General features: G+C 36.0%; 1 protein-coding gene across 3 annotated transcripts; it reads left to right on the plus strand.

Moving 5' to 3' along the window:
• The first annotated feature begins 13959 nt into the window (after positions 1–13959).
• Positions 13960–111744, plus strand: LOC149790598 (vesicle-fusing ATPase-like). Of its 3 annotated transcripts, none has more exons than XM_089972698.1 (23): positions 13960–14088; positions 34994–35085; positions 39003–39102; positions 44826–44944; positions 49432–49577; positions 51536–51582; positions 52758–52846; positions 54609–54751; positions 55812–55878; positions 58462–58594; positions 60500–60574; positions 66376–66466; positions 70182–70256; positions 71176–71363; positions 73464–73559; positions 77331–77487; positions 78447–78580; positions 80297–80363; positions 83212–83291; positions 85929–86125; positions 88457–88508; positions 91825–91928; positions 111109–111744. In XM_089972698.1, exons 1-22 carry the CDS (start codon positions 13969–13971, stop codon positions 91891–91893), a joined length of 2337 nt encoding a protein of 778 aa, XP_089828824.1. In that variant the 5' UTR covers positions 13960–13968; the 3' UTR covers positions 91894–91928; positions 111109–111744. The 3 variants fall into 3 exon arrangements, with proteins under 3 accessions (XP_089828824.1, XP_089828823.1, XP_089828825.1); XM_089972699.1 differs by lacking the exon at positions 111109–111744 and adding an exon at positions 17524–17662 and having other exon boundaries at positions 14019–14088; positions 91825–94587; XM_089972697.1 differs by lacking the exon at positions 111109–111744 and having other exon boundaries at positions 91825–94587.
• The last annotated feature ends 17227 nt before the right edge of the window (positions 111745–128971 follow it).

The following is a 128971-nucleotide window of genomic DNA, read 5'->3' on the forward strand; positions in this document are numbered from 1 at the left end:
TGGTAAGTGTTTCCACCTTCCTCGTCAGCGTTCGTGGCAGAATCTACTTTGAAAGGAATGACACGCAGTAACGGTACGGAGGTGTGTCCCACCACGTTGTACTCCACCACATCGGAATACACGAACATCAAATTCAGTCCTTGGTTCAGTTCTACCGGTGCACGAAATAACTTGCTAAAAGACTCGTTGTCGTAAACGATGGGTATTTCGTTTTTCTTGAGCATGGCCTTTCTCATGTCCATGTCTCCGCCCAACATGTCAAACAATTCAGGACAAAATAAAATGGACACGATTTTACTTCGTTCAAATTTCATCAAGAAGCGACGAGCTGCTTTGTGGTACTCCATGGTGACACTTTTGTTGACATGTTCCAAAGCTTTCAGAAACACGACATTAAACCTGGAGGCTATGGTGCTGACCAAATGTTGACCACTAAAATAATAGCCTGGGGGAATGAACAAGTGATAGGTGGTGTACTTTTGTGTACGGGTTTTCTTGTCATATTTGACATTGCTATCCATCCACTGTTGCAATTGTTCGTCATGAACTTCCACATCAAAAAAATTTTGATTGGGAAGGACATTGAGGACTTGGGTCGGGTGAATCATTTCTACTAAAGCCACTTCCCAATGGGCTTCGTGATCTAACAGGATGGCTTGAGGTAATTTGGCCGTGTAACAGCACAACGTGTTCTTGGGAAACACCTCCATGGAACTGTCACTGGGTAAAGTTAAGTAAAATTGGTTTTGGTGACTCATAATTCCAGAGTTCTGTGGCTGTCCGAGGGGATATTACTGGACGTCAGAGGCGTGTCTCCGTCTAAAATGGGGTTCTGATTGTGGTTGAAGTGGTGACTGGCACTGACACTGGACACAAGGTTCCCGGGGTTCCCGTTCGAGGAGAATATCAGGGAGGGATTAGGAAGCAGGTAACCGATGCAACTGCTCAATAAAATGGTCCACAATTGTTTGTCTCCTTGTTGCAAACTCAAATTGGCAATGGCTGCCCCGATGACACAATACACCACGAAGATTTGGCAGAAAAAGACGATTTGCGTTTTAGGCACACGTTCTCCACACCACACCCACAAGGGTTGTTTTTGTAAATCTTGCACAGAAGAACTAGGTGAAGGAGGAGTGGTCGACGTAGCTGCGTCTGCTGTGTGAAAGGGCATGATGGTCACTTCTTTTTATAGTCGATGACTTGCGAAGCGTCGATCCAAGAATCAAAACTGGGTGGATATCCTTTCCAACGTACTTTGACTTCTTTGACACGTCGTTTGCCCACTTTACGGGTTCTGCGTTCGAGAATGCTTTCGATGTCGTACACATCGTCTTCTTTTTTGGTGACACGTTGTAACTCGAGCAAATAAAACGTTCCTTTGAGCACTTCTCCGTTCATGTCTTCCAATTTATAGACGGCAGGATGACGGCCATGCACTCGTCCAGTGACGCGAAACAATTCGGTCGTCCAGTTAGGTAAGTAACCTTTGTCGAAAGTGCGTTTGGTTTTGCCAATGCGCACCCAATCTCCTGCGGCCAACATTCCACTTTTGTCGGGGACAGCCCTCGTCGGGGACGTACCAAACAGACGCTCAAACACCAACACTTCGTTGTCGGGAGTCACGTCTTGCGGGGCACGTCCGATGCTTCGATGGTAAGATTGGTTGTACGCTTGCACCAGGTGCGGTAAGATGTCGATGTACTTCAGAGTGTGGTGATGCGTAAAATATTTCCACATGCGTTCTTTCAAAGTGCGTTGAAAACGTTCCACGATGCTGGCTTTGGTTTCGGGATTCTCGGTGGTAAAAAAATGAATGTCACGTTTCTTTAATTCTTTTTGGAAAGCTTGGTTCAGAAATTCGGTGCCTTTGCCCGTTTGCCATCGAAGAGGGTGACGACCGCTTTGTTTCAACACCCGTTGCAGGGCTCGCACTAACTCGCTGCTCGATTTTGAAGTCAAGGGCACGACCCAGGCAAATTTGGAAAAGACGTCGATGACACAAAACAAATATTTGTAGCCACGATTGTAGCTGGCCAAATGAGAGACATCGGCTAAATCGGCTTGCCATTGATGATCGATGCCTTCCACTCGGGTGCGACTTCTGGCAAACTTGCGTCGAATGGGTTTGTGTAAAGTGTAGGTAGCTTGTTCTTGTAACCATCGTTGCACTTGAGGTAAACGGAGACTTTTCAGTCGCGTTTTGGCAGCACGATACAATTTTTGAACTCCTGCGTAACCTGCAGGATGGGAGGGATCGTAGTAAATGCTGGCTAAGACTTTTTCCATTTTTTTTTTGTGTTGGTTGGTGTGTTAATAAGACACCCACTCTTGGAGGATGCTACTCTTTTTCTCTTGGGGTATTTTCTTGGATTGCAATGCTTTGCGTGTGCGGCCAGCAATAGGTGTCGAAGAGGAGAAGGATGTCTGAGCGGGGGATATCGGTTCTTGTTTCACTTCTGTCTTCACTTCTGTCTTCACTTTCTTTTTCTCTTCTGAGGAAGAAGGGGTGGCCATCATCTTTTTAATCCATCCAATTCTGGAGGTAGGTGGTGTTGTTAACTTGCGTACTTTTTCTGGTGGAGTTTGAAACCCTTCCTCTTCTTCTCCTTTTTCTGTCTTGGTCACGGGTACTGGTGGTACTGGTACTGGTACTGGTGATGGTGCTGGACTTTTCATCAAGGTCTTAAAATCTTTCAGAGTGGGTAGAGCTGTTTCGTCTAAAGCTTTCTGGTGAAAGAGTTGCAGTCGTTGCAAGAGTTGACCGTACTTTTGCGATTTTTCTGTTTCGGACAAATCTTGGCGATCCATCAAGGACTGCAGTTCGTGTTGTAACTGGGACATCTCGCTCAAATGGGGATTGGGAGGTAAATGCGGGGTGTGTTGTTCTTGCCACCGATGGTATTCCATCCATCGTTTGTAAGGCACTAAAGCTAGTTTTCGTCCTTCCATGGGGTTGTCAGGGGTCGATTCTGAGATCTTGGAACTTCCGAGGCCTTTTTATCTTGCTCGCACCAGTCCTCCCAACATGGTTCCCAAGACTCCTTTCAGTATGGGGCCTAACAAGAGAGGTAAAATACCTCCACGTTGCACTAACATCTTCTTTTTTTGACGAATGGGAATTTTCTTTTGAATCATTTGGCGAAGAACGTGACGATGTTTGCCTAAGCATTGTTTCTGGTGTTTGGACAAAGGGATCGTGCCTTTCAAAACGTTCAAACAACATTCGCACACGGTATCGATGACCTCTTTGGAGGCTGTTTGAATGAGTTTTTTTCGTAGGGGTGGAGAAGCTTTGGACAGGACAGATAACATGTCCCCATGTTTGGCTAAACGTGGTGGCAGTCCTTTCCTTTTCTTTCCTTGGGGTTTTCTGGAGGGTGACATCTTTGAGTCTTCAGGAGCACCAAAAAACACTGATACCCGACTTGGTCACAGGCCTTTTTTATACTGGAACGCGTCGCCACTGATTGTCTTTACGTCGTATTAGTTTGAGGACAGGCATGACACGTCGTGCAGGGGTACGTAACGGACTAAATCGAGCCAGTTCTTGCTTGGACAAATCCAGTAAACTTTGTAACATGCCCGATCTTTCTTGAACTTTGATTTTGGGAGAAGGTACTTTGTGAGCAGCAGCCACTGCCACTAAATTGGAAGGTCCTGCCACTGGGGAAGTTCTTTTGGGGGTCATCAACGGAGAAGTTCTTGGTGTGATCAACGTCTCCAAGTACTCTTCAGTTCTGGGTGTCATTAACGGAGAAGTGGACAAACGTGAAGCTGTCGGAGACGCAGTCCCTCTCTTGCGACTAGTTTTCTGTGGACTTTTCTTTTTCTGGGGGCTTCTTTTCTTTTTCCGGGGTGGTGTCTGGTCAGAGGAGGGTCCTGCCACTGGAGAAGTTCTCCTTGGGGACCTGGTCTTTTTCTTCTTGGGGCTTCGTTGGACTTTTGTCTTGGGGATAACTTTGGGGGCATTAGGATCCCATCTTAAGAGTGAGCGAATGATGACCCCTCCTAGAGTACCGCTCCCTCCAGGTTTCAAAATGATTTGTTTTTTGGTTTGAGTGTCGATGCGGGGATCGGCCAATTGGACCAAAGCGACTTTGTTTCGATCGAAAAAGCGTTTGGTTTGATGAGGAATCTGAATGATTCCTTGGAGTAATTGACGTGCCGTCACCGTGAACCATCGTAAGACTTCTTTGAGACTAACTTCTAAGACACGAGCTCGTGTTTGTGGATCTTTTTCTCGACTGATGCCATACAAGGCACGAATCAATTTGACGGGAAGATGCGACTGAAGGGACGTCATGTTCGCACTGAGAGTGAGACAGACGAAAAAGGGTCTGAGGTTTTTATAGATTTTTTTTATGGGGAGTGAAATGAAGTCGAGGACGGAGACGTGTACAGGACAGGCCCTCCGTCTTGGCACCAGTGGTGAAACAAGTGGGTACGAAATCGCAAATCCTCGGGGGTCGTAGGTTTCAAATCGACGAGTAAATAGGCGTGTGGAGTTTGAGTGGCATCGTCGTACGCCTGAGTCAGCCAAGGCGTTCCTAACTGTTTGGCTAAGACTTGCACTTGCGATTTATCTCGAGGGCTTTTAAACAAGACCACGTAATGCGCATTGAGACTGATGGTGCGATGGGCTTTACTTTGTTGAAACAAATTTTGGGTGATGTAAACGACACTGGCATTACGGTGATGCCCTTTGCGCGTGAACCACAGTTTAATTTCTTCTTCGTCTTCTCCTAACATGTCGTCAAAAATGACCAAATGGGTTAGACGGGAGTCAGAGACGATGCCATCGTCTTCTTTAGGAATGCCTTCCACAAACACGATGGAATCGCCTTGACTTTCTCGCAAGAGGCTGTACGCCGATTGCCACTCTTTGTAACACCACACGATTCGTTGAGGGGGTCGATCGATCAAATGATGTTTATGTTCGATCAAACGTTTGACGAATTCGGTTTTGCCTGAACCGCTAGGTCCAGCAATGAGCATGTTAAAGGGATGGCGAAGATACAAAGCCTCCCAACTGGCACGATCTAAGTGTTCGTCGATGACTTTGACAGTAGAGGAAGAGGGAGCAGAGACAGCAGAGGTAGCCATGGTGTGAGAAATGTCACTTGTGACACGAAAAACAAACAAGACAAGAGTTTATATACTTTTTCAGAACACGTTTATTGAATGTTTTTTTCAAACATGAATACGAAAGACAAAAATACATAAAAGCCAAAGGCTTAAGTACAAGAATAAAAGGCACATGATAACCATGAACGTGGAATAAACACAAGTGTCTGTACAACATGTTTTGGGTAAAGTTCTAACCAGTTCTATAGTAGGGGGTAAGGTCACACAAGTGTCCTCCCGAAAGGGTCTTTCAGGCCTGTCCACGACAGTCCCGTCCTGTGTGACGGGTTCTTCTGGCACCGTCACTAACACGGGTTGAAAAGTAACTTTTTTCCTTGAATAACTCTCGTGCATACTGGGCCACCTCTTGGGTCCAAGCCAAACCAATCTGGTTTCTTCTTCGTCAACGACATGGTAAGTTACTTCAATGAACAATGAACTATCGATCTTGCCTAGGGTTCCTTTTTATATACAGACCAATACCGACGTGACCGTACGGTAAGGTGAAGTGATTGGGAAGTCGAACTCGCTTCTGGTATACAATTTGATAGACTTTTTCCAAGGGTCGACTGACGATGTGGTGAGTGGGTAAACGTACAATTTTGTTCGGTTGATAAGTGGTCACTTTAAAGTTTCCATCCTCTCCCGATTGCAAGGCTTCTTTCAATACCCCAAAGTTGACCACTCGACTGGTACGATGATTCAGAGTCAGTCCTTTCACTTTGCACGTCGTGTGCACTTCTCCTTGTTTGTCCCGGTATTCGTAGCCGTAATTTTTGGGACCACCACTGACGAAACTTAGAATCTTGTCGTCGGGATGCTCGTCTGTCCAGGCTCCTAAACGGTCTCCTTCGATGTCAGGGTGCTGTTGAATCGGGTGATGGATGTAAATGCAACTGTCCGTGTCAAAGTACAGGACGCGTTCTTCTAACAGTTCTAAAGCTTCGTACAATTTTAAGCGAGCATGAGCTGTCACGTAAGCCGCAATGATGACATTTCCAAAAGGGTCGTCTTGTACAAAGTCCAGATCTTCTTCGTAATTGACCAAGATCAAATCCTCTCGAACGACGTCCACGTGTTTCATGTATTTGGTTTTGTCGTGAATCATCTGGAAGTAGCGGGAAGGTTCTGTCAAATATTCCGTCTTGGGTAAACACGGTCGTTGTGCCATTTTACCCCACAAGCAATTTAACATCACTTTGGCAAACGATCGCCTGCCTTCGTTTTTTTCGATGTGGTCTAAAGAGATGCCTTCTTGTTCGTAGTATTTCTCTTTGAATTGTATTTGGTCTTAGGGAGTGTGACACCAGGAAGGATAGCCGCTGGCTTCTTGTTTCAGTTTCAAAAAGGCATCCACGTAGTCGGCGAAAATGCCTTTCTGAGTAGGGTCACCCTTGTGGTACTGTTGTGTCTTGGGAAAGTGGCAAATTTCGTACACTTCTAACAGTTGGTATCCCATGTCCAGAGCTTTGAACAATTCTACGCTGACCCAGGTTCCCGTCAAGGCACGTTCTTCCTGGCTGTGCTGACAAGGTTGGTCTTGGTTGCACGTTTCGGCACAAGTACGGCACAAGGGAAACATCAGTTTGCCTTGACAATGGTGAGGTAAGACGGGATGGTATAGGTTCGTGGGAGGCAAAACTTTGCACTTGATCAAGCCTTCGTATTGTCGAATGTTTTTCAGGTCGATTTGTTCCGTCAACAATTGCGGGTGCCCTGTAGGAAAGTGACAATATTTGCACACGTAGGGATACAGCGAACACACGTCCAAGTATTTGATTTCTTCTCCTTTCTCTTCGTCGGCTTGGTACAGCAAACAGGTGGCATTGGTCCTTCCTCCGTACAAACTATCCCTCGGGTTCAGCGGGTCCATGAACTGGTAACTTTCCACGAGGCGTTTAAACTCGGGATCGGTTTTCAAACGGTGATCGTACTCGTGTTCCCACATTTCCACCACTTGGTATCCTTGCTGTTCTAACTTTAGGCGTCGCTGACAAGTGTCCTGGTACAAGTCTTCCATGGTTCGTTGCAAAAACTGATTTTTAGTGTCACGGTCAGGGTAACAGACGGGACATCCGTGAAATAAGCAACCGTTAAACTCGTACACGATCTTGGGGTTTTCTAAGTCCCAGCCATCGACCGAATACGTTCCGATGGTCTTTTCGCCTCCTCCGTTGCGGGCATGCTGAATCCATTTGTCTTCCTTGTCGCACAAGTAATGTAACCAACGTAGGGCTTTGACCGAGTATTGACGCTTGACATAGTGGGTCGTTTGAGGACTGATGACAGCCACGGTGTTTTCAGGCATGAATCGTTGTCGGTACAATAAGGAACACGCTTTGGCAATGGTGCAAGCTTCTTCCAAAGGATCGACCCCTCCGTGTTCCATGAACAGTTCTCGAAATTTTCCACAGCAACGCCGTAAAATGTCCACGTCGGAACGACAATACTTTAACATTTCTTCCTGAAAGTCGAAGGGGTCAGAGGCATGAGCCTGGTACCAAGCGTAGAAAGCTTCTCGTTGTTCGGTACGCATGTTGTCGGGGTCGTAATAGTGAGCCTCAGGCAAATGGGGTAGAACGGCATGTTGATTGGCTTCCGTATTGAAAAAGTGTGGAAAGTACCCTTTAGCCATTTCTGTCATTCCAAACGTTTTAGGCATTCGACTCAAAGGTATGGCCAGATAGCTCATCAAATCTTTAAACTGCACTTGTCCCACTTGCATGAAAATGATTTTGGCTCCGTTCAAAGTGACTTTAGGACGTTCGGTGCCTTGTTCCGTATAGTATCTGAGAAGAAACTGTCCATCGTATCCGGAGAAATTGTGAGCCATCACCGTGGCATGACGATGACAATCTCCGTAACGTTCGATGTCCACTTGGCTCCACGTCTTGTCGATGGGGTCTAAGACCCATTGGGCAAAATCGGCTAACGTGTTTGGTCCCCGAAAGATTTTTTCACGTCCTCCAGGAATCTTGCTGCAGTGAGGGCAATGACTGAAGATAGGTTCTTGAATGCACTTCTCGCACGCTCGATGAGCCACGCAGAAATTAGGAATGTGAATGCCGGTCTCTTGCATGCATTCGAAATCGAAAAAAGATGAAATTGCCTTTCTTCTTGTGACCGTCCTCTTTCTCTGGTGGGGGTTGGTATTTTTGCACGTAGCATTGGTGTTCCAAGTCCACGATGTGGTGACAAATGTGACATTTTTTCTTTCCTCGACATACGTGTGCCTTGGCATTATTGGTAAGTATGCCTTGTCCACACGTAGGGCACAATCTCAGGAGTTGACAAGCACATTTCTTCTGTGAACCTTGTGTTTTCAAATGTTGTTGGTAACAGGTAGGACTGACAAACGTGCGCAAACAAGTCGAACAGGGCTCTGGTCCTTCGCTCAGACAGGGTGGAGAGGCCAAACATCCTGGGCATTTCATTCCACAATGCTTGTGTTGCTCTCGATTGTTATAACCATAGTCACATTTCTCACAATAATAACTGTATCCCAGGAATCCAGTGATACTGGTAATGGTATCGAAATGGTCATCGTGATGATAGACATGAATGTATTTTCCGTCCTTAAAATCTTGGCCTCGAAACAACAGAGGTCCGCGCATTTCTTGAGGGTGCACTTTCAAGGTGTAGCGTGGAGCTAGGGCATCTTGCAATTTTTGCATCTCAGGAATGCCACAGGGTGTGTCTTTGGACAGTCCGGCTTGTTGCAACAGGAGTTCTGCTTCATTTCGTTGTTTGGCTCGGTCGGATTGTTGAATAGTTTTCCAGGTTCTTTTCCATTCTACCGTGTCGTTCTTGTTGGCATAGGTTCGTCCCACCACGATGGCACGGGCTAAACACATCTGGTCTTGAGGGTTGTTAATTCGGACGAGACTCTTTTTGGTGTTGCGAAGGTCGTCCACCAATAACATCTTTTTGAATCCAGTTCCTTGAGGAGGAGAGACGTGGGCCATTTTCAGTGTGGCTTTACCATCGGTGATGTCAAACTGGTCATTAGATTGTTGCACCTGTTGTATCTTGTCCATGACTTTGGAAGGGGTCAGTTCTGCGGGTCTGCTAAACTCGATCCAAACAGGGGATTTCAAACCGTCGTGATCTATGGATAGTGTCAAGCGATCGTCTTCTTTGGCTTGACATTGTCGCTTGAGTGCGGTGAGCAAAGAATCCCACATCTCGGTGATAAACCCTTCTGCTTTCTCCAAGGGTACGTCGGCCTTGAAATCTTTAAACTTCACCGTGTAGGTGTAAGCCGTGGTTCTAAATTTTCTAGAGGAGCGCTTTTCCGTCTCTCGAATGGAATAGTACTTTTCAGGGTTGACTAAGGGTGGTGAACTTGGTTTAGAGGGTTCGGATTCTGGTTCACTCATGTCCTCTTCAAAATCACTGGCATGAATTTGTGCCAAGATTTCAGCCCTGGTACGAGGCGATAGATCACGTTTCTGCCTCTTACTTTCTTCTTCTTCTTCTTTCTTCTCGAATGAATGGGATCGTTTCATCTTGAGTGCAAAACGTCAAATGACTCAAGTTTAAACACCATAGACTAATTTATAGTCTTGGCAAACCAGCGTATATAAAAAGGGTGTGTGTCTTGTCCTTTCACTATTCATTTCACTCTCAAGCCGAGCACAACGATGGAAGAGACTAACCAGATGGAACGTTTCGTCAGAGCTTTGCGAGGGGTCATTAGAAAATTCTCTTCAGACCAGCCGACGGACTACTCTCCTTCCTTTCGTGATAAAGGTCAAGATACTTGCTATATCTGTCAGAAGAAAGGGCATTGGTCTTCAGAGTGTCCAGACCGTCAAAAAAGAAAAAAAATAGGGGCTAAAAAAGACAAAAGTCAAGATACCTGTTATTATTGTAAAGAAAAAGGACATTGGTCTCCAGATTGCCCAAAAAGGAAACAAGAGGAGTCAGAAGAAAAGAAGGATTCTTCAGAAGAAGAGATGGATTCTTCGGAAGAAGAGAGGGATTCTTCGAAAGAAGAGAGGGATTCTTCAGAGGAAGAAAGAAGACAATTCTATTTAAAGGAGGCAAAGAAACAGGAGAAGAAAAGAAGAAGGGAAGAAAATGAGGAAAAAACGGTGAGGAAATTCGAAAAACAGAGAGACTAAATAATGAGAAAGAAGAAGTGTACGAACTTTTTAAAGTGTTCTGTGGTGAATTGTGAATTGGATTGTAAAAAATGGATAAAAGAATACATGAATGATATAAGGTAAGTGTCTTTGAGTTTTGATTTTAAAATAAGAAGCTACACTCAAGCACTCATACACAGACACGTACTATAAGGGTAAAATGGGTGGGGTTTATTTTTGAGTTATTGGCAAATTGAAATTGTATTTCTTTTCGAGAAATGTGGGTGGCCCTGAAAAGGGCCTTTTTTCTTTATGGTGTAGGAGTGAGTTTAACCAATCAACTTTAACTGCCTTAAGCCTTTGCCACGGCCAAGGCCTACTTCTGATGATTGGGTTGAAATCACTAAGGGTGGTAGGACAGGCTTAGTCACAGGGTTGGCGTGTTTAGCTCGGGAAGGTCGTATTCTCTTCGGTCGTGATAAAGAAGTCTGATACATTTGTTTCAGACTTCTTAACTCCGCTAAAATGTCCAACAGTACCGTAGCCGTTTGATTTTCACCCTCTTGTTTCTTTGCTGCTACTTCTTCTTGCTGTTGTTGCTGTTGTTTTTTTCTTACCTCTTCTTGTTGCTGTTGCTGTTGCTGTAGGAGAAAGCTTGTTCCGCTTCCTTTTGTCGTTGCATAAATTTCTCCAATTCTTCTTTCTGTCTCTGTCTAAAATTCTCCACTTGCGGTAATGAAGAAGGTAACGAAGGTTCCGGAACAAATTCTTGCGAGGTAAGAAAATCCACAAAATCCCAATGTACCTCTTCTGAAAGTAAGTCCGGGTTCCCTTGGGCGGTCTCCCCTGCTGGTGCACCCCAATGGATCGTTTTCTGAGTTTCCGTCATGTTGAATCACTGTCGCATAGATTGACTGCACACAAGCGCTAGCGAATCTATATAGACCAACTGACGTCACAGACTGCTCTCTTCGGATTGGATGCGAGTTGACTGAATTTTGTAACGCGTGTTCGGATTGGTGAATGAACTCAATCCGTTTCAATCCTACCTCTGCCTATAAATAAGCGCAGTTCAGTGCATTGATTCACTTGTTCTCGTCGCTTCAAGATGTGGACCGATGTGCAATCTTCTACGCTTGTGTCTTCCATGATGTTTAGGACGGACATGCTCATGTATGTCAGGTCCAAGTGGACTGTTGTTGATAGGACAGATACTAGTCAATGGATGAGGAGAGCTTACATAGAAAGACAAGGATGTCTCAAGAGGGTACTTGTGTATGGACCGGCAGTTAGAAGGAGTTTAAGAAGAAGAAGAAGATGTGACAGATGCCATCTATGTTAATATTAATATTAACATAAACCCAAAGGCCCTTTTCAGGGCCAGCCATATTTCTCGAAAAGAGATAGCCTTTCCATTGCCTACCCCTTTTTTAAAAAAATTTAAAAAAAAATAAAAAAAAAAAAATCCCATGTTCAATTTCCCTTGACACTATAAAGTCCCACCCTGTTTAAATTCCTTTGACGCTAAACCGTCCCACGATTTTTCTCCATGTTAATTTCCCTTGACGCTAATCTGACCCACGATTTTTCTCCATGTTAAATTTCCCTTGACGCTAATCTGACCCAGGGGTCTCTGTAATGCTAATTCCCATTGACGCTAATGTACCCCACCTTACTACTAATAATAGAGCAATTAATAATTAACAAAACTCAAGATAATCTGATCATTTGTAGCCAGCCCGTACATAAACAAAGATAACATACAGAACAATTAGCACATACATATAGCATATACCGGGGACCACTGATACCTGGCAAGGATCACTATTCGTAACTAAAGGCCCCAAGACCAGCCAGGGTTAAGGAGACTATATTACACTAGAGTAGGGAGGTATATAAACCTTAGATCAAAATCATAAAAACTGAAATTACAATAAAATGAGCACATACATTCATCAAAGTAAAGGGTGAAACACAAACACATAAAATTCTTTAACTTTCGGCCCTAAAGGGTCCCTTCTATGATGCGAGCCTGAGAGGGACCATACTAATAAAAGAATCGTCCACCCTCCTGTCGTCGATGCTGATCAACACGGACTATCCCATGTATGTCAAATCATCATGGGCAATTACCCAGGTCACTGAGACGTCCCTTTGGAAACGAAGGATCTGTGTTGAGAGACAAGGCTGTCTGAAGAGTATTAATATACGGTTCAGAGTTCAGACGAAGTTTGAGGAAGAGGAGAAGATCTGTGCGATGTTTTCTATGTCAACTGAACGGTGATAACAAAAACACCAAAGGTCCTTTTCAGGGCCACTCCATTGCCTCGAAAAGATATCTATTCTTTCTTGCCTACAAAAATTTTTGTCGATTTTTTTGTGTGATAGATTGATGTTCATAAATCTATTTTTGTATAATATGTCTGTGTCTCTAACCCTGTCTCTAACCACGTCTCTCTGTCTATGTCTCTAGAACAACGCGTATTCAGTTCAGCACCTTGCCACGCTGTTCCGCAAGATTGAGGTCAGCCACTTGCGACATTGCTGCCAGTGTCCACTATCGTGACGTCACCTCACTTCAATTCCTATTGTCCGTATACAGACCAAATACATTCCTTATGTTAAATTGCCCTTGTCCGTATACAGAGCCCTTGTCCGTATATTCAATATACTTTTTTTTTTATATTAAAGTCCCATTGTCCGTATATCGCCCCCATTCACTACTAGCAAGCACTCTATCAGCAGCTACCTAGCAGTCTGCTCTTGAGAATTATTCTTTGGCAGGTATTCTTACAAAGTACGGTATATTTGAACTTATTCTCTGGTATTAGATAGCACGATGAATCATATAAAAAACAAACAGGCTGCAAGATGTGAAATGTGTATTTTGATGCTTGTATTCGTCGCTCAGAGACAAGAAGTATGCTCAGTGCTACATGTATGTTGGAAACTCATTATCTGAGACTAAGAAACCTTTTTCTCGATTATTTCTTATGTGAAACAAAGATTTGTATCGTTTTCCAAAACCCGTTTTGGCATAGAAAGTGATAATTTAGTACTTAAAAGTGATAATTATGTAATTAAAAGTGATTTTTACTTTAAGATGATATTACCAATACAAGACATATCAATAAAACTTATCTAGCAACAACTGACGACTTTGACCATTAGTATTACATTTTAAAACGTTTATTGTTTTCTCCAAAACGTGTCATTAAAAAAAAATTAACAATACATCTGCATTCGTAGCTTCGTGTACATCTTTCTCTACAAAAAAAAAAAAGAATAAAAAAAAAAAAAAAAAAAAATTACAATGTATTATGTTACCGCATATTTTTGAATGAGGACAGTTATGGTCCCACACCCACCCCACCCCCCTCTAGGGAGATACCTACATAGATCAAAGTATATATATATATATATATATATATATATATATATATATATATATATATATATATATATATATATATATATATATATATATATATATATATATATATATATATATATATATATATATATATATATATATATATATATATTACTGCCACGTGTACGATGACAGGTTGGAAGCAAAACTTTAAAATATACATGTAAAAATTATTATACACTATAAATAGCAACATTCTCATCAACAAATTATAACAGCTCAAAACTTGAACAAAAATACAGTTATTTTTTACAGACAAATATATACATATCGTCCACTATTTGTATTCATACTTATCACCATTGTGCGCAAGGTACAAGAATGAATAAAGTTTCGCTCCACAAAAATAATCTGTCTGGAGGTTGGTGTTACTGGAACAAGGCGGTGACAACTCCGAATGTGACATGGGCAGAGGATCAATTGTTTGACGTTCATATTCTGGTAAGATTAAAACGCGCATATTTTCAGTCAGATGTACACAGTAGCTTGTATTTTAGCGATAATACACTGACTCTAATCATTGTGTTCTGATTTAAGTTATCTTCTTTTAGAGGAGAAGGAAGTTATTATATCTGTTACTTGTTTCTGAGGGTCACATATTTCCGAGTTGGACTCAGTAGCATGAACCAACCTTTTTTATTTTAAAGATAGCTCAATCAAGTTTTGTACACATGTAATGCTAGTAGAAAGAAGCATATAAAAGTTTATTTTATACAAATATGTTAGAAATTGTATTTTTTCTGAATATTTTTCAAACAACGTTGACTGAATACAGTTTAAGAATTAATTATTTTGTGACAAAAAGTGGTACCATACCCAGCATTTTTTTTTATTTGTAGATATGTCAATACCAAATTTGGCACATTCATAAAGATTGTTTAGCTGTTTATAAAATGCTTTTTTAAAAAAAAATTTGGACCAAAAGTAGATTTGTTAGATTTTTTATATATATTTATAGCAATTTTCTAACGGCCTTTTTGGTTAGTTTGGGGCAAATGAGCTAGACAGTAGGACACAAATTTGTTATATGGAGACATAACCACATAAATAACTACATAAATGTTGCCTCACATAGACTTTTTGTGAAGGAACATTTTAATTCACAGGGCCTTTATTCAAAGAATGAGAAAGTTGTGACAAAAATATTTTTACTTTCATTGTTTCAAAATTGTCAATATTTGTACTTAATAAACCATGGAAAAAGCAATCACATGGTGTTCAAGACATATAAACAGTCTCTTTGTGTTTGTCTTCTTATCTGACAAAAGTTGTCATTTCATACTAAGCATGTCATATACAAGAAATGCAATATTCATTAAATTCTGTAAATGGATTTTTGTCTATTTAAAGCGGGATACATAAGTAAGTCATTTTTCCTTTCCAAAATACTAAATGTGACAGTTACCAATCATGCTAAATACTCTTTTAATTTAAATATACCCACACATCAAAGGTCAGAATGAAAGTTTCTTTTGACACCACTAGGGATTCACCTGCTTGTAAAAAATAATTTAAGCAGCAGTGTAAGTGTGGAGTGTTCACAATAATGTTGATTTGTGTATTCCACATTTACATACAGAATACTGTGAATTTGTTTAACCTTTCATTATCCCTGGAATATTCAACGAATCAAATGTTTTTCGATGCTGAAATATAAAGTCAGTGTACAAAACATGAAATGTCTCTGGCTGCTGCCGTCATTGAAATATCAACTTCCAGTTTACGGTATGTCAATGGTACTTTCCAGGGTTCTTCCTCCACGATTTATAATGGCTGCCATGTATAGTTTATCTTGTGCTGAAAAATGGTGTTAAACCCTACATATATATATATATATATATATATATATATATATATATATATATATATATATATATATATATATAAGAAACATAATTCTTGCAATGTATTTCATAATTAAATAAAAAATCCTGTTCATATTTTACTTTTTGCATCAAAATATGATTTTGCATCAGATGACAAGCAAATTTACTTGAACATTAAATTTTTAAATCATACTTTTAGAGAATCATGTTTAACTTATTGTGACCACTATAATTGTTGTTGTTGTAGGGTTTAACGCCTTTTTCAGCACACAATATGCTATACATGGCAGCCAGTATTAATGGTGGAGAAAGAACCCGGGTAAACCCCAGAAAGAATCACCGACCCACGAGAAGCTACTGGCAAGCTTTCTCACTAACCCACATTGGCTGAATCGGAGAATCGAACCTACACAGAGGTGAGATGGCAGTGATCCGTAACGGAGAGCGCTTTAGACCACTCTGTCACTTGGGGCACCAAAAATTTTTGTAACTTGTAGATAATTGTCAGATTGATAATAAAACAAAAGCCTTCTTTAACTTGATTACTTTCACTGCTAGAGAAAGGAGTTATCAGTGGTTATTGTTATGGGTTTAACACCATTTTTCAGCACACCATATGCTCAATATGGCAGCTAGTATGACTGGAGGAGGAAGAACCCAGGAAAACCCTGGTACAAACCACCAATCTTTGTTAAGGTGCTGGCAAGCTTTCTTACATACCAACATATTCCACTCCCAAGACTTGAACCCATGTAGACAGTGGTGAGATATCAGTGATTTGTAAAGACATGTGCTTTAGACCACCTGCCCAAGTGAGGCCCCAAATGATTAGGAAGATGGCAACACAGCTAAAAAATAAACAGATCACAAGCTAAAGATATTGTTTACTTGCAAGTAAAAACTTTTGTTACAATATCAGAATGATTTTTCCCTTATATATAGAGTCATATTTCCTATCAACTTGTGTTTTCCATGTGCTACAAATGTGGCTGTGCATTTTTTTATATTGGAACACATGTACAACTATGTCATGGGAGCTAGTAGATTTCAATGAAGTGTATCAAAACAGGTGACAGAATACACAAATGTTCCAAAAAGGGGTAGAATGGGTGACATCATGCCTTGTAGAGTATTAGGGAGTATATCATTGTCATTTGTTGTGCATACTTTGCTAAAATAACTGATGCTTAGAAAGTATTGATTGGTATCACTCTGAAAGTAAATGTTTAAGTACATCCGAGTCCAGTATGTTCATCTCAGCATGACAAAAAAATCTGGTTTTCAATAGACCAGTTTAAATTCTACTTAATACCTGTTTATGATCCGATTTGTTAAATGTACTGACAGTGTTTACATGTCACTTATTGTGGCATGTGATTGCTCTGACAATTGCCCAATCCTGTTTCAAAAATGGATGCTTTAATAATTCCAGGGTCAGCATGGTTTACTGTATGAGACGTGCATTAAGACCAGTCTTTCTTAGCACTGAATGAGTGGTGTTGCTTTGTATGTGGAGCAGTGGTGTTGAAATCATTTTGCACGGAGTGAATTCTTTTCTTTCATCTGCATTTTGAGATGTACATGAATATTTACTAGGCTGCAGACAGCTATCAGTTGTGATGTTGAGCTGAATGAACTCTAGTCCTACATTTTTTGATATGTATGGGGGGGGGAGACTTATCATACTTATCATGATTCACATGGTACAATATATGACTATAAATCTTCAAGTTATCAGGATTAACAACTAACTTCAGTGTTTGAAAAAGAATGACTTAATAAATTATTTACGTATTTACTACCTTAGGTATATGAATCTTGTGCATAATTTACTTAATTTGTCAGAAATGTGAATTTTATTAACTTTAATTATCTGCCCTTTGAACTTTAAAACTTGTGTAAATAAGATTCAATTCGAAAGACAAAGAAATAAATATAATGCATGATATAAAGTAAAAAAATGCAAATAAATATATACAGGTAAGCAGTTTAAAATAATTTTTGAATTTATTATACTAATTGATGGTTACAGGATTTACTTATTCTCTAGAACCCCTAGGTGGCTGAGTGGTCTAAGGTGCTTGCCTTTACAGGTCACTGACATCTCACTTCTGTCTGCATGGGGTTGAGTCTCCCTTGGCCATCATGGATATGTGAGAAGGCTTGCCACTGCCACTAGATACCTATAGGTCAGTGGTTCTTACTGTTCATTTTTTTCCTGTACTCTCTGCCATGTATGGTCTAGCTGTGAAATGGCATTAAACCCACATTATCAAACCAGTTTATTCTCTGAGTATAAATTGTGAGAAATTATGGTAGTGTATTCTAGTAATTTTGGAAATAATATTCTGGAAGAAGACACTAAAATGCAATGCAAGTAGAAATTTTTGTCTTGCACTAAAAGCTCAGTTATTAGCATATTATGTTGTGATATTAATTAGGACAACATGGTGGCAACAATTTTAATTAGTGGCCCCAGAATTTTTATTTTCACAAGTCCCTGTCAAAATTTGGAAAGTATGTATTGCAGGTATTGCCCCCTCATTCCATTGATGTCTGTAACAGATGTTTCTGGATTCGAACTTTAATTTTACCCATTTTCTGACTGGAGTTGTCTTCATAAAGTAAAGGCCTGCCATTGCTGTTATGGTTTTGGGATTATAAATATTTGGATTCTTCAACATATGTACTTCATCAAAAATCTGACAAGCAAGCAGACAGGTCATACATTTTCATAGTAGTGGATATGTACTCCTTCCTTCATTAGACTAATTTTGTTTGAAATTCTTAAATTGAGCAGTCCTGGATTCAGTTCTCAAGGTATGTTTGAAGTCACATTGTCTAGCATGATTTGCTAAGTTAAGATTTCAAGGACTATACTTCGGAAGCACTGAACAATTTCTACAACATTCTTTTTCATGTTTTTATTGAAAAAGGAATATAGTTTTTTATTTTGTTCAATAATATGGTTTGTTGAGGGTTTTTTTCTGTGTGGTCAGTATGCCACACAATATTCCAATCTTACAGAACAGAACAGAATTTTGATTCAATATGAAACAGACTACCATATGATTATAGAGCACTTTTATTCCAATAACACCTCTAATTAACAGACTACCACATGATTATAGAGCACTTTTTTTATAATAACACCTCTAATTAACACATCAACAGAAAGTAGCTTTACAACACATAATAAAAAAAATAATTTTAATGCATACTTTGCACAAACCTTATAATGTTAATTTGTTAATTGGCTGTAAAGGGATATATGAAAAAAATTCCAACAAAAATTACAGGAGTGATGAAGAATAGGAGGTTAGAAGCACACCTACTATCATTAAGTCATATAGTTGAACTTCCTATTTTCTGGACACCATATTTTCAAAATTTGTAATAATTGTTATTAGTACCAGAAAATATCTGGTGGACACCAAACAAGATATTTAAAGCCAATGGAAAATGAAATATTCAAGCTGAAACATAAAGAATGTTTTACCTGTATTAAAAACTGGTGGTTTGTTTAATCAATCATCTAGATATGGAACCACTTCTAAGACCCAAATGATGACATGAATTAACTGTTGGTATTGTCAGAAGTTATCAGTAAAACCCAATAGCACAATCTACAGCTTGTGATCAGTTATTTAAATAAAGTGAGATGGGATGCTTCTTAAATGTAATGATAAAAGTAAATAATCATTAATCTTGAGACACTTGGCAAAAACAATGAATCACTTTGCTAACTAAAATCTTTGGTCAAAAGTGTTACAATAAACTGACATATATGTAACTGCAGACTTCTCTTTTATTACCACTGGAGAGATTTCAACGGGAGTCAAAGCAGTCATGTATTTCAATTCCAATTTTTACTAAAGTGAATTGCTTGCATAATATCAAGTATTTAAATATGTATGTGGAGCATTATCTTTGTTTTTCCTTTTCAAATTAACTAATCTGGGATTACTTTTATGTCTAATAAAACAGTCAAAATCTTCAGCCCATGAGTAAAATTATTTGGACATAGTTTGCTCTTCATACCTGTAGTTCGAGTGCAAATGTTTGCATAATTAAATTCGTGAATTACTCAAATTGATTTGGCTGCATATTTAAGGCAATGATGGCCATATTAGGGCTGCTAGAGCTGAGTTTGCTTCAAACATTTTTTAAGGTAAAGATAGATTATCTTTCAGGTTTTCAGAAGAATCAAATTATATTATTTCAGTAATACATTCTGTTGTCAGAAACAACCTTTATGTTATGAAATAATATCAATATTCAAACTGTGGCACAGTCATTGACAAATTTTCTAACCAGACTTATGACCAATGTCAATACTTGTACATGATGAACAGACCGTCATAGTTTTACAATTTATAATTAACCCTGGGGTTAAACCAGAGGTCATTTAGCTTAATAACAGTGATTTGGACATGTAGGAATGAAGTGTGATCAGTATGCAAGATGATTGGCAACAACTGGACATTGATTTGAAGGCCAACTGTCATAACCCAGGATTTTTAACTGCATGCTGCCTTGTGGTCATGAGGAATTAAATAAGCAAATTAATGGTGCCAGTTCAGTAACTTCTTTTTTTTTTTGTCCCCCAAAATAATAATTATAGACGTAACCAAAGTTGTCGCAAAGGTAAGTCTCGATATTGAGATTGTTACCGTAATTTATAAGTTATCCATGATTTGGGATTCCATGTCAAAAGCAATGAGTTAAAAGGTAAAATATTGAATCATGTGTAAGAAAATATTTTTGTTACCAAATTCGGTACAGAGCATATTGGAACGACCTTCCAAGTTTTAGAAATTATGTCAGTGGTCACAGCTAATGATCCACTATGGCTGCCAATTACAGAAAATAATAAAACCTTTACCTTGGCACAAATCACAGTGGTGCACCATCCAATATGGCTAGGGTTACTAAAAATTGAAAGAGATGCGCTAAATAATGAACACAAAATATAGGAAAATGATGTTTGCGGGATGGCTTGCATACACCTCTGGTCATTCCTATCAAATCTGTTCTTGCATATTAAAGGTTACTGTCTTGCACTGGACACTTTTATATCAAGAAATGGCTAATTTCTGTAGTTGTGTGAACAATATGTCATCTACATGTGTCTGTTTTTTTAGTGCATGGGAAGGCTGGAAACCTGCATTTTAATCTGTTGATCAATTATCCAACCCCAAATTTCCCACAATTATTAAAGAATTAGCTGTCAGATGTTTAGCTAGACGTGTGCCTCCCAAATTTTAGAGAATGAATTTGTCAAATTACATAAACCAGAAGCCAGATTGTTAATCCAGTTATGCATAAACACCATGGCTATGACCTCATTTTTTATTACGTTGTAGTGGAGTCCCTTAAACCAATGTAAATTGGATAAACTTTTACAAAGGTTTCAAAAACACTGGATAAATCACATTCATCAATTTGACCAAATAAAAATGAACTAGTATAGATCATCTACAAGACACCTATTGTTCAGACAGATAGTACACATTTTTTTTTAAACCACAATTAAACACAATCAGTGACAACTGTTGAATCTTCATTAAATGAAATGAATGTGTTTTTAAAATTAGCACAGTCAAATTTTTTTTAAACAATTTTTTTTAATGCTGCACTATGCATTACCTGCATTGTAATGTACATGTAGTACCGAAGTAATCAAGCTCATGTGCATATAATTTCTATTTTTAGGCTATGAGAGGTTCATAAACAGCCTCATTAGTTTGAACGAGCACATATTAGGGACAACCATTCCATTTTTAGGAGATATAACAGTGTCTGACACCTCTGCTATCAGACATCCTACAAAATTACTAGCAGAGCAATAATAATAATAATAATGAGGACTTTGTATAGCGCCTAATCTTTAGAGGCTCTAAAACTTTACAACATTAGACAGCACCTCTAAGACAAAAAACATATATAATGATATGATTACAAGAAACAAACACCATGACATTAGAAAACATAAAAAACATGCTGAAATATTTAAGGTAGGAAACATTATTAGGTCTTTAAGTTTGTTCTTGCATTCAAAATAAGTGAGTTTTAAGAGCATTGTGTCTTTGTGTCTAAGTTCAGTGGGCAATTCATTCCACGTTGCTGGGCCCTGGTATGTAAAAGAACGTTGTCCATATGACTTTGTTTTCATGGTGGGAATAATGAGTATATGATTGTCAGAAGAGGAGTGCAAATATCTTGCTGGTGTGTACATGTGGGTGAGGTCGGATAGGTATGTTGGACTAGAGTCTGACAGTGAAACGTAGCACAGAAAACAAATTTTGTGTTTGATTCTGGATCGAATGGATAGCGAGTTTAGGGTACAGAGCAGCGGTTAGGTGTGCTCTGATCGTGGTACTCTAAGTATGATCTGAGCAGCTGTGTTTTGAAGTTTCTGGAGTAGATATTGAGATGAACCAGACAGAATTGAGTTACAATAGTCTAGTCTTGAAAGTACTAATGAACACACAAGTGTTTTAGTGGTATCAACTGAAAGATATTTGCAAATGTAGCTGATGCGTCTCAGCTCAAGATATGCAGCCTTGCATATGTTCATGACATGTTGGTACAATGGGAGAATACTGTCCAGAGTAACACCTAGGTTTCGTACTGACTATGTGAATTTAATGTTGGCGTTGCTGATATTTATTGTTTGAGGTAAAAGATGTGAATGAGAAAGTCATTGTGCTGTGATCAGAATGGCCTCAGTTTTATCATCATTCATCTGCAGCTTGTTACATGTCATCCATGATTTCACATCAGAAATGCACCTCTCTACACCTTGGATGGTAGCATCAACTTCAGTTGGGTGGCTAGATTTGTATATTTGGGTGTCATCAGCATACAGTTGGTGAAACACTGGATGATGATCTATGACACTTGAGAGCAGCTGAGTGTATAGAATGAAGAGAAAAGGTCCAAGAACAGACCCCTGTGGAACACCACAACATAGATTAACTGGGCTGGAGTGTATTCCATTTACAGACACAATTTGTGTCCTGTTGACCAAGTAGGACTTGAACCACAGTAAGGCTGTATCATGAATGCCAAATACATGCTGGAGATGGTAGTAATATATCATGGTCTGTTCTGTCAAATGCTGCAGACAAATCAAGGAGGGTGAGGTCTGTAATCCTTCCACTATCCAAAGCAGAATGTCATTAACTACGTTTAGAAGAGTAGTTTCAGTACTGTGGCAAGGGCGTTATGCAGATTGTACATTGCTAAAAAGACTGTTTGAATTCAGATGAGATACAAGCTGGGATAGAACAATCTGGGCGGTGGCTCTTTAAATCATTATGGTCTAGTGTTGGTTTCTTCAGCAGAGGCTTTACAATGGCAGTTTTGAAAAATGATGGGAATTCCCCAGATGAGAGAGAGGTATTAATAACATCAGTTAGTGAAGGCAATACTGGATCTCAGCACTCAAGCAGCAGTGATGTTGGAATTGGATCAAGTTCATCGGAGGAGTCACAGTAACAGATTTTACCTAAATGAAGTTAAATTTGGAGAAATATTTCTGTATTTTGGAATAAAATGATTGGATGCAGAATATATATCACACTCCCTTTGAAATACATTGGTCTGGCACTATTCCATGGCTTATTATCTTTACTTACATGCATGTCCATTGTATTGGGTCACACTCCAAACAGTTCATCTCAAGGAATCAATGCGAAAGCAAAATTTTAATGCTTCAGCATTACACTTGATTTTATATTTTGCTCAGTTTACTTTATTTAGTTTTACTAATCATTTTGTTGTAATATATTGTTTGAAACTGTGGCACATGCAAAGAGATACAAAATTTTTAAATTTCAGCTTGCATTTTGCATATCTAACTTGAGTTATACAAGTTTGTGAGCAAATTGGTCAAGCCCTGAGTGTTATCTATCTCCTTATGGCTTATGTATTATGTCATAAGTCTTGTCTGTCTCCTTATGGCTTATATATGATGTCATAAGTGGGATGGCTTATATATGATGTCATAAGTGGGATGGCTTATATATGATGTCCTAAGTGGGATGGCTTATATATGATGTCATAAGTGGAATGGCTTATATATGATGTCATAAGTGGGATGGCTTATATATGATGTCATAAGTGGGATGGCTTATTTATGATGTCATAAGTGGGATGGCTTACATATGATGTCATAAGTGGGATGGCTTATATATGATGTCATAAGTGGGATGGCTTATTTATGATGTCGTAAGTCTTATCTGTCTCCTTATGGCTTATATATGTCACAAGTGGGATGGCTTATTTATGATGTAATAAGTCTTATCTATCTCCTTATGGCTTATATATGATGTCACTAGTGGGATGGCTTATTTATGATGTATTAAGTCTTATCTATCTCCTTATGGCTTATATATGATGTCACCAGTGGGATGGCTTATATATGATGTCACAAGTGGGATGGCTTATATATGATGTCATAAGTGGGATGGCTTATTTATGATGTAATAAGTCTTATCTATCTCCTTATGGCTTATATATGATGTCATAAGTGGGATGGCTTATATATGATGTCATAAGTGGGATGGCTAATATATGATGTCATAAGTGGGATGGCTTATATATGATGTCATAAGTGGGATGGCTTATATATGATGTCACAAGTGGGATGGCTTATATATGATGTCATAAGTGGGATGGCTTATATATGATGTCATAAGTGGGATGGCTTATATATGATGTCCTAAGTGGGATGGCTTATATATGATGTCCTAAGTGGGATGGCTTATATATGATGTCATAAGTGGGATGGCTTATTTATGATGTCATAAGTGGAATGGCTTATTTATGATGTCATAAGTGGAAATTTTCCACATGATTCCACATTCTGAATATTGTAGTCTTCTTTTTTTCTGTTCTTTCTTTCTTTCTGTGAGTCATAATAAAGCACTGGGTCAGTAATGTGGTACATGAGTTACCGAATACCGGGTACATAAGTTACGCAGTACCGGTCTATTACCCAGTATGGTCTATTCTAGTACTGTGCAATAGCAGGATTCACACACTTCAGTAGAATAAAACAAAAATTAACCATATGCGCAATGGTTGCACTTCATTTTTGCATACCCTTCCATGTTTACTTTATTAAATCACCTTTATACTTAGAAAATTAATTCTTTTACAAATCAACACGGTTGAGGTTTTGGTTTCCATTTTCAATCGAATAATAGACTTTGTGCATAGCAGTTGTTGACTAAACCAGATTGTTTTCATTGGTTAGCAGGGTCAGCTCAAATTTAAATCAACTGGCCCAGCAAAAAACCAGTCGGCCTTCCAACAAGTAACAACAACATGGCAAAAACCTCTGAAAATTTAACTGTCACTATTAACTGGCTCTTCTCAAAACCAATAGGCCATGGGGCAGCAGGCAAACAGATAGAGCAACTCCTGCATAAAGTGGCCAGTTGTAAGCAGTGTGAGTTTGTTGACTCTATCACCCTCTAGTCCTTGTGGGTGGGGATAAAGATCCAATTTACAAAATACGCAATTACATTTACATTTTTTTTGCATTGTTTACCCAACATTTTGTATGCAATCAATTTAGGGTGGGGGGAGGCATGTACTATACTTGTTATGAATTGTCAGAGTTTATATCAGCCCAGATATCATAGGTCCAGGGATGGTGTGGAAATAATAAAGAACAGTGATTTCTGTGTTATGCAATATGGTGCATTCTGTGGTGAATGCAATGATTTAATGGTAACAATTTGCGTTGGATTAGGAATACCACTCGACTGTCTGATGCTATTTGAATTCATTTCATTGTTAGTTTTGTAGGGGTCATCCAGGATTTACTGATTCATTCATGATCTCTATAAGGTTCTGGGGGGTGATCAATATTGCCATATATACCAATATAATCAGTGTAGGCTGTAGTCAGCAGAGAATCAATCTTACGTTTTGTCTCGATTCCATCTCTCTCCACATTTGTACAGTAATGTCAGTATCATTGAAAAAGGAAATCAATATCCAAAATTCCAGATGAGATAAAAGTGCTTGTTTCTCTGCCTTTCAGTTGTATAGGTGTCACAGTGTAAAGTAGCTTTACAGTGGTTAGCATCACTAAAGGACACTTAGGAGACAAATGCATGCACACTTGAGTTTTCTCCATGTGATGTGAAGTACAGTATGAGATTTATTTGAACTACAAAGTGATAGTCACAGGCACATCCCTTGCTGCTGAATAAAGTGATTTGGAAATTGAGGATCACAAATTCATTAAGTGAGTCAATTAGCAGTTTATCAGTGAAGTGGATATCCAGTTTTTGATGTGAGTAAATTGTCTGCAAAGTGAAATTGCTCCTTAGTGCATTCCGCTGTATTTTATGGGAAGATTGAGAAATTGCATTGAGAACCAAATATTGCTTCTGTGGTTGATATTATTGTTGGTATTGTTTGTTCATGGAACTTGATTTTTTTATCAAGCTGTGGGGGCAAAAAACACATCATTGCCAGTCTTGGGGCCAGAAGCTATACAGATTTGTAATTAATGAAATAACTATAGCTTCTGAAAATTTTGATTACATTTACTCACTTTTGGAAAGAGTAATTTACCACATTGCATTACTTTTTGACTTGTTATCAATTACATTTTATGGCTGTGTAAAAAGAAATGCCAGAGTTAATCATATATATAAATATTTATTCATAAATAATATTAATTTGCATTTGGAAAACACTTTCCAAGTTTATTACTGTTTGAACATTTTTCTTTTAGTTCCAGACTGTAAACTGTTAGTATTATAACACATGTTCTTGGGACTCAAAGCAAGGATTGATTAACAGGCTCTGAATATCCATTTAATTCAACTTCCTGAAAATGAAGAAGGACTTTAAAAAAGTCTTTGAAATAAGTTTTAAACTTTCTAGAAACCAGGACTTATGAGTCATTTTTGTACAAGTTTGAAGGAGTATTGTTAAGAAAAATTTAAATTGATTTATTTTAGTATGGTATGAATACATAATTGAAGTATTCAGCTTCGCACAGTATTTAGTAAAGTAATAGTCTGTAGCATTAAATAACTTAGACAAGAGGTGCAAGTGGGCCTGAGGTTGCTCATCTGACTGATATCAGTCTAATAGCCTACTGTAAGAACAGATACTTTCTGTTGAAATTTCTTTCATATCTTTTTGATTGCATATATTATGAAGAAAAAAAATACATCAAGGTTTATTTTGTTTTGTCAGTATTCAATAGCTTACCAGCAACGTTGCCCAATATTAAAATGATTTTATGCCAGGATGCTTTTTGACAAATGTTTTAAATTCTTGTCAGTAGTTTTTAAGATAAAGTCATTTGAAACATTTTCTGTTTTAGTTCCAGTGGCCATATTTGATTGCAGATTGGCAGTACTTATACAATTTCGAAAGACCTTTATGCCAAGCTGTTTTCAGCCAAATCCATACCTGTTCATTAGTTTTGGAGAAGAAGGTTTCCTATATTTAGTAATGGCTTTCATGTTTGGTGACAGATAAATGCTAACTGTACAAATTTTAAAGCCTTCATGTCAGGACGATTTTTGTTAAATTTGGTCAAGTTCTGTGAAGTTGTTTTGATAATAATTATTTTATTGGTTTTTATACTTGTAGTAGAAGCAGCCATTTTTGATGATTAAGCAGCATTATTTGTACAAAATAGAAAGTCCATATCAGGCCAGCATGCTTCGAATGAAATTTGGTCAAATTCTGTTTACTTGCTTTTGAGAAGTTGTTTAAAGGATTTTCTATTTTTAGTAACGTTGTCCTTGTTTTTTTGGCAGATTGACTGTCATTTGCGCAAACATCAAAGACTTTTATGCCAGGATAAATTAGTCCAGTAGTTTTTGAGGAAAATGTAGAAATTAGCAGTTGTTGATGGATGCTGATGCATGAACTTAACTTGACCTAATGGCCATGTGAGCTGAAACTCCTGGGAAATGGCAATTGTGTTAACATGAAATGGTCATTAATTGTGCTTGTTGACGAGTTCACTTTATATACCTTGTCTGTAATCGGTTACATATACATATGAGGTTGAAATTAAATATCAATATCATATTTGAATTGTTCATTATTTGATGGTACCGGTAGGTGTAGTTGTTGTTTTGGAATTTAATGCCATTTCTTAGTGCAAGATAGGCAATACATGGTGGTCAGTATAACTGGTGGAGGAAGAACCCAGGAAAAGCCTAGCAAGAACCACTACTGGTAGCTTTCTTGCATACCCACATTGGTCAAGTCCAAGACTTGAACCCATACAGATAGAGGTGAAATGATGTTATTGGTAAAGATGAGCATTAAAGACAACCTGGAAACCCATATGTCTAGTTTTAAAAAAAAAACAGAATTGGAAAGATTCAGATTTCATCTTGCAAAAGATATTTGACTATAGTCTGACAATACAAACCCATTTGTACCCCCCTACTGATTTAAATAATGGAAACCTTTAATGTGATAAAAAGTGCAAGGAACTTAGTCAATTCATTCATTGATTTATAGTTTCTAACCTGACTGTGAGTAGAGTGGCCCTAACACCGTCATCATATGCACGTTTCATGCTTCACGGAAGTTTTCAATGTAATAGACAGACATGCTCGGATTCGTTTCCAGTTTCTGGACAAGTCCATTTTCAGCAAAGGGGTGTATCACGACTACAGATGTACATACATAAGTTGTCTGCTTCCGATATTTACAATGTCGAATCAAGCAAAGGAAAATAATGACGACTACAAATTTGCTTTTCATGTGGATTTAACAAGTAGTTTAATTTCTATGTTCATATATGCAAAGGAATATAATTCCAAACTCTGAACATTATGTAATTTATGGAATTATCCGGCAGTTGCTGAACAGGATGAACTAAATAAACTAGCCAATAGTGTACGCAATATGGCGCCGTGTTAGTATGGAAAGTCCGTTAAGCATGAAATGGTGCAGGGGATGCCAGCATTAGTGCCATTCTGGTGACAGTCATGTTAGAAATTATAAATCAGTGATTCAATTGACTTAGTTCTGTGCACTTTTTATCACATTAACATTCTTGTTTTTAAAATTGGTAAGGTGTACAAACAAATGGGGATGTAGAGTCAGACTATAGGAAATGTAAATTTTATCAAAACAACAAGATTATTATGATACATTCATGTTTAATTATGCAAAACATGTTACTTAGTATGTACATAAAAACCTAATATATACATGTAGTAATAAAAAATGTTCTGTTGAGTAGATGACTGCCTAATGATTTAATGTATGTACTTCCTATGTCCCCCTTCCCTCATATTTTGCCATGGCATTGGTATTTTTATTTTTTTTAAAAAAAAAGAGAAATTAGGTCTCAGAAAATTATGTCATATTATTAACAATGTATGTTCATATTTAAAGAACAAAAATCTCAGCTAAATTGATAAATACTGTCATGTTGACACTGTTAAGGATGGATTTGGATGGTAGTTTTGAGTGCTTTAAATTGTAAAACTGTTTTGTTGTTTTACATTCACCATCCAGCACTGTATTTCAGAAGATGCTTTTAGATAAACAGAAGAAAGCTTAATCTTTGCTGATTTACCAAAGTACTATTCATTTACCTAAGCAATCTGACCTGGATTCTACAAATCCACTAGCTATGAGGTTATTAACAAAACTAGTTATTGATTTTCTGCTTCTTACACAAATAGCATCAGCACTGTATAGCTGCTGGTATTTGGGACATATTAGGAATTTAGTTCTGGTTTGTCTTGGACAGTATGAACTTTATGCAGTCTTCTTTTTTAGGACAGTTGGAACTTAGTGCAGTCTTCTTTTCTAGGACAATAGGAACTTAGTGCAGTCTTCTTTTCTAGGACATTAGGAACTGTATGCAGTCTTCTTTTCTAGGATAAAAGGAACTTAGTGCAGTCTTCTTTCCTTGGACAATAGGAACTTAGTGCAGTCTTCTTTTCTAGGACAATAGGAACTTAGTGCAGTCTTCTTTTCTAGGACAATAGGAACTTAGTGCAGTCTTCTTTTCTAGGACAGTAGGAACTTTATGCAGTCTTCTTTTCTAGGACAATAGGAACTTAGTGCAGTCTTCTTTTCTAGAACAGTTGGACCTTAGTGCAGTCTTCTTTTCTAGGTCAATAGGAACTTAGTGCAGTCTTCATTTCTAGGACAGTAGGAACTTAGTGCAGTCTTCTTTTCTAGGTCAATAGGAACTTAGTGCAGTCTTCTTTTCTAGGACAATATGAACTTAGTGCAGTCTTCTTTCCATGACAATATAATATAAAACAGCCTGGTGTCATATTTAAAAAACAAAATGGTAAACATGTTGATTTAAAAGAAAACCATCCCCCCTTTTGGGTTTACATTGACATTTGTGTTTATACTTTGGAAACAAAAACTATTGTAGATATTAATGAGGCTTTATTTTAGAAGTATTACATCATTGAATGTCTTTGTACTGCTCCATTGATACCTATGGAACTGTGAAATATCGGCTCTTAGTAAAGTTATCTATGCAATCAAAATGGGAAAAATAAAGAAAAACAGTAGATTTTTGGCAGAATTTAGGCTCTAGTTTAACTGGTGAATTTGCACTATAATTGCATTATATTGGCACATAGACATGATTTTAGTCTTTTTCTAAATTAGTTTTTTTTTCATCATGATTTTTTTTCTCTCAGGAAATTACATTTTTGTTAATATTTAAATAATGGATAGAACACTGATGGAGATGTAGTCCTTTTTTACCATAAGTTATTTTTCTTGTTCTTTAATTTTGTGTTTGTACATTTACATTATTGTCTCTCTTAATTTGTCCTGTATGGCTAGCCACCATTTGTCTCACTCTCGCTGTTTTTCTTCAAACTCCTCTTTGGTTTAGCTGTGTTGTTATGAGTCTATGCTCTTAAAATAAGTACTAGAAAAGAGTGAAAAGCAACAGGCTTTGTAAAATTCAACAAATAATTTACTTCCCTAGAATACAAAGTGAAAATGTAATAAAAAGGAACTGATGGATATTGAAAATTAAATTGCAAATAATCAGAGAATTACAGACACAAGTCCTGTTAATAAACTATAGTAGAAATCCAAATTAAGTGCAATGCTGAAAGTGTTGATGTGTCTGTGGTAGTTCGTAAATGTTGACATGCCAACAGTCTTTTGTTGAATAGCAGTAATATAATTCCAGGTTTGAATTCACTCTGAATTCCAATGAATGTGCCTGTCCAAGAATACTATTTTTATATGATCACTCTGTATTTCCAGAGAAAAATCACTTGAATAATTTGAAGAAATAAATTCCAGCCCAAAATGAATTACTGGACACAACATGTAATACTACTTGATTCTGCTAAATCTTAAAACATAAATGACAGACTTTAAAAAAAAAACACACCAGCTATATGACAGTCAAAGTTGCAAGAAGGAATAGGAAGATCTTAGTTATAATTAGAATGTCCCTCACAACAATCACAATAAAACATCTATAATAAATACAATCTCCTTAACTCCGCTTAAGATAATGATCCTCATTCTAAGAAAAAAAGTTGTTTTCCAAAACAGTCACTGATTTTCCACAAGGTCAGCCACTAGATACAATGTTTCTTTACTCGTAACATATAATAAAATTAAAATTAAAACACTAAAAAAAAGTGCAAATTAAATATAATTAATACTCTCTTCCTCCAAACTTTCCACTGGTCAGGACTTAATATATGATCATTTGCCTATCCTTGCCTTACCTTACTTACCTTACCTTACCTTACTTACCCTTGCTTTACCTTACCTTACTTACCCTTGCCTTACCTTACCTTACTCACCCTTGCCTTATCTTACTTACCTTACCTTACCTTACTTACCTTACCTTACCTTACCTTACTTACCTTACTTACCTTACCTTACCTTACTTACCTTACCTTATTTACCTTACCTTACCTTACCTTACCTTACTTACCTTACCTTACTTGCCTTACCTTACTTACCCTTACCTTACTTACCTTGCCTTACTTACCTTACCTTACTTACCCTTGCCTTACCTTACCTTACTTACCTTACTTTACTTACCTTGCTTTACTTTAGGGGGCCCCGAGTGGTCCAAAGCGTTCTCCGTTACGAATCACTGCCATCTCACCTTTGTCTGCGGCGGTTCGAGTCTCGGATTCAGCCAATGTGGGTATGTGAGAAAGCTTGCCAGTAGTTTCTTGTGGGTCGGTGGTTCTTCCAGGGTTCTTCCTCCACCATTAATACTGGCCGCTATGTATAGCCTATCGTGTGCTGAAAAATGGCATTAAACCCCACAACAACAACAACAAACAACAACAACTTTACTTTACTTACCTTACCTTACTTACCCTTGCCTTTACTTACCTTACCTTACTTACCCTTGCCTTTACCTTACTTTACTTACCCTTGCCTTATCTTACTTACCTTACCTTACTTACCTTACCATACTTACCTTACTTACCCTTGCCTTTACCTTACCTTACTTACCCTTGCCTTATCTTACTTACCCTTGCCTTATCTTACTTACCTTACCTTACTTACCTTACTTACCCTTGCCTTACCTTACCTTACTTTACTTTACCTTACTTACTTTACCTTACCTTACCTTACTTAGCTTACCTTACCTTACTTACCCTTGCCTTACCTTACTTACCTTACCTTACCTTACTTTACCTTACTTACCCTTACCTTACCTTACCTTACTTTACCTTACTTACCCTTACCTTACCTTACCTTACTTTACCTTACTTACCCTTACCTTACCTTACCTTACTTACCTTACCTTACTTACCTTACCTTACTTACCCTTGCCTTACCTTACTTACCTTACCTTACCTTACTTTACCTTACTTACCCTTGCCTTACCTTACCTTACCTTACCTTACCTTACCTTACCTTACTTACCCTTACCTTACCTTACCGTACCTTACTTACCCCTGCCTTACCTTACTTGCCTTACCTTACTTATCTTACTTACCCTTGCCTTACCTTACTTACCTTACCTTACTTTACTTACCTTACCTTACTTACCTTACCTTACATACCTTACCTTACTTACCCTTGCCTTACCTTACTTACCTTACCTTACCTTACTTTACCTTACTTACCCTTGCCTTGCCTTACCTTACCTTACTTTACTTGCCTTACCTTACTTACCTTACTTTACTTACCTTACCTTGCCTTACCTTACTTACCCTTGCCTTACCTTACTTACCTTACTTACTTACCTTACCTTACTTACCCTTGCCTTGCCCTTGCCTTATCTTACTTACCTATCCTTACCCTTGCCTTACTTACCCTTGCCTTTTAAAGTTTTCAAGAAGGCTCTAGGTTTTATCATGAAGAAATATGGTACTTGTTCAGGTTTAAGTGTAATAAAGTACTTTCTCAAAATTTTGAGTGCCAGCCAAAATCAATGCTTGTATCATACAGTTTGCATTTGGAGAGCTAAATTGAAAATTATGCATGAGTGAAATCCGTGTCAGTCTTTATATTGAATATTCTATCTCATTCTTGAAGTTGGTACTGCATTTTCAGAAATTAAAATCAATATTTAGTATGTGCATCATGTCATGCAAATGACAGTGGTGTTGATAATCAAAATAATCGAAAATTGGTTGGAAAAGTAAAATTTCATTATGGTTTTCCATGTTTGAATATGAACAAGCATATTTTTAAAATAAATTAAAAATTTTTGTGACTAAATATTTGAGATAAAGTACAATATGTGGATATATAACCCAAGTGCCAACATTTGACTTTCCAGGACACAAAGTAACAAGTAACTTGTCCATAAAAATTCTTGTTATTTCTACTCTTCGTTGGATGATCATGTTGACATGGGTTTTCAACTGAAGACTAATTATAATGTCTGGTTGTTTCCAATGGAAAATAGTGCTGATCTGACATCCATAATGGTTGCCATGGCAGCCAGCTTGAAAATTGTGTTATCACTGCTTCTCTTAAATGTTAAGTCCTAATCAACATGGATTTTTTAACCAGTAGACATCTTATGGTATGTAGTTGGCCATGAAAATGATGTGGGTCTGTCACTATGACTACCATGGGGCCATCTTGAAAACCATGTTATTTCTGCTGCTGAATGAATGGTTATATTGGCATAAAGTTGTCATCAAAATACTACCTAAGGCATGTTATTGGTTATAAATGACAGTGGTGCTGATCTCACGTCCATTATAGCCACCACAATGTCTGCTTGAAAACCATGTTATTGCTATTCTGTTTGAATAGTTGGTCACATCAGCACGGGGTTTTCACCAAAAGGCTTCTTATGCTACAGCCAGTATGGCCATTAGATTTTTTCAACATTCAGCAGTTAAAAAAGAAGAAACTCTCTTATTTTATATTCCTGAAAATTTTCTTTGGAGAGTAAAGTGTCCATCTTGTATTAAAATATAAGATTAATCAAGTTTCTGAATTTATATTGAAAATGTTGTAAGTAAGATGCACATAATGATATTGTGCAATACAAGGGTTCAGTACAACATATCAGTTGTAGGGAAATTTTCATTCACAATTTTTAGAATTTTGAGAATTTTATGTTCACTTTTAATGATGTTTCAGTTTCCGTGAGAGGAATTGTTCAACTATCAAAATTTCTTTTAGGTTATATTTTTCACATTTTTGACTTGACTTGCAAAGTTGAGAAATAAATTCTTGGGGAAAAGCCTCGTGTATGTTAGATTGCACAACAAGTTCAAATAATGTGTAACAAGTGATGGCACTGGAGCCATTATCATCTATACTTTTGGTGTTTAGGAAATGGGAGGCATTTGGAGACCACAAAGGAGAAACATCAGCCCAGGGCAACCTTTAGGCAGGGATTTTTTCAAGCTGATATGGAACATGGTCTGTGACCTATCATTTTGTAAGAAAATTGAATAGATTTAAAATCTATTTTCAGGAGCTAACTGCTGACATTGGGAATTTTGAATGATTTTAAATTATTTTTACTCGAATTGGTGCACTACTGTTTAGAACTTTGTGCAATTTTTTAAAATAAATTCCTTTTTATCTTCCATCTTTGCAAGGTATTAATTTATGATTTGTGGCCATGTAATAAAATGTACAAAAAGTGCTATCTTTCTGACTCCTCAGGTTTCAGTACATCACATTTTATAATTCGCAGCCAGGAACATACATTTTGGCTGTTCTGTAGAGCTGGCCAAAAACCCATTCTGCAAAGTGAAACTTATAACAGAGGGGCTGGTTTAGGGAAGATTCACTTTGAAGACAACACTCTCTCATATACCAGCTTTCCAAGGTATAGGAACTTAAGGAAAATTCAGAACCTGGCTGGAATATGAGAAATGTGTTGGAGGTGATTGCATTTTTTGCTAGCTCAGGGTTGTTAATCCACTTAATTCAGAAATAGATTCACGAGCCTTAGCAAGCAAAGATGGAGGTTTCTGTTGTGAAAGGATATTGTACAGATATTGTGATCTGAATAGGAGTGCATGGTACTCATAGGGATAACTCATGTTTTTCTTTTGCAGAGGATGAAGGCCACAAAGTGTCCCACAGATGAACTTTCCATAACCAACTTTGTGGTGATGAGTCCCAAAGACATCGATCCAGAAAAAGTCCAGTAAGATTCAGTCTTTTGTATGATGTACTTTAATTTCATTGTCAATTCTGTTAATGGTTTTAATGTGTTATTGGTGGCAGACCAGTGTGAATTGATAAGGAGGTACCCTTTAGATCCCCTGTTCTTGAAATTAGAGATAAATATATCAAGATTGGTGAAGAAACTAAGCATATTTGGCAAAGTGATGTTGCAAAAAGAATTTGCATAGGATCAAATTCCAAATAGGATAACAAAAATATAGTCAGTGGTTATAAAGAATAGTGAAATAATTCTGCTCGCAAATAAATATCAAAAGCAGTTTCTTATTAATGCCAGGCCTACTCGTGATTAATTTTGTTGCCTAACTAATATAACAGTATTTATTTGTGTTGTCCGACTTGAGTCGGCTCTTACTGGTACTTTTTGTAGCAAAAAAAAAGTGTTACAGTAGAACCTGTCTTGAAAGACCACCTCTTCTGCCAAAAAATATTGGTCTTTCAAGACAGGTGGTCTTTCAGTACAGGTAATAACACTATATAATCAATAAATCTGTGCATGGAGATCTTGGTCTCTCAAAACAGGTGGTCTCTCATAGCAGAGGTCTCTCAAGACAGGTTTTACTGTATTGTATGTTATCCTTAAAACATATTTGTGTTATGGAGAGATCCAAGATAAAAAAACAGTTAAATTATTGAAGAAATAAGCCCTCTGTTCAAGTTCTGGTAGAAGAGGTGCAAGTCTGCACATGTTGGCATTAAGAGTGCTTTCCCCTGTAATTAAGGCATGGTTGAAACACAATGCCTTACATATGAGATTTGTGCTTGCGACCATGCCCTTACTTATTACTGCCATTCCTTAAAATAACCAACTTGAAATCCAGATGGTAATAAGATATGATCTTGATTGTTATTTTCTTCAGCTATTCATAAAGTTTCTTCACATTTTACTACCAGAAAGGTTCAGAGAACAAAGTTGTTGCTTCGGGGTAACTACAGTTGAACAGTTTTCAGTGATTGAAGTAGATCCAAGAACATTGCATAATATAAGTGCTGTTCATCTGTTTTTTTTAGTTCCGAACATTTAAAAAAGTGTTACTGTATTGACAAATATCATACTGTGCTCAAATGCCACCCCTCCCCCTTTAAACAAAGTCAAGTGCTTATTATTTGTACAATTTTTAAGAATATAAATAGTAATTTTTGGTTGTAATCATTGGTATTCATGATTACGCTATGCAATGAAGGACGATTACAATTATAGTTCTTATCAAATCAGTGATTACAATTACAGCTCACTGTAATTGATTATGATTACAGTCGTAATTGGCCCCATATACCTTGAAAACATTTGGAAGTCCCTTAAAAATCATTGAACAAAAACAGTTTTGGGGGTTGTGAGGAGCCACGAATTGTATTCCTACTTTTCAAGAATGATGGAGAAAGGCTTGACCATGGAAAAAGATCACCTTCATTTTGTTCAGTGTGTACATCATACACATAGTAAATTGTTCAAGTGCATTATTCTGAGGTATATCCAGTTTTAAAACTAATCCGTTTGTTGCTCATGGAACAAACAAAGAACAATTGACTTGGGTGAAAAAGGTGATCTCTACAAATGACATGCATTGTGCCTTGCTCCATCATCCAAACCCATACTGCCAAAGCCTTTGTTAAGTTGAGTGCAGATCAAAAGAAAAACACTTGTTTGTCACATCTATACCACATATGGGGCAATTGAAGTTGGTAAAGTTTTCTATAATTTTGAGTTAGTAACATAATATACGTTTGAATGAATAAGCATATAGGTGTTAGAATTTTCAGTACCATTAACTGTGTTAATTTTCCAGTGTTAAAGCATTAGAGTAAAATTTCACATTCTGAGATGAGTGAGTCATAAACATATTTTTCATGCCCTGTATTAACTGTCAAGAGTTTACATGCAAGATGTCCATGGACAGACTCATTCGGAACAAAACTTGACTTTGCATGTGTGGTGCCTGTGCATATTTTGGCAGGAAAATGTCACCAACACAAGCAGTATTTAGTTCCCAGAGCCTCATTGTTGTTTCTGTTTTTATATTTAGTTCATTCATCAGTAAGTGAGATTTCCAGTGTATTGAAAAGTGCATTAAGAAAAACAAGAATTAGTTGTTGGGGCCATAAATAGATGCACCCTCCTCACTATTGTTATGTGTATCTATCTTTTTGTGCAACATTTTGTACATGGCTGTATTTCATGTGTTTCACTGTTGTCACACATACATTGCATAGGATCTATAAACAGTTGTTGACAAGTTTCTAATAGTTAACCTGTTTGCATGTTTCGAGTTATTTATAATAATAATAATAATAATAATAATAATAACAATATACAACACTTTATTTTTTGAGGGTAACGTAGTACAATATACTATCCTGCCCTGAGGACCTCAGGATACATTAAGTATAAAAGCACAAAGTGTATGTCATATGTATTAACAGCAAATTGGAGAGCATTTATTTCAATTTTTAAAATGACAATTGCCCTTCAATATAACTTTTATATAATTTTATTTTGAACACATGTAGATTTGTTTTCTGTGAAGAGTTCATTCCATAAAATAGCACCAGAGTAAGCTAATGATTCTTTTTAACATTTGTATTTGGAAATGGTATTCTGCACTGATCATTTGTAGTTGATCTCAGTTTAGGTCCTTAGTGTTGTTTTTCTGACTTAAAATGAAACATACCATGCAATGGTTGGCCAGTTAAGTCATATGAGTAGGTATTGTGAAATGTGATTAAGTAGTGAAGTCTCTCCATGGGGTTATATTACAGGATATAGTTGTATTAGACACTTGAAGTGTATATAAGGAGAGAATTTAGAAGTTAATTCATTCCTAATTTTGATTCTTACATCATGTGTGACTCCTCCAGTGGCCTAGTGGTTAGTTTGTCCATCTCAGATGCGGGAGGTCGCAGGTTCAAACCCCAGCAGAGTCATACCAAACACTTACAAAAATGGTACTAACAGCTGCCTCACTTGGCGCTCAGCATTAAGAGTTTAGTGTTAGGACTGGTTAGCCTGGTGTCAGGATAATGTGACTGGGTGGGTGTCTGCAGCATGATGCCCCAGTGCTAGACATCACTATAAAACTGTCACACTGCAGACATCGTAGCGATATGACTGAAAAATTGTTAAACTATGTTAAAAATCTAAATCACACGGGAGGTCGCAGGTTCAAACCCCAGCTGAGTCATACCAAAATGCAGACATCGTAGTGATATAACTGAAAAATTGTTAAAGCCACGTTAAAAATCTAAATTACACAAAGACACATACATCATATGTTCCTTTGTTGGTATCAGTCTGCAGTTGTGTTTAATTGTTATGTTTAGGCTTAACTTGAGAAGACAATTGTTTGGATTATTCATTGGAATTAAACAGTGCTTTTTGGACTAAATATTATTCTAGGATTATTGTGAATTTATTCAAAGGAATTCTGGACAACGCCATTTTGATACATCATGACTGAAGTTTATTTAAAGGATCTGTAATTCACTGGGAACATTCAATACTTGTGGATTTTTGTAGAACTTTTTAGGATTATTTTGGATTTAAATCATAATACTCAATGTTCCTCTCAAGTTTTAATATTATAACTTTCATAATTCAATTATTTTGATAAGTTTTACTTAACTTGCTGGCTTTGCTTCCTTCTATTGCTTAGTTTATGACCATAGAGTTGTAACACTATTTTTACATGTGAAGTTATTGTTTGTACAACATGATCAAACAGCAAACAGCATTGACCGGATATGTTATCACATAATGCTCCTGGAGATCAGGGTCTGTGCAGATATGCTGGATTTGTGAAACCCTTGTTTGTTAATTGAAATAAGTGAATCCAATGTTTGTGTGCTTCTTGATTTGAATTTTTTGTGATTTTATTTTTTCAGACATGTCGAGATTTACACATCACCACACATGAAGTTCTTATTTAGTGTGAAAACGCATCCTGGCATAGCACCACAGACCATAGGTTTTAATCTGATGCAGGTAAGTCAACACTTTTAAGTAAAAAAAATAGGTAATAGAGATCCCCCTTTTTTAATTCTCTCCCTGATATTATGTGTGTGTATGTGTGTGTGTGTGTATGTGTGTGTGTAGACACAGGTATCAGGCAAAATATTGTCCAACTACTCATTCCTGGGATGAGTGACTTGCAACACTACTCATCCCCATCATCCTTTTACTAAGCATATTACACTGCTTATGCTCTTACTAAATTGACTACAGGAACCAGGGGCAAGTTTGATACTGAAATGGGTCAGAAGTATAAAACTTTTATGTTCAGAGCAAAGACTGGTTTGAAATTCGTTGTATACTTTACCCCGGGGATAAATATTCCAGTCCATTTTTGTAACCTTAGAAAAATATTGCAGATGTACATTGAAAGAAGAATTCCAAGTGTGTCTGCAGATTCCACCAATATTGGTACTAGAATAAAATTTGAGGATAATACTTTGTAAAGAAAGAGTACAAAACTTTTGGGAGCTTTTTTCCAACTGTTAAATACCAGTCAAGGTCACTGTTGTAGTCACCCTGGCTCTGCAAGGTATTTCTTACACATCTTCAGAGCCTTAGTAACAGTCACAAACACCGAATGTGACTGAGAGAACTTGAGGGCTTTTGTTCCAACATGGCTTAGTTATTAGTCATCGTTACTGTAGGATGACTGTGCTGATGTGATTGCATGTGACATGTGCATAAGAAGTGTTCAATCAAACCCATTTACATCCAAGTGCATGAACTTTTGAATTTCAACATTAGTTCGCAGTAGTTGTTAAAAATATGAGGTTCTGAAACAGATTCATTTCTAGTCACAAGCTGTTGCAGAGATCAACCCTCAGCATGGAAAAAGAGCTTTAGAAGTGAGATACAATCTTTTAGACGTGTTGCAAATGGTATAGGTATCCAGATTTTGTCAGATTGAGTTTCATTTGCCTTTGTAATCCTTGTATCGAGCATGTCTTGTGAAAGGGCATTTAATGCCATGAAAACTCAAGTTTGAAACAGGCTCAACAGTTTTTTGATGAAATGGCTTGTTGGCTGTTCTCATTATGAAATGGATTTTTTTGAGCTTTGGTGACATGAAAACAAGGGAAAAATAACTTTACTTCATCAGCTGTCCAAGTGTATAAATTTAGACACATGCAGAGTGTTACTACCTCATGAGGTTTAGCAATCTGATTAAAGTAGATGAAGATCTGACAGTGTCCGCTTAGGGGTCATGTTCTGGTCACCTTTGAATTAGCCAGTGGAGATGCAGTTTTCAAAAATCAGACACTGTTCAGTCTTCCAAACATGAAGATACAAGATTTCATCTGATTAGTTGATAGAATTACCAATTATGGTAATAACATAGGTCACCAAAACAGGACAGTGGAGATCTGATTTTAATCAGATTGATCTATGAAGAAACAAGTTAAATAAATTCGTTAATAAATGCAGTTGGTATCAATGAGTATGTATTGTTTTCTTTGACAGGACATGGTATGATAAGTGACAATTTTGGCCCCCAATCAGATTCTGATGAAACTTATAGAGAAAGAGTTCCTTCTCTCTTCCTAAAATATGTACTTAGTTATTTTCCAGGATTGCTTTTAATATTGAAAATTGACTATTAAAAAGCCAATGGTTGTATCCTCAGTTGTAGAATCAGTTGTCATGGATTATAGACATTTTGGATTGCATGAACATTTGTAGCTGACCACCAAATAAATACACATATAAAATTCTGCATTTGTACACAGTATACCTAATGGTTGATGATGGTAGGTAGAAATATATAGTTCCATTAAGAATTATTGATTACCAGTGACACCTGATTTCATTTTTGTTTTAAAAGTTATGCTTACGTCTATGTTTAAAGATGACTTAGCATATCAGAATCGTGACTTGATTGCCACAGAATAAATACTTGTGTGTTACTTTACCACAAATAAACATCGAAATGCCACACAGGTCCTTTATGTAATAGCAATAGCCAGATGTTGCTGCAGTGTATAATTAGGAATCAAAGCCAAACATTCAGAACATCAGTGATCAAAGCAACTATTTATATGCATCGGGGAGGGGGGACTTACATTTTTATACTGTCTTTATTTCATTATGAATTTGTTAAACTTATTCCTTGTATTAATAAATGATCACAAAATTAGATACTTTTTAATGATCCTTTTTAGGTAGAGAGATAGAGAAAGAGTACATTTCCTGTAAGGCATACCACATGTGATGATGTTGAATTTTTCAAATAGTATGGTTTTGTGGAGAATATAAATAGACAGCACCTGGTTCTTATTTTCTGTGTTATTGGCCTCCAGAATGAAGGGAAGGAAAATAAAACAAAGCAGAAGACTATTACAAATATAATTGTTCCTTTGTGTACCCTACCCACCTCTCATCCTACCATTGTTTCATCATCATTACTGTAACTTAACCAAGCAGAAGTCATGTGTGTCTCACATACTTTTGAGCGAATATTGCTCTGATTTATTGAAATAAAAAGAACCTGTTATATTGTTTGTATTAGTTTGAGAAAAAAATTTGAGGTGAAAGACAGAAAGAAAGAAAAATATATCGGATCAAAAAGTGCCAACATCCCCTGGCCTGGAATAAAAAGTACACTAATTGTTTAACGTTCAGTTTAATGAAGAAACAAGAATTAAACAAACTTTCAGGTTTGCTAAAAGTCAAACATGCTTTGATTGGGAATCCATTCAGAAGAATTTATCAACACTCGTGCATGCATACACCGTCAGACATGACATAGAGCTGTTGAGCATTTAGTCTTTGTTTTTAAAGGAGCAGCATACTCAAGGATAAATATAATTTATACCCAATTTAATGCTTACAATCAGTCAGTTTATCATACAATTTATACCCAATTTGATGCTTACAATCAGTCAGTTCATCATATAATTTTTACCCAATTTGATGCTTACAATCAGTCAGTTTATCATACAATTTATACCCAATTTGATGCTTACAATCAGTCAGTTTATCATACAATTTATACCCAATTTGATGCTTACAATCAGTCAGTTTATCATACAATTTATACCCAATTTAATGCTTACAATCAGTCAGTTTATCATACAATTTATACCCAATTTGATGCTTACAATCAGTCAGTTTATCATACAATTTATACCCAATTTGATGCTTACAATCAGTCAGATTATCATACAATTTATACCCAATTTAATGCTTACAATCAGTCAGTTTATCATACAATTTATACCCAATTTAATGCTTACAATCAGTCAGTTTATCATACAATTTATACCCAATTTAATGCTTACAATCAGTCAGTTTATCATACAATTTATACCCAATTTGATGCTTACAATCAGTCAGTTTATCATACAATTTATACCCAATTTGATGCTTACAATCAGTCAGTTTATCATATAATTTATACCCAATTTGATGCTTACAATCAGTTTATCATACAATTTATACCCAATTTGATGCTTACAATCAGTCAGTTTATCATACAATTTATACCCAATTTAATGCTTACAATCAGTCAATTTATCATACAATTTATACCCAAATTTAATGCTTACAATCAGTCAGTTTATCATACAATTTATACCCAATTTAATGCTTACAATCAGTCAGTTCATCATACAATTTATACCCAATTTGATGCTTACAATCAGTCAGTTTATCATATAATTTATACCCAATTTGATGCTTACAATCAGTCAGTTTATCATACAGTTTATACCCAATTTGATGCTTACAATCAGTCAGTTTATCATGTAATTTATACCCAATTTGATGCTTGTAATCAGTCAGTTTATCATATAATTTGAAATAATGCAGCAACTATGGTTGACAATGATGCCAGTTACTGTCAAGATTTAAATGTGTGTGTGTGCACACTCACATGTGTAGATATACAGAACATGTACAAATCAAATTGAAAAAGTTGTTAAAAAATTGTAAAAATTTATCAGACATTTAAAATGAAGCTGAAAATGGGCAGAGTACTACAGAAATGCTCCAAAAAGACCATCACCACCACATAGTTCTAGCTAGGGTCATTCACATAGCTTGTTTCTTTCTCTCTCTCTCTCTCTCTCTCTCTCATACGAGCAGAATACACATGAATTACAGGAGGCAAAATAAATAGAAACCTACTTATGTTTAAAAGACAAACAGAAATAAAAAATAATAAAGAAAAAATGAAGGGTACAATTGGGCTTGAATGTCTGTTGTCTGATACAGTAATGAAAACAAACCATTTTAGCATACATAATTGGTCTCCATACACAAAATGTTGGTAATTTCTGTATATAAGCAATTGAGTCGCCTGGTGAGGTTCCTTTGGGTAAAATATATATCCAAAGCTTCAATTATCTTCTTTTTGTTCTATTTCTTTTTATTAAAAAACACCCAAGATTTTGTACACATTGTTGCACTAAAATTAATTGTACAATAATCCTTTTATTCAATAAATATGTCTTTGAAAATTGCTTCAACCAATAGTTTGTGTTGTAATGTGACTGTAGCCTAATGATTAGGTCCATTTTAAGTCCTGTCTATGGACTATAATTTAAAGCTAGGTACTAAAATAATAATTCATGAAATTAAAACAACTGCATTCGGTGCTGATTTCATAGCTTTAATTCATGAATGTGATTCACATTATATTTCAATCATGCCTGAATACCAGTATATTTGAAATCATGGAAGAATAGAAATATATAAATAATAAATGCAACATTATATAATCAGGTAATGAAAAATACAAAGAAATGTCATTTCTAACCATCATTCAATTTTTACAGATGATTTTAGTCAAAGATAGATCATCTGCTTCTTCATTTTATTGCTGTGAACTTTTTTCCTCAATGTGCCTTTTCTTTATTTAACTACTCACATGGAAATATTCTGATTTACACTAAAGAATGCCTGAAAATGCAGCCAGAAACAGAAGAAGAAAAAAAACATATGTACTATTGCCCAGATAAATAGCAATCAACTTTTGAACATCAGTTTTGTTTAAAAGAAACGTAAAATGGCATTTTGTGTTTCTGTGAAGTGACACCCTCAGATTGTATGGTAACGAAAGTGGCTGATTGAATTATTTATTTTGACTTCATTTTTCTGCTAAGTAATGATGAGTGCAAGTGAGAACATGTATAAAAATTGCATATCTGTTAGATGGTGACGTAAGTTATCTTCTGTCAAAAAATCAGACAAGTTCTCAGATACACCGATAGTTTTTGAGGACTTTGTAAAGAGGCAGAAATCTGGCAAATGTGAGCTTTTTGATTGAACACAGGACTATTTAGGACTGAATTAGTTCAGTAGGACATATTTAGTTTTACTGCAATAGAAAACCTGAAGATTTCCAAAGGACGTGTTTACTTTTGGTTGGCTTTATCATTTATTTCATTGGACTATCATTGCATTTATTAAAATTGCATTAATTTTTTAAAATAATTTTTATTAAGAGACACAAGTGTAACCATGCCAATTTTACAACCCATTCTTTCCTAGATTTCAGAGTACATTAGTACACCTAGGTAAAATATAATGTCGTATTGATGAGATCATCGTGAAGAAGGTCAAAGCTCTGACGTCACAAAAGTAGACTAAAATATGGAAAAAGAAGAAAACTATGAACTAATTGACAGTGATGTAATCGATTGATACTTGTAACTCATAATACATTAAATACTTTACTTGGGTTCTCTTTTCAGAGAAAATGGGCAGGTATCTCATTGAATCAAGACTTAGACGTTCGATCCTTCCAGATGGATAAGAGGACGCAATGTATTGGTACTATCCAGTTAGAAGTGGACTTCCTCCAGAAGAAAAAGTAATATTATAAACTTGCCATTTGGATAAATATATAGTTATTTTACTCCCTGAGCTGTTCCAGGCTTTTTATTTTCAGAAATTTTGTATGAAGCTCAGGCCCAAAAATATTGGGTTTTTTTCATATGCATTTTTTTCAAATAAGCATATGCATAACTTTATGCTTACAATCTGCTGATCTATTTAACCATTACCGCGTCTTCTAAACCGTTGGGTAGAAATTTATGAATCTTTGTACCTATGTTGCAGCTATCTCCAAGAAAGTGTCACCCATGGCTTCTTCCAGTTTCAGATATTTTGTAACCAAAATGAATATTATGTATATATATGCAGTCATACAAAGTGCATGAATGTGATAGATTTTGTTATATTACCCTGGGTCAGTGTCGGGAGGTGGGTGTGAGTTCCAGGAGTGGCTTGGAGGGTTGGGGTTAGAAATATGCAATGAAAATGTATGGATTGGTGATGGTGAGCCCGTATATTGGTCTAGTCTAACTTTTATTAATAACACAAATGAATAACAGGACTCTATGCATCTTCTGTGCTTTGATTCTTATGTGCTTGATAAATTATTATGGGCGTAGGCATATTTCATATCAATGATATAATGACAGAGATTTATGCTTTAAAATGGTTACTAAAATAGAAAGTTAGGGTAATGAAAAAATGAATGTACTTTTCTTAAATTTATGTTTTACTGTCAAGATGGTAGGTTTATCTACACCTGGCACCTGTTTGTATCATGATTTGGTAATATCATGTGACATTTCAAATTATAAATTACCCAAAAATTTCATTTAAAATTTGACAAATAGCAGAGTTGTCCATCAAGTTGTTTTGGTATTACTTTGCTTTTTTGAGAACATATGCATATGGTTAATTCACAAGATATTTATGCATATTTAACACTTATTTGCCAGTTTTTGTTGTTGCATTTAATTGTCATATTCCCTTCTGTCAGCCTGACTTTTCATCCCACTACCAAGTGTTTTCCTTGTTTATTGTACTATTTTCCTTCTGTATTGTACTGTTTTCCTTGTGTATTGTACTGTTTTCCTTGTTTGTTGTACTGTTTTCCTTGTGTATTGTACTGTTTTCCTTGTGTATTTTACTGTTTTCCTTGTGTATTGTACTGTTTTTCTTGTGTATTGTACTGTTTTCACTTTGTTATGTATATCTATAATATCTGTAATTTTTATGTTTTTACTCAAGACTTTAAATTGTAGTGATTAGTTGTAGCTAAATTTTGTATGTGAACATTTTCAGTTTTAAGATATTAAGAGTAAGATTGCATAGGATCTATTATTAGATGCTAATGTACATGTTTACAGTTACTAATGATAGTAGTAGTAATGAACATGATAAGTTTTTTTTTTCTCCTTTGGATGATGCAAATTCTTTTACTTGGTTGGAATTGCAAATTGTCACATAACAACTAGTAGCAAAATGTGCCAATATGTAAGCAGTTAGGACTGGACACTTTTCTCACTCTTGTTACTTGTGTTTGTGTTGTAACATCTGCAGACATATTTTATGTTGTATTTAGATATTATTTGAGAGGAAACATTTGTTTTGATTGTTCATTGGAAGTGGGAAGTGCTCATTGGAATGTAATTATTATAGTACAATATTATTCTGAGAATATTATGAATTATTCAGAGGAGTTCTGGACAGTGTCATTTTTACATGTCAGGATTGTTGGCAGATCATAAAATTTAGGGTTCTGAAATTTTTGTGGAACAATTGAATCTTTTGGACTTGATTAGAACTTTTTAGGATTATTTTTGGATTCAATTCATGATACTATAAGTTCCTCTTAAATTTTATAACTTTGACAATGAAATTATTAAGTTTTATAAAACGTGTTGGTTTTGCTTCTTTCTCTTTCTTAGTTTGTGACGATTAAGTCGCAATGACTCTTGCTTTATTCTATTTTAGAATGGGATGAAAGATGCTGTTTTCTTTTTAAAAATATTAAAAAAGTTTTGTTTTAAAGTCTGATACAATAGGAAAAGATTAAGACATGGGTGCAGGTGAGACACTAAAGTCTTTAGAACACTTGTATTAAATATCACTTATAATTTGAATACTTGTATAACAGGAAAGGAAAACCCTTAGGTACTGTTTAGGACCTCTTGCATTAAATTTAGGCATTTACTTCACTTAATTAAATGGTTTAGACATGCTTAAAGACTTTTCTGTAATTGGCCTTGTATACCTTGGCCACAGCATTCATGTATCCTTATTCAGACATTAGCATTAAATGTCACCCATATTTACCCATCATTGTAATGTCACCCATATTTACCCATCATTGTAATGACACCCATATTTACCCATCATTGTAGTCATAATGCATCATTGCAGCACAGTCCAGTAGTGAAGGTTTGGCGCTTAATGGCACATCAACACAAGTAGGCTATTTAGTGATCAGGTAATAGTAGTACAAGTACCTTACCATAGGACACATCATTGTAGTTGACCCAGGCTGGTCTGATTGTAGGATATAAACCTGCACTTTTGAGGGTTGCAACTTGGGTATACTAAACAATGAGTCACAGCAGCTTCTAATAACTGTAGGTTGAACAAACCCAAAGTTATAATGGTAAAGTAAAAAGCATCACATCCGCTGATGATTAAACCCCAAATGTAGGCTTTTTCTGCTCAGCTCACTGATTTGTGTGATGTTTCATAAGCATTGGTGAGGGCAATAAACTGTGCTAGTGCTGTCTCACCTTTGCATACAGTGTACATGCTTAGAAATTGTTGGACAACATAAGGAAAAATAAACATGATTATAATGCAGAATAAAATCAGATTAGACTCTTTATTGATTACATAGTTGATATATTTTATGTGGTTGATACATTTTATGTGGTAGATACATTTTATGTGGTTGATACTTGTTTGGGAATTAGATTTTGTAGGGACCCAGGGTGGCTGAGTGGTCTAAAGTGCTCATCTGTATCTACCAATGCCAACTCACTTCTGTCTGCATGGGTTTAAGTCTTTTTCTCAGCTTATATGGGTATATGAGAAAGCTTGCCTGTAGCTTCCCTTGGGTCAGTGGTTCTTAGCAGAGTTTTCCTAAGTTCTTCTGTCACCAGTTATATTGGGTTCAGTGTATAGCTATCATGTGATTAGAAATTGCATTAAACTGACAACAACAGTAAAGACAGGATTTTTTTAAAACAACACAGACATTAGTACTAAGGAGAGAGATCAGAGATTTGTTATTAAGCATTGTGGCATCCTCAGCTGGTACAGTCTGTATTCTGATAATATGGTTTAAAAGAATTCAATGAATGCATATAACAACCACTTAGGGTCCAGTTGGAAGTGGTAATTAAAGCAGATGGTAATGTACATGTAAGCATGTGCACTTTGTTACATGGTAGTACATGGAAATGGTGGAATAAACACAAATGACATGTTTCACTGCTTTGGAATACTATATCCAGATTTTAAAGAAGATTAAAATAATGAATTGAAGATATCTAAAAAAATTTTACAAGTATGTATGTTTTATTTGAACTTGCAATTTATTTACAAATGTATCATTCAGAGCTTAAAGAACAATCCACAGGTTGGCCAAAGCAAGCACTGAGGAGCTTTCTGCAATGTGTGATTTTAAAAAGAAGTATGCAAATTTTTAAATGATCAAAATAAAGCCAGGTTTGTTCCTGAATAAGTACTTAGTAGGGTCATACAGAACTGCTTATGGACATCAATTTGACAGTTAATTGATTCCTTTCATGTTTTAATAGATAAGGTCATATCAAATTTATGATGATTAATTAATGCCTAATTAAGATGTACAGTTAAAATATACATTTCATTTAACACCTGTAATTGGTGTTTGTTTCATAGATGCTATTGGTAGACAGTCACCAGCATTGTTTTTGGTGGATTGATATTTCATTATGTTTTATTATTTATTGAGAAAATGTTTTGCTTAAGGAAATGATCGGGCAAAGTATATGATCTCTCCTTTACATTTGTAACTGCGTTATGTTGATTCAAAATTTATGTGGACTGTTTTATATTTTTGACATCCAAACAAGCAATATTAAGAACTTTTTGATAAATTGATAAGACCAATTTTGATAAGTTTTTTTATTATTAAGCAGTCAGAACCTATTCTTGTCCTTATCTTTAAATCAGAAGGATGAACACGCGTCTCCACCTTATAAGCATGCTCGAGAGATTTCTGGGCACACAAAATCAAGGGAGTGGTATATTCATTTGTATATATTGAATCTCGAGCACTTGTTCTTCCAATTTTTTTCTCATTTTGGTTTTCACTGTGGTAATCTTGCATGACATTGCTAATGATTCTTAATTTTTAACCAAAGTTAGCAGACAGCTAAATATTATGACACCTTGATTGCATTTGATTTCCAGCAGTCTGTTTTGGCATTTAGGGCAGCTGTTATAACCCCTTGTTTTCATCCACACCATAGTTTTTTATGGTCTTCACTTTTTCAGTGCTGGTCCTGAACCCTTTGACTCAGATAAAATGGCACAAGAGTTTTTGATGCAGTTCAATAGCCAGGCATTTACAGTGGGGCAGATATTAGCATTTGCCTTTACTGAGAAAAGGACGCTAGCTATCAAAGTTCTAAGTATTGAAGGTAATATATAGAAATGCGCATTTTAATAATTTTTGAAACTCAGCCTATGTGACAGCATTGAATTTGTGATTTATGGAGATTGATTTTAATTTCAAGACAGCATTTTAAGTTGGTGAGACTTTGTATCACTTTTCAGAAAGCTTTGGTGGTTGTTGTTGTTCTAGGGTTTAACGCCATTTTTCAGCACAATATAGGCTATACATGGCAGCCAGTATAACTGTTGGAGGAAGAACCCTGGAAAACCCATGGAAGAACCACATACCAACGAGAAGCTATTGGGAGGCTTTCCCACGTACCCATGCTAGCCGAGCCTTGGACTCGAACCCACGCAGACAGAGGTGAGATAGCAGTGATCCGGAATGGTGTGTACTTTAGACCACTTGGCCACTTGGGGCCCTCCAGAAAGCTTTGGTACTCACATCATCATAGATGCTGCCAGTCTGTATAATTGTGGGATGCTCAAAATAAATAACTAACCAGTTTTGGAATTTTTAAAATCCATTTGGAGAGAGTTCCTGATTGTTGTATCTAGTGCACACATTTTTATCTGCCATCCTTGTTTGCATCATCTGTTGGCATAAAACACATTTGGATTTTATATTGTGGATGGCTCAGACCTAGATTAGGATATGTAGGGTTCCCACACTTCTGGGAAATCTGGACAAAGTTAGAAGAAACAATAAGTTTGTTGCTGATTTAAAAAATTCTTTCATTTTGCAAATATTGATTAAAGTTGATGGGAAAATGGGGAGTTTTAAGTTGCTACTTGATTTCAGAAAAAGTTATTGGGTCAAAACTGTACTTATTGCAAGCTATGACTTACTGAGTTTTACCAGAATTTTTGGAGGCTACAGAACTCTTCAGCCACTTGAGGTACAGTTGTTGTATGGATCATTTGAGTGCTTGTCCTGAGCATATTTATATAGTCAATTCCTTTAGGTATAGAAGAGAACTCTTCATTTTGGGGTCAGAAGAGCAGAGGTCATTATCATAGTGACTCCAGGAAAAATATGTTTTTCACACAAAAACTCTGTTCTAGACCAAACTTTGAGGCTGACTTGCACTTGAAAGGTAGGGGTGATGGTAAGTCAGATATGAATACAGTAGTTTCTGCACAGTAAGTTTAATTCAAGATTGCTTACCTTGACTAAATGCCAAGGTCATTGAGTCCCATTGTTAAGTAATTTTCTGGATCAACCATGCTTTATTTTGTACTTACATAGATGACTTTAAACAAGGGGGTCCAATTTGTGGTACTCTTATTGATATATGTAGCATGTTTCATGACTTGTTTGGCTAACTATTGGGATTTATTTTAGGATAATACGTATTTTCCGTTACCTGCCGGATACAATATCTGGCAATGCTTCATTATTCCTTTTCCAGTTAGCTCTGTAGCTACATGCTGACATGTATTGTAATGAATCTGTTAATGTCTTCAGCCATTGGAAACTATTCTCTGTCCGTGTTGTCTGGTAGAGTGTAGTGCATGTCTTTGGCTTAGGCACTGTACCCCTTATGACAACACTATAGGATAATAGTTCCTGAAGGAGAAGGCAAATATAGATGTGACAATGTTTCACATGCAGGGACAGAATGTCACCTCAGCTCTGTGTATTGATGTTTCTCAGTCTGAAACTGAATAAATTTTCTGAGAGGCTCCCAAAATTTCAATAGTGTAGTTAGTAGTGCTGTAAAGAATATTTAAATAAGAATACCTCTCCAGTGTATATTTGGATCATAAATTGGTATTCAGTTATTTGTTCTTTCATTTATAGCTGAACTCATCCACATTAAATGCACCTTGCAAGTTACTCAACTTTATGACTGCTTTTCTTATCTGTATTATAACATTTTCAAGGTTAATAAAACTGAATTTATATACAAAGTTTGAATCAACCAACAGACTGTTGCTTTTTCAAGGGAAAATGTTCATCATTGTTCTCATTCCATTTCAGTTATGGACTTAACAGACATCAAGAAAGGACCTGGAAAACCCAGAAAGGTTTGTACAAAGCAAGCTCTCCACTGCCTTTTTGAAAAGCGAGAACGATGTAAATCTATTGGCAATTACAGTGACATCTGCCAATTATGAATATTCAGAGAACAAAATATGTCTATTATTATATTGAGGAAAAGTTTGTAAATAAGAAAAAATCTTATATGTACATTTTGATCCCTTGTGGTTTGTAGATATTGTTTTTTTGAATCTCTTGAATGTTCTTGGCCACTCTAAATGGAAAGAATGATAAAAGAGATATTAAGGAGAGATGTTGGTGGTGTTCTCTCCAGTCTGCTGGTTTAGGGTCCATGATCAAGTTTTGTGCTGTTGGCTTGCTATTTATATACCCTCTTGTAGTCTTTCCAGAGGATATAGGGGTCTTCCTACTTTTTCCTACTTTTTTTAAAGTCTTCCAATTTAACTTACTTCTCCAAAAAAGCCCTAAATTCTGTACTTTTTATTTAAAATTTATGTTAAAAACTGATTACACGCTGCATGAACGGCCATAGTCAAGTGTTATTGAGATATGATTATTATGATGTTGATCTGCGTTTTTTAGAAGGTAGAGGCAAACCTGGACTTAATAGTCAGCCAGCATGTGAGTAAGAGTATTCTCTTGTTCAAGTTTAAAAAGTCAATTAAACAAGTAAAGGATTTAGTTATTCAGTAATTTGCTTGATTTTCATACTGTTTGTCTTTACATTATATTTTGTACTTTTTTAATGGCGGTTTGCAGAAAAGACTGCATATTGCAGTTGGTGCATCTAGTGTTTTTTGTGTACAATAAGTGCATTGAGGTTAAGTTCTGAATTTAGGTTAGTTTCTTAAGCATTGTAAAAACAGCCATTGTAGATGTGTTTTGCTAGGTATCACTCTAATTAATTAGAACCAGATTACTGTGACCTTGTGGTCATGCTTCAGTGATTTTCATTAAGGCTTGATTCTTGATTAGTTTGTCATTTGTATGCAGATTTGGTGATGGGGCATATGTGTTCTATGAAAACATGTATAGTTAAACAACCTAATTTAATGAAATAGTTAGTCTATTTCTTGAATTTTCAACCTTGTTTTGTTTGAATTATGTGAAGCGAGTTTGTCTGCAGGTCTGTGCCCATTTGAATTATTATACTTTCTGTTTGCTTTTAAACTGAAGAGACAGTTTTTCTCCTTATTTTCAGTCCCAGATAGGTCTGCTGACACCAAACTCCACAGTAATTTTTGAAAAGGCAGAAAATTCTGCCTTGATGTTGACAGGGAAATCAAAAGGGTAAGTTAAAATTTAAATTGCTTGCTTTAGTAACATTTAAAACTGAAAGATTATTGCATATATAGGTGCAGGTGAAAAGTAATGTTATTATTCAATTTATATTGTAAAATGTAACTTTTTATGAATATTTACCAACAAAAAATAGCATCCAGGGAAATGCAAGTTATAATATTGTTAAAGTCATGCTATTTAAAGTTATTTTACATGTGATAATTTATGTTCCTTATTGTAAAGTATATATACACAATATATATATACTATATGCCCACCATCTGGCACAGTGTTATGATGTTGTCCACACATCTGTTACCATTTTAATGTCAGCAAAGTCAATCATGTTCTCCACCATCTACAGTTATCAGACTTTGTGGGTGGCTTGCTTCTTGGATAAAGAAGATTGATGTCGATTTTGGATTTAAAAGATCAGAGGTCATGATCACTGAAAGACGATATATAGTTTCAGAAAGTAGCTTTAGTTTTTTCATCATCAGTAGCTACCAAGTTTGTGCATAGCTTGCACTTGGGATAAGAAAGAACACTATCAATTTTGGGGTCAAAAAGGTCAAAGTCACTGTGACACACAAAATTATGGTTTCCACACCATAAATGGCTTTCTCCATCAATAGTGGTTACCAAATTTGTGGTTGGCTTGCATTTGGGGCAAAGGAAGAAGCCTATTTTTTTTGGGAGTTGAAAGGTAAAAGGTCAGGGTTACTGAGAACGAAAGTAATGAAATGTAATAACATAACAAAATAGTTTTACTTTACAGACACTTGATGCATACAAATTTATGTTACCTACATAGAGGTCTATTGAACTCAGAGCAAATGTTTACTGTACTGTTCTTGGTCCTCTTGTTTACAGTCTTCTGTTTGAAGCACCAAGGAATCAAGAACATTATGTTTACATTAATATAATATTTTAAACACCAAGGAATGAAAGACAGAATGTTTAATTTTGATTGTTGCTAAAACTTTTCAAATCACACTGCATTACAGTGCCTAAGAGCCAGTTTCCACTTTCTAAAATTCTTCACTTATGCATTTTAATTAATATATGGAATTTTGAATAAAATTCATTGGACTTGTAAGTCATAATTGTGATATCACGAGTTTTCATGAGCTACTTAATTTCATTGATTTTTGACACCATGAATGTAAAGACTTAATACAATGCCATTAAGTACCAATGAAAATATATTATTCTGCCAACATTGCAAAAATTGATTCCCATGGAAATAAATAAATTCATGTTACTTTTGCATTTCAGTTTTCCAATCAAATCGACATAAAACCTCAATTGGACAATGTGTTGGAGAAATAAAACTTTTACTAGCAATGATAAATTGTATGCAGATTAATATAAGTTTGGATATTTTCACATTTAAAGTTTCTAATTGCAATTTTTTGATTCCGTTCTCTGCCAAGTTTGAATAAATAAGTCTGATTGGCTGCTTTAAAACTGTATATTGTTTATTGTATAAGTCTATGGAAGTATGTAAAGATGAAATTCTAAGGCAAACACTTATAATATTTCTTGTGTGATAAGCTTGGGGGAACAGCATTACTTGTTCTCAGAAAGTTGTGAGTGGACTTGTATTCAACAGTTTGGTAAATACTTGTCAAAAGTTTGCTAAAGTAGGGGGTGGGGCTAGCATCAAGCCTAGGCCTGGGACTCTCATTAACATTGGCTTATGATTGGATAAATATAGATCCTATGAGTGATGGAGTATACTAAGTTTGAATTTTTTTGAAATTTTCAGAAAGCAGCAGTACCAATCAATCATCAATCCAGACTGGGACTTCAACAAAATGGGTATTGGTGGACTGGATAAAGAGTTCTCTGCCATTTTTAGGCGGGCATTTGCATCAAGGGTGTTTCCACCGGAAGTTGTTGAACAGCTAGGTATGGGGTCCAAAACATTCAACAAAAATGTGTTAAATGAAAGTCACAGCATTGATTTCAATATTCATAGTACCAATTTTTTTAAATTGTAGGGGGATTATTGATATTTTAGTGGAGGACGGTAGCATATTTTGTATACTGTTGTACACTTTTACATTTGTTTGTTCATAGGTCTGTATATTGATCCAAACCCATTTTGGGATTGTGACTGTAGAATAATCCTTATGCACTCTCCTGATTGTCATAATAGTGGACAGTTGGAGCAAGAGCTGCATTTGCTCAATGGTTAGTGGTGAGTTCTCGACCAGTAGGGTGTGGGTTCGAATCTATCACTAGATCAGTCTGAGTTTCTGAGTTGGCTACCATGGTGTATTCTTGGGCAATTGGGATTCTTTACTTTACTGGCCAGGTGGCCAGTTGCATCATGTCACAGAAAAATTGGGGATGGGTTTAATAATTGAACATTGCTTGCATAGCATAACATTTCTTTAATTTGTTAATGTGGGGCTTGTCTTATAATCAAGAATGCACCTTTTATTAAAGAATTATGATCAGCTCCTTTGTATTCCATGGTTAATGTGGAAAATGTGTGTTGGTGAGGGACATGAAACCAGAGGCCATGGAAAATATATCTTAAGTCATGGAAAAGTCCTAGAATTTACTCATGGGAACCCAGAATTTTGAAAATCCTGAGCACTGTAGTAAATACATTTGAATATAGTGACTCACGAATACACAATTACTGGCTCTAACTCAACATGATGGTGGTGGTGGTCCGTCCTAATGGTGCTATTCATGGGAGCCTTAAAAAAGACCATATAAGTGATTCATGTTTCAGTAACATTGATGTGAAAACTGATTAGTTTTAACAACCAAAAACTGAAATCAATGAAATATGTCAAGTTTCCATATTGGAATAAAATTAGAGCAAGATAATGGGATCAATCTACATTCTTAGAGGGCAACACTCTAAAATGATGGGATTTATAGTATGTGATCACTGTATTGTTTTGTTGCTATTCTTATTCTTCTTCTTCTTCTTATTATTATTATTTTACAGGTATGAAACATGTAAAAGGAATCCTGTTATTTGGCCCTCCAGGTACTGGCAAGACTCTCATGGCAAGGTATGTAACAAGATGGTTTCAGCTGTGCAAACGGGGGAAACTTTTTTTGCAACAGGATATAAATATTACATAGTTTAGCTGTGTTAGAAAATCTTGTCTTTCATGGGATGAATAAGCAATAAGCATGTGACCAGCACACAACAGGGAACCACATTTTGACCCTGATTTTATCTCAGTCAGTTTCTCACATCAAATTGGAAGATTTGTTGATACTTTTGCAGTGAAATTATCATTATTCATTCAATTATGTTAGTAATCATTGACATTTAGCACTATTTTGTTGATGCATTGATAACTTTGTTTGTCAGCTGTGATCAGGTCATTTCTTTTATGAAAACATTGTGGATTTCTTTTCACCACAGTCAAGTGTTTTCACATAATTTTAGATTGTTGGGAAGATAAGAACAAAAAACAAAAGAAAAGAAAAATAATAAAAATGTTTGACAGAGAGATGAAAATTCTAACCTGTGGGATAAGCTATGAATACATGCATACATTACCTTGGTCCCAAACAGATAAGTTTTTCTCACAGGTTTGAATTTTTCTGTATCCACCCATCATTAGTGATAAATTCTATTTCTTTTCATTGACCAGTTAGATTCAAGCATTTATAACCAGAAAAAATCCATATAGTAATGTACTCTTGAATGCTTCATTTGGGCATGTCTAATTTTAAAAGGGCTAATTCTGAAGTCTTTAAAAGTAATTAGTCATTATTGTGTCTCTATTCAAAGTTTTGGATCAGATGCATACTGAATTCAAAACACAAACAATGCATGGTGTATTTCTTGTCAACTCTAGTATCCAAGAAGAGATAATAAAACCAACAACTGAGAATATTAAAATCACACCCTCAGCATAGTCATTTTGTCAAACTATACTTGTTGATTGATGTTAATTATTTAACTTATTCATGAAGGCTTATAGATATGTAGTGTACCAAAATACAAACTGCAATTATAGATCAAATTTTTCTAAATAGAAGCACAGTCTAATCTGACCCAGTGTCACCTTTCCTCAGCAGTTACTTGTTCACAGCAGCAATTTTGATTTTCCCCGGACAATTTTCCAGTATAAATTTCCTGAATGTAACAGTCATCTGTCCTACATAATCAGTGTATCAGTGTTTCCTAACCAAACAGTGGTTTCTTCCTGACTTTAGTGGTTACTGGCAGGTATCCACAGCAGTGACCACTCAGTCTTTTGCTTCATGAGGAAGTCATTGTTCAGATAAAGGAATATCATATGCAGACTTTTCTTAGACTCTTCATATTCCAGTCATGTTGATAATAAAACTTAACTACATCAAATTCAAAAGTGAGGCAGATTTTATCATTAGGGTACATGGTCAAAGCAGTTTGTTTACTGGCTGGTTGAAAAAGTAGTTGTGTCATTGCAGCAGAAATGGAAGTCAGCTTTTGTGATAGGTATAGATTGATATCATCATTTATTTTTGTCTGTGAATTGAAGCTGTCTCTGACGAGAAAAGTTCTTAATTTAGAAAAGATATGAGTTTTATCCCCTTTCATTAGGGTCTGGGGTCATTCAGTATTCATATTTTGTGTGACTAATTGACTAATCCAGATAAAGCAAGTTTAAGATGATAAAATGAAGAAAATCCTTAGGAGATAAACCATTCCAGATAAGTGTAACGATGAAGTAGTAGATGAAGCAACAAAAAGTTAATTATGCAGACATTTCATGAAATCTATATAAAATATAAGGATATAAATGATAAAATCTTCAAAATATTGGACTTTGTTGAATAAAATTGCACCACATAGTTACACAATATTGATTCAATTTAATGGTTCATAAATTGAATTTTAAAATGTTCCTTATTTTCTGAAATTGTTTTCAATGTGAAATACTGGTTTTGTATAGGGAGATTCTGCAACAACGAGTCTGATACACTTTACAGATACCCTTGTCGTGTACATATATTGCCTTACCTCCCCCTGTTTTGTACATCTATTGCCTTACCTCCCCCTGTTTTGTACATATATTGTTTTACCTCCCCCTGTTTTGTACATATATTGTTTTACCTGTCTCTCTGCTTAATGATCATGAGTTGCAACTATTTTGTCACAAATATTATTTGTCTTCCTGATATGACTGCATATATGAAAGTTTCTTCAACAGAAAACAAAGTATTGTTTATTCAAATATTTTTAGTATTTTGATTTTATGAACCCTTTTTAGTGACAGAAGATATACATCTGTCTCTAAGTCAGAGCTGACTGCAAACTATGCAGAAAACCAGATCTGCCAGTTTGTGTGGAACAGTCAGCTTACAGCCTGATTAGTCATTGCATAATGCACTGGCATATTAGGGTCTATGTTGCTTGCAGTCTGACCAGACTTTTATGTAAGTATATGTGGTAGGTGTTAATTTGATCTGACATTTTGGTACCAGACATTAACGAGAAGAGGCAAAGATAGATGAAATGTGTTGGGCATCACAATATCCCTGAAAGATTTTAAAAGATATGGAATTTCAGAAACTTAAAACAAAAGAACTTGTTTTCCTTATTCAGTTAACTTTATTTATTTTGCATATGTCTGTATATGTTCATCTTATAGACAAATCGGAAAGATGCTGAATGCTAGAGAGCCAAAGATTGTGAATGGTCCCCAGATTCTGGACAAGTATGTTGGTGAATCTGAGGCTAACATTCGTAAACTGTTTGCTGATGCTGAGGATGAAGAAAAAAGGGTAAGATTAAAGATATACAGAGATAGACATACTATTTCCACATGCAGCAAAAAATATTTTTTATATAAAGGTTTTGCTAAAGCCTCTGGAATTAAAATAAGAAATTTTGTTCTCCATTTATGCAGTACAAAGTCACAAGTAGGCTGCATTGACTTATAATTAATGTTTTGATTGTGCCTTTACATGAAATCATTGTATATAAAATATGATTTCATTGTCTGTAGGGAATTTCCTGTAGTTTTGAATTGGTTAAATGTACTAACAGTAAATTTAATTTCCACTTGAGAATTTATTCCGTATTCTAGAATAGCTCTAGAGAGTAAGTGAAATCATCAGAATCGTTCTTTAGTGAATGTTTAAAAATTGCTATTCAAAATATGTAAAACATCAAGTATGTGAACAGCATGCAAAATTTGTTCGAATTCATGCAGTTGGAGAGCAGTGATGCGTGAGCACTTCCACAAATTAGTTTCATGCCGTGCTTATAAACAAGTACTCTGTATTGTATACAATTTTTATAGGACACTTAATCCTGAAAGTGCTTAGCATGATGTAAGTTGTGCACTGGTAGAGATCTCATAGCACTGGTAGTGACATCAGTCTTATTTCAGGTAGGCAACCATTTAATATTTGGTGTTTTAGCTTGACATGAATGGTTGTTAAACTAAATTTGATTGGCACATTAGACCTGGAACAAGCATTATGTTGTCGCTTGAAGCATGCGTCAAGGAAGTTATACAAATGCTTGCAGAAAGATGAATGAGAAATGGCAAATGAAGAAAAGACAGCACTAGAGCTCTCCTTTCAACACTCTGAAGAATGGAAAGCACAACTGAAATAAATGCATTACATTTAATTCCAGATGAGTGAATGAATGAAAATGATAGATGATCGTGATAAATAAAATATCTGAATGCATTTCTGAGGCCATAAACAAGAAATGATAGAAGCATAAAGTTAAACAATACAATAGGAATGAAAACAGGATGAAAACGAAATGCACATAAAAAGCAAACAAAATTAAGATTTGGTAAAATTGCCTGTTTGGTGTTTTGTTTATCAACCACGTTTACTTACACTTTTGCATACATTGACCATCTTGATAGGTGAGGCAATAAGAAAGTAAATATCCATAAGTGCATGGATAAATGGATTAACAAGTGCATATTTGACTAAGCTTTATTATGTATTCCTGTTGTCTCACTTTCAATTCAATATTTGCATATTTGTCTAAGATTTCTGATATATTCCTGTAGTTGTTATTGTTTCTGATTTCATGATTCCAGCATTCACATAGATTCTGTTTCTTATCCCTCTGACCATGTTTGTCTGTAGACAATGTATTTTCCACATATAAATTTAGTTTCCTGTGCTGTTGTCTTCTCAGACATAAACATGAATAGATATAGAAACCATAGAATAGGTGGCTGCTGTGTCCTAGGTCAAGGTCTTTGGAACTGAAGTTCTGAATTATCATTGTGCATGATAAAGTTGAGTTTCCTTTGCCTGATTTTCATCAGACTTTATTAGTAGGTAGTATTCACTTGCATGGAGGTCACTTCCCTATTGATTTTTGGGTTCAGAGATCAAAAGTCAAGTTCACTGGCACTACAGTTGTCATTTTTGGCTTCAGAAAACATTTCCACTTTATTTATTTATTTATTTTATTTAAGTTCTACACACCAAGTTTTATCAACTTCATTGTTACATTTCACTTATGGAAGGACAGCACCTTATTGGTGTTGTGACTGGAGATCTGATTGTGTCTTGTATTATTCGAAATAATATCAGATCAAATTATTACTGATTAAGGTCATTTGAGATAAAATTTTGTTTTTTATTTATGATGGGTAGTAATAGCCTTTTTTGTGATTTTTGTTGTTATTCATTTCCATTTCTTTTCAGTGTGGTCCAATGAGCGGCCTGCACATAATCATCTTTGATGAGATCGATGCCATTTGCAAAACAAGAGGTTCTGTGGTAAGGCATTTTTTGGATGTTTTAAGATAACCTCATGGTTTTGGCTTATAAGATGGTTATAATTGTCCAGTCATTATTCAATTAATAATGGTCTATATCAATACAATTTTGTTGATGTAAATTTTATTTTCTTACCTGCATTAACTATAGACCAAGGCAGAGCATATGGCTTGTTCAGCAGCAGGTGCAGCATGGTCATCAACATCAAATATATAAAGTTTTATGGAAATTTTTTGAAAATTCTCTACTCTATGTCCTTGTACTGTTTGCCAGCAAGACAAAGTGATGAAGGATTTGTTTATTTGTTATATGGGGTTCATCTTAACTACTGTATATACTCTGATATAAACTAGTCTCAGATTCAGCCAATGTGGGTATGTGAGAAAGCTTGCCAGTAGCTTCTCGTGGGTCAGTGTTTCTTTCTGGGGTTTTCCAGCGTTCTTCCTCCACCAGTTATACTGGCCACCATGTATAGCCTATCGTGTGCTGAAAAATGGCGTTAAACCCCACAACAACAACTGATATAAACTATAGTCAACTGCAAAAATATATACCTTAATGGCTATGTTGTGAAACGTGATACAAGTTGGGACACCTTTATCTATTTTCAAAAATAATTTCTGCACAGTCTGTAGAAGTTGGGTCATCAGATCAGTAATTTTTAATGTTCTGTAAGGTCTGGGGTACCTTGGGCACTTTTTACTGCACTAATCTGAATGTTTCTATTACAGAAAAACTAAAAAGTTACAATTAATGTTTTAAAAAAATACTTGCAATTATTATGTAGTGGTAGTTTGATGCAAATGGCCTTTACTAAGTACATGTTTACTTGGCTACAGTAATCAAGCTAATATTATGTAAGACAGGCCCAGTATACATTAAGAAATACACCGGTGATGCCTGTAAAGCCTCTTCAGATTTTACAACAGTTAATTGGTTTCGGTTAATGTTATATAACACACTGGCGTTGTCTCGTGATGAATTGCCCTCTTCACCCAATCCAGTTTCAGGGTTGAGACAGCTGACCTGGATTGATGTCTAGTATAAGATGTATTTCTGACAGAGAAATCCACCAATTATGATCAGAGGAAATACTGAAACAACCAACATACCAAAATAAGATTGCAACGAATAGTGTGTGATGAAATTTTGATTTGTTTTGGGGCTTGTACTACTTTTGGCTTAATGTTGAAAATGCGTTGTCTCACTGTCTATCATTGCATTATCATCATAGTTGCACATAATGTACTGTAATGTATTAGAGATAAGGGCTTTGGAAGAAATATGTCTTCAGCGCTAGACTCTTGGTTGTTGTTTTTAATTTGGCTGTTATTTTAGCATGAAAAACTCTAAGCCAGTCAGATAGATATTTTGTTGTCAAATAGTAGTGGGTTAAGCATTGAAGATTGAGTTTAATGGAGGCTTTGGAGTAATGTCTGACAGTAGAGGTGGTGGAATTGTTGAATTTTGGAAATGTGTGCATATTGTGCTCCATTGCTTAATATTTTTTGGTTCAACTGTATCCATAAAATTTGATTTGCACTGCTGTATGCATGACATTAGGTTTCCACTGTTGTATCCAGGACATTAGGTTTCGACTGTTGTATCGAGGACATTAGGTTTCGACTGTTGTATCCATGACATTAGTTTTCAACTGTTGTATCCATGACATTAGGTTTCAACTGTTGTATCCAGGACATTAGGTTTCAACTGTTGTATCCATGACATTAGTTTTCAACTGTTGTATCCATGACATTAGGTTTCAACTGTTGTATCCAGGACATTAGGTTTCAACTGTTGTATCCAGGACATTAGGTTTCACTGTTATGTCGAGGACATTAGTTTTCAACTGTTGTATCCAGGACATTAAGTTTCCACTTTTGTATCCAGGATATTAGTTTTCAGCTGTTGTATCCAGGACATCAGGTTTCAAGTGTTGTATCCAGAACATTAGGTGTCCACTTTTTTTAAAGAATAAAAGCCCAGAATAGTTTCATAACAATGACACCAGAAATATTACATATTAATTTATTCTAGCACAAATTCCTAAATTTATACATGGTCTGTATGTTACCACAAGTATTTGTTTATGCATATCACAGTTTTATGTGAGGGAACTAATCATTGCTTCTCCCCAAGCTTGGGTCAGTTATGAATGGATGTTGTCCACTCCAGCTGACTTCCTCTTTTTCAGCGATCTGACTGTGGCTTCTACTTCTTCATGTAGGATAGGGTGGTTGTCATTAGTTGCTGGAGGGATGCTCAGTTCCTCTGGATCTATTGTGGTTCAGTGGTTGTAAAATTCTGCGCAGTACTCTGTCCATCTTTCCAGAATATCTTTTTCTTCTATGAGGCAGTTTCTGTCTTTGTCCTTTAAGGAAGTAACCCACCGCTGTTTTGTGCTTGTTAGAACTTGGACCAGTTTGTATGCTTTCCTGCTGTTGTTCCTTTTGAAGTTTCCACCACTGTCTTTGGACTGTTCTTTGATCCAGTTATCTTTTGCTTTATTTATGCTTTCCTGGACTTCCCGGTTGACTGCCTTGTACTGATCTGCTCCTTCTGTATTGTTCTTTTTCTTCTTCATTTCCCTCCTCTTGTCACACAGGTTCAGGACCTCAGCTGTGACCCAGGGCTTCTTAACTGGGTGAGGTATACCAAGGATCTCGCTGGCTGTTTCAGTTGTTGCTCTATTGAAGGTGGTGTTCAAAGTGTCCATGTCAGTATTGTCAGCATCGAGGATGGTGAGCAGTGCAAATATCCCACCAATCATTGGCCAGAAGGCTTTTGCTACTTTGGGATCCTTCAATTTCTCGAGATCAAATTTTATGCTTGTGTGGCTCTCTTTCTTGACCTTCTTTAGATGTAGCCAGAAGGTCATCATCACCAGATATGGTCACTTCCTATGTCTGCTCCGGGAAAGCTTTAGTCTTGGCGATGTTTACTCTTGACTGTACATACCTCTTCACCATGATGTAGTTGATCTGACTGTGATGGTCTTTGCTTGGGCTGTGCCATGTCCATCTGCTGGATACTTTGTGTTGGCCAAAGGTGTTTGCCTGCATAAGGTTTTTGTAAGTAGCGAATTCCAGGAGCCTCAGACCTCTCTCATTCATCTGTGCATTGCAGCAGCACCCACATGTTCCATTCCAGTTCATGCAAGCGTTCTCGCCTATCTTGGCATTCGGTTGCACAACCAGAATGTCTTCAATGTTTCATCCATAATGTCTTGTAGATGGTCGTAGAAGTTGTCCACATCCGCATCATCATTGTCTGATGTTGGGCGTATGCCTGTATTATGGTGATGATGAATGGAGTTGCCCTGAGGCAGATGGTGATGAGCCAGCTGGAGACTGGCCGACATCCCATGACAGTACTCATGCTGTCCTTGTGTACAAGGAGCCCAACTCCCTGCTCATGTTTGTCTTCTCTGCCACTGAAGTACAGTTTGTGGCTTTCCAAAGTAGTTTCTTTAGTGTTCTTCCATTGTATCTCACAGAGTCCTAAGATGTTCCAGTGGTATCTGTTATTTCGTACATAAGCTCCTCAAGCTTTCCAGTTTGCTGTCAGTGTTCTCGCACTGCCAGTACCAGTGATGATGTTGTTCCTGACACGAATCTTGCTGCTTTGAGCACCAGTCATATACTTTCCACCTCCACCATGGTGCATGCCCCTTATTGAATTGGGTGATGACCGAGCTGGTATGGGATGGGTAATTGTTGTTGTTTTTCGTGTGTTGAGTCTAGGGCAGCTGCCACTTGGCAGACCTCAACCCTCTCCAGACCTGAGCACAGCTGATTTCCTCTAACTTGGTGATTAGTGCCCTCACAAATAGCTGCAACAAGATCTGGCAAACAGGAGTATGGCATTGCCATGGACCCAATCACTGATCATCACCCTCCCCAAGAAAGGCAATTTGCAACAGTGTCAAAACTACTGTACAATCAGACTTATGAGCCATCCAAGCAAAGTCATGTTAAGGATACTGCTGAACAAACTAAAGCCATAGGCTGAAAAGATCATTGCCAAGGAGCGGGCAGGGTGCAGCGCAACAGAGCAGATCTTCAGCCTCAGGATATTGTGTGAGAAGTACCTCCAACATCAGCAAGATTTTACCACATCTTCATGGATTTGAAGAAGGCATTTGACAGAGTAGGGCATGCAGCCTTGTGGGCGACTATGAGACTGTACAACGTCAATGCTAACCTCATCACAGTAATAGAGCACCTCTATGATAAGGCCACCAGTGCTGTATACTTCAATGGCAGCATAGGAGACTGGTTCAGAATGACAGTTGGAGTCAGACAAGGCTGTCTGCTCTCTCCCACAATATTCAGCATCTTTCTGGAGGGAATCATGGCAGACGCGCTTGAAAAGCATGAAGGGACGGTCAGCATCGGAGACAGAACAATTACCAACTTACGTTTTGCTAACGACATTGATGGACTAGCAGGAAATGAGCAAGAACTAGCTAGCTTAGTATAGGGCCTTGACAAAACTCTGCAGCCTAGAGCATGGAAATCATTGCAGAGAAGACCAAAATGATGACAACCAACACCAAGGGCATCACCACTGACATCAGGATCCAAGGTACAAAGCTAGAAACAGTCCACAGCTTCAAGTATTTGGGGGCAACTGTAACAGATGAAGGATCGAAGCCCGAAGTACTCTCCAGGATTGCACAGACAACAGCAGCACTGACAAAACTGAAGCCCATCTGTAACGACAAGAAGATTGCACTCAGTTCAGAGGTTCGACTAATGCACTCACTGGTGATCTCCATATTTCTCTATGCCAAGACAATCCTGCGAGGCACTCTACAAGGAAGAAAAAAGAGAGGCAGGCAGAGAAAGAGGTGGGAAGAAAACATTCAAGAGTGGACAGGCTTGACATTGAGCAACTCACTGAGAAAGATGACAAATCTAGAGGAATGGAGGAAGCTGGTTGTTCAGTGCACCAATGGTCTACCAGACTAAGGGACTGATGATGAAGATGATGATTATAATTTTGGTGGGGTTCCATGTGGCTGAGTTGTCTAAAGCACTTGTCTTTACCAATCACTGTTGTCTCACATCTGCCTGTGTGGGCTTGAAGTCTCATATCAACAAGTGTGGTTATGTGAAAAAGCGTGCCTGTAACTTACCATGGGTCAGTGATTCTTGCTAGTGTTTTCTTGGGTTCTTCATCCACCAGTTATATTGGCTGTCATGTATTGCATAGCATGTGCTGAAAATGAATTTAAACAAAAGGTAAATAATTTGGAGATATATTTTGCATTTGAAATCACTTAGAAATCAATAAGCTGAAAGTAAGCCACAAAGTTACCAACCAGACACAGTTGTATGATACCAATGTCATGATCTCTAGGGTGGATCCCATGTAATACTACATGATTCTGTCACTTAAAACATACCACTTTGTTATGACAGGACCCATTTGTTAATAGGAGTTTGATATTAAACCTGTTTGGTAATAAAACTATACATAAAATATTTAAGAAAATTTCAGAAATTAGGTTGTATCAAATTATTTTGATTCATAAGATCTGAATACCAATGTCATCATTTCTAGAATGGATCACATATAAAATACTACATGGTTCTATCAGGCAAAATATACAACATATTTATGACATGATCCAATTGTTAATAAGTTTTTAATATTAATTAAACCTGTTTGATAATAAAACTTCATCAAATATTTAAGGAAATTTCACATGTAAAAATTAGGTTGTACCAAAGTATTATGATTAATGAGATCCTAAATAGTTCCCTATATTGTGTTTGCTTTTGTGTATGTTACAGGCAGGAAATACAGGTGTCCATGACACGGTTGTAAATCAGCTCTTAGCCAAGATAGATGGTGTAGAACAGTTGAATAACATTTTAGTTATTGGTAAGTACTTCATTTAATTGTCAGTAAATGTTCAAAATTAGCATTTGTTTGGTTTTTTAAATCTGTCATAGGTGATACAGTATCAGAATCAAGATTTTTGCCAAGTCTCTATTATCTTTTCTTCGAATCACTGGAATATGATGAATTCTAGAATTGACTTCTGATGGCATGCATTGCATAGTTCAGGTGATAGGCACTGCAGTCAAAACTATAAGGGATAAGCAACTGTTATACAAAGGTTTGAGAGGGAATTTAACATATTGTGACCAATAGAGACTTGTATGTATAAAATAAATATAGCACAAACTGACTGTGAAGTTGCTTAGGCTCCACATGAAAGTACCTAAATGTGTGATGACAAAGTGTGGATAGAAAGAGAGAAAACATTGGAAATATAGATGGAGTTACATGTTCCTTAGAAGTGAAAAACTCCTTGAACTTGTAGTGTATATCTTCCACATAGCTTTCTGTCATGATGAGAGCATGCTTCTTGGCATGTAAAGAAGTAATAACTGGGGTATTCTTACACTGTGCCGCCAAGTATTATATGTAAGGGGATATAACTCTGTCCAGCTGCCAAATAGGCTGGCAGACAACTCTAGCTCCCTTTAGCTAAAAGTTGTATCTGGGTGGGCTGGATTCGCGAAGTAGTGGAATTTCTCCTTAGACATTGGATAAGTATTTTCGAAGAAACATTTTACTAGGAAAAATTGGTTTTCAGTTTGATGATTTCCATTTAGATCTGTAAAATATGATTTTGAATAGTAATGACATATAGGTGGAATTATTAACTATCACTCGTGTGTTCTTTCTCACAGTAAACATTTATCCTTTTCTTTTCAAATACTTTATCCAATCGTAATACATTATCTTGGAAATCCAGACCTCCTAAGCTAAGATTTTAGCTATAAAAGCTAAAATTTGTCTGTCATCATTGGTGTGAATCAAGCAGAGTGATCTTCCCTTTGGATATAGGGTTTACACTTACTGCTGGACATGCTCTGTCATTAGTAGGATATGACTGCATGGAGTTTGGAAGGGTGTATTCATATTATGTCCAGGGCCCTGAGTGGCCGAGTGGTCTAAAGCGCTGTCCATTACGGATCACTGCCATCTCACCTCTGTATTCATATTATGTCCAGGTAGGTATTATTGAAGAAACATTTTTTATCATAAATATGCAAATATTACTCCACTGTTAAAGTAAAGTACTTTTAGAATCCACTGTGAAAATTGTAAATAGTATGGGGGGGCATTGCATCTCCTTGCCTTATACCAACACTACATTCACGTGATTTAAATAAGAACCCTTAAGTTTCACAGCACTTCATGTGGTCATACATAGATTTAATATTATTATATAATTTACCATTATCTCAAATATGTTCTATATAAAATAACCAATGTCTTTTCTTCTTATCAAAAGTTGTTAATATATCAATACACATTTGATCATCTTTCTCATGTAGATATAGTAATAATGGTATGTAAAACAAAACTTTTATCAGCTATTGTACGATCATGACCTTGTAAAACAATTTTGCAAAACAATCTGCTAGCATAATACCTTCATAATAATTGTTTTCATCACATTACACCTTCCATATAAAGCTGGAATGATAGCACCATTCAGCTACTTTTCAGGATAGATTCCCAATTGTAAATATTCCTGTTATAAATTGAGGCAGATTTGCTATTTAGCAAACTATAGATGGTCTTGCTTACTGTAGTATCAGAAATTTTTCATTGTTTCCTTGAACCAGGAATTTAAAGCCCCAATGAAAATGTAGCAACTATAATGATGACACCCCCCCATTTTCTTACCGTGTTTCGTTCCTAGAGAATTTCAAAGATCAACATCAGTACTATAATCTGGTACTAAAATATCAGTTTTTTTCATGTGTATATTTTATTTTAACCTGTTAAACAAGAATTGTAACTCTTGTTATATTGTTTTAATGCAGTGTGTCAATAAGGTATCTTGTAGTTGTATTTTCCACTTACTGCCTTAAACTGAACTGTGAGATAAGCTAGAATGGAGAGAATGGAGAAGAAACTTAAGGTATTCAAACACTATTAATACTGAAAATGAAAGAAGAATAATGAAAACAATAGTATATGAAAATTAACATTTTAAGATCTATTCTTATGTTCCAGTACAACTTTTGTTGACAAATTTTAATTCTTCTGAAAGCACATTTAATTTTCTCCATGCATTCCTAATCTTTGAAAACAACATATAAAATAGTGGAGTCATTGCTCGAAGCACTATTATTTATGAACACTATGCATATGCACTAATTACAGCAGAGTACTGACAATCACACTTCACTGGTTTTTGGACAGTGTATTAACATCATGTCAATCAAGTCTTGCAGCAGACACACACACACACACTGCACATCTAAAGAATCCCCAAATTGCAGATTTAAAAATATACAGTTTTTGTAAAACCACTAATAATTAGGTCTGATATTTCACTCATTGAGGTGTGAGCTCCATTTATCCATTCAGTGTGATTTCGCTTGATTAATGAGGTTCCAAGGTACATTAAATACAATGTACTGACTTTTATCAGTAAAATCTTCCTTTTCCATGATGACTTTCGTGACCTTTTGAATATTCCAGTTATGGAAGTGTTAGTTTTAATTCTTCTTCGTACTCAGTTTTTTATTGTCAAGTCTGCTGGTTGAAGATGGTTTTATATGAGGCAAAAACAAAGGAGTGATTCCACTTTAACTTAGTTAGCATCATCACACTTTGGTGGCATCATTTTCCTTTGATTCTCAGCACCAGCCAAAGGGAAGGGTGTAAGTGATTGATCTTGACATGGTTTGAGGTGGTAGTACTGTTTTAGTGGTATTTGCTACCTTGACTTCCACTGATGTTACTAGGACAAAATCTCCATCAAAGTATTGTACTTGATAGATCTTTGATTTGTGCTTATACAAGTAGTATGTTCTTCACCCGTAAGTTGTTCTGAAGCCATGTTTGAAAACTTTTTAATGGTTTAAGAATTTTCTCAACATCAATTACATTTATTGAGTCAGTGAAGAAAAAAAAATTCAAATTGGAACATAAATTAAGGAATATTTATCTAATCTATAAAACTTAAACTACATTTTTTATAATAATTAGAAATGTTTCAAGAAGAAAGAAGATCTTCGTTATCTTGAATTCTTTAATTTAGTTAACGATTGTTATCCGAGAAGAAAACTTAATAATTGGTTGGAATTCAAGATCGTGGGTATCATTTTGCTGTGTATCGTGTTAAATAAATTTGTAGCTTTCATATACTGCCAATTCCCATTGGGTAGGGGCATTATTAATAATTGAAACCTACCTAAGATGTTAATAGTGCGGGAACATTTTCCAGTTCATATGCAATGTGGACTGACGATGAAGTAAAACATCATTATCATTAATAAATTAAGTAACACATCAATAAAATATATTTAACATCTGTGTACATCAGTTTTATGTAAATTTTTTTGGGCTGTTTCATTTAAATGTACATGGAGGAGGGTGATACACTTTTTATTTTGTAGGTACTAGAGGCTACACATTTCATTTCCTGTCATTTATAGTACCATATAGAATAAGTGCCCGTAATTCTGTGGAATTCAAACCCCATATTTTTACATTTCAATTTGCAGGTTATTTGTTTAATTCCATTTTTTAGAATTATATATTTGTTTTACTTTCCCATTTCAAGGCATGACCAACAGGAAAGATATGATAGATGAGGCTTTGCTAAGGCCAGGAAGACTTGAAGTTCAGATGGAAATAGGTAAGTTAACTACAAAGTGCATAATCACTGTTTTGTGTTTGTTTTGCCCATACACAGATATCATTTTTGTGGCACCAGCAATTGAAACTTGAAAATAGCATTACTATGAGTTTAAAGTATGTACCCTCGTGTAGTGGTACATGTTCAAAAGAACGAAAACCACTATAATCCAACTAACCAACCAACCCTCATGTATATGTGTTTTCATTATGGTCTTACAGTTATGTCATCATATTGCCAGTCACATGCAAGACACTGTTTGAATTCTTGTCCTGTTATGAACTTATAATTTTGCTTTGATTGTTGAGGGTATTCCATTAACAGTATGAATACTCTCTGCTACCGTCAAATCTAGCCCATCCTACAAGCTGACACAAACCTCTTATTTAACACTGCATGAGACAGTACTCCATTATATTTAAATACATTCTGCAGAATCTGTACCTTTAAGCTTGTAAAAGAAGTATTTGTAATTTGATTTTCCTGAAGATTGCAATAGTTTTTTTGTTGTGATTTTGTCCTTACAGCCTTTTAAAAATCTTTGACTTTTAAAAAAAAATATTTGACTTTTTATTTTAAATCTTCAACTTTTTGTTAAAAATCTTTGACTTTATTTTGAAGGAATATTAAACTATTGTATATTTATAATTTTAAAAAATCTTTGCCTTTGTCAATTTTAAATCGTTCTGTATTTACGTCCTTTTAAAGACCTTTGCCTTTATCATGAAGGATTTACATTTATTTGAAAATGTTTACCTTCCTTACGTTTCTCTCAGATTTACCCCCTTTTCTTTCCTTTTTATACCATAAAGAGCCAGGATTGGTCTGTAGTGCTGTTAAACCTTATGCATACATGTATGCAGATCAGATGTATTTTTTCCAACAGTATTGAAATTTTTTATAATTTCTTTTTAATCAGGATTGCCTGATGAAAATGGTAGGGTCCAAATTTGCAACATACACACAACCACAATGCGGGAGAACAAGAAATTAGCCAGTGATGTAGATATACAGGAGATTGCAGCATTGACAAAGAACTTCAGTGGAGCTGAAATTGAGGGTCTTGTCAGGGCAGCTCAGTCTACGGCCATGAATAGGCTTATCAAGGTTATCTTTATGATCTTTAACTTACAGCTGATGGGAAAATGCAATGAACAAGTAATGTGCTCTGAAATCAAAGTATTGAGACACAGACTTTGGACCCAGGTCCATTCAAAGAGCTCTTTACTGCTAATCTTTTATTTTAATTTTGGCATAACATTAATATAGCCAGTACATGTTAGTGTTGTCAGTTTGACGGTCAGATGAACTGTTGTTGTTGTTGCTGTTGTTGTGGTGGGGTTTAATGCCATTTTTCAGCACGCGATAGACTATACATGGCAGCCAGTAATAATGGTAGAGGAAGAACCCAGGAAAACCCCGGAAAGAACCACCGACCCACGAGAAGCTACTGGCAAGCTTTCTCACATATCACATTGGCTGAATCCGAGACTCGAACCGGTGCAGACAGAGGTGAGATGGCAATGATCCGTAACGAAGAGCACTTTAGACCACTTGGCCACTCGGGGCCCCCCAGATGAACTGTTGACAGTAACAGAGCCGAAGGTAGTCATGACTAATTGGGACCTTGAATCACTCAAATCATTTAAGCTACTGTTGTTATTGGGAGAGGAAATATTCTCATGTATATTTTATGAGATTCTTTAAAACTGTTGGACCAGCTGTCTGTTTTGGTGGTTAAAACTTAAATAGGTGATTAAAATTATATATGGAACATTGGAAAATTACTCTTGTACATCTGTCCACTGAACTGACCTTGAACTGATCCACATCACGGGGCCTGGCTGGACTCCATTCTTTGTGTAAACATCATTTAATTACATTAAACACCTATTAAACATTTCTTTTGAGTATTTGTATGCATATATTACAGACCTGATTAGCTTTTCAGGCCATTACATCACTTCAGTTTTTGCACATTTTTTTTTAAAATTTTGGGATAATGTTTTGGGATGTGGACTTTTTTGGCAGAAGCTTTGTTTAGCATGTTTAAGAAAAACCGCTAAAAGGAAATGAATGCAATTAGGTATACATATTTGTATTCATATGTGTGTGACCTGATTTTATTATCAGGCTGTTACAGTAGTGTTTCAGATATTTTGCACATTTTTGAACTTCTGTAACGGGGAAAACAATTTGGTCAAAAATTTGCTGGGCATGATTGATTGAAAGCCATTTGTGGAAGAGAAATTTTGATAGATATCTTAAATGTTGATGACATAGTTACTTGGTTTGATTTTCGACCATTACAGCAATTTGTTTTCTTCTTTTTCGTACACATTTTGTAAGACTTTTTGAAACAATAAACATCATCAGTATGTTTTAGCTAATTGGAGTAGACAAATAAAGTTTAATTGACCCATTCAGCATGTTTGTCAAAATATATGGGAAAAAAACATGTCAGACAAGATTTGGAATATCAAAATCATCATTGAAGAGTAATATCCCTGTAACCAAATATATACATAATGTTGGTGGTATATATGTTCTTTAATGAAGATCACTCGATTAGACTGTCAGGCCGTTACATAAATATTTTATCCTTTTTTTGCATATAAAATTTTAACGTCTTTATAATGTTTTTACAAAAAACAACTTTTGAAATAGGGTCTTTTTGGTCTTATTTTTTGGAGCATATGTATAAACCATGTTGATGATGGATTATTGAAATTGATGATGGATTATTGAAATTGATGATGGATTATTGAAATTGATGATGGATTATTGAAATTGATGATGGATTATTGAAATTGATGATGGATTATTGAAATTGATGATGGATTATTGAAATTGATTATGGATTATTGAAATTGATATGATTTTGTTTCATTTCAGCTAATCTAAATCTGCAGGAATGAAATTAAATGTTTTTTCTTTCTGTAAGGGGGAATATTATTTCACAGTCCACGAGAAATGGTACATCGGGGTTAAATATTTTCAGATGTATCATGACCGGAATGATACCAGCAAAATATGACACAGTTCAAGACTAGAATGAATACATGTTTAATTATCATGATTTTTTTTGGCGTCATTATGGAAAACATAAATATCATCAATTTATAGATCTGAAAGTGTTAGCAAATTTGTATTACTTTGTATAAGAGAAACTTTAATTTTATAACAGTTTTTATTTTGTTCCTGCAGGCTTCTAATAAAGTAGAGGTTGACCCTGATGCAGGAGAAAAGTTGAAGGTGTGCCGAGCTGACTTCATGCATGCCCTGGAACATGATATCAAACCCGTAGGTTTATCTTGTATATGAAACTAACACTCATCTCATGGACTTGGTGGTCCTAGATGAAAATGGGGACACTTCAGTCATTTAGAAAATTTTGTTTTTGTTACTCCCCCAGAATAGGTGGTCACATAAGCATGGGGTTTTCATTAAAAGACTTCTTATGATGTTGAAAATCTTGTTACTGTAACTTCTTCAAAACAGAAAGTCAATATCATTGTTTCACTAGAAGGTTTTGTATAATGTCCTGTTGGTCCCAAGTTAAAATGGTGCTGACCTGACATCAAATATGGCCACTGTGGTGACCATCTTGAAAATCTTGTTATCGTTACTCATAAATGAAAAGAATGTCATTTTGACATCGGGGTGTTCATAAGAGGAGTTCTTGTACTATCTAGGTGGTCTGAAATGAAAATGATGCAAATTGATCCTCAGCATGAAAATATCATCTCAGCTCCTTTGAAATGGATGGCTATATCAACATGGGGTTTTCACCAAAGAACTTTTCTTGTGATTCCTAGTTGGTCAGCTTAAAATCTTGCTGTCACTGCTTCCCCAGAAAGGAAAGTCATATTGATATGAAGTTTTCACCAGAAGACTTCTAATGTTTCCTTGGTCATAAATGAAAATGTTGACTGTATCATATTCAGTATACCCATCACACTCAGAATTTAAAACATAAAAGGTCTTATCTTGAACTCCTAGAAATTATTGTCCAGTAATTCTTTCATGTAGTAAATCTTGTTTCATCATCCATTTTGTACAATTAGAGCATATTCATTGTAGCCTGTGTTTTATAGCAGAGAGCAAGACAGATATTCCTTTCGTACAGGCATTGTTGGCATCAACATTAATATTTAATGTTTTATGTTTTGTAAATCATCGTAAAGGATTGTACATGGCTCACCTCAGTGCAGCATATATTGTTATCGGTGAGAGAACCTTACACTGAGGTATTTTCCATAAATGCTGTGTCAGAATAGTGCTGGCTGATTTGTGTCTCGGTTTATAAAGAGAAAGCAGTAGAAAGAACAACACAGACTCTGTTGGCACATTATGTGACCACAGATTGGGTCTCTATTGCTTGCATTTGTACTTATATGTTGTTGTTGTATGTTTTAACACCATTTTTCAGCACAAGATAGGCTATACATGGCGGCCAGTATTAATGGTGGAGGAAGAACCCAGGAAATCCCTGGAAAGAACCACCGACCCTCGAGAAGCTACTGGCAAGCTTTCTCACATATCCACATTGGCCGAATCCGAGACTCGAACCGGTGCAGACAGAGGTGAGATGGCAGTGATCCGTAACAGAGAGCGCTTTAGACCACTCGGCCACTCGGGGCCCCCCATTTGTACTTATAATTGGGTATATAGAGCATAATAAAAGATTGAAAACTTTTATGCTGAAATATTCTGAGTCTCTTCCATCAGTATCCATCAGTTATATTAAAGACTTTAATCAGTATTCATGGGGGATGAATAGATTATATCAGTATCCTTTGGGGAATATTCACAATTCCTTCAGTGAAGGTAATTTAACATCTAGAAGAGTAATGACATATTTAATAATGTATTCTTGATGCGATCTTTCATTATAGTTTTTCAGGATTCATTTTATAAGTAAATATAGAACACAGTGCAGCTGACTATCCTTAACACGTCATTGTAAATAGACTTTTTGTAGATTTATCAAGTTACATTGTAAAAAGATTTCAATGCAGCAGGGGTACAGAAGGAATACTAGCAAAGTGGTTAAGATGGCAACCTGCCAGGCAGGAGAATGCAGTTCAGTTCAAACATGGAGAGCAATGTCTTTTATTTTACTAAATTTTAGTTTAATTTGAATGCAATCTTAATAATGCTTTAATTTTGCAGTAAATCTTGAACCATTTTTAACTTGACTCGTAAGCTGGAGATAATAATTATTGATTCTAAAGAGCAAGTTTGTCTCTTTTTTTTACATTAAGTCTGAATACACAGGTTAATGGCATAAACAAAACAAAAGAATCATTCTAACTTTATTTTGTAGTTTGTGGATAGACCCATGAATGACATACATAGAAGGGTTGGAAAATGTTAATTTCTTTTCTCTGTTTGCAACACCCTGTTTCTATGGCAGCCAGCAGGTGGAAATAAAACTTGTCTCAGAAATGAAATAGCACCACCTAATTATATGAAGAAATTTTAAGAGGGGGCAGAGAAAAACCATAACTCATTATTTTCCTTTCTTATACTTTAACCTTGTAACTACAAAGTTCAAATTAAAAATTTAGATTTCTTTTAACTGATCCTTTAAAGTACAAAGTACAAATTAAACATTTAGATTTCAGAAGTAAGAAGCATTTCTCTTTTGGGTCAGTGTAATTTGTTCCACAGTCAAATCTCTAGGTCAGAGGTCAAAATCACAGATAGGAAAAACAGCAAGTTAATGGCCTGAATCTTCATCTAGGCTGTAACATTTGAAATATTAAGGGTATGAAACTTTACCTAGATATATATATATACATATATTATGAACAGATTGTCAGTCACCCACCACAATATCACACTCTGCCATAAGGTCAAGGCTGTTGCCAGGTAAATTATAGCAATGATTTGTATCCTTGCTTGGATAGTTTTTAACCATTGACGATATTTCAGTAAAATTTTAACCAAATATATGTTGTGATTAGTTGTGTGTTTCATACCACACCCATGCCCCTTTCCACAAATGTCAAGGTCATTGCATGGGAAAAATAGATCAAGGACCTGCATCCTTGTTTAGGATATAAACTTTGAATCACTGAAAATATTTGTTAAAAACTTATGTCAGTAGTATGTCATAACTTACGGACTAAGTGACCTACATCATGGTCAGAGTTACATGAAAAGAAAGTAAACTCTTTACCTTTTATCTTTGTCAGGTCTGCATTGCAACTTGAGCCACTTGTTTAGCCATAAGGAGAGAAATTTAACTTGATAATATTTTTTTTGTTTAGCCATATTCGGATATTTTCATAAAACTTTATCTAAATATTTAAGTCTGCAAGATTCTGATGTTGTAAGTAATGTTCTGCCCATCTTGACAGCATCTAAATATCCAGCATAGTGTGTTACATGTCAAGCATTCATGAGTAAACTATTGACAGCAACTTGGCTTGCATGTAGTTGCCTTTATTTATATGGATTACTTCAGGATTTATGAACTTTTTGCATCGGGAGTCATTTGTCTGTATAATATGATTTCTTCATAGTTTCTATTTGACTGGACTGTAATTGCTAAATGGTGTTTCTTTGAAGTACATTTCTTCTACCCACATTCAGGTATTACAGTTTTTACCACCTGTCCAAAATACAGACACAACATCCAGTAATTACCCCAGCCAATTAACTCAGTAACTTTGTTAAAAATACAGCAAATAACAAATCAACTGTGTTAAAAATACAACAAATAACCAATCAGCTCTCAAAGTTTGTTACAAATACAACAAATAACAAATCAACTTTGTTAAAAATACAACAAATAACCAATCATCTCTCAAAGTTTGTTATAAATACAACAAATAACAAATCAAGTTTGTTAAAAATACAACAAGTAACCAATCAGCTGTCAAAGTTTGTTAGACATACAGCTGATCTCATTCTTGCACAGTCAGCACTTCTACAACTAAAGATTTTTATAAGATATTAAAACAGAACTATCTTACATGTATGTGACAACTAAATTCTGAGTAAAAGTGTAGACTAATTGCTTTGCCATTTTTGTTTATTCTGGTATAATAATATTATTTTCAGGCATTTGGCAGCAGTAAGGAAGAATTTGAGAAATATGTTTCCAATGGTATTATAAAGTGGGGAATGCCTGTAAATAGAGTCCTTGAAGATGGGGACCTGCTTATCGCTCAAGCTCGATCCAGTGATAGAACACCTCTTGTTACATTCCTTCTGGAAGGTAGGTATAAATTTTATTCTTTTAACCTTGCCTTCCATAAAATTACATTTAAAGTTACTTTCTGTGACTTTCAAGTACATCAGGATGTAAATCATATCCAGCATGACTTTTTCACTTTTCCATCACCATGCCTTTGTTAGGAATATTAAATTTACCTGCTCCATTAAAACCATTTTCACATCTCTAATTGAGGCAAAATTGCCTAAAAGTGAATTTGATTGGTATTGAAGGATATAGGCTATTATTCTCCAGTGCTTTATGCTCCAAACAAGGTAACTAATCCTGCTTCAGTCAATGACCTGTGTTTTTATAATGTCAACCCATTTTGTCTCACATTACAGAACATTGAGAAAGAAATTTATCTTGCAGAATGGATACCTTGTTTGGGGGCACATGTCATCAACAGTTTGAAAGCATAGAAAAATATTTTGTTTAATTGTTTTTGTCTTGTATTTTTCACAAGGCCAACATTGCAAATGCGTAGGTCATTTTAATTTGAATCTATCATATGCGTTATCATCATTCTTTGTATCAGCTTTTGGAGACTGCTTAAAGCTTCATAGAGGTCAGCAGATTTTCTGGTGTACCTAATCCCATTACTTTGGCACTTTTTAAATTTGTTTGTAATTTCAGCATTAAAGAAAAGTTTTTAATCAACTGAAATAGGTGCCCTCTTTTTCAAGTAATTTTTTTTATCAAATTGATTTCCGTTCTATTCCATTTCCAGCTTTCCATTCCATTCCATTTCCAGCATTTCTATTCTATTCCATTTCCAGCATTTCCATTCCATTTCCATCATTTCTATTCCATTCCATTTCCAGCATTTCCATTCTGTTAACCTGTGATGGTGTGATGGACTGGCGTCACATTCAGAGAGTCATGCTGCTTCATGCCATGGAAACTGGAAAGAATCAAACATTTTATACAAATTATCATTTCTGTTTCTGTTACTGTTATAGGTTCAGCCGGCAGTGGAAAAACGGCACTGGCCGCACAGATTGCCAAAAATGCTGACTTCCCATTTGTTAAGATATGTTCTCCAGAGAATATGATAGGGTTCCATGAGGCAGCCAAGTGTCAAGCCATCAAGAAAGTGGGTGTTTTTCAATTCACTAAATTGTTTATATTGTGAATATTATATTGCTTCCTTAAGTTTTGCAGTTGTTATAGTCAAGTGAATGAGTCATTCTTAGCAATTTTTATATACTTTTTATTGCAATATTTATGAAGGGTTTCATGTTATAATATATAAGTGTGTTGCATAATTGTAACACCATGTAGAACTATTAGAACTAGTTTGCAGGTTATGAAAAAGTTAGTATCTTCACGGACAACATTTGATTGTGGTCGTAACAGTGATACATATGAACAAAGTCAGAGTAATCAAGGTTTTCTGCACAGTAGATTGTTTTGTGTACTTATTACAGGCAGTCAGATTAAATATTGGTCTGCTGTTGTTAAGTTGATGTGATGAGCACAACATGAGGTAATTTGACTTTGTGATTCACCAGTCATATTGCAGCTTTTATATTTCTGAAAGTGAAAAACACCATTTGGAACAAATTATTACTAAAGATAACTCTCCACAACAAAAAATGCAACACTCACTGTAACAGGCTATGCTAAATAAATTGACTTGGAATTCCAACAATCACTAGAAAATGAAGTTTTATCGTACAGGGATTTATAATGAGCTGCTGTGTTTTGTGTGTATGATTTATGACCAGAAGGGTACAGTTTTGAATCATTACCATCAGATTATCCTACGTAAGCTTCAGTGGTGTGTCTTTTGGCAAAGCATATGATTTGATTGCCTCATAATTAACTAACCTACTTGTGCTGCTGTATCATAAACACCAAGCAAAACCAGAACATGACTTTTCCTAGGAGCCAATGAATGTCAGATTTTTACTTATATTTGAAATTTTTACTTTCTCTGCATAAGCATCTTCAGGCATGTAAATATTAACATATATCCTTTCAATATTATAGTATTCATTTCATTTCAAATTGGATAATTTCACATAAGTTATCATCAAAATCATGATATCCAATGTGCAAGATGAAAAATTACCTAGCAGGTAGTATAAGATTTGATCTTTTATGGTGCATAATCTTCATCACATTAGTGGTTCTGCTCATGTGAGAATTGATATGTATGTATGTATGTATGTATGTATGTGTGTGTATGTGTATGTATGTGTGTGTGTATGTCTATGTATGTATGTATGTGTGTGTGTGATTTTGTGTATGTATGTATGTATGTATGGTTGTATATATGTATGTATGTATGGTTGTACGTATGTATATATGTATGTATGTACATATGTGTGTGTGTGTGTGTGATGTCTATGTATGTATGTATGTGTGTGTGTGATTTTGTGTATGTATGTATGTATGTATGTGAATTTAATAACTCAGCACAGAAGTTATAAAATTGTAAATATCGAGAATAGTATAAAATACTTTAAGTAGATAAACCTTTAAAAATAAATGTGGACATGCAGTATTACATGATACATGGTTAAAAATAAAGATGTATTAAAGTTCTTTTCAGTGCTTACAAAATTAAATGTCCCATGGAATAGACAATGAAAATTTCCAAGATTATTTATTAACTTGGCACTTAATATCTTTAATTTATGTTGATTGTAATTTTGACCTGTTGGAGTTTTTTGTGGATGGACTTCGTTTTAAATCCTTACTTATCCTTTTCAGATATTTGATGATGCATACAAATCTCCATTAAGCTGTGTCATTGTTGGAGTCTTGTGGATGTTTGTTTTAAATCCTTACTTGTTCTTTTCAGATATTTGATGATGCATACAAATCTCCATTAAGCTGTGTCATTGTTGATGATATAGAGCGGTTGTTAGGTAAGTATTTAACCCATTAGATAAGGGACAGTGTGGGAAGACCCCCCAAAAATAGAGGAAAAAGGTTTTAATTTTTTTAAATGAATTGCATCCATTGAAAGTTAATTCTGAATAGAGAACAAAAATCATATAATAATATTCAATTCTTGTAGACAATTTATTAGTTTTTAAGAAAAATCTATCTTGAAGCTGAAAATTTAAGATTTGATTTTATCTTATAGATGACTTTATTCCAAGATGAAGATTTATGAGTTTAGATTTGTTTAACTAAATTGTTGTAACCATCCATGTTTAAACTGTAATTAGTGTAATGCAAATGAAAAATGTTATATTAAGTAATACTTATTAAAATGCAGATATGATTTTTCTCCATTTTAAAGCGGAATTCTGCTTTTCTTCTGAGTTGAATCAGATTTTTCTTGATATAGTCCATTTTTTATATCATCTCTGATCTGGTTTTTAAAAAACGGTCTTTTCAGTTCCATTCCGTGACGATCTTTGTAAATTATTCGTTCCATATATTAGTTAGCACATGGCTCTCATAAAGAGTATTCTGATTGGTCAAAGGTTTAAATTCATCCAGTGAATTTTCTTGTAATGGAAACTGATGGCAATGGAAAGAAGAAGCATGCTTGAAAAACATGGCTTCCTGAGTTGTTGAGAGAGAACATGACACGAAAAATTTAGATAAAAGTTTAACAAACGTATGGAAATGGGAATGGCTGGAGCAAAAATTGATAGAAATTTAGTTGGTCAGTTTATAAGAAAACTGAACGGTAGAGGACTGGCATTTTTGTGACCTCTGCAAGAAAGATCTGAATTACGGTAATCACGGTTGGAAGAGTTTGGAACAGCACCTACTAAAGAAGCTGCACACTGAAAAATCGAAGCTCAGAAGGCATCTGGAAAAAGTGCAGTTAATTAGTATAAGAGGATAGATTTATGGCATGAGAGAACAGATGTAGCCCTCTGTCAGAATATGTGCACTGCATGTTGCCAATAGAAGCACCAGCTTGAAAGGAAAAAGGCTCTCATTGAGAAGAAAAAGAAATGATTGCACAATGAGCCAAACAAGTCCATGGTGACAAAAATGAAGGCTAAACAAATCTTTGCCAAAGCCGCAAAAAGAGCTTGACTGGCATATCAACAGGTTCTGTCTATTGGAGAAAAAGACAAGTGAATTTATGGGATTATTTGTATATAGTTGATGTACTTTAGTGTTTATTTTACAGATTTGTTTTGAAAAGAGAGAAATATAATATATTTGCTGCAAAAATTGACAAATTATTGTGACTTAATTATGATGTCAACATTATTATTGGAGAACAAATTCATGTGACTATAAATATTGTTAAATTACTGGGGTAAAGTTGAACATTTTTGGTAAGTTTATTAGTTTGTCAAATGATTATTTTGGTTTATTTAATGATCATAAGTTGCACCAGGAGCATTTGTTTATGAGTGTAAAATGTGGTTTTGGATGGGGGCCTTTGGCCTCCTGGACCCACCGGATCAGGGCGCTACCCCTAGAGACCTTGTAGGGGGAGGACCCCCATCCCCCCTTAAAAAATTTTCAGCTTTTTTTATGGAAGATCAAAATCATGTCTGAAATTTTTAGAAAACATCATCTCAGTTTTGCATTCTCTAAATTTGGCCCATCATCATGCCTTGAGCAAATTTAAGAAAACATTTTAAGCCAATAACTTGATCTCAATCATTTAAATGGAGTATTTTTTAAAATTTACTTCTATTGGATTTTGTGGCACATCAGCACATGAAGGCAGTGTCATTCCGAGGCATACCCTTGACAGCTGACATGAGCTGATTTGATGGCAGGATTTTATCCCACATTCGTATCATCATGAGTCTGGCATGCTAATCACCAAACCAGTGCAATTCTGACATGGAAATGAAATTCATCTCCATTGTGTTTGGTTCATGCCACCATTTAATATTCTCTACAAAGATTGTTTAATCACTTTCCTCCATCTTGAAAACCATGAAGGAAAGCAAACAAGAACCACAGTAGAATCTTAACAAGATTGGGATTTTTCATGCATTACCTGAATGGAAATACTTACTAGCCTTGGCAACCTGTGCATTAGCATATAGTGTGTTCTGGGAAATTAAACTTCCCAAAACCAGATATTATTGGGAACAGCACATTGTTTGTCATGAGCATTGAAATTCCCTGCAAACCCAACATTGTTGGGAACAGCAGTGTGTTATCGGCACTGATAATCATTCTAAACCAGATATTGTTGGCAACAGCAGTGTGTTATCGGCACTGATAATCACTCTAAACCAGACTTATTGTGTTAAGGGCAATGGAATTCTAGAGATTGGACTGAAAATGTTTGGAGTTGGCTATTAATAATAGCTTGGTTGGTTTCAGAACAGCCTTGTTAGGACCAAAATTATGTGGCTGGCTGGTTTGCAGTGAAAGCTAGGTTACTGTTGTTGTTGTTGTTGTACAGTTTAAAGCTATTTTTCAGCACAAGATAGGCTATATATGGTGGCCAGTATAACTGGTGGAGGAAGAACCCTGGAAAACCCCAGGAAGAACCACTGACCCACAAGAAGATACAGGCAAGCTTTCTCATGTACCCACTTTAGCCGAGCCTTAGACTCGAACCCACTTAGACAGAGGTGAGATGGCAGTGATCCATAATGGTGAGCATTTTAGACCACATGGCCAATCAGGACACCTACTAGGTTACTGTCAAGTTAGGGATGTTTTTTTCTCACCTACTTTTGCCTTATAAACTCCACCCTTTTGATAAAATCCTGGCAGCATCTCTGATTCTTCTGTTGGGAGGATATTAAATATCATTTTTTTCTCTTGCAGATTATGTCCCAATTGGTCCAAGGTTTTCTAACCTGGTACTGCAAGCGCTGCTGGTGTTACTGAAAATATCACCACCACGTGTAAGTTATTCATAAATTTGTTCATTGTTTAGAAAAAGTATGAGATGATGTTTAGAGATTGAACAGAATATCATAGCACATGTTAATTGTTTTAAAACGTTATGTGATAAAAGTATACAGTTTGTCCTTTTTCATGCAGGGCAAGAATTATTTTGGTGCTGACATTGTTTTATGCTGTAAATATTGTAAGTGTAAAAGCATTTAAAAACTATTTTCTTTGATTGGAATGAGAGACATCAGAACTCTTCAGGATAATCATCAGAGTATTTTAAATTCTTAAGTATTTGGGATCTCATGTCAGCATATTGACAGCATCCTTTCACAGAAATAAAATATTGACTTTTCTTATAGACATGCATTTTCTTTTCTGTACAAACCCTTCTCTTTTATTTGTTCAAAAGTTTGTGGGTATGGCTTTCTGGCACTTTTCAAATTTATGGAAATTTATTAACAAATGACATATATGGCAAGATGCATTGTTTATAATTTCCATATTTCTAATTATCCATTTGCTTTTCTTTCCTGAAAAAAGTTTCTTAGTTTATCTGTAAGTTTACACCAGGTTTTTTTAATTAGACTGTCCATCAAGTCAAAGAAGAGTTCAGGAGTTACACTAGTTCAGTGTCGATACACAAAATCAGGACAATTCCTTGTTCAATCTCCTAGTCTGACACCTATGCAAGAGTAACGGCATGATTGCCCATTGTAGTCAGTTGGTTTTATTACCATGTTTTCCAGTTTCAGTCAGCTTTAAGACCACAAAACATTGATATATAAGTGGTTAAAAGTACATAATGCATGTATTTGTAATGAGAACTTTAAAGCAAGTGGACACTTTGCAGACAAGTTCATCAGAATTCATTTGCATCATATTTGAGTTTAGGCTTGCAAATTAAAATAAAATTCTCACTCAAACATTGGCCCAAATCAAAATTTGGTTGTCATATTGGTCAGAAATGTAATATTTGCCAACGAAACATCAGACTTTTTAATTAGATCTGAATGTAAACAAGAATTAGGTTTGTTTTGGCAGTGGTGGGGTGGGTGGGTGTGTAGCTTAATAAGAATTTGGGTGAGAAATCACTTCTACCAGATAGGGGAACATGGAATGGAGAAATTTAGCAATATTTTATTAAAGCATAACTGAACACACCCAGTGCACTAAAAAAATATTTTTAAATACAAGTTTAATTTGTATAGCGTAAGATGCATCTTCTTTAGGTAGTTTATTTCCACACTGCTTCTGGTTTATCAGGGTTATTCCTTTATGTAGAAACTGATTCTCTTTGTGACCCTATGTATAATACAAATATTTAATGGGTTAGGAGTGTTTTTAACAGTTGTTAAGATTTTTCTTTCTGCAATATTTGATTCCAAAATCTAATGTTCATTCATACGTCAGCAATAACTTTCAGTACTACGCTATGAGATTCTCCATTCTGATTGTAACTTCAGAATTAGATGACTCATTTGTTGGCTTAAGAAAATAAGTTTTTATTCCAAATTATTTGTTATTTTATGGTTATTAGGCCTTATTCTTTGTTAGTAAGTCTTAATAGAAGATGATTATGCACAAAATTGTTATTTAAAATCACACACGAAAGTAATTGACTGTTGTTGAGACCTCAATATATACGGCAAATTTGTTGGTACCATAGGCATTTTTTAAGGCAGTTGTGTAAATTTAGCAATATATTTTGGTAGTGTTTGTTTGGTAGCCTGGCCTGTGTCTTGGTGCCTGGAAGCATAACTTGTATCTTGGTGCCTGGTAGCCTGACCTGTGTCTTGGTGCCTGGTAGCCTGACTAGTGTCTTGGTGCCTGGTAGCCTGATTAGTGTCTTGGTGCCTGGTAGCATGACTAGTGTCTTGGTGCCTGGTAGCCTGACTAGTGTCTTGGTGCCTGGTAGCCTGACTAGTGCCTTGGTGCCTGGTAGCATGACTAGTGTCTTGGTGCCTGGTAGCCTGACTAGTGTCTTGGTGCCTGGTAGCCTGACTAGTGTCTTGGTGCCTGGTAGCCTGACTAGTGTCTTGGTGCCTGCTAGCCTGACCATTGTCTTGGTGCCTGGTAGAATGACTAGTGTCTTGGTGCCAGGTAGCATGATCTGTGTCTTGGTACCTGGTAGCCTGACTAGTGTCTTGGTGCCTGGTAGCATGATCTGTGTCTTGGTGCCTGGTAGCATGACTAGTGTCTTGGTGCCTGGTAGCCTGACTAGTGTCTTGGTGCCTGGTAGCCTGACTAGTGCCTTGGTGCCTGGTAGCATGACTAGTGTCTTGGTGCCTGGTAGCCTGACTAGTGTCTTGGTGCCTGGTAGCCTGACTAGTGTCTTGGTGCCTGGTAGCCTGACTGGTGTCTTGGTGCCTGGTTGCATGACCATTGTCTTGGTGCCTGGTAGCCTGACTAGTGTCTTGGTGCCTGGTTGCATGACCATTGTCTTGGTGCCTGGTAGAATGACTAGTGTCTTGGTGCCTGGTAGCATGATCTGTGTCTTGGTGCCTGGTAGCCTGACCCATGTTTTGTTGCCTGGTGAATAAGATTGCTGTAGGCCATCATTCATTGTGATTCAGTCTTTTTATTTCCAGTGCAAAGAATGAAGGCTTTTTCCCAAAGGCATTATATGTAAAATCATTTCTTTCCAGGGTCACAAACTGTTGTTGATTGGCACAACTAGCAGGAAAGATGTCCTACAAGAGATGGAGATATTAAATGTTTTCCACACTTTAGTCCATGTGTCCAGTATTACAACCAGTGAACATCTTATTAATGTTGTTGAAAACATTGATGCATTCACCAGTGATGAAGTGGAACAGCTTAAAAAGAAAACTAATGGAAAGAGGTATCAGTTTTGTGTCAAGGCCTCTTTTTTTGTTATGCTCTGCAATGAAATATATGTAAGACAGATATTTCCAAGTGGGATCTTTAAGATGTTCAACACGAAGATTACGTCAATGAAAGAGGGTTGAAATAAAATATGGGTACTGGCATGCTTGGAAAGTTAGCAGGTTATTATTAGCGAATGTTACTATACTGAGTTGTTTGAAATGGTATGACTGTCCCAATCCCTGTGAGTATATGTAAGGGTTAAAACTCGACTATCTCGTAAAGTAATATTTTCACTCATAAACCTTACATTTACTTATCTAGTTAAAAATATTTGATTGTAATAGGACTTGCAGAATACTTAGCTACTATGATGGAGGTTGAGGGAGGGCATGCAGATAGTGGTATACAAAGCTGAAATGCAGCGAATCAGTTTATTCCACCAGAAATTCCGTCATGGATTCTTTTCAATTATTTCTTTGATATTTACATGTACGTAAGTTTATTCCTATCTGTGGCAACATGAATGTATATACATATCCATCTTAAATTCTGTTTTCAAACTTCAGAGGTTATAGTGTGTTGTAACTCCTGTTGATATTCAAGATACACATATGCTGTAACTAGACTTAGTCCTGAAGAGGTAGATTAGGTTAACTGAACTATGTAGAAATCTGGATTATCTCTGTAAAATACATTACCTGATCATTAACAACAGGAAATTTCCCAGCTACCTCCAAATGCAGTCCATCTGAAAGATGAAAGATGTCCTTCAAATACATTCCTCAATCACATTAACTTTAGGGATAGAAGCCTGCTATCTCCCAAATCCAGTCCTACTGAAAATGAAAACGTAACCTTTCTTTTATAGACAAAGGGCAATAACTCTTACTCATTATCTCCCTTTGCCAGCCTGGTGTAGCTAGCTTTTAAGCTTCGCTTCCATACAACATTTAGAATTTTTTACATTTTATGAATGATGTCAAGATGCTCCCCTCATTGGCGACTGTCATTTTACAACAGTCTGAGAACATGCCAAGTGATTCCACTCGAGCAATATTGGAATCATGCATGATACACCTACTACAGAAGCTCTTTTGTCTAGAATGTCATCAAGCTAGCTGGATGAAACTGGGACCATTTTTGACGAAAACCTTGCAGTCCACTGTACATAAGTTCCTATCCTGTGGAATTGCTTTGTAAATTTGATGACTGGACCAGCCTGCAAGTTATATGTCATTTTTCCAATGCTGTCCCAGCTGCTGACCAACCAATCCAGCCATCAGGACAATCACTCTCATAAATCTGTTATCTCAGACGGGCAAATAACATGTCACTCACCAGGTAGGTATCCTGTGCCAAGACCAGCCAGCCATATCCTCGATACAAGTAAATGGTGAACTGGCATCAAATCTGTAGTCCGGTGAGCCAACTTGCCTAAACTAACCAACCATGCCAGACTGGCATTCCCCAACCAGTTCATACACTGTGCTGGAAAGAACTTGGCTTGATTTTAGTTGGATATCCATCAGTTTGAACATTTTTACACATGCTGATGATTCGATGTCACCTTTACTGTATAGAATACTATTGCCCAGGACACAGAGCAGGTAGAGGTGGACAATCCCTTTTGGTAGTGGGGGACCGAACTTGGTTGATCATTTTGATCCAAGCATGGAAGGACAGAATATAGTTCTGAGGTTGCAGTTGAACAGATATACAAAGATTTTTCTGTTACAATGCCCTTATCCAATAGTAATAATGAACATCTGTCCTTCAGTTTTTTTTCCCAAATTGTCAAACATTGCAGAAATTACCAGGCTTATCATGGTTACAATTCATGATCACAGTAATGTCATGGCCTTTATTTTTCACGAGTTGATTGCCTGCAACTTGCTCAACACACTGGCACTAATCACATACCAGTTTGTTCTCTTTCATGTGCATAGAAATTGGATGCACAAGCAAGATCCACTTCATATCTAATGTTATTTTGATCAGGTAATGTATTTGACAGAAAATTTGTTTATATAGTAAATTATGTTTCTCTGAAAATGCTCACCTGATGAGATTACTTCTTGGACTCTATCCTGTTATTGGATTGGTACAAGCTTGAACTGGCAAACATCTGGGATTTGGGTGGCCACCTAGCAGAAAAGAGTGGAGTTAATATATAGCAGTTACTTCCCTTTGTCTATACGATGTATAGACAGAAAGCGTTTTTGTCTTACAGGGAGTGCTGGATTAAGAGGTAGTAGAAAGTGATTTCATGATATTAATATGATCAGGTATAATTTACCAAAACATTTCTAATATATTTGACTTTGCTTTGTTATCTTTTTTTTAGTTTATATATTGGAATTAAGAAGCTGCTTGTGCTAATTGAAATGGTCAGACAGGTAAGCAGTTTTTATACATCTGTTTGTTCTAGTCATGTGATATTCTGTGTTTTTTTCCAAGCAAAATGTGGAGTCCAAGAAGGGTACTCATGTCTTTCTGTGTAACTGTCTAATCACCACTCTTCTACATTATGAATTGAGTTTTTACTAAATTATTTTGAAGGACTTAATGCTTAATGAGGCCAAAGGAGAAATGGAACAGTAAAATTAGAAAACCTTCAGTTTCAGCTTTTGCATTACAATTTGTCTGAGGTCTTGGCCATATTTGACTTAGTTTGCCCTTGCATCATGAACTTTTCTCAGTTTAATAGCTTTGAATAACTACATTGATTTAGTCAAGATGAGCTAGGTCAGGTTATGTTTTTGTCTAACCCAGTTTATTGGGAGGGCTCCATGTGGCAAAATAATCAAAAGTGCTGGCTTTGACAGATCACTGACATATCACTGACATATCACATTTATCTACATTGGTTCGGGTCTAAGCTCTGCCAACATAGGTATGCGAGAAACTTGCCAGTAGCTTCCCATGGGTGGGTGGTTATTTCCAGAGTCTTCCCAATCACTTTCTCCATCAAACATACTGGCTGCTATGTATAGCCCATCATGTGCTGAAAAATAGCATTGAATCCACCAAAAAAAGAAAAACTATTGGAAAGTGGGACTTACTGTTAATTTATGTTGGCCGTGCCAGCATATTCATTGACAGCAGTTAAGAGTTTGATTAAAGTTGTTCAGCAATGCCTAATTTATGGGTTTGACATGCCAGTACTTCTTGTTACATTTTTGTTTCCACTTTGGCTGACTTTTGTTCCATTGTTTGATTTAGAAGTTGTTAGTGGCACCTTATATTAAGATTTCTTCAATTTTACTATATTGGCAGTATTTCTGCTAGTTTTTTGCAGCAGAAATTAATTCAATTTGTCATTAAGTTGGCTTGAAAACTACATTACACTAGTAACTATCAGTTACTTTGCATTGCATCTTGGCAGAATACTAAATACTTTCAATGTTTTCATTTATAATATGTTGTTTTAGAATGGAATCTAAATGCAGTCTTGAAGCTTTTATCATGTTTAGTTACACTGGACATTATTAGAGCCAACATTGATGTGGACAGCCATGCATTAAAGGTATTTATTAGGCTCGTTTTGCTGACATTTTACTGACAAGTGTGCACAGGAGTGTGGAGGACATGGGAGAGCAAATTGCAGAAAATCAAAAATGCTACATGCAACACTGCTGTAAAACAAGAAACTTATTGAAACAATGGTCAGTCTTTTAGAATGAACCTATTTAAATTGGAATTTTCAAATAGTTTAATTCTGAATGTAATTCACTGTAATTTAACTGACTGTATGGTCTTTTCTCTTTGTCAGCTATTGATCATGTTAATTCTATTTTTGCATCAGTTGCTGTCACATGGTATTTACTCATAGGAAATTATTTTCATCAGTTTCTTAAATATATGAAAATGACTATATATTATACACATTTGTTGTACCAACTTCATCTCAAATTAAATTCCTTGCTTTTTAATGCCATCATAACTAATTCATTGATTGCAACATACACAAGTACTGTAGTGTAACACTCCAGTATGTATTATTTCTATAGCCATTCTTCATTAACATGATTTTTATAGAAGATTACTCAAATCTGTCTGATAATCATGGAAATATAGTAGTTTTTCTCTCTGTTTCTAAAAGGCATAGAACATTTCTTTTTGGGATATGGTACCATCATTTTTATGATGATAGATGAAAATCATTTTTATTTTAGCAACGTTACATGGCAGTTCATCATTTTGGTATTGTTTAGTAATGCTTTATGGAGAAATCACATTTTATTCTATACATAATTTAACTATATGACTGCTGTTATTTAGGTGCACATAATCATGTTATATTTTCTATATAACATTGTAAATAACACATTATGACACCACAACTAACAGCATATTGTCTGATCAGCTGTACTTATAATGAATTTAATACTCTTTTGCAGTTTTATTTTCTTACCACTATAGCACAGATGAGATGTAGGGATCACTTTTCTGATAGATTTGCTGCTGCTTTTCCACCAAGCATTTTCTAACTTTGTTTTCATTGTTGTTTGAATCAGTTATAAGTTCTTGGATTTGGTCACTTTCTCTAACACCATTGTATTTGCACTGATCACATTTTTTGAGGATTCATACTATTTACCACGTGCATGAGTAGGTCACGGTAACCAACCTTTCATGCTCCAGTGATTAGATTAAGATTTTACCTTTAATTTAGTTTCTGTGACACTGTTGGATGTACCAGAGCTCAAGATAAGCAGCTTATTTCTGTCTGTTTTATAAATAAATTGACTAAAAAGCATAAAGAAATTTTTACACAAAGTTCATGTTTTGTTACGACACATTCAATCAATATAAACTAAGCTATCATGATACATTCTGGATGTTCAGTGTACTTTTGAATGTTACTACATGATTGTGAGAAAACTCATTCAAGTAGAGCTATATATTGAAACGGACTCAGAAGTAGTTGGTGTCTTTAAACCACTTTACACATTCCAAACATCATGATTAACGATTTGATGATTACAACTCAGCCTTGTGTTAAAAGTTTGTGTTCCGTGGTTTTAGCAAAATACCCCATTGAATATCAAACAATTGCAGTTAATCCCAAAACGGGGAGTAAGGTACTCAGTCTGTTAAATTCTTATTTAGAACCCTATGTACAATCATGAAACTTAATGGTGTATTTATCCATGAAGGTACATCTTACCATAGGCAAAAGTAGGTTTCTGACTTAATTTCATGTTTCATTGATTATGTATTTATCCATCAAGGCAAAGGTAGGTCTCTGACTCAATTTCATGTTCCATTGATTATGTATTTATCCATCAAGGCAAAGGTAGGTCTCTGACTCAGTTTCATGTTCCATTGATTATGTATTTATCCATCAAGGCAAAGGTAGGTCTCTGACTTAATTTCATGTTCCATTGATTATGTATTTATCCATCAAGGCAAAGGTAGGTCTCTGACTTAATTTCATGTTCCATTGATTATGTATTTGGCTCATCAAGTTATCTGACACCACTTTGTTTACAGTTATAAAACTTGATTAGTTTAGTCATCTTAGAGGGCACTTTGAACCTTTTGCAAAAATAAGTTAATGTGACCTACTTTTTATGCTCTTTTGATTATATTAATTTTTTTTGCATTTTGCACCAGTAATGTTTCAGAATTGTGTATACGAAAGTTCAAATATTTTTCATGGTTTCCATATCCACTTTTTAGTTTTGAACATTTTTTTTCTTTCTGCAGATGGAAGAAAAGCAAAGAATCATTAAGTTCCTGTGTTTGTTAGAAGAGGAGGGTGGCCTAGAACCATAAATAAAGAGGAGCAGTGCAATTCATAATTCTGTTATCTAAATTTATTACTTTTAATTTTTTTGATTAATTTCCATTAAATTCTCTGTGCATCTTTCATATGTGTCATGTAAAATATTTACACTTATCTATAGTAAAACCATTTACATTGTTTGGTAGTGTGGGAAAATAAAGTCATATCTGGTTGAGTATGCATGAGAGGTAACAAAGATGTGTATATTTATATAATACCTCAATACTCACACATACACAGTCTGATATAGCTTTATTTCATTAAAAACATTGACACCAAATCATCATATTTAGTGATTGTTTTCTGAGACAGCAACAGGAATTTAATGGGTTGAATTACATTTTTTGCATTGTTTACACTTGATAAGTATAAAGCAGTGGCCATTTTAGTTGGACAAATGTTTTCTGTGCATTCTAGATCACTCATACATAACTGAAAGGTCTCTGCTTTGCTTTTGTAAGTGTGAGATTGGTGGCCATGCATTGATGCAAAATTTAGGTCACCAGGCCATAAGATTAAGTGAGTTTATGGTTTGGCTCCTGTATGTTGCTCATTGTGCATTCTTGTATCTGTCAACATTCATTGTTTTCTACATTTCAAAACATGCTTGATCAATTTAAATCAATTTTGCCATAGAGCTTTCTGGCATGAAGGTCTTTTACACTTGTACAGATGATTTTGATCCACTACAAAAAACGGCTACCATTTTACTAAAAGTAAACCCTTAAATAGCTTGTTTTCAAAAGCTCAACAGAACTTTACTAAATTTGACAGAAAGCTTGCTATCGTAATGGCTTTTCAATTTTATACAGATGCTGCTGCTCCATTATCAACAATGACCACTATTACTAAAAATAGAAAAAAATAATGACTTCTTCTCAAAAGTCCCTTAACAGATTTTGACCAAATTTAGCAGAAATTGTTTTGGCATAAAGGCCTTTAAATTTTATCAAATTATGCCCATTCAACATCAATCTGGCAATCATTACTAAAAGTTGAAAAGCCTTTACTCAACTTTGTTTCAATAACGAATCAGCAGGGTTGGACCAATTTTGAAAGGGTCAACCTGTTTGTATGCATATATAGATGACCTGATTAGATATTTCAGCTATTATTGAACTTCGTGAACATTTAAAGTTTAACCTTTTAACATGTTTATTATGTATTCTTTCTTGGAATATTGAGTGTTTTACAAATGCAAAGGATTTAGTTATCAACCAGATATGTTTTGTCAGCAGAGCTCAAATATTAGAGCTTTAGGGAAATTCAGGTTTTGCTAAACTGTTTTTATTATAGTAAAAAGTGATATTGAAGACAAAGCAAGGTATTGAAAGCATAACAGGTACAGAATATTTCTTTTTCAAATGGGATCTTTGTTGTAACCAGTCCTGCCAGTCCTTAAGATTTTGCCACAAGTCTTATGAAAATGACCCTTAAAATATGGACTTACAGAATAAAAAGGAAAAAGTCAGGAAACATTATTGTCGCAGTAAAATCCAGATAATTGTCTTGTCCATGTTTGTTTTGGATCTGGGTGTCTTATTAGCTTTAGTATAATTAATCAGGGAACCAGACTAACTTTACAGTAGTACCTCAGATGCTTTGAATTGCACCTATTTTTTCATGCAAAGCAACTTGATCATCAAACTGTTGATTATAACTTTGTTACTGATACATATTCAAGACAAAAATTTTAATAATCAGTTCAGAAGAGTGAAAAGGAATATTTAGATTGTTAAGAATAAAAGCAGGAAGGTACACAGTTACATTTATTGGACATCATGTGTCAGTTTTATTATGTCACATGGCTGGAGATACGATTGCTGGTGTCATGTGCAATGGAAAAAAAATTCCAAGTATTGTGTCAAATTGAGACATAGCATCAAGCCATTGAGCTGCATAGGGGTAAATAAAGTCTGTGTGTACTTTGCAAACTTTCAGATGAACATAATGTTTACCATTGATGCATCAGTTTGGAATACTGAACTTTTTAAATATATGTTTTCCAGCTTAACAATATCTGTACATGATATTTTCTTATGCCTTACTGAAAACTGGTCAAACTTATGGAAAGAAATCAACTGCCTTACTGAGACGATCTTATTAGGGTTGGCAGGTCTATGAAACTATAAAATTACTAAAGTTTGATGATACTGATATTCAGTACTATATCTTCAAATCTGAAATAAAATCCCTTACTTTCAAGAACATTCATCCACACCTTATTTATTGCAGAAGAAAATGAAACAAGCATATGGTTAGCCTTATATGAAGGTCTGATTTGTACTGTAACATTATGATTGAATGTACTTATAACTTTATAACTTAGATATGTCTGATTGAAGCAACATTTTCCTTATATAGTGTAATCTAAAGAGATCACATTGAATAAAAAAATTTCAATTTTACTTGAATATTTGATATTTTTACTTTTAGAAAGAAACATATTGAAAATGCTATTCTGCCTTCTCTATATTTTGCCATTTTGTGGTAAGGGCAAGAAACATGACATAGTCATTTAGTATGATTTATGTATGATTCATCCAACTAAAATCTAGATAGATTACTTGTGTTTGGTGGAAGCATGTTAAGGCAGGCTTATCTACTCTCTAGGTTAAGGTTGATGTTATTTGTTTTTTTAAATACTTTTTAACCAAATAAATGTCAGGCTTGACAAAAAGAAAGGCTTGTTATTTTTGTATGTAGAGTCATGGATTGGGGAAGGGGTCTGTTGTTCAACAGACAGAACTCTATTGTTTGGTACATTAAATCATAGATTGGAGAAGGGGTCTGTTATTCCATAAAGAGAACTTTACTGTTTGGTACATTAAGTCATGGATTGGAGAAGGGGTCCATTGTTCCACAAATGGAACTTTATTGTTTGGTACATTATGTCATGGATTGGAGAAGGGGTCTATTGTTCTACAGGCAGAACTTGAATGTTTGGTACATTAAGTCATGGATTGGTGAAGGGGTCTATTGTTCTACAAAAAAAACATACTGTCTGGTGCAATAAGTCATGGATTATTGTTCTACAGACATAACTGAAATGTTTGGTACATTAAGTCATGGATTGGTGAAGGGGTCTGTTGTTCCACAAACAGAACTTTATTGTGTGGAACATTCATCCATGAATTGGAGAAGGGGTCTGTTATTCCACAAACAGAAATTCGTTGTTTGGTACATTAAGGCGTTGGGATGGCCCCGAGTGGTCTAAAGCGCTCATCATTTCGGATCACTGCCATCTCACCTCTGTCTGCGTGGGTTCGAGTCCAAGGCTCGGCTAGCGTGGGTACGTGGGAAAGCCTGACAGTAGCTTTTCGTGGGTCGTTGGTTCTTCCCTGGGTTTTCCAGGGTTCTTCCTCCACCAGTTATACTGTCCGCCATGTATAGCCTATCTTGTGCTGAAAAATGGCGTTAAACCCTAGAACAACAACAACATTAAGGCGTGGATTGGAGAAGGGGTCTATTGTTCTACAGACAACTTTATTGTTTGATACGTTAAGTCATGGCTTGAGAATTGGCCTTCTGTTCCACAAACAGAACTTTATTGTTTGGTACATTAAGTCATGGATTGGATAAGAAGTCTATTGTTCTACAGAGAGAACATTGTTTTTTGGTATGTAAGGTCATGGATTTGGAAAGGGTCTATTGTTCCACAGACAGAACAATGTTTGTTGCGTATTTAAGCCCATGACAGATTTAGTGTTAACTTTCTGATGAACCATGCATCAAAGAGACAGTGATGCGAGCAAATATGTTATGACCTCTCCAGCAAAATGTAGGAGATTTGCTTTAAAGACTGGAGATTAGTAAAAAAACGCTTGAAATTTTGCAAAATTTTACGAAATGTTTACTTTTCTATGCCGAAAATTTGCTCACAACAGAAAGGACAAAGAACAAGTGTAATTAATGTTTAGCATACATGTTTACTAGTTACAATAAAGTAGTTTTTGATAAAGTCTCATAATTGTTTTGGAAGTAGTTTCTTCTCTCTAATGTAATATTTAAAATGTATTTAATGAGAACTTCTGTTCACAAATTAACAGCATTGCTTATCATTAGAGTTGTGAGTCTCCAGAAATGACAGCACATAATAATAATAATAATAATAATAATAATAATAAGCCAATTAAGGAAAAGTTTTATTTATCCCTACCTACCATGCAGAGGTCACTAAAAGTTTTTAGTGATACTGTAATCTTTGTGACAGAGCTATACAGTAACTAGGCACACATGGAAAAAAAGCAAGTTAGTTTCAAATTGCATTAGAGTAAATTGCATATCACTGGAAGAACTTTATCAGTGACCTTGACCTTGAAGATAAAAACTTGACTGTGATAAATGAGATGCTATAAGGTAATGAAACACAAGTTAACCATGTTAACTTCTAATAGCTTTTAAAATACACTGCTAAAGCAGAAACAAATGTAGCCATAGCATATACATAAGACCTCGACCTTGAAGATGGGCCCCAAATTTTTCAATGGAACACATCTTCTAGTGACACTAGTTAAGTATACAGAATTTCAACCATTTATATTAAACAGTTCCTAATTTATACAGGTGAAGGAAAAATGTTCCTGAAGCCGTAGAGATAGCAATATACATTCTAGTCTTATTCTCATCCATATATATGGAGTATTCACCAATAATTGGCTAATGAATAAATACATTTGGTACTTAAAAACTCAATTACCAACTCTACTCCAGACAAAACAATTTTTATGTATGCACAGTTGCCCATTATTTAATGATCATGAGTCCATATTAATCATTTGTATGGTGAGCCTTGAGAAACCAGTTTTGTTGGTAGATGTCCTATCTACAAGGTTTTACAAGACCAGTCTTACTGTAAATGTTAAAAGAACAACTTGGATATCTCTATTAGAAAATGTTTCTTTAGTGGATCAAGGGTTATCTTACCGTACAGGGTGCCTAGACCAGGATGATGTGGCATGTCCTTTGGCATGTTACTTCACTCCATTTGCCGTGACGAGATATTTCTCCTTCAAATATGTTCCCCAATCACATTAACATAGGATATAAGCCTAGTAGCCCCCGAATCAAGCCCTACTAAACTGACGAAAAATCGTCTTTTCCTTTATATATTATTTTGTTGTCATGCATATTCCTTGGTCATTATCCAATTTTAATTGTTAAAAGAATAGAAAACTCACTATGTGTTCATATCACTTTCTTCAGCACTGTGTATTTTGATTTTGGCCTTTTTGTTTGTTACCTTATTGATGTCAAATAGGTCTCTTTTGTCTGAATCAGAACTTTGAAAGTCTAACTCGGTAGGGGTTGTTTTCTTTTGGTGCTCTGGGGCTTCTAAGCCTGTAGGGGGTGCTGGGGCCGGGTTGTTTGCTTGGGTCGGAATTTGCTGCTAAGAGGTTTCAGTTGTAGTTGTTGTTTCTGTTATTTGTAGTGATGGCTGGGAGGCATAGGTCCACTGTGATTTGCGGGTTTTGCTTTGACATATGTTAGCCTTTTCTGAGAGCAGTCTTTGTATAGATGTCTACACTTCAAACATAAGGGGGATTGACCCTTCATGATAATTATTAGTGCAGTAGGTGAAAAAGAGATGATATGTGGAATGTTTCTGATATCTAGTTTGGTGGTTTCGAGTTTTACCAGCCTTGTACCATTCTCTATCCAGTTGTCCTTTGTCAGAAGGGCTTTTTCATGGACAATGTGTAGGACATGTCTGTAGTTTTAAACATGTCTAGAATGTTGTCATCATACATGTGTAACAGCAGCCAGTATACATGGATATCCATGATCTAATGGGAGAAATAACTGATGCCACCACTTTTACATTTCTATGCCCTGTCTTTGGTGTCCAAGACCGCATTCTATAGGTAGCTTTCCCCCTCCCTGTACATCCCCTTGTTGTCTGCCAGCAGCTTCAAGTGTCATTCCTCTTCAGGTGTCTATCTAATTGGACTGTGTGGCAAAATATTTCATGATTGATGGAGCAAAGAACATCAACTTAAATTTGGTGACACATGATAACTTAAGAAGAACGTAAAACTTAGATTTAGTCACTCCCTTTTGTTGTTAAGAACACAAATGTTCTCAATTATAACAGAAGACACAGTACTCCCCGGTCCAGCCTTTTATTTATATGCATCATTTTCACTGATGAAAAGGTTGTCATCTCGGGTTCTCGTGAGACGCATCATCATATATGGTTCCCATAAAATAAAATTGATGGTACTTCATGAAGTTTAAAATGTAGTCATTTGACCTTTTGCAATCAAGATGAAGTGATTGCACCATTTCGTGAAGAAAGAAGAAGAAAGAAAGCGACAGAAACGTGACCTAACGCATCGCATAGTAGCTGAAGTCTTGGCTCAAATTCACGTCAGCGATTTTGAAGATGACACGAGTGAGCCAGAATCCAGACCCAATGAGTCTACGCCAAACCAAAGTCCACTGTCGGTATCCTTCGAAAATTATTTCCGCATGAAGTTTAAAGATTTCAAGTCCGACCTACCGCCTGAGAAAACGGGTTGATCACTGATGTGTGGAATTCTTTGTTAACCACACTGAAACAACAATGTCAAGCCAAAGAAGACGACTGCTTGAGACTTTCCATTTATCACGACAGTCTGAGGTCACCTGTTTGGATCGAGTTTAGCAGCCCTGCAGAATTGACATCTAAAGTCATCGACAAGATTCAACACGTGCAGCAATCCAACGACAAGTTTCACATCACCGATGGAAAAGCGACACTGCACATGACTCGCGTTTCTCTTCCCAAAGGGGTGGGACAACACAGAAAGGTGTTATTGTTGGATGACCTTAGTAGAATCAAGTGCTGCATCGTCCGAATTGAAAACCCTCAAGATAAGTTGTGTTTAGCCTGAGCCATCTTGGTGGGACGAACGTATGCCGACAAGAACGACACGGCAGAATGGTAAAGAGCCTGGCAAACTATTCAAACATCGAACCGAGCCAAACAACGAAGAGAAGCAGAACTCCTGTTACAGCAAGCAGGCCTATCCAAAGACACACCCTGTGGCATTCGTGAAATGCAAAAATTGCAAGACGTCTTGGCTCCACGTTACACCTAGAAAGTGCACCCTCAAGAAGTGCGCGGACCTCTGTTGTTTCGAGGCAAAAATTTCAAAATTTCACGTCTATCATCACGATGAACATTTTGATATTACCAGTATCTCCGTATTCCTGGGATACATTTATTATTGAGAAATGTGACTATGGCTTGAACAATCGAGAGCAACACAAGCATTGTGGATCGAAATGTGAGGGATGTTTGGCCTCTAAACCCTGTCTTGGCGAAGGACAAAAACGAGTGCATTGCCCAGCTTATCAGCGACCTTTTGTCAGCCCAACCTGTTACTAACAACATCTGAAGACGCAATGTTGACAGCGGAGAAGTGCTAGTAAACTACCGACTTGTGGACAAGGCATACGTACCAACAGTACCAAGGCGCACGTATATTTAGGAAAGAAACGATGTTGCATTTGTCACCAAACCGTGGACTTGGAACACGAATGCTTCATTCAAAAATACCAACCTCAACAGGAAAAGGAAGAAGTTGACCAGAAGAAGAAAGGGAATTTCATCTTTTTCGATTTCGAATGCACGCAAGAGACTGTCATTCACATTCCTAATATCTGTGTGGCTTATCGAGCATGCGGGAAGTGCATCCAAGAGCCTATCTTTAGTCATTGCCTTCACTGAAACAAGATTCCTGGAGGACGTGTACAAATCTTTCGAAGACCAAACACGGTGACAAATTTTGCCCAATGGATCTTAGACCCTATCGACGAAACGTGGAGTCAAGAGGACATCGAAAGTTACGGAGATTGCCATCGCTATGTCACGGTGATGGATCACAATTTCATTTCTCGGGATACGATGGACAGTTTCTTCTGAAACACTATACATATAAAGCACCGAATGCCATAAGTCATCTTTCCATGCAAGTGGGACAAGTGCATTTTAAAGATTCGATGAGTTACTTAGCCATGCCTTTGAGTCCAATGCCTAAAACATTTGGAATGCCAGAAATGGCCAAAGGTTATTTTCCACACTTTTTTAAGACCGAAGCCAATCAACACACCGTTCTACCCCATTTGCTTGATGCTCACTACTATGACCCCGAAAACACGCGCACCGAACAACGAGAAGCTATCTATGCTTATTACCAAACTCACACTTTGGACCCCTTCGACTTTCAGGAAGAAATCTTAAAGTAATGTCGTTCGACGTGGACATTTTACTGCGATCCTGCGGAAAATTTCGAGAATTGTTCATGGAGCATGGAGGGATCGATCCTTTGAAAAATGCCTGCACCATTGCCAAAGCGTGTTTCTTAGCGTATCGCAAACGATTCATGCCCGAGAAGACCCTGTCTGTCATTCGTTCTCAAACGCCAAACTTTTTCAAACGCCAAATACTCGGTCAAAGCTCTACGCTGGCAACATTACTTATGTGACAAGGAAGACAAATGGATCCAACACGCCCGCAACGGAGGAGGTGAAAAGACCATCGGAACGTATTCGGTGGATGGCTGGGACGTAGAAAACCCTAACATCGTGTACGAGTTTAACGGTTGCTTATTTTACGGATGTCCGATCTGCTACCCTCAACGGTACACCCAAAATCAGTTTTACAACGTACCATAGAAGACTTGTACGAGGGCACTTGTCAGCGACGGTTAAAGTTAGAACAGCAAGGATACCAAGTCGTGGAAATGTGGGAACACGAGTACGATCACCGTTTGAAAACCGATCCCGAATTTAAACGTATTGTGGAAAGTTACAAGTTACTGGACCCTCTGAGCCAGCGGGACAGTTTGTTTGGAGGACGGACGAATGTCACCTGTTTGCTGTACCACGCCGACGAGGAGAAAGGAGAAGAAATCAAATACTTGGACTTGTGTCCACTGTATCCTTACGTGTCCAAATATTGTCACTTTCCAGCAGGGCACCCACATTTGCTGGCGGAACACATCGACGTGGACAACATTCGACAATGCGAAGAATTGATTAAATGTCAAGTCGTGCCTCCCACGGACTTGTACCATCCCGTTTTACCTCACCATTGCCAAGAAAAACTGATGTTTCCCTTATGCCGAAACAGGCAACAAAGGCCAAACTTGTCATCACACCCAGGAATAACGCGCCTTGACAGAAGCGTGGGTTAACGTAGAATTGTTTAAAGCTCTGGACCTGGGATACCAACTGTTAGAATTGTACAGCATTTATCACTTTCCCAAGACAAAATAGTACCACAAGGGTGTCGAGACTCAAAAAGGCATTTTTGAAGACTACGTGGATGCCTTATTGAAATTGAAACAAAAAGCCAGTGACTATCCTTCCTGGTGCCAGATTCCCGAAGATCAAGATAAATTCAAAGAGAAATACTTTGAGCAGGAGTGCATCAATTTAGATCACATCGAGAAAAACGAAGGAAGGCGATCGTTTGCCAAAGTGATGTTAAAGATTGTTTGTGGGGCAAAATGGCACAACGACCGTGTTTATCCATCATCCAAGAAGCCAGACTCTACGTGCGATTCGTAGAAGTGTTACCTAAAGTGGGAAACGACATCATTCACACTTTGAGCAGAACGACCGCCAAGTATCCGATACGACGCGTGGAAGTGAAAACCACCATTGCCGCTGGACTCTGATCCAAGATCAAAGATCATCTGTTCCAAGGACAGTAATCCAAACGTTTAATCATTGGTATCGTCAGCAGCGAAGCCCTCAACGGAGCCGTCACTGCCAATTCTTTCGAGTTTAAACACTACAGAGTGTCCAAGGTCGAAGTCAGTCGCGATGGCAAGACCATGTGTACCAGACCTTCGAACCTAAAGTTTACCCAGAAGAATTACTTGAAATCGTAATTGTCCCTGTACGAAACCACGGCACAGTTAGGGAACTACACCAGCCACGACATTTCGTACGACGACTGTGCATTAGGCTACGCATTGTGGTCCTTTGATTTCACTCCAGACCAAGGCAGCGACGATGCACATTTCCACCCTATAAAATCTGGCCAACAGCTTGTGAAACTTCAGTTTGCAGAAGCTCTACCCAACATGGTGAACGTCATCTTGTATGCAGAATTCGACAATACCCTAGAAGTCAACAGAATGAGAGAAGTCATTCTAGACTATTGGAAGCTATGGAAGACGCTTGTCCCTCTTTGAAGGGTGGAGACTCTTTGGAAATGGAATGGAAGGATATCTCGGAAGCAGAACCAAAAGACAAAGACGAAGAGGTGATGGTAATATCCAGATGGCCAGAACAAGAACAGCATTTTCTCTCCTGTTTTGCCAAATACCTGGCAGAAATAATTACAGGGTTGACCAAGAAACATTGCTGTGGATGTCAAAACGATCATCCCAGTTAAATTCAACTCGATCAATGTCTGATGATGAGCCAAGAAGAAAAAATGGACGAATATCTGGATGACACTCGGGGTCTCATCTTGGAAGAAGCAGTGTTGCATCAGTGGTATACAGACTTGCGTGATCATTCCTCCCGTCCAATGACTCCACTGGAGATCCGTCGCATTGAATCTCTTTTGGCAAAGAGTACGGAGACGAAGCGAAGAGACGTTTACTTGACAGAGATTTTCAAGCAAAAAGTCTGGATTGAATTAATGACTTATCATTACCTGTGAAACAAGTAAAAACAAAACAAAATGGATATCTGGGAACTTTATTACTTTTTGAAAAACAGTTTGTACACCACTTCTTGGAATCCTGTCGTGTGCGCTAAAGATGATCATCCTCATCGCAAACTTAAAGACCATCAAGCTTATGCCATCACTACGGACGACAGTCATCTCCTAGGAATCCACTGGGTAGCCGTCTACTTTCCCCACGATACGTGTGTGGAGTATTTTGATTCATATGGATTACCGCCTTTGGAAGACGACATCATCGACTTTATGAGAAGAAATGCCTAGACGACACGATTCAATAATGTGAAATTACAAGGCACAGATTCCATGGTGTGTGGACAATATTGTGTGTATGTTCTTCATCAACGTCGTCTTGGATATCCCTTAGAGCATTTAGTGACTTACTTTGATTGTGACTCTTCTAGAAACGATCATAAAGTAGATAGATGGTCTAGTGACCATTATGGATATCTCTTGTCTTTAGCTAGGAAACGTAGTGTACATCAATTGCCAAATGACCTTCATCAGTGGAAGTCTAACTTGACTTCACAGCGTTTTCAACCTTATCAATTTTTTTTATTTGAAACAAAATGTGTTGATGTTATTTATTTGTTGATGGTTAGTTGGTTGAATAAAAATGTTATAAAAAGCATTGTTTGTGGTTTGTTTTAAATATTTTTATCACTATATATGCTCGTTCACTTCTCTCTTTCCATCTACATGAGATGAGCTATAGCGTTCCTACCAAAACTCGCAGGGATGTTTTCTATAGCGTCCACGCTTGAGATATATAAAGCGACGCGTTCTCCAGTCTGGCAATCAAATGATGCGTCAGCCTGTGAAGATGACTTCCAAATTAGCTAAACTGAATGAATCCCCCGTTCATTTTCATCGTATCAGGCAAATCATGATGCCAAAGCCTGAAGAAATTGAAAATGTCAGGATGCTGAAAGTGGCACAAAAGACCTGATAGAAGAGGTCTTTAAAGAAGAAATAAAAAAGGAGGAAGAAGAATGGACCGAGAAGTACAGTCTTTAGAAGCAGCAAAGAGAACATCAGCAGCAGTAACAACAACAACAACAACATCAGCAGGAGCCAGAAAGAGGCTTTGTGGACACTAAGGAGTTCTCCTGCCGAGGAAGCAGGCCCTATCCTATGGGAATGCTTGCATCCAGACGGGGACGCAATCTAAGACGATAAGAGATTGTCACAACCCCAAACAAAACAGCCCTCATCAGGGCTACCCTAAAAGTCTAGAAAAGAGATAGTAGTCAAATTGTCAAAAATCTGTGTATTTGTTTTTGTCTGTAAGTAAAAAATAGAAGTGTGATATAAACACTTCGTTTCCCTGGCTTCTAGGATAGCGTGTGTGTTTGTTTTAGGGTTGTATGTATGGATGCTAATAAAGTGTGTTTGTGGGAAAAAAATGAAAGTGAGTGTTTCTTTTAGGTCCGCACGTTCCACATTTTGATTGTGGTATGGGTATTGTTAGTTTGTTTGTAAGGGGGTGTTTTTCCTTCACGTCCGTGCTTCAGGGATCTAAATCGGAGCGTTCGTCAGTCAGGCTACCCATCGTTGACTAGTTAAGATAGAAGAAAATGAGTAGAATTTCCAAACTGATATAGCTCCAGATGCACCTGGAATATGCCCGGCGCCTATTGGATGAGCTGACTATGGAGGTAATCCAGGAAGAAGTCAACACTGAAGAAGAGGAGAAGAAGAGAGAAGAGGAGAGGAAAACAATTTTGCCTCACCTCGTCGTGAGGCAAACGGGTGAAGTCAAACTCATGGTGAGGACACCGCCCCAGCGACAAGTACCACTAATACTACCACTACCAACACCCGCTGTCCCTCAAATCGAAAATTGGGACGGCTCGTTGGAGAGGCAGCGATGAGAGTGGGAGCTGCACCATCCCCAGCAATTAAGGAGGCCACAGCAGAATTCGCAGGCAGGAGGAATAGTAAGGGAGAGAGACTTTAAAATTTCGCAAACTGAAGATTGGGGATCTGAAACCAATCAAACTGCCTCCTCACTCCCAAGAGCAACAATCAATTGGGAGCAGGATTGGAGTAGGATATGTGTGTGTGGGGTTAGACCTGGGAGATGTCATCATTGAAAGGTGCATTTGGAATTTAAATAACAGCCCTTCTCAGGGCTAACCAGATCTCTAGAAATGAGAGACTGATTAAGTTGCCAATCATATGTTTGTGTTTGCTGGTTGTGTGTGTATGAGTGTATTTGTCTTTCCCTTAACAAAAGAGTCATGTCCCTACACTCTTGAGTGTTTGTTTTGTGTGAAAGTGGAGTAGTGTAACCATAAACAATGACTCATTTACTGATGTGATAGAATGTGTGTGTGTGCGTGCGCGTACGTGTGTGTGTCTTTTCTCCCCTAAAACCCCATGTCCCTACTCTCGTGAGTATTTGTTTTGTGTGAAAGTGGTGTATTGTGGCTAAATACACTAGCTGACTTGACTGGTGTGATTGTAGGTAATGATGTGTTTTTGTAAATAAAAGCTTACCTTCTCCACTATCTGTTAGTATGAAGCATTTTGGATTTTGTTGGTATTAATGTATTGGTGTGTATAAAAAAAATATTTTCGATTAGCACTCTAATCTCTGTGGATTGTTCGGTATGTGATATGGGTAGTTAGCTTGAGGGGATGTTTTCCTTCACGTCCGTGTTCGAGGTATATAAAGCATTGAGTTCGTCAATCGCGCAATTCAGCTTCGAATTTTCAAAACGATGGCAAACGAACGACATTGATAGCATGCAGAAGCTACAAGAGGTGGTGGATACCATAGGGATGGTGGAAGAGATGCTTATCAGAATGGAGTATGGGTCTTATAGTCCGCACAGGCTCAACATGGAAATAAGTAATGTAAAGAGACGGAAGGAAATATTAGGAGACCTAATAAAACAGGAGAAAGAAGAAAATGAGGATCTGGAGGAATAAAAACAGAAAAGAAGATACAATGAGAAAATAATGAAAGTGGGTCAGGAAAAGAAGAAGAGGAAGAAGACAAAAAATGTAGTGAAGAATATAAGGAACTGGTGGAAAAGAAGACAGTAGAAGAAGAAGAAAGCCCAAAGGCCCTTTTCAGGGCCACTCACTGTATCAAAAAGATATCTATTTTCTCTTGCCTAAAATTCTTTTTAGCCTGTTGTATAGTTGTTAGTTTGATAGATTTATGTCGATAAATCTACGTATGTCTATGTCTCTGTCTATGTCTCTAACCACGTCTCTATTTATATGCCTATATTTGTCTCTAGAGTAGCGCGTATTCAGGTCAGCCTCTTGCCACACTGTTCCGCCCGATTGAGGTCAGCCCCTTGCAACACTGTTACCATTGTTTCCCCAGTATCCAGTATCGTGACGTCACCCCTCTCCAATTCCTATTGTCCGTAGACAGGTAAAATACATTGTCTCTATACATTCCCATGTTAAATTTCCCTTGTCCGTATATCGCCCTACTCCTATTCTTGTCCGTAATGGGCCGCGGCACTTTTTAACATGGAAGTCCCATTGTCCGTAAATCGCCCCCATTCACTGATATTATATGCAGGTTTAAAACTGATCATCTGTTGTTACAGAGCCACGACAGACTTATTTTACGTGATTATTTCTAAGTTACCTTATCTTACATACTATCAACTACTTTCAAATATAATACTTTCGCAACAAGCAGAAGGGTGCGGGCTTGATATTCGTCATCGGGTCAGCCAGTGACATCTTTTGTGGTGGTCCTTAGGAAGCGAAATTTGGAGTCTAAACTTAATATGTAACAGCGCCGTTAAATATTACTATTATTTATACATGTTCGGAAAAAAATTATCATAAAAAGTAAACAAGAATGGACAAAGGAAGGACGCAATAGCTTTCAGAATAGACACAAACAGAAAAGTGCTAATGGTGTCATGTCGCTGTCAAAATTATCACATGTCTGATAACTGATGCGGCTGTTGTGAGTCTTAATAAATCTTTCCTGTAAAGATTTCGGAGTGAGATTATTTGTTTACCACACGAATAGGAACGTTAGACTGTAAATCAAGTTTTGGAGAAGCGTCAGACAAAAGTCAGCGTTGTAAAGGGACTCTACCAAATTAGGCCCAATTTAACAAACCAGTCAATCTTGTAACGCTTCCCTCTACCATACTAGGCCCACTTTGACAAAACCAGTCAATATTGTAAAGTGTCCCCCTACCATACTAGGGCCACTTTGACAAAACCAGTCAATCTTGTAAAGCGTCTCTCTACCAAACTAGGCCGACTTTTAACAAAACCACTCAATCTTGTATCTCTCTCTCTCTCTCTCTCTCTCTCTCTCTCTCTCTCTCTCTCTCTCTCTCTCTCTCTATATATATATATATATATATATATATATATATATATATATATATATATATATATATATATATATATATATGCATGCATGTTTCCACTTGAATATATCTGGCTCATAGAATGAATAAATAAAATCGGGAGAAAAGTTTGGAGACTTCACTCTGTAGGAAATAGAAATACATAGATGTCCACGTCTCACTACATTCGCCAGCCTGGTTGATTTTAATCGACAGTACACCACTGTGACCTACATTTAAAACGGAATATGGTACTTTGTGCTATGATCTATGTAAATCGTTACTTTACGCAATTTTTATGTATATTTAATTTGCATTGTTTGTTAGTTTTTTTTTAATATTCCTAATATGCTATGGATAATTGTATTTTGGACTTGACCATGTCCAAGATCAAGTTCAGTTTCTGCCTGACCTGAATAATTGAATTTTTAATTATGTAAACAACTAATGCGTAGCTAATATTGTCTCTATGACAATGGGTTTAGTATTAGGATCATTAGTAATAGAAGTAAACATATCTGTCTTTGTCTGAGTCAAGGACATTGTATTTACCGTTATTGTAATTTTAGTAATAAACTTTAATTACACTGGACAACAAATTTTTACAAAAGTCATGTTACTGAAATAAAATTAGTCAATTCTTATCAATTTTTATGTGCTGAACACGAATATGACAGTCAAATTGCAAAATTGGCTCTAGTTTTTTTGTAATCTGCAAGAAATTAATGTTTACATAACGAAATGCATTCCAATAGTAAAAGGTCAACTGTAATAGCCTACCTATAAAAAATCAAGTCATTGACTACATCTTAGATTTCTTCGCCTGTCTCTTGTACAGCTGTTCGGGAGCATCTCTGAGGAGTGTCCAGCAGTAGTCAGCCAGCATTGTAGTGGACCATTTTCCCTGGTATCTTTGTTCCATTGTTGCGATATCTTGATGAAAACGTTCGCCTTGTTCATCACTAACAATACCACAGTTGCTAGGAAAGAAATCCAAATGGGAATGAAGGAAGTGAATCTTTAGAGACATATTGCAGCCAAGTTTCTTATACTTCATCAACATGTCTTCTACTAGTTCCTTATAGTTTTCTGCCCTAACATTTCCGAGGAAGTTCGTAGAAACTAGGCGAAAAGCATTCCATGCTTGTTTCGCGTCACCTTCCAGCAAGTTGTTGAACCGGTCATATTTGAAAAGCTCTCGAATCTGAGGACCCACAAAAACTCCCTCTTTAATCTTTGCTTCGCTGAGTCGAGGGAATTTTTCATGCAGGTATCGGAATGCTGGCAAAGTCCGGTCAATGGCTTTCACGAAGTTCTTCATCAAACCTAGTTTGATGTGAAGGGGTGGTAGCAAGATTTTCTGAGCCTCAACCAGAGCTGGGTGTTGGATATTCTTCTCTCCAATGGCTACATTCTGCCTGTGAGTCCATTCCTTCCTCATGTAGTGCATTTCCCTTGCTCGGCTATCCCACTCGCATAAGAAACACATGTATTTTGTATATCCTTGATACAGTCCCATTAAAAGGGCAACTACCTTCAAATCACCACAGAGGTGCCAGCTGTACTTGTTATACTCAATGGAATTCAGTAGCTGCCTTAAGTTATCGTATGTCTCTTTCATGTGGACAGCATACGCTACTGGAATAGATGGAAGAATGTTTCCATTGTGCAAAAGCACAGCCTTGAGACTCAGTTTCGAAGAGTCCACAAATAGTCTCCATTCTTGTGGGTCATGAGTGATTTTTAAAGCATTCATGAGGCCCTCAATATCGGAACAGAATATCAGATTACTTTCCTTTCTGAAGAAAGGCTCCAATTGCTGGTGGCGCTTTCGATATGCAGTAATTGTGACATCTTCTTCTAGAAGATTCCATTGTTGGAGTCTTGATCCTAGCAATTCTGCCTTGTTCTTTGATAAGTCCAAATCACGAATCAGGTCATTTAGTTCTTCCTGTGTTATTCTGTGTGGGGTTGATGATGCACCACAGTGAAAATCTGGATCACTGCATGCTGATGGACCAGGAGAAGAACAGGTCGACTCACCTTTGTCTTCGTCAGATGAATCAAGAGAATATTCTGCTGGAGGTTCTGGAATAGGAAGTCCCTCACCATGTGGAACTGGTCTCAATGCAGACGGAATGTTTGGGTAGACTATTCTCGACTTCTTTCGCTTCGTTATTCCGCCGGAAAGAGGAGGAACCAAGCAGAAGTAACAGTCATTTAGGTGGTTGCTTGGCTCTCTCCACACCATTGGGACTGCAAACGGCATTGATGACCTTTTGCAATTCAACCACTGTGAAAGCTGTGTTGTACATGTAGCACAGCATATATGCGGAGCCCAAGGCTTGTCTTGGTCACCAACCTTGCATCCGAAGTAAAGATGATATGCCTTCTTCACTTGAGAATTGATACTTTTCTTCTGGTTGGCAAATGTCACTTCCCCACAAATATAGCAAAAATTGTCCGCGGTATTAACACACTTTCGAGGCATTACTGTTCTTTATTGTACGTAAATGGATAAAATAATAAGTTTTATGTAACAGTAGCTTGAACTGTCTCGCACAACGTCTAAAATATTTTAAATGCTGAACCTATCTGATTGGGCTTTATATAGTACACTGCTTACGTCAGCTTCAGCAGCCGCCTGGCATTAGTATAATAGGCCTACACATGTATAGTACACTGCTGACGTCAACTTACTTCAGCAGCCGCATGGCATTAGTATTGCATTGCATCAGAAAATGATGCAATCAACTGTGGATGATGTGAGCATGATGGTATTATGCAATGTTACATCATTATTCCGGATGTTGCTGCAGTCCTACTGGAGAAATTTACACAGTGAAACATAGAAAATGAGGTATATGAATATCTTCAAAACGAGAGCCAATACAAATTTTTCACGGTTATATTCGTTTTCGGCACACCAAAATACTACAGATTAGGGCCTTTTCAAGTCAGTAATGATTTCACTGTTGACCAGTGTTATTACTAAGAGTTTATATTATAAACAACCTTCTAGAATGAAATTTTCCGTTAGGCAATAGTTGTTTTTAGAAAATGCCAATTGTGACTTAGGTCATATATGAAATCTTGTTTACAGGAAATTATTTAAGCAGAATCAGTTGTATTATTATTGTGTCCATTATTTCATTTGGGCTAAAATTAATTTATTCACATTCTTTAATTCAAGTATTCTTCTTTGGAAATACAAAGTGCCCAAAGTAACATTCTTAGAAATAGTGAATTGGATTTATATTGAAATTTAAATAAGGTTATAGTCTTGGATTGTATTATTGTGATTCAACAAACGACTTTTGGCACATCACTACGACACGGGCCAACAAAGGCACATCAACACTTCCAGCATTTGTTTTATTTTGGATTACCACCAAAGTTTATTCAGATCTTTAGTCATTAGGACTTGTATTATTAATTCTAGTATTATTCGTAATTTAATTCGCAATACCACGAGTTCCGTTTCTACATTTTCACTTTATGTACGAAGGAATATCTTTTTTTAAAAAATTTTACAATGCCTGTTGCTTCTCGCTCTTTTCTTTTACTTATTTTAAGACCACAGAGTCGTAATACAATAAGCTGACATTTCTTGCGATACTTATAATATCAAGTGAAGTGTAGGCAACATGAAGTCTAATAAGCTTTACGTCAAAAATGAAGAGTCATTATAGAATCATTAGTTTTACAAGGTCAGTTTAGAATTTTCCAGGGGAAAAAATCATTTAATGTGCAAGTAGCATGAAATGTAGTGCCCATTTCGCTGTAGTTGAACGTTGTTGTTGTTGTTGTAGGGTTTAACGCCAATTTTCAGCACACGATAGGCTATACATGGTGGTCAGTATTAATGGTGGAGCAAGAACCCCGGAAAACCCCGGAAAGAACCATCGACCCACGAGAAGCTACTGGCAATCTTTCTCACATACTCACATTGGCTGAATCCGAGACTCGAACCCACGCAGACAGAGGTGAGATGGCAGTGATCCGTAACGGACAGCGCTTTAGACCACTCGGCCACTCGAGGCCCATGTAGTTGAATGTCATAATATAACGATGAGTGTGAAATGTAGTTAACGTTTAAATAATTCATTAGAATTGATGATGAATTTTAATATTTTAGCATAAATTATCAAACTATTGTATTTTATTTTCAGAAGCTGCATAACGGAAAATTCAACCAGCTTTTAATCTATTTGTCATAAAGAGTCATGAACATAATTCTGTTGAAATTTGGTGGAGCTACAGGCGCATGGATCTGGAGACAATCAAGACACTGTAATTAGATTATGAGGAAAAAGGCCTTTTACACCCAAGCGCCCTCACAGGGACTCAAGAGAGTTTATACATCCAGACACCCAAATGCCCTAACAGAGATCCAAGAGATATTCGGTCTCCAGAGAGTCAAACCCAATCACAGAAACTTTGGGGAACGTTGATAAATGAGACAGAATAAGAAATGTACCTCGAATATGTCTTTACAATAAGAAATTCAGGAATCAGCTACTGCCTGAACGTGATAAAATAAATATTATCTCGAATGTCACAGAGAGAAGCGAAGAGATATCTCATTCTTACAAATTGTGCGGGGAAATTAAACGTACACTAAAATATGAATGCAGTTTTAGATCCAATATTCCAGATTCTTTGAAACAAAAATGGCAGAGTTTAATTATTCTTGGCTTGTTCTGACTTTATCAATTGACTTTTATAGTGGATAGCTTTTCATTGAAGGCACTCAAAATATTTTAGGCTCTTCATTGTTAAAAAAAACAATAAAATATTTTCCTTTCTTTTTGGGCTCTGAATTTTATTTTTTTTATTAATCTATCTATCGAATCACTTACCTTTTATTTTGTTTACTATATTTTCCATCATACTTGGTTGTATATATGCTATTCTGCTGTCGTTTACTCTTATTCTGCCTCCTTACAGGGGAGCACAAGTTTGTGTGAATCAGGATATAACAGTCACAAATTTTAACGACGGCGGCTCTGGCGTCGTCATCGTTGTTTTCATTATATTGTCATTGGTTTAGTTAAAGTTTTCAGACAATGTTTTGATTGTGGACTCGGCCTGGTTTCATTGTTACTTTTTAATCAGCCTATTTGTTTTTTCTCTCATTTCCTTTACCATTTTCAAACTCATTTGCTTTCTTGCCTTTTCATCACTTTATCTTGGTTTGTTCTCATTCTACTATGCACACACTCACGATACATACACACATACATAAGCTTGAACATTCACGTATAGACATATGCATGTGTATATATGTCTAAACACATGCACACAGATAAACTTACTCATTGTCATTATTTTAGCTGATCTCCAAGCTAGGAATTAGTCATCAGTTTTAATGACACCATATTTAAACTGGTTTTCAACGTTTACAAGAATCATCATAACCTTCCTTTTGCATAAGTGTGTATTTTATACAATTGAAACCATATCACCATGGTTGTTTTAGATTGATAATCATTGCTCGCAAAGTCTGCCACCAATATTATCGTGCATTGAATCTTCCAACTGGTAGACAAATCACCTCATATACTATAACTTCTCTTTGCAGAGTTTCTCGGTAACATTAGGTTGTTCTCGGTAACATAAGGTTGTTCTCGGTAACATTAGGTTGTTCCTCACTTGAACTATATATTTATATTTTGAAACCCTAACCGTTTCTCTTATTTCAAATAACGGCGTTCCAAACGTCTGCGTTACTAAGAAACAAAATAAATTAATCCCAATTTTAGATTTTTGTTTTGCTTCCTTAAACCAGGGTCAAGTCTATGGATCTGTACTATGCGTTTTTTTATATTTCATTACATCTAACCGTTCTGTATACCGCTCCGATGGCCTAGAGGTTAGAGCATCAACCTCAGATGCGTGAGGTCGTGGGTTAGATCCCCGGCCGAGTCATACCAAAGACTTACAAAAATGGTGCGAATAGCTACCTCGCTAGGCGCCCAGCATTAAGTGGTTAGTGCTAGGACTGGTCGGCCTGGTGTCAGGATAATGTGACTGGGTGGGACATCATACTATATGTCTGCGGCATGATGCCCCAGTGCTAGACATCACTATAAATGCCACGCTGCAAACATCGTAGCGATATGACTGAAGTATTGTTAAAGCTATGTTAAAAATTAAAACCCACACCAAACCATTCTGTGGTTTCGTTTTAAGTGCAAGACATTGATATTCTTCCTTTCAAGGTTTTATTAAACCTTTTCAAGACCCAGGCTTTTAAAAAACATAATAGTATGTCGATAAATACTAAACTATAGCCTTTAAAGAATCTTCTGTATCTTCCTATAACAAAATTATATTTCTTAATCAAACTGCACCTTTATTGGTTTTAGATCTCTCAATATACATGTAATTGTATAAAATATGTCGTCACCTCTTCTAGTTTTCAACTTTTCAGCCTTTGAGTATTCTGAAAAAAATATATATGACATCAATCTCTACTTATGTTCGTCATTATCATTCCAATGTGCTTGCAAAATGACTATATCTGCCTTCAAATCAGAATCAATATCCCTTCTTTGGAAATGTTTTTTTTTTCTTCTCGTTTGCATGTGTGCAATGTACATGGATAGTTCAGGTCACCATTTTATTTAATTCTCTGAATTAATCTTCATTTCAACTTATTTGATTCTTCATTTATGTAAGCAACTTGACTTTTAGGATCATTGCATATATATGTAAGATATTGCTCATCTGTTACTTATTTTAAAGATATTATTATGGTTGAATATAATTCAGAGGACAGGTTAATATGTATGGTTGAATATAATTCAGAGGACACGTTAATATGTAAAGGATACGCGTAGTATGAATAAGTGCTATGGGATGTTATTGGTGTAAAATGAAGAAACAAAATCCCCCCAAACAAACCGAAACAAAACAAATATAAATGGAGAAACTAAATAACAATTAGCACACATGTAAATGACGTGTAAATATCATAAAATCAAGCAGCTATTATAACGAAGGAAATATAAGAGAAAACAATAAATTCATAATTGCATGCGAATGTAGAAAGGCTGTAACTAAAGATTATTCATGCAGTTTGATTGTATGCCAGCAAAAAGGAAGTGTCATAATTTTTTATCTTTACTACACCCAATATTTCGGAATTTATTCTAAAATTATAGAATGCCAGTCTCTGCCACATGCTGCCAAGTAATTCGATATAAGTCAGTTTGTTTCAGGTTGGACATATTAGTAACTCAATTGAAAATTTTAATTCAATTCAATTATACGTTGCACTTACAAACAACGAGAATCGTTCGAGCTTTCATACTCTTGGATTGAGGTTCGTAGTGTCATTCATCAGATAGTTACCATCGTGGATTGAGATTATTCGTGGTTGTCGTGTGGACGCCATGGAATAACAGGTTCATATTTATTATTGAGAACTATACTTGGTTTTCAATTAAATCTCAATGACGTTATTTGTATGACAATCTAATCCAATATCATACTTCTTGATAAACTCTTCATTTTATCATCAGTTGATTACCTCCATGTACACTGATTTATTGACAAAATACACATTTATAATATCCTTTGATGAGTATTATGCACATTTGTCATACCTGTTGACAAACTGCATATGCATGTTCCTGTTCTAGATTTATGCCAGCATCTTGCAAATATATATTCTTGTGGTTGGTTATGGTGTTTGAATTCCTAACCAATTTGTATTTATACGTATCAAAACAGTAGCTAAACCAATATCACCACCATTTAAGTAATATAATTTGTTTAAACTAACATCTTTTTGTTTCTTTGTTATACTTTTATCGCATCTCAGGTCTTTTTTATTGGCCTTTAACATTATTTTGATTTCAATCCATGTTTCCTTTTAAATTCATCTCTACGTGTATCTTTATTAATCTTTTATATTTTCCCGATCACATTCCATTTAAATGTAAATAATAAAGAAAGTATGATCGTAAGTAAGTTTTAAAATTACAGCAATATAAAATGAATTTTTATTCTAAAAATAGTATGCTAAAAATAGCAATGAAATATAAAGTTGAAGAATCAACTAAAATTACACGAAATAATAAAGATCAGTGATAAAATGTGGATGCTAATTTACAAGAGTTGGAATCCATGCATGCAATCGGATACTATATTATTGTTTAGTATTTGACTTATGCTTTTCTTCATCTGTAGGTTTACCTTGATCACATTCAGTTTAATTTTATACCAAAACAAATGAAATAATAATACAAATAGAAAACATTCTTTGCAAATTGTCAGCTAGCGGTAATATAAAATAATACATTTTTGAAATAGTCAAATATAGAAAAATTGTAATTAGGACTTATATGAAATGTAAAGTAATAAAGGGGATAAATAAATCTCGTGCAGTTGATAAAAACAAGCTTTACAAGAAAAGAATAAAAATGGAGAGAAGTTCAATTAAAGAGAAATGTCGCATTGTCAAAAAGAAGCTAATTCTTGTGATAAAAGAAGCAAATCCGATACTTTGTTATAATTTCGATGTGTTCTGTGTACCGAGTTTTACTGTAGGCGGTTAATCTTTGCTAACCCTAAAGTTGTTCGTGATGATGGCTTTGATGTAAATTATTTTATTTCTAGTGATTCTTGTGAATTATCTGATGCATTGGTGTAATTCGAGGTCTATGTACTCTAGTGGAAACGTACCAAAATTGTGCCACAATAACACTATAATCAGCGAATGCGATAATATAAAATAAACAGCTTTAATTATTTGATAAAATTTTAAAAGCATTATTTAGTTTGCTTTCTGTCATATTTTTTTGATGTTTTCTTATAATTAATGCAGATGAATGTTATCAAGCTCTCACACAGTGCATGAAGAGGCAGTTCTACATCCATGAACATTTTGTTGCAAGTAATATTTGTTCAGCCATGTCTGTCATTTATTAAAAACGTCAACCAGTACAATTGTACTAAGTGAAAAGTTTGTTGTTAAAATTGTGAGACCTTACAATGCCTTTGTAATTTAGCCGTTCTTGCATTGAAAAACAACCTCAGCCAAAACTGGACTGGAAAATAACTTGTTAGATGCTCTTTAAAGGCTTGCAGTAGGGTGAAAGAAAAACCGTATTATTATAAAGAAGCACACAAATCCCGATTAGTTGCAGCAAAAGAAAGAGTAAGGATAGATATCAACAATGCTAACCGTAATATGACCTCCCATTGAATAAGTGGTGTCTATAGACAACAATCTTGTCTGGTCTATTCACATTAAATGTTTCAAAATGGGATGAGTCTTATGGTCGGTTAAGAAAATCAAAACATTCTTTTCTTTGCAATATATGATTATCTTTTACAAAAGTTATATTCACCCATATTTTAACTATTGTAATTTGAGGTAATGTCTCTAACATTACATACTTTTAAGACTCATAAAGAGTTTAATTAATTATTTAATTATAGATCAATGAACAGACACTTTTCAGGACGCAATGAAGTATACAAGTGTTACCAACATATCAAGGAATATTCATTAGGATGGCGACATTTATGTATGTAGTGTCCAAAAAAGACATTCCAGTCTATCTATGCAATATCTTTCACCAAAGGGATGCTGACGGTACTCCAGATGTCAGGTCTTTTGGAAGTAACAAAAAAGGAACTGTTTATAAAGAGATTTTAATATACTTGTTCACTTGCATGGGACATTATTCACACTGACATGAGGCAGACGCCTAGCATTTATTCTTTCATAATCGATGTCCTAAAGAATTGAAATATTGAAACACTCGCACAAGTCTAAGTAATGTAAAATTCCTGCCGCTTTTCTCTGCTTATATTTTCTTGATTGTAGCTTGTACATTTTTGTCTTCGGTTAATTGGTCAATTCATTTTTATTCACTGATGCTTCTGTATTACAAGTTTGAAACTTCTTCGGTTTTCATAACTCATTTTCTTAGTGTCAAGCCGAATTGTTGTTGCATTGTGCTGTATATACTGTAGATATTGTACACAAGAGAAGGCCCCAATATAGATAAGTTCATATAACTAATTAAGTTGAATTCATTGAATAAATTTATTAACATTATTATTATTATCATTATTATTATTATTATTATTATTATTATTATTAATTTTCTTGATTTGCTTCACTTCCATTTTTCCAATATCTTGATTGTTAAAATTTACCAATTACCTCCGTGTATATCTTATGTGCTATACTAATGTGCAATTCTTGATTATCCTGTTCATTGTTAGATGAATAATACTGTTGTTATTTGTTCCCTGTCTAAAGCCTAATTTCTTTAGAAAGTTGTTTATGTGCCATCAATTAGTGGAAATATGCAAGAATATAGTAGGGACTGTTTGGTTTGGACATTTAAAAATCCTTGTTACGATAATAACAATTAAGGCGAAAAAACAACATTATTATAACACCCGAAGGTAGTTTAACTTATAAAAATTCACACACTAATTTGACATTCCTCATTGTTCCTTTGAATGCCATTCTTTAGTAGATGGATACAAGAATTTGTTAACCATGGTAGTTTTAAACAATATGATATACACTATAAATTAAAAAAACATAAATTTAAAGTTGAGAATGAAATATGTTACCTTTTTAATTCCAGCAAATTCCTGAATAATGTCAAAATACAGAAAATGGATGTTATACATTTATTTTGTTCTTCACAAATTCTGGTAACTGGACATGATTTGAATCATTTTTCATCTGCCAATTCAGCTTTATATGGCTCTATTATAAATTTACGTATTTCTCCTTGGCCTGATTTATTATCTGTTGTGCTGTATGTTTTGTGCAGCTGTCCGGACCATTGTATAGAGATTGTATTTTTAATCTTTACTCTTATCTATTACGCAATATTCATTGGCAAAAGACCCAATTAACATAAACTTATCACATAATGACCCAGGTCCTGGTTTACATTTTTCTACATCTTCTCTGTAAACATCTTATTCCAAAACTGTGACAGTGGTTCTATATGTTCTTAATTTTCTTTACTTTGAATTCTTATCGTCTAAATTCTTTTCTTTTTCTTTCTTTTTTGCATTCTTGTTTAATTAGAAGTCGATTATTTATTCATCTAAAATAGTTTTTTTACGACGGTTAAATGTACTGTCTATTAACAGTATTAGGTATGTCAAATACTTGATTTATATGAAATCACCAAAAATTATATATAAAACACAAAGTGAGAGGCAAAACGTATCAGTATATTAGTGGTTAGGTCTTGACAACTGGCATATAATTTCTGAATTTATAAATTTATCCTTGTAAAAATGTTTCGTTTGTAATGACTTAATATATCTGAATTTGATTACTAAGACACGGGTGATATATGTTGTGCTAAAAAGCTTGCTGTATCTCTGATAGAGCTACTATACTCAAATTGCTACATTAAAAGGCTAGATTTAATTTTCAGATGTATTCTGTTAGATACAGAACACTCAGTGCTTGTTATCTGTAAGGACATGCGTCATCTGGCTTTATTACTGGCATATATGTATGACATGTTTTGTTAAAAATACGTTCTGTAGACAGACATAATATCTTCCTAATTACGTCAGAAAAATTTACATTTCGGATAATACATTATGAACAATTTAGGTGGCCTATGATTTAAAAAAAAACCATAGGAAAAGTGTAGTTGTCCTAGGAATTTTCAAAAACAAAAGCATCATGAAGCCTATACGTTTTTAAGTATCCTTTTTTTCGAGTAGCCTAGGACATTTACAAAAATGTATTATCTCGGGGCAGCGTATTAATGATTGAAAATATATAATCTTGGGTGTGTGGCCTAGGATTGTTTTGAAAATATATCTTGTATGGATTGTACGGTAAATTTTGTTAATGGACGCTTGGTGTTCTATGGCAAAAACAAAAATATAAAAGGAGAGTGTGGATCCATTGTGTGATTGACAGCTGAAGTATACCCATCTTGTAACTGACTAGTTTTTCAAGTCGCATAGCGTAACTAACAAATATGCCTATCTATAACATATATCTGTAAATTATCTTCATACCATTCTTTTATCTCTAATTTTCCTGTCAATATATATATATATATATATATAGTTGAAATGGATGTCTCAAATTGATTTCAGTTTAATTATTCTCAGATGTTCAGTAGACGCTGAGGATACAGGTATATTTGAAGATGATGTCCGACGGAAGCGGGTACATACGTTAGGCCCACCAGTGTGATTAAAAACGACAAATGATAGTTGATAGTTTTGGGGGCAAGATGAAGGGATTTCACCACCACACAGACATAAAGGATCTTTCTAGGTTGGCGTTGAGACCAATAAACAAACGAAATGGACCAAAAGTCCACCAAAATGGGTTCAAATGTTTTTCAATACATGCTAAATATTCCAAAAAACACTAAAGATTATGTTTAATTGTAGGCAGTATGATACACATCAGCAGCGAATGGTTTCATTCGTCATATATTACGATTTTGAATGCGTGCGGACTAAACATATTGACGGTGTAATTGAAAAGACTAAAGCCCAAACAACAAAGTATGTTCCAGTTGGTTTCTTTTATACTGAAATCCTGTGCCTAAGATCATCTGCCAACTAAGGTATTGATTTCATCCGGGTATTGTACAATCTTCTGAGTAGAATAGCATTACTAGTAAATCCAGAATTAAATGGAAAGCGTGTAAGACGCATTCGGAGGAAGGTGAAAAAAACCACACAAAATATATGCCATATTTGTAACAAAATCATCCCTAGTTATAAAAGTCAAACTATGTATTGATCAGGAATAACAATACAGGGACATTGGAAAATAACAGAGGACAAGAAAAGGAATATACGGCAAGTTTGAACACTCAATGAAGCAACAGATGGCGCTCCAATCAGTATAAATTAGAGATCACGGGATATTCACTGACAGTTTTAAAAACTCTCGTCTTTTTGAAACATTTTAGTGAGATCAAATGAAAATTGTTGAAACATTGGCTAAAAGCGAGTAAATGAGTAAGGGATTATTAAATATCTACCTAATACTGATTGCTGCAATGTTGAATCTGCTTGGTACATGACTTACACGCCTGGCCGGATTTGAATCTGCGTTGTATACCTGGCGCGAAGCCGAATACTACTTGCTTAGTACATAACTTATTCGCCTGACACAATAAATTCTGATTGGCACATCACTTCTATGATTGGTACATAGCTCAGTTGCATCTGCATGGTACATCGCTTATACGCCCGACAATTTATGTTTTATTGGCTTACCAAATTCATTGAACAGCTTCGGTACAGTGTTTGAGTGAATGTTTGCTAAATCGAATGAATGGAACAGACAATGATTAATTCGATTGAAATTTAAGCAGCCAACAACTGGAAAAATAAACCATTCTTTTAATACAAAAGCAAAGCCAAGAAGAACCGACGTATAAGAGAGAGCATACATGATTAGCTGAAGACGTGAATGGGTACATATACCAACCTGCTTATTATTATATAGATGTAAGATGTATTTCTGTTAATAATGTTGTATTTTACTCAAAACATTTTCAGAAGATAAGGTATATCTCGAACAATTAGCTCCGATTTGTTTTTTTTAATGTAATTAAGAAGTCGAGGGTTTCATTCAACTGAAGTTTTAGTTTGAATTTTAATTTTCAAAACTAATAGCAATTCTTCGAAGCATAGCTGCTGAAATGTGTATTGATTGAACCTTTAAAGAAAACAAATTAACAAGTGTGCCCAAACTCCCAAATTTTCAACTAGTTCGAATGGTGTAACCTTGACAACAACGTCCAGAGGTTCATCAATCATATACCAGAATGCATCCTTATCAGCTTTATAGTGATTTATCTTAAATTGGAAAATAAATATGTCAAAGTCTTTAGGAAATATAAAGAAATATAAACACTGCAGCCTTAACCTCAATGCAAAGTTTCGAACTAAGACCTTGACCTAAAGGTCAGAGGAGATTAAACTACATAATGATCATACAATTAAGGTAAAGAATTAATAAAGAAATAAATAAAGACAAATACATAGATCAATCAGATAGGACACAAAAATAAAGAAGCAAAATATAAAATAAACTTAAATCAGTGAGCCAAAGAAAACATATTTTTATTCATGCTTAATTGATCAGACGACCCTGAAAATGATTGAAATCGGCTATTAGGTAAATACATATAGTATATCGTAATGGACGAAATTTTGTATGTCTATATCGAGAAAGAAAGAAAGGCAGGTAGATAGAGAAATAATGAAACATCAATTTATTAAATCGCACAAACGAAACTCGTTAAACATAAAATAAAAATATCGAATTGACTTGTTTAAATATACCTTATTGAACTATGTTATCAACATATTGTGAACGTTACAATCAATAATATATGTCGTTGCATTAGATTAATGTTACCTAAGACGACAACCACGTATGATAAATCAACAGGACAGGATAATTGCAATATTCGCATCAAACAATTTACACCTATATATCATGGCCCTGATTGGGACTCGTATAAATTGAATATGCCTGCATACTAAATGTCTACCGTTTAGTAACTATATCATTGGAACCGCTCCGGTGGTTTAGTGGTTAGAGCATCCACCTCGGATGCGGGAGGTCGCGGGTTCGAACCCCGACCGAGTCATACGAAATATTAATATAAATGTTACTATCGGCTGCCTCCCTAGGTGCTCAGCATTAAGAGGTTAATGTTAGGACTGGTCGGCCAGGTGTCAGGATAATGTGACTGGGTGGGACATCATGCTATATATCTGGGGCATGATGCCCCAGTGCTAGACATCACATTAAACTTCCACATTGCAAACATCTTAGCGACATATTAAAACTACATTAAAAATTCAAATCACACACACGCACTCACACTGTATCATTTGAAATTTAGTACACGGTCATATCTCTTTCTGATAACGTAAACCATGCCAGGAGAGGGAGAGGATGACATCATGATATGCGAGTAAGTTTAATTAAAATGAGAGAACGTTGTGCAGAATCACTGTCATTCTGTAGTCCTGGTCTGTCTGAGGCGAGTTGCACTACACTACTGAGACAAGTTTGGATGGACATAGAGTCCTGCTGCACCTGAACTGATGCCCTGCGTTGCCCACGTAACTCTTTTCATTTGCTTTCACAGTCTGGGGTATGAACACATCTGCAAAGCCGCATGATCTACCAGACGGGACTTTGCAGAGGACGCCAGGTGCAACTGTCCACTCAGAATCAACAGTTGTAGGCAATACCGTCTACTGTTAATTATGGTTCCTGGCGTATATATTTATATATGTTAAAATATTAGTTATTGAAAATATGTATCAATGCAAACAGTAAGTCGCTTTGGGCAAAATTCAGAATTGGGTATAATACTATCAAATATTAAGCTATTTTAACTTTCATCACTCATAATTATGTTCGAAAGCTATGAAGAAATCCGGGATTTGTACTATCAACATTTGATTCAGACGATAGAAACATAATAAGGCTGCAAGCTTGGCAAGATCATAGAGTTAAAATTTTGATGCAGAAATAAGCAAAAGACATAAGCAAACGCATCATAGATAAACTCACAGTCATAAATAAATCTTTAGTTACGTTCTGAAGGCTATCGAATCCAAAATGATATGACGATGCTAGTCCCTCCCATCAATATTCACCGTATCAATATTCACCGTATCAATATTCACCGTATCAATATGAGCAAGAAAATAAAACTCGTTTCTTGTTTCATATGAAAACAGTCATGAAATAAACACAGGCACAATCTGAAGAATTATTCTTTAGAGATACATTTGTGTAAAAGTCTATTTTTTGAATTATTTATCGATGTAATAATACAGCTTAACGGTATTGGCACACAATACAAGTATTATGATGAGGGTATTTTTTCATAACCTTCTTCTCACTTCTTGCTATGAGAATGAAACAAACATAACTTAATAAATGTCTTTGTCAATGGTTAGGGAGGGAGAGAGAGAGTTCGAGAGTTCGAGTTCAAGTTCAGGCTCTCTTAACTCGTAACTGTGTAGTAATGTCTACATTCTGATTCTAGACGAATGAACTGATTTTGCGCAAACTTGTTCTCAATTTATACATAATTTTGAACCTACTTCAAGGCCAAATATGGACAGTCGTCTAGCTACATTTTGTGCTCACTCATTTCGAAACAGAACGAGGCTCCCGTCTTCCTCACTGATATTCTCTGTGTCTGTGTATGTCATGAGACAGACAATCCGCTGCATCGGCTTATTTGTTTTAAGAAACACGTGGGACCTTCCAGTATACTCAGCAAAAGGAATTTGCTTGTTCAGCATAACTTACAACCGAGTCTAAAAATTGCTGACTTTTGGATACAAGGGAAATGTTTGTTTTTTATAGTAGAAGGGGTTTTGCAATTTCTTGTAAACGAACAATCTTTTATTAAGATATAGTTGTAGTATAGAAATAAATACAATTAATTTCAATATAATTTAGTGAAAAATTACTTTCAATATAATTTAATGAAAAATTTAGTTTTATTACAATTTGGAGAAAATTTCAATTCTAATAATTTTACTGAAAAATTCTGTCGTAATAAAACTAAAATCCAAGATTTTTGAGTACTATGAAGAAACTTTTCAGCCGTGAAGTAAAACAATTTCGTATTGCCACTCGTGGCGTCTTCACACGAGACAGTAAAATCCAGTTGGCTCGTACAATATTTCTATCTGCTCAAAAAACGTGAATATCATTTTTATTTAAATTGCAACTAATACGTTAAAAAGATATTTAGAAAAAATGCTTCTACTCTGAAACATATTTGTAACGCGTTTGAGATTATTCCTAGAAGTATCAAACATGAAGACAGAATCAAAACATCAAAAACACATGTAAAACACGAGTCTATTGCAAATAACTTAGCATATAAAATGTTTCTTCCAAATTGGTCAACATACGCTTTAAATTTGGTTGTAACGCGTTAACAATGTTTTTTTACGCTTAATATATTTCAAAAGCTTAAAAATAAGCTGTATCACATTAGAAGCATGCTTTGATGCGATCGAAGCATTTTCTATTGTGTAAAATACACGTTAAAACGCATTACTTGCAAACTCTAACGCACTAGTTTCCAACGCATTAGTTAGTCACGTTTTTATTTACTTCAATGGCCTCTTATATCTTTATCAATCTATACACATGGTCTCTGATAGCTGTCACTCTGTACACACTGCCTGTCATACCTCTAGCATTCTATGCACACGGCCTCTGTAAACTGTCACCTTGTACACACAACCGGCTATCTCTCTATTCACTCTATACACACGGCCTGTGTAAACTGTCACACTGTACACACAGCCGACTATCCCTCTATCACTCTATACACACGGTCTCTGGTAACTGTCACTGTGCACACAGCCGATTATCCCTCTAACACCCTATACACACGGTTTTTGATATTTCCGCTACACTGCACATTACTGGTAAGCAAGGAGCTAATCAAGACACGATGCACATATCTCGTAAGTTTAGTCAATGACCATAAAATCATTGCAAATTTGTAACGGCATTTACATATTTATTTAAAAGTAACTTACACGTGTAGAGTATTTAAGAAACCCTCTATAGTTTATCTTGCATTTACCAGTAGTGGTTGTATAAATTGAAGTTACTAGGTGTCGTAATAACAGAAGTAATTTTACTAATAGTAACAACAATTAATAGCAGTAGTAATATCAGTAGAAGACAAAAAAGTTAATAGTTTTAATAATAGTATAAATAATAATAGTAGTTGTAACAGCATCAGTAGTATTTGTAGAAGACAAAGTTAGTTACATTCATGCGATCAGAATTAATACTAGTATTAGTCATTGTATTCAATGCAGTAGTCATATCAGTAGTTGGTAGTAGTCAAAGACGAAGCCAATCGCAGTAGTATTAGTTACAAGTAATACTTATAGTAGTAATAGCGTCAGCCGCAGTAGTGGTATTAGAGGTAGAAAACGAAAACATTATTAGAATACGAAACATTTATGACGACAGTAATACTAGAAGTAATACGAGTAGTAGTAACAGCAGCAGCATTAGTGCTGGTAGTAGTTGTAGTAGCCGAGAGAGTGACCAACATATGCAAAATGTGGAAGATAAAATGATTGTGATTTACATTCAAAGTACTTTATTATTTATGCTTGTCTCCACGTCTACCCGTCTGCCGTACCATATACGAGATTATTCCTATTTTGAACAACATAAACGTCACCCAGGTTAACACTTCAAGTTAATACTAAAATTCCTCCGTTGAGAACAATAAATTCTGGCTGGGTTAGGTAGGTGTTTATTATGTAGCTCTTTAGCAGTTATTGGTCGTCTTGGGTATAACAACAGGACGCTCACAAAGAAAAATGTGGAGCCATGTAAATAGGAGTACACACATTAATTCAAGAAGTTTATTTTAAAGGATGTATAAAATGATTGTAAGTATCAATTCCCTGTATATGATTTTACACCAAAGTACATGTTTTTGGTAAGGTAACTGTTTAAGACCAATGCACACAGATGAGTGAAGGTATGTAGAGTCAGTATATGGATTGGACTTGAAATGACTTTAAACTTAGTAGGTACAGCCAAATCCATATAAAAGTTCTGGGGAAATATCCTGCATTATCTAGTCTGCATATCAAAAGGGTATCATTTATTTGCAACATAGTAGTTATGAGGGGTATCTGTGATGACTAGACCGAAGGCCTCTCCACCAGAAAAGTGCAGGTTCGAATCTTACCTACACAAAGTCGAGGTGGCAGCCATTGTGTGTCTCTACATAGCCTATGCTACGTTGATATGCTATTATGCATCAATGAATTCAATTTATTCAACTAATCATGAAACACTCGAGCCGGGTATTATTTACCCAAGGAAAATGATGTTACTAAATTTTAAGTGAGATTTTTTCCTTGATCTACGTTCGCTCTGACAAACACCATCTGCACGAACACTTTCTGTACTGAGCAGGGAATGGCCTTTAAGTGCATCCACATGCAATAAGGATGACATTTGTGTGTGCGTGTGTGTGTGAAAACTATTTAAACGTTGAAATATTTTGCAGTCCTTGCATCCTAAATAAATAAATAAATAAATAAATAAATGATAATAAAATAAATAAATAAATAAATAAATACATTAAGTAAGATTGCTGGTGAATATCAAGTTTTAACATTTTTATTTAACGTACTTGTAATATCTCGTAATAAACTCATGTATATATTAGCACGAAATTCAATCCCGTTGGATATAAATTGTGACGTAGAGTTTACGTCCCTCGTCTGCAAGGTCCTGCTCGAGACCTTGCTCAGTAGCATGAGAGTAATGCCTTACGAATATTTCTCTAGTTGAACGGTTACAGTAACTTCTAAAAGAAAACAATTTATCGGTGTTTACCGTTTACTGTTCTTTGGATGAAACATAATGAACCAGTTATAATGATATAAAATTATGATATAATTGACACCTAGCTTAAACTACAACCGCCGCTGTTGTTTTTCTATATTATATTATTACAAAACAATTTACGTTTAATATTATGCATGTGGGAAAAAAAACAAGACAATTTGATTGGTGGTGCTTTCATAGAAAGGTTTATACAGATTACGAAAGTCTCAGACAACCCATATTGGTTGAAGAGTTCAAGAACTGTGTCCATGGTGACACTAGGACTTATCTTGACGAGCATAAGATCGAAACTTTGGAAAATTCTTCTCGTGCCGCTGACGAGTATGCTTTAGCTCATAAAGTTTCTGTTGTAAATAAGACTTCCACTCAGCAGTCTTCTGGCAAAAAAGTATTTCAGCATTATACAAGCCCTTCCAGATCTCAAATTGGCACAACTTCTAATAATCAAGCTTCAGATAAGTTTGATCAAAGCTCTTCGTCTCTTCCTACGTGTACCTATTACAATCAGAAAGGGCACGTTATTTCTGAGTACAACAAATTGAAACATAGTCATCAGCATCGAGATAGAACTATTCCAAATGCTCTTATTTCTAAGAAGTCGAGGACACGGTCATGTATTGAAAGCAATACATTTGTTTGGTCTCATAAACCCTAGTCTGATTTTATTATGGATAATTGTGAAGCATTCATATCGAAGGGTTCTATATCACTCTTGAGTGATTCGGCAAATTCTATCCCTATTAAAATTTTAAGGGACACAGGAGATTTTCAGAATCATTTATTGTCAGGTACATTGTCTTTTTTCTGAGAAGTCTTCTTTTAATGAGAGTGTCCTTATTCTCTCCATTGTGTATATTTGTCATCAGACTTAGTCCCAGGACCAGTGCCAGTCGGAACATGTCTTCTTAATCCGTTGAGGGCATTCATTTATTACTAGGCAACGACCTAGCTGAAGACCAGATTGTGGTAACTGACAATTCTTGTTTACATCATAAAGTCGATCCAATTGAAAAATAAGTCCCTGATCTATCCCCAGCTTGTGCAGTTACAAGAGCTATGGCAAGAAAGTTATTGAGAATGATGTAGATAAGGAAAGCATTCTTTTAGCTGACACGTGTATTGGTCAGGCTTCTGATGAGGTCACTTTTACTCCTTGTTTGGATCGATCCGAAAGTCTTGATCACTGTGATGCTTTGTTAACTACTCATTCTCTTTATTCTGATCAGGGAGACAAACGAGGATCCGTAAGTACTTTTTCATTTTGACATTTTCTCCGGAGAAATAAATTATTTGTTAAATGTTTCAAAAACTAGTTGTTTTCACTCTTTCTTTTATTACTGTTTATTAGAACCTAAACACGTAACATAATAATTTGGTGTTCGCCCAAAAAAATCGTCTCATAAAGTTAACTATTTATCTCCCAGACTTGGTCACGAACACAATGTATTGTTTACAGGTCAGTTGCATGCCCATTGTTTCGTGCACCTCCATGTTACAAGCACTAATAGTACTTGTGCATTGCCAAAACATTTTCATTATAATTAAACTTTGACTCCAGATTTGTAATTTGTTGCAATTGTTTACGTTTTAAAACATAATATAACTCCCAGTCTTTGTATGCGATGTTTATATAAAAATGTAAATAGATCTATGAATAGGACAAATTAAATATAATTGCTAGCTGGAGGAACCAGAATATTAGTCCACAATAACGGATGATAAACATTAGATGACGGTAGGAAGATGTGTGAACCGGTGCTCTTTTCTGGGAACGGAAATTGGCAGAGAAATATATATTTGGGATTTGCTTCAGAATCCCTTCCACAGTTAATTAAATTAGTTTTGGCTTTATATTATACCAGTTGTTTAGTGTTACTTCCAATTGCAAAATATTGTTTTTCTTGATATCAGAGACAGCAACTTAGAATGTTATTGTGCTTTCTGGAGGGTGAGGGTAGCAGGTGTTGGTTTTTGCTGTGGTCGTACGATCATGCAGACCCTTTGACTGTAGCTATCGGCCAGGAAGACCATTCAAAGCGCACTTCTCTGTGATGAATAAATTAATTTCTGATTGCCTTTGTAGTGATACAGTACCTGCACTACCATATTACTCATCTCCGTATACTTAATATTATAAAGCAAATGGTGTTTGGATTCGTGGAAGGTTAATTGTTATAAATGTATCAAGCATACACATATATTTGGTTGCCATAGGTGGTAATCGGATTAAACCGACACAATGCTTAGGATGATATAAAGTTATTCGGTCTCGAGACTGCACATCCAATGTTTTGTTCGCTGAAAAAACATATCCGCTATTTCGATATAATATGTTTTAACTAATTACGGTAAAGGACACATCAGTACACTACATATGCAAAAATATTCCCTTATTCTTTGGGGGAAGGACAATACTTTTAAGGAAGAATTCCTAATTTTCCAGGATAAATAATACAAAATATGTTTTATTATGTGTGGTTTTGGAAAATAATCTCACAAATGGCCGCGGCAAAAAATCATTGATTCAATGGAACTGTACAGTATTAAATAACTGGCGTGTACATGTCAAGGGCACTTTAATCCGATTGTTCCGGCACTAA

Source organism: Sinohyriopsis cumingii, chromosome 10, assembly GCF_028554795.1.
Source record: "Sinohyriopsis cumingii isolate HCF-2022 chromosome 10, ASM2855479v2, whole genome shotgun sequence".
Lineage (NCBI taxonomy): Eukaryota > Metazoa > Mollusca > Bivalvia > Unionida > Unionidae > Sinohyriopsis > Sinohyriopsis cumingii.

Coding starts and splice junctions, on each gene's coding strand:
- LOC149790598 (XM_089972698.1), top strand. CDS start 13,969: ATGAATAAAGTTTCGCTCCACAAAAATAATCTGTCTGGAGGTTGGTGT. Junction 39,103..44,825: donor TAGGTTTTAATCTGATGCAG/GTAAGTCAACAC, acceptor TTCTCTTTTCAG/AGAAAATGGGCAGGTATCTC. Junction 58,595..60,499: donor CTGAGGATGAAGAAAAAAGG/GTAAGATTAAAG, acceptor ATTTCTTTTCAG/TGTGGTCCAATGAGCGGCCT.